Raw genomic sequence first — 144,179 nt, forward strand, 5'->3', positions numbered from 1 at the left:
ACTGAACTATACAGCTGTTTTTTTTTTACAGAAGCGACCTGGCCACAAATGATAGCTCAAATAAGTGGCTTGGCATCATCGTGTGTCAATGCATAGCAGCCAAATACTCTAAACGCGTGATGTTGATTCTAAATGTGGAGGGAAAACCCGGAGGACCCGGATAAAAATCTATAGCGACCAGGCATCGTCAGGGTCGAAATCGAACCCACGACCTCCTACATATCAGGCGACGCCCCCCTCGATTTTCAAGTCAACGATGCAGGGATTCGCCCGTGAAATAAAATTACGAAAGACTATCCAGCTTCACGGTGGTCGCTGTGCTGTTGGGATTTTAAACTACAAAAAAGTGAGGATGTTTGTCATTCCGGTGAATTCTCCGGAGATGTCAGCGCCTCGCCCAAGAGGGAAAATCTTTGAGCTCGGGCAATCGGCTGCATTGGCGACGCAGTGGTAGCTAGCGAATGTGGCCTCACAACCGTCTGGGTATCGATTAACTCCTCGGGGGCATCTCTTGCTTGAAGTTACCCCCTCCCCCCCCCCACCCCTGTTCTGCGTGGCGTTTCTCCGAAGAAAGCCGATTGCCTCCCATGAGCTATGAAAAATATATAACATACAATGATTGGTCAAGCGTCCACAGTGTTGAGTAAATAACCTCTTAATGACTACACATACTTTTCGAGTTAAAGCTTTCGTGACTGCAGGGATTCATCTTCTTGGTTCTTTCGGTAAAGTCACGTAGAAGGAAAATAATAAAATAATAAAAATAAAACATTATAAACTAATTCTCACGACGTCTGAAGACGGCTGCTTGCGTTGTGGCCGAAACGTCGTGAGAATTATTTTATTATGTTTTATTTGTATTATTTTATTATTTTCCTTCTACGTGACTTTACCGAAAGAACCAAGAAGATGACTACACATACTCTTTGGTTCTTTCGGTAAAGTCACGTAGGTATAAAAGAAAATAAATCAGGACGTTTCGATTGCAGCACAAGCGATCATCATCAGGTGGGAAAACCACAGCAAGAATGATTATTTTTGCTGAAGTGGGAGACTGTAGGGGTTACACGTAGCAGTAGCAACATCGCCCCCTACTGTTAAAAAAATACAACTTTGCACGATCCTCCTGAAAAAGAACAAGTAAACCCGTAAAAACAAAGTTTTTCACTCTAAATCCTTTATATGCGTGGCGGCTAGAGTCCTCTCGTCCTCTGGCTTGAGATGGCTGCCACCTATGGGTCAGATGATTGTCTGCCAGTATTAAGCAATTGGTAATAAAATATTTAATTTGTTTTCCCTAAACAGTGTAAAATTTTGGAAATTATTTTTCACGAAAATTAATTGTCACACATAACGAGTCTGTGTGGAAAATGTCAGCTCGATTGGATCACGGGAAGTGGGTTAAAAAACGAGCGAAAGATTTGCACGGTCCTAAGCAAGCAAGCGAACTTAATATAAAGGATTTTAAAATATATTCGCCTGTGGAGGACGCAGGGATCGATCCCGCGACCTTTGGCATGGGAAGCGAGGGCGCTACCAACTGCGCTACTCCGCCACGGCCTGTGGAGGGGTTACGCTCTGGGCTCTTACACTCTGACGTTCAGCCAAAGCCATGAATGCGTTCTATTTGAATATATGTAAAATAATTTTTTTTGCCTAAAAAGTGTAAAATTTTGGGAATTTTTTTTCACGAACAATAATTGTCTGGCACAACGAGTCTGTGTGGAAAATGTCAGCTCGATTGGATCACGGGAAGTGGGTTAAAAAACGACCGAAAGATTTGCACGGTCCTAAGCAAGCAAGCACGCAAGCAAGCAAGCAAGCACGCGAACTTAATATAAAGGATTTAATAAAAATGAGAATGAAGCTACCAGGAGGTAAACAGGCATATTGGTGATAACTCGTGACACACAAAAGTGCTTGCCACAAATGAACCACCAATACCCTGCTGATCTCTTCCAGAAGCTACAAACCATCACCACGTCAACTCCGTTCACCCTTGCAGCAGCGGCGGCGGCAGCAGCAGCAGCGGCAGCGGCGGCAGCAGCGGCGACTTTTGGCTCAGCCGTCGAACAAATACGGCCGTCACCGCATCGCGCGGCGCTTCCAGACGCGCTTCTGCGGCCGTCTGAAACGCTCTTCCTCCTTCCGATATTATAGGACGTCACCGGAGCAATGCACTAATACGTCTAGATTGAAAACTCATAAAAATTATTTTGTGGGTGTGTAGTTTCTTGTTCTTCCCCGATGAGCACGGATGGCTACGTACGTTGCCACATAAGGGTCAACATGCGGTACATCCATACAATGATAGCAGCTAAAGTTTGACTTAAAACTTTCGTGACTGCAGGAATTCATATTCGATGGTTCTTTCGGTAAAGTCACATAGACGGAAGAAGAAATAATAACAATAATAAAAATGAAAATAAAGTGAATAAAAAAATAATAAGAAAATATCACAACGTTTCGATCGCAACACAAGCAATCATCATTAATGTATTGTTATGATTTGTGTCTATCCACGTGACTTTACAGAAAGAACCACAGAACACATTTCTGCGGAGGGAGCTGGTAGGAACGTTGGGTTGCTCGGTCAATGGCCAGGGTCAACGGCGGCGTGGTGTATTCCGCAAATATGACCGACTGTGAGGGCGGGCACAAGCCGGGGTGAGTAGGTTAAACGTTGAGTTTTATAAGGGCACCACGGGGTGACCAGCCCCACCCCTCCCACCCCCCACCTAGCCCCACCCTCCCCACCCAGCCCCTCCCCACCCTCCCCAACCAGCCCCTCCCCACCCTCCCCTCCCCACCCAGCCTCTCCCTGCATGACGGACGGACGGACACAATAATCCCCTGTGGGCTGGTGTAACCAGGAGGTTCCTACCAGTAAAAGTGATAGCACGTCGTGAGAATTGTTTTATTATGTTTTATTTGTATTATTTTATTACTTCCCTTCTACGTGACTTTACCGAAAGAACCAAGAAGAAGGTGGTATCAGCTGTTCCCCTTCTCCAGTTGAGCCCTCTCACTCCCTCCACCACGAGGGGGCGATGTTTCACACCGCGGGTGGACGGTGGGAGGAATGCGGTTACGTAACGATTCCGGTCACCCTGAAAGTTCACCCCAGCGATTCGATAAATTCTCACAATTCTTGGTGGGCGGGAGAGAGAGGGGGGGGGGGGAGTCACAATTGGATACGAAGACAAAATCGATTGTCGTCTCATTTGTACCGTCCGCTGTAGTTTTGCATTGTCTCTCTCGCCAACATCGATCTCGTACGTACGGGGCGAAGTTGACGAGCAAAGGGGCCGTCCATAAATGACGTCACGCACCTGGGAGAGGGGGGGTTAGACATTTGTGACGATGTGTGAGGGGGGGTGAGAAATGTGACGTCACATCAAAATGCGCAACTTTAAATAATTATAAACACGTTCTCCTTAATTAAATAGACTTGTTAAAATGTCTTATCCTACAACAGAGTGCAGCGCCACATTAAATACGCACTACAATGACAATAGTTTAAAGCGATTTCAAGCATGTTTTATTTTTTGGTGGGGGGAGGGGGCAGAGCTTTGTGACGTCATATTTGAGGGGGGGGGGGGGTTCTGGCTTTTTGTGACGCCTTGTGACGAGGAGGGGTGGGGGTCAAAAATCGTCCAAAATCGCGTGACGTCATTTATGGACGGCCCCAAAGTGTGCAGGCGGCACAATTGCACCGCCCCCCCCCCCCGCCCCAACGGTCCGGAAGGGCCCAACTCCGTAAACACGCCAACGTCGGCTGAACGTCGGGTCAACGTTGGCCACGCGGTCGGAACTGCTCGAGCAACGTTGACACCACGTTTGGGCAACAACGTTTCAGACTTGCTGCGTAGTAGCGCCGAGCTAAGAAGGGCGAGAAAACTCGGGATAGGGGGCCCCCCATTTCATTAATTGGACCAAGGGGGGCCTATTCGGGTCGCGCTAGGCTGTTGGCGGGGGCCCTTCTCCTATCCATAGTCCCTCGGGCGAGCCAGCCAGCCAGCCAGCGGTGTCAATTCCGCATTCCTATGGCAGGGAACAGAGTCTATGTTTAGGACGACCATAGCTGACTTCTCACGACGCCGTCCTATCGAGTCCGGGCGAAAAAAAAAGATTATCAATGACAAAGACCCTCTGTATGGCCTCAACAGACTGTTGGAGGAGCAAGCGTTGTTGGCGAGCACCTATGAAGGCCGGCACGGCACGCGAGAAAGTGGGCTGGCCAACACCACACCCGGCCGCCTTTGTCTCCCCGGTGGCGATGTTTACACGCAGCACAAGGTTTTCGTTTGAGGCTGAGTCGACCTAGGGGAGGCCCAGGACCGGTTCAGATAATCGTCACCGGTGTTGACCTTGACGCGGGAATCGAACTCGGGTCACCGGGTTTGCAGCGCAGCGCCCCAACCCCTACGCGACCGCTCCCCACACGTGATCGCATCTGTTATCACGCGCGCATATGCAAATCACGCACTTAATGAGTAGGAGCTGAGTTAATTGCTGAGTAAAAAAAAGAAATATCACACTTTCTGCACCGGGGACCTCGGTGTAATCTTAGTTGATAGCCCAGGACGCCAAACATCCCTTCAGTGTTGGCCTCCACGCTCTCGTCACAGCCCGTCAAGAGCATTCCCTCGAAATTAATTACCCGTCATTACTAATTAGAAGAATAAAAAAAACTACCATTGTATGACTGGCGGCCCGTTAGTCATCAATGAGGCGCAAACGTCGGAGCAACGGGGTCACGGTGTCTGGCGCAACGATTGCCAAATGTTTATTACATGATGACTATGAACCCGGCAACCCGTGTTCTATTCCCAGCCACGGCTAACACCAGTGACGAGTGGTATCTGAACCCAGTACCCCCCCCCCCACAAACGCCCACCAGCCCCCCCCCCCCGCACTCCACCCACCTCCAACTTTACCAACTCGCAATGGCCAGCATAACCTACGGTGGTCGTAGCCGGCCATCATCATCCAGCAGTGGATGGATAAAGAGTCCTGCCACTGTGATTATTGAATGCGTAACCTTTGGCGCGGCAACTTTGTAGAGGCCTTCATCCAGCGGTGGATCGATCGTCGCTGATAATGATAATTAGTCATCGTTGTTGTTGTTGTCATCCCAATGATCAGGACGTGAAACCATGGGGGCACCACGTTGACGGGATGTTAACTACCTCGCCTGGCATACAGGAGGTCATGGATTCAATCTCGATCCTGACGCCTGTTCTGTGCAGGTATTTGGAGTTTGCATGTTCTCGCCATGGTGCCGTGGATTTTTTTCTCCGGGTCCTCCGGCTTTTCTCTCCACATTTAGCAATACGCGTTTAGAGTATTTGACTGATAGTCATTTCCACGTGACAAGCCACTTCGTTGAGCTATCATTTGTGGCCGGGTCGCTTCTGAAAAAGAGCTATCTGTGCCGATATGTGTCCTCTCTCTGTGTGTCCTTGTGATGTCTGTCTGCTTGTATGTCTGTCTATAGTTTTCTAGTTAGATTTTTGTTGCTATTTCTCTTATGCCTGATGATGATTGCTTGTGTTGCAATCGAAACGTCGCTATTATTTTAATTTATTATTTTATCTTTAGACGTCACTTAACCGAAAGAACCAAATAATAATTCCTGCAGTCACGAAAGCTCCGAAAATTAAGATTAGCTACAGCATAGCTCAGTGGGCCTTACCTGGTAAAATTAATCAAGATTAGTTTCGTTTCTTTTTTAAGCCTTTGCGATGATGATGATTATAATGAAAACATTAGCTCGTGATAATAATTAGCCCGTGCCATATGCAATCTGTTATACAACACTAATATCAACAGACAACAAGGGAAGTTCAATACAAGTGTGTAAAAAATTAACCCGTAAAAACAAAGTTTTTCACTATAAATCCTTTATATGCGTGGCATCGGTTTTATTTTATTATTCATTTCTGTTTTTCTTGAGTAAGAGTTTCATTTTTATCACATTGGTATTTTAAATTAAATGTCACGCACAACGAGTCTGTGTGAAAAATGTCAGCTCGATTGGATCACGGGAAGTGGGTTAAAAAACGACCGAAAGATTTGCACGGTCGTAAGCAAGCAAGCACGCAAGCAAGCGAACTTAATATAAAGGATTTAAATAACAAACGACCGAAAGATTTGCACGGTCGTAAGCGCGCAAGTAAGCAAGCAAGCAAGTGAACTTAATATAAAGGATTTTAAAAAGTCCATGCTGCTCTGGTGACATGATTAGCACACTGTGATGTGTGCAGGGACCTATGTCAGACAGCAGAGGGCACTCCACGAGTAGCGGTCGTGGAGTGTCACGTGAATAGCTTCTGTTCAACCGCATCGGATCATCAACAGGCCGATGCTCACATCTTATTGACGAATAGAACATTACAAATGCAGGCCACACTCGTGCGATTGTGGTCATGCAACTAAACCTATTGACCAAATAGTAAACCAGCAGACCTCGCCATTGGCATCTCCTGAGCATATTGCCATGCGCAAGAACATAATTGGCAGGTGTAGGAAGTCAATGATCGAAGTGTATTCATGTTTACGTTTTGACCGAGCAACAGACAACACATAAAACGCAGCTGGGATAGATTTTATGTTTTATGGTTCCATCGGTGATTCGGAATGTGGATGACAACTGATAAAAAAAAATATTGAGAATGCAATTCAGGCCAGTAAAATATGCACCATAAAAAAATGGTATTAAGTATAATCAGCCAACACTTTAACATGTGCCAACATCTGTTTTACATCGACATTTATATCAGTGGCATATCTTTTAAACGAGTATAGTCATGCTGTGTTAAAACACTTTTGTTCTGATTTTTTTGAAATATACAAACAGTATATGTATTGCCAAAAGAAAAGTGAATATTCCAAATATTATGGCTCAGTATTTATATTGTAAATTCTTGCTTTCTTACCGTAAATAAGTTGATTCAGATGGGCAATATTTTTGAAGTCGTAAACAATAAGCTTGGCTGTTTCCCCACGTGTTTTTAAAAAATATTTTCCATAGTTAATGACAAAATGATACCAGAAGTTGGCATTTGTATACCGGCTTCAGCGAAATAGTGCAACTGCAATTCTTGTGCCAACTATCAACCTAATCTGTTTCTAATCATTTCCATGCATTCCCTCTACATCATTAAGCAGTAGATTTCAATACAATGTCATCCTAGCTAAGACATATACACACCACTGGTATCCTATATATACTGGGGAGGGCAGAGTTAATTGCTTCAAACGTGACTTCAAAGACTGCATTCTCCCCTTCACCTGAGAAAAGGTTTGATTCATGGGATGTAAAGTTTTTGTTTTGTCGTGATAGAGATCCGTATAAAATTCCTACATTAGATGTAAGATTCTATCTCGCGAACATGTGTTACGGTTTAAACTTTTTCTTACCCTCGGGGCGACCACTTGTGAGTCGCTTTCCCCCAAACCTTCTTTCTGCTGATTTTTTTGTTCCCACGGTTGCATTGTAGAGTGCAGTTCTACCTTTACATAGAGATACTATGAACCAGTACATCGAGATTGAAAACTCCTTTAGAACTACTTTTTGTGTTAGTTCGTTGTCCTTGCCCCACGCCTCCGATTCGCACGCTTGGCTATGTACGTTGCAAAATAAGTTCAACATGCATACAGGAAATTAATTGGGAATACCGTACTTATATATCAATGTGGTGGCGCACACACCTGCAATTTTGCACTGTGGAGGTGATCGTTGGTGGATCGCATGTTACGAAACTCAATAGTTAATCTGTGGACGTCTAGGTATTGGAGCCTCGCTTTGCCAAGGGAATGCGGTGCAGCAAAGTGTTAACCAATATAATCTGTCCCATCTGTATGGGATAGAGTGTTGTCCCCTCGAACGCGTGAGTTTTCCGCGGTTTCCTCTCACGCGTATACACACTCAGTGATTGGCTTAGAACATCTTAATATATAGAGGACTGCAGAGCTTGGGCGATCGTTTGCACCTGCTTAATGCCTGGCTGCATCCCAGCTCATCTGTAGCTCTACAGTGATTGTGAGATGCAATTTTCTAAAAAGCGATGCTGTAAATATGTTTTTTTTCTAAATTAACAAAACATGATGAATAGGGGACTGCAATAGCATTTGCCATGAATACTGCCGCGCGTATAATTTCCTCTTGTGCACTGGTCCACTCCAATCAAATGCCACACGCGCGTGTCACGACGCATTTTGGGCGATAATTTAATTAAATGAGGAAATTGTTGACCCGTGGCCGCATCTGCAGGACTAAATGTATGCCGCTGCCTGCTACCTCCTGCACGTATCTGATTCTTGTCGGCTCTTTTATACCTTGAATCAACGGGGACGTTCAACCGCTGGCAGCCCCCCGCCTCCATCCTCTTTAGAGCCCGCCCTTTTCCTCTTTGTATGTTGAACTTCTTTCGCACCGTACGTGGCCAACCGTACGAATGCGAGTGTCCCACCCACCGCAACCTCCTCTTCCCAATGACATCTACAGCACCTGCATTCACCATTGGAACCTTACCCCCGAGCTCTCATACTCTGATGGTGCATTGTCTTTGAGTTGTGCACCTTTTGGCGTCATCTTGTCCAACACCCATGTGAGACTAGGCTCTAAGGAAAGCTGTCTCGTGTGTGGAACAATCAGTTTCAAGGACAGTGCATACGTTATCAGAGTTGTGTTTTTTGTTTGCATTCCGACTGCAGGTATTGTGGTCAATGCAAACATGACTCCTTGTTAAAAAAAAAAAGGTGTCAGTTTTGTTGCCAGATAAAATAGTAAAAAAAGAATTATCATAATTAGCACCTGTGTTGTTACGAATAGTATGTGGCTCTAGATTTGAAGCTTTCGTGACTGCAAGGATTCATCTTCTTAGGTTTTTTCGGTAAAGTCACGTAGGTAAAAAATTAAAATTAAAATAAATAAAAGTAAAATAAAAAAATCACGACGTTTCGGAGGCAACACAAGCTTCCGTCTTCAGGTGGAACCGTCACAGCCCGACAGCTGTATCAAGTAATATACAGCTGTCGGGCTGTGACGGTTCCACCTGCTGTCGGGCTGTGACTGTTCCACCTGAAGACGGAAGCTCGTGTTGCCTCCGAAACGTCGTGATTTTTATTTTACTTGTATTAATTTAAATGTTTTACCTACGTGACTTTACCGAAAAAAACCTAAGAAGATAGTATGTGGCTGTTGCCACATACTATTCGTAACCACGGAGTCGCGTACCCTCTCCTTCCAGTAAAGTCCTGACGTTATCCACATGCACCGGTGTTTAAAGGCCCGAAATGTGTTGTTGTTGTTGCTGTTGCTGCTTTGGTAAAGCTTTGGTAAATTCGTGCTATCGCACCAATAAAGGCATTCGTAGAAGGTGTTGGTAAATTCGTGTGAAGATCATGAAAACTTTCAACTTTGCAAGCGGCTATTTGATCAGCTATCTGGCTCATGCTCACAATCCCGGTCCACGCCATTCGGTTTCACCGGTCTAAGTCAAACGTGTGTTCGCATTCAAATGAGCAGAAGGCAGCGATCCTTATTTACAGGACAGGTTAGATCGGGCAACCAAACTCAATCGATGAATTGTTAAGCAGCTCGCTTTTTCAACGTGAAGTCTTGAAATGACTGGGAGATTTTAAGGACATTTGACGAGGAACAATGTTCCACTTTACCGCTCATTATTTGAGTTAGCCCTGGTTGGGATTGCAACTCATGTCCCTGTAACTCTGAATTCTGCCCCACTACCGACATTGTTAGCAGATGCGTTTACGGCACGTATGTAGTAAGAGTGGTAATATATAGATGCAATATAGACAATAAATAAAGTTTACAATTTATTGCCGTGTTTACTCACGTCAAAAAAATATTTATCTCGTAAAAGAGGTCACATATCTTTGGAGAGGACAAAAAAAAGATTTGCCAGTGGAGTTCTTCACCGCTATAAACAAACTCCTGCCCGAGTGTGTGTTGCTTTTATAGACGCAGTAAAACTTGTGCACAGTGTGCTCTCTTGTGGCGAATGCAATGCCAAATCGCCTCGTGCTCTGCTACCGAAATCTGGATATATGTGGTGGGGGGGGTGGGGGAAGAACTTCACAGCTCATCGGATTCCTCCAGTATAAAATAAATATTCCGATTCTAAATCACTGAAGCTGACTCGCTGCTTCGTTGGTGACTGAGTGTAAGGGCACAGAAATCTGTTGCTGGATTTACACACTCCCTGGGACAAGCGTGACTGATGGCAATATTCGAGATGACAAGTTAAAGGGATTGGACCAAGTATGGAATTTCTAAAAATACGTCTTGCCAATGTCTACGTACAATGTTTCAGTCCATCAGCCGATTGGCTTTCCAGATAATGTTATCCAGCAGAATGTATCAGCAGTCAGGCTTGTTAAATAAATGTTGGTGGGTAATACAGTCTGGAAATCAAATAAGTTGATGTGCCATTTAAAAAAGAAAAAAGATGTGTGGGAACACAGAACACAATTCTGCTTAGAAAGGAGTTGATCCATAATGTACCACAACAACACTTAAACACATTCCTGCGGAGGGAGCTGATAGGAACGTTGGGTTACTCGGTCAATGGCCAGGGTCAACGGCGGCGTGGTGTATTCCGCAAATATGCCGACTGTGAGGGCGGGCACAAGCCGGCGTGAGTAGGTTAAACGTTGAGTTTTATAAGGGCACCACGGGGTGACCAGCCCCTCCCCACCCAGTCCCACCCCTCCCACCCCCCACCTAGCCACACCCTCCCCACCCAGCCCCTCCCCACCCAGCCCCTCCCCACCCTCCCCTCTCCACCCAGCCCCACCCCTCCCATTTTTGGATTCACGACGGACGGACAGACACAATAATCCCCTGTGGGCTGGTGTAACCAGGAGGTTCCTACCAGTATTAGTTTAGATACAGTGCGATACACGTATTCGTGTATATTTCTCCCTTGCATACTCAAAAAGGGAATCGACGAGATATCCCAAGCAGGGCCCTCTTAAAAGTGGGGATCTTGCGATTCAATGAGGCATTCACGGATGAATAAATAAAAATGTATTATTTGAAAATAATGTAGAGGACCTAAATCAAAAACCAACTCCATTCTTGTGAGGGAAAGCCTCAGCCCACCGTTGTTTTTTTTTTACATACACATACGTGGAGAAAAGAAAGATTAACCATCTAAGATTTTCAGGCCACCAAACAGGGCCCAGCTGTAGCTGGTTCGCCGCTTTTTTTCAGAGGTCCACGGTTCGAATCCAGCGGCCGCCCTGGTCATTGCTGCGCGCCTAACAACCATGAAATGCGTCGTCTGCTTCTCATGGCAGACGTCGCCAAATTCCGAAACTTAAACACCGCACACCACTCACCACTCAAGTGGACACTCAATAAAGCAATCTCACAACACAATCATCGCCCCCCCCCCCTACTGGCAGACTTGCAAATGGCGCTATGCCGGGTTTTGAGTTCAAGAAAATGACCTGAAAATAACCTCACTTGATTAAAGAAAATACACGTGAAAATTGAAACCTCTTGACAATCAATGAAGGAATATGAATGACAGATGATTAAATAACGTTTGAGGGAAGGCTGTCAAATTACGCTGACGAAAAATGTGAGCAAAGCAAAACATCGTTTAGTGTACAACAAATTAATTCATCTCTCACCTGAAGACGATTGCTTGTGTTGCGATCGAAACGTCGTGATATTTTTTATTATTTTTCTATCTACGTGGCTTTACCGAAAGACCCATGTAATATAATTGAAATGAATTTAATTATTCACTGAAAGGACGTAAGACTATAAAATAAAGCAACTATTTGTTTTATTTTACCAGGTAAGGCCCCACTGAGCTATAGCTCTTTTTCAGAAGCGACCTGACCCACAAATCATAGCTCAACGAAGTGGCTTATCGCGTGGAAATGTGTAATGGTAAAACCGGTGGACCCGGAGAAAATTCCACACGACCACAACATTCAAACTCCAAACACACAGGCGTCAGGGTCGGGATTGAACCCACGACCTCCTGCATACCAGGCGAGGGAGTTAACATGTCGCCACAACAAGAAAGTAACTAATTATACTGGTAGGAACGAAGTGAACCAGCCTACAATAGATTATATCGTCCGTCCGATGTCCGATTAGGTGTAGCAACATCGCCCCCTACTGCACACACTTGGCAGGACCCTACAAAAACCTTTACACTCAGTGACGCTTTCCTGGCTAAACAAGTGTAACATTCCCTTATAATTCCCTGAGATAGTTTTTAATTAAAACATTTAAATTAAAAATTAACTCACAACGGCCTAAAGCCTACAGCTAGGCCTAAAGCCTAGAACTAGGCCTCAAACTCTCCCTTCGTATCGTACACCCCGCCATTTCATTTTATTATAGCCATTCATTTGTTCGTTCCTACCAGCCCACCCCGCAGGGACCTGTTAATTCGGTAAACGTTACTTGTTTATGTACAGTAATTGTGGACAGGCTTGGAAGCCTTCAGCTCAGGCAGCGGCTACAACGTTTTGCCACAGTGGGCTGCGTCTCCTTTATTTGATCGATGTGATTTAGGGCCACGCGCAGCGCAACAGATGGAAAACAATCGCTGGTTGGAGCGCAATCCTCAGTGGGGCTGTTGGGCTTCCTCATGATAGACCCTGAAAGGTCAAAGCTGCCGAAACAATTATACTTCTGTGGAAGAAGTAAGCTGAATTTATTGAAATTTTACCAAAGCCACTTTTCAGGTTTGGCTATCATCAAAAATATATTTTATTCATCAGAGAACATCGATGGTAAGGAATGTATTATTGTACACTGGCAGTACAATTGTTTATGTATGGATTAAATGTTATTTTTTTCTTTAAGGCAATAATCCATTTTTAATTGTGTAATATCCGATTGTTTAAGTGATCACTCGACGACTAGGATAACACGAAAACAGCTTGGGGGAAAAAATGTCTCAGCTCCATTTCCACATTTGCCGCTGGATGGGAGGTGGTGAGAGAGACTTGGTGCCATTTATCGACTCATTGTCGTCGGTGCTTTCAAATTGTGCTTTGCTTATCCACGAAAGGCTCACTGAACCTTGAGATCCTTTTTCAATGTTTTGGAAAAACACGCTTTTAAAACGTGCGTTTTTCGTACAAATATTCGTGTTGTAATATATATCAGTCGATAGTTGTTTTCCATGGCGTTGTTGAATACTGTAATCCAAAACTACTCACTGATTACCGCCCGGAAATCCATTTAAACAGAAATTGAATGCCATGAGTTGCTTGATTAATTGAGAGGGCCAGATGCAGAACGTTTTCTCATAGACTGGCTCTCTGGCGAAGCACAATGAGATCACTCGGTACACGTGTGTCTAATCTGATAAGTCCAATAGCCTGCAGCTACTATAGCGATCAATCTTGTTTTTATATTTCCCAACAATGATTAAAGGTATCTGGACAATAAGTGCTACAGTTTCGCAATCTCATGTGAATCTTGCATTTTTTGGTGAGAAATAGTAGAACACGTGACTTCTTTATTGCGGCCGACATGCCCACTCAGCATGGGTCCTGCTGTCACGCAACCACACGGCGCCTCTATTAACTATTTGAACATTAAAAAAAATATGTTTGCAAGGTAAGACCCACTTAGCTATATAGCCCTTTTTTCCAGATGCGACCTGGTCACAAATGATAGCTCAACAAAGTGGCTTATCGCGTGCAAATTCATAGTACAGAAGCTAAACACTCTAAACGCGTCATGTTCATTCTCAACGTGGAGGGGGGAAACCGGAGGACTCGGAGAAAAATCCACGCGACCACGAGGAGAGAGACAAGAAAACACCAAATATACAGCAGGCATCAAGGTCGAGATTGAGCCCACACGACACGAACTCTCTGTGTGTCTCTCTCCTGAAGCCCTCTCGTCCCCGCGAAAGGCAGACCTCGACATTTGCGCACGAAGCTCACCGAACATCCACGTCGCCAAAAACGCAACGTGGCATTTTGCCTGAGACACCTCACCGGAGGGGCCCAAAAATCGAACTGTATCCCCGCTTTAAAACTGCGTAAATTTCACCCCCCTTGACGTGCGAGGCGAGGCGGGGCGGGGAGGAAAACTCCAAAACCCCAACCTGGAGCCCTGCTGCGACGTGTTTACGGATTTTTCCAGACACTTCGCCGCTCGCCATGAGCTCATCCCCAAGGCCCCCACAGTGCCCAAAGCCGTTTAAATGTTTTATGTTCAAGCCACACAGAGCCCCCCCGCATGCGCGATGACGCCGCCTCGACATGCCGTCCAAGATCCGACTTGATCGTTGTCTCGTGTGGACTTTGAACACAATTTTTTTTAATATTTTAAAGAATAATAATGACGCCGTGTCTGTAATCGCGACTCGCCCGCTGCTCGTACAACGACGCGGGTGTTGTGTTTGAAGACCCTCGCAGTCGCTGTCGTAGCCGTCGTCAGCTGCTGTTGCGACTCGGGCACATTGAGACGGCGTGGTGGTGTAGAGTGGTGGTGGTGTGGTGGTGTAGAGTGGTGGTGTAGAGTCGTGGTGTAGAGTCGTGGTGGTGGTGTGGAGTGGTGGTGGGAGTGGTGGTGGTGGTGTGGAGTGGTGGTGGTGTAGAGTGGTGGTGGTGGTGGTGTGGAGTGGTGGTGGTGTAGAGTGGTGGTGGTGTGGAGTGGTGGTGGTGGTGTAGAGTGGTGGTGGTGGTGTAGAGTGGTGGTGGTGGTGTGGAGTGGTGGCGGTGGTGTAGAGTGGTGGTGGTGGTGATGTGGAGTGGTGGTGGTGGTGGTGTAGAGTGGTGGTGGTGTAGAGTGGTGGTGGTGGTGGTGATGTGGAGTGGTGGTGTGGAGTGGTGGTGGTTGTGATGTAGAGTGGTGGTGTGGAGTGGTTGTGTAGAGTGGTTGTGTAGAGTGGTTGTGTAGAGTGGTTGTGTAGAGTGGTTGTGTAGAGTGTTGGTGGTGTGGAGTGTTGGTGGTGTGGAGTGTTGGTGGTGTGGAGTGGTGGTGGTGTTGTGGAGTGGTGGTGGTGGTGTAGAGTGGTGGAGTAGTGGTGGTGGTGTGGTGGTGGTTGTGGTGTAGGGTGGTGGTATAGAGTAGTTGTGTAGAGTGGTGCTGTATAACGATGCACAAATGCCGACTTGTTAAAGCTGACATGGTCATAATTAGCTCAACGTGACAAAGTTGAGCTAAGGTATGTTGACCGGTATACAATTCGTCATATGGGGCTGAAACATTTTTGCAACCAAGACGTGTTCAAGAAAGCTTACACACTGTTGCAAATGTACACGCTACGTGACAAACAGTAAAACATGGTGAATGTAGTGCTTCACTCCAAGCTGAACTCATTTACCATGAGAACTAAATTAATAAGAATAAGGTTTGGAGATGTATATACAACAGCCGAGATAGTAAAATCTTGACTTAAAGATTTCGTGACTGCAGGAAGTCAAATGCCTGGGTCTTTCGGTAAAGCCACGTAGATAGATCAAAGAATATTTTTTCAAATGAAAATTAAAAAAAACAATAACAATATCACGACGTTTCGATCGCAACACAAGCAATCGTCATCAGGTGAGAAATATCGTGGGAGAGCTGCTGATAATATGTGGTGGGAGCGCTGCTAAGGCGGGGAGTAAGAAAGGTTTGGGATGGGCGTAGCCCAAGGGTCAGTGGGAGGGGCTAGAGATGCAATTTGCATGTCAATGTAAGATCGGATAAATATTGACAAACGAAACTGTGGGGGTGGCCATTGTATTGTGAGATATAGTAAGTCGCAGAGGTGTGGACTCGAGTCATGTGACTTGGACTCGAGTCAGACTCGAGTCATGAATTTGATGACTTGCGACTCGACTTGGACTTGCATAACAATGACTTTGTCCCACCTATGAGATGTGGACTCGAGTCATGTGACTTGGACTCGAGTCAGACTCGAGTCATGAATTTGATGACTTGCGACTCGACTTGGACTTGCATAACAATGACTTTGTCCCACCTATGAGATGTGGACTCGAGTCATGTGACTTGGACTCGAGTCAGACTCGAGTCATGAATTTGATGACTTGCGACTCGACTTGGACTTGCATAACAATGACTTTGTCCCACCTATGAGATGTGGACTCGATTCATGTGACTTGGACTCGAGTCAGACTCGAGTCATGAATTTGATGACTTGCGACTCGACTTGGACTTGCATAACAATGACTTTGTCCCACCTATGAGATGTGGACTCGAGTCATGTGACTTGGACTCGAGTCAGACTCGAGTCATGAATTTGATGACTTGCGACTCGACTTGGACTTGCATAACAATGACTTTGTCCCACCTATGAGATGTGGACTCGAGTCATGTGACTTGGACTCGAGTCAGACTCGAGTCATGAATTTGATGACTTGCGACTCGACTTGGACTTGCATAACAATGACTTTGTCCCACCTATGAGATGTGGACTCGAGTCATGTGACTTGGACTCGAGTCAGACTCGAGTCATGAATTTGATGACTTGCGACTCGACTTGGACTTGCATAACAATGACTTTGTCCCACCTATGAGATGTGGACTCGAGTCATGTGACTTGGACTCGAGTCAGACTCGAGTCATGAATTTGATGACTTGCGACTCGACTTGGACTTGCATAACAATGACTTTGTCCCACCTATGAGATGTGCACTCGAGTCATGTGACTTGGACTCGAGTCAGACTCGAGTCATGAATTTGATGACTTGCGACTCGACTTGGACTTGCATAACAATGACTTTGTCCCACCTATGAGATGTGGACTCGAGTCATGTGACTTGGACTCGAGTCAGACTCGAGTCATGAATTTGATGACTTGCGACTCGACTTGGACTTGCATAACAATGACTTTGTCCCACCTATGAGATGTGGACTCGAGTCATGTGACTTGGACTCGAGTCAGACTCGAGTCATGAATTTGATGACTTGCGACTCGACTTGGACTTGCATAACAATGACTTTGTCCCACCTATGAGATGTGGACTCGAGTCATGTGACTTGGACTCGAGTCAGACTCGAGTCATGAATTTAATGACTTGCGACTCGACTTGGACTTGCATAACAATGACTTTGTCCCACCTATGAGATGTGCACTCGAGTCATGTGACTTGGACTCGAGTCAGACTCGAGTCATGAATTTGATGACTTGCGACTCGACTTGGACTTGCATAACAATGACTTTGTCCCACCTATGAGATGTGGACTCGAGTCATGTGACTTGGACTCGAGTCAGACTCGAGTCATGAATTTGATGACTTGCGACTCGACTTGGACTTGCATAACAATGACTTTGTCCCACCTATGAGATGTGGACTCGAGTTATGTGACTTGGACTCGAGTCAGACTCGAGTCATGAATTTGATGACTTGCGACTCGACTTGGACTTGCATAACAATGACTTTGTCCCACCTCTGGTAAGTCGACATGAATGATTCGGTGGCGCCGTGCTGCAGTGGTGCACAAGTAGAAGCATTAACACAATCAACACAGAGAGGCCACTGTGCCATGAAATAGGGTCATTGCCCGAAACGTCGACTTTAATATACTTTTCTTTTTTAAGGCCACAATGCTATTGGCAAATGTGTTTGCCTATAAATAATTGTATTTTCTTTACGTATAATGAGGCTGTTGTGATTCAGTCCTGCTTATTGTATGAGACATGTGGTATTATTTCATGATGTAATCAAAACTGAAAAATACTAACCAATATGTGGGTGTATTCGTGTATATGAAGAGGCTTTCAAACACAAACACACAACAATTTAGGAGAGAGAAAAAAAGGACTTTCTTCCACCACTGAACATGATTTGTGTTGGCAACGATTCTATTTACCCTGACTGATTTGCATCTGCCAAGATTGTTTTGATTCAGGGCCAGAAAGGCCTTCTCTGCTGGCCTAGAGATTATCAGAATCAGAAAATTTTATTTTTTTATAATTTAACATATATTTTCATTAATACTCCCATCTGTGAAGGATGTGATCCCTGACATGCAATACCCCGGCGTCTACAAACTAAGTTGTGTCTGCGGCAATAGTTACATTGGGGAAACTAAGCGACGTGTCTCGGACCGTGTTCGTGAACACAAGGCAGATCTGAAACACGGCATGACCAATACCTCGGCCGTGGCTGATCATTGTTTCAACGCTGTGGGCTCACACGATATTGATTGTTTTCCAAGACGAAGGTACTCTGCAAACCCACTGGCTATCATCAAAGATTTGTTCATGAAGCCATCCAGATAAATAAACATAGACACAACTTTAACCGAGAAGATGGGTACAAATTGAGCAATCATTGGAAGGACGTGATTAACCAGGTAAAGTCTTAACTTGCTATGATATTTCCATCCTTTCTACCGATGTTAACTGACTCTCTGAGTTTCATTACTAGGTTCGATGTCTTTGTATTGGCAGGCTGGGTGTCCATTGCCCCAGCCTCTGTGGTTGAACCTTCTCTCGCTCCATCCACCTACCTTGATACACCCATCTCAGGCCTATTTAAGACCTTGTCTCAGCAGCGTTCTCTCTCTCTCACCTGAAGACGATTGCTTGTGTTGCGATCGAAACGTCGTGATCTATTACGTCTTATTTACGTGACTTGACCAAAAGATCCAAGAGTATGAATTCCTGCAGTCACGAAAGCTTTAAATAAAGATGTAATGCTATACGTATTTTACAAAGTTCGTTCCCATCAGTCTATTGACGTCATTTCTTTGCTACTCTCTCCCTCAGTTGCGCTGCTTCCAGTGCAGCTAATAAATTCGAGCTTTTATCCAATCAAATTTTCCACCTGTGCTGCTGTTTCCGCCTCTCCGGGTGAAAAATCTACCCTGAGGCCTTCAGAATGTCGAGTGAAGCCCCTGTGCTGTTGAAGCAAATGGGGACGTTGTTGTTGATCGTCATATTCTTTAACCAATCAGATGTCGAGTTTGCCTCGTTGGGCGTATTCTTTGACACGCCCGGAGCCTTCTAGCTGGCCTAGCCGCCTACGTCAGCATTTTCCGTGTGGCGTGATCGGAGTGCCAGTTAGCTAACTGAAGTAAAACTAGCTAGCACGTAACGTAGCATCATCTAAGATTTATTTAAACTTTCTTTCGTGTCGTTTATATTTTTAGATGTAGTGCTTTAGATTTTTTTTTTTGTGAGGAAGCCTGTTGAATCCTGATTATGTTATTTGTGTTTTATGGCATGTTTGCTTTCTTGGTGGTCGTACGAGTAAATGTGACTAATTGTTGGGCAAGACGGTCAACCTGCTTGGCAGTCAGTAGGAGGGTCGATGGCCCATGGTCAAGACCGGTGACAAAGGGCGGTCGGAGGAGAGGATGCGTTCGAGGGGAACGCTCGCTGCGGAGATGGAGCAATGAGATCAGCCGATGCTCAGAGGAGCGATGGATCGTGGCGCCGCAGGGCTGTGAGGTGTGGCAATGGCTTGGAGAGGCCTTCAGTGCATAGATTGTGGCTGATGATGAAGCACCGTATATGTTTGGTTTTTTAAATAGAAGTAAGCATGCACACATTTGTATAAAATTACTGAGCATAAGTGCGCAGCTGAAATTCTTAGAAGAAGAAAAAACAACCCTTGTATTTATATAACACATCGCTGCGCCATTAACCACAAATATCCAAAAATTACTTCCTGAACGAGCCCAAAGAGAATTGGAAATAAACTGAGTTCGGTTCAAAATATTTTACCGCCGCATTAAAATAATGCGAAGTTGAAATTCCTTCATCAGATCACGATGAGACGGATGCCAAATCCTCGACGCGTGACAGTGCAGTAGACTTAACAATAATAATTTTCCTACTCTGAAAACATCACTGCTGATTGGCAAGACTATTTTAAAAAATGGTCCTGTCTCTAAATACTTGACCAACTTGCTATATATATGTTTATGCGTGTTACAGGAAATATAATTGTCTGAAGAAACTTATTTCATACGAGGAGACCACATGCAAACATCCAGAAAATTTTCAGATAAATTCCTAAAACAATAGGTCTAGGTTAGACATTTCGGAAGTGATGTCACTCATGTAACGACCAGTATCGGATGGAGCCACTATTGCGATCATGAAGACATTTTACGTGAAATCCGAAACTCATTCCAAGGGCTCAATAATGTGCTGCGTTTTCTGTACTGCCATCTATAGGCCACATTGCAGCCCAGCGAGTGGGTGAAGCAAGCACGGGGCGATACAAATTGGATGATTTAAAGAACTTCTGGATGCAATAGCATCTCACAACGCTACGCAAAGCAGTGGCACATGGGAGCTATGCACTTTTAAATTGAAGTTGAAAACTAAGTTCCTTGAAAATTGCCCTTTGTGTTTAGGGGCCGACCATAAATTACGTCACGCGATTTTTGGACGATTTTTGACCCCCCCCCCCCCTTCGTCACACGGCCGTCACAAAAAAGTCAGACCCCCCCTCAAATATGACGTCACAAAGCTCTGCCCCCCCCCCCCCCAAAATCAAACATGCTTCAAATTGCTTTAAACTATTGTCATTGCGCAACTTTATTTAAAGTTGCGCATTTTTACGTGACGTCACATTTCTCAAACCCCCCCCCCCCCCTCGTCGCACATCGTCACAAATGTCTGACCCCCCCCCCACCCTAGGTGCGTGACGTCATTTATGGACGGCCCCTTAGTTTGCTGTTCGGTTAGCACGGTTGGCTACTTAGGGTGCGAAAGAATTTCAACATACACACGTACATCCTGGGGAAATGAGGGATATTGTTTATTTATTGTATAAAGTAAAAAAAGGGCAGAGGAAAGTTGAAATGTATTTGAGTCTGTAATTGAACAGAGGAAGGGAATTGACAGTAGGCATTACTCGGGGAAGGAAGTTCCAGGTTACGCGGGTGGCTGCACACATTAATCTCTGTGCGGTCCACCAATCCTGGTAAGGGAACAGGATCAAATGCAGTTGCACGCCATCGCAGTTGTACAATACAAGGACCCTGTATTCGTTCTCTGCAATGTCTTCATATTCTTAGGTTTTTTCGGTAAAGTCACGTAGGTAAAACATCTAAATTAATAAAAATAAAATAAAAATCACGACGTTTCGGAGGCAACACAAGTCTCCGTCATCAGGTGGGACCGTCACAGCCGGATTAGCTGCAGCTAACCGAAAAAACCTAAGAATATGAATCCTTGCAGTCACGAAAGCTTCAAATCTAGAATTAAACTCTGCAATGTCGTTGTTTTGCCGACTCGACATCTGTGAAAAAGAGCTTTATAGCTCATCGGATTCCTCCAGTATACATTTCTGAGTCCGATTATTTCGTTGCTGCTGATGTGCTCACGCACCACGAATCTCTCGTGTGAAAGTAGCAGAGGTGGGACAAAGTCATTGTTATGCAAGTCCAAGTCGAGTCGCAAGTCATCAAATTCATGACTCGAGTCTGACTCGAGTCCAAGTCACATGACTCGAGTCCACATCTCATAGGTGGGACAAAGTCATTGTTATGCAAGTCCAAGTCGAGTCGCAAGTCATCAAATTCATGACTCGAGTCTGACTCGAGTCCAAGTCACATGACTCGAGTCCACACCTCTGGAAAGTAGCCGGGGCAACTGGCTAAACGGGATCATCCGTGCAACAAATCGAATGGACTTGAACGTAAATGTCACTCTGCTGTTACTGGTAGGAACGAAGTGAACCAGCCTACAATAGATTATATCGTCCGTCCGTCCGTGTAGCAACATCGTCCCCTACTGCAAACACTTGGCAGGACCCTACAAAAACCTTTAGACTCAGTGACGCTTTCCTGGCTAAACAAGTGTAACATTCCCTTATAATTCCCTGAGATAGCTTTTAATTAAAACATTTAAATTAAAAATTAACTCACAGCGGCCTAAAGCCTACAGCTAGGCCTAAAGCCTAGAATTAGGCCTCAAACTCTCCCTTCGTATCGTACCCCCGCGTGTGTGAAAGGGAGTTAATGTTTAACAATGTTACATTCCCTGATGTTTTTTTTTAAATAGAAACATTTACATTTAAAGCTTTTACATTAATAATTAAAACATTTAAATTAAAAATTAACTCACAGCGGCCTAAAGCCTACAGCTAGGCCTAAAGCCTAGAACTAGGCCTCAAACTCTCCCTTCGTATCGTCCGATTAGGTGTAGCAACATCGCCCCCACTGCAAACACTTGGCAGGACCCTACAAAAACCTTTTGACTCAGTGGGGCTTTCCTGGCTAAACAAGTGTAATAATACATTATGTTTTTATTCTTTGGTTATTCGTTCCTACCAGCCCACCCCGCAGGGACCTGTTATGAAAAGTTTGTTTGAGCGGGACACGTTGCTGGAAGGAATGATGGCTAGCAATGGGCGAGAACACTTACAAGACATCTCGCCACCGTGGGCGTCACGGTGGCGAGATGTTAACTACCCCGCCTGGTATACAGGTGGTCGTGGGCTCGACCGCTTTGACCTCTGGGTGGGTGGGTTCTCGATGGAGCTTAGCACACGCCGAGTGGGAAGTGGGCTTTGATGATGGCTGCACTCAGTTTTTTACACGCTTTCATTTAACTCACTCTGTTGTCGTTGTTGTATCCTCAAATCTTGTAACTCAATTTTAACCCACTTCCCAATCGTCTGCAAACTTGGTATACTTATGTCAGTCTGATGACAATACTATATTCTATCATTAAAAAAAACATGTGTTTTTAAACATTCTTTTTTATATGTTATGTTTCGGCTTGGGTCTAATTGTCCACGGTCAACTCACGTTGGCTATAATTGGCCACGGTCCATTACGTTATGGCAAGCTTCGGGCCCACTTCCTGGAATTATGGAGTTCTTCCATTACTAGTACATTTCATAAAAGCGTGTTTAAAAAAAACTATTTTTAAATATTACTTATTTCTTACGTCCTTGTTTGGACACAGAGTTTGTTCTGTATATTTGGAGTTTGTGTGTCTGTCTCCCCGTGGTCGCGTGGATTTTTCTCCGGGTCCTCCGATGTCTCACTCCACGTTCAGAAACACGCGCTTGCAGTTTTTGGCTCCTATAAATTTCCACACGATACACCCACTATTTTATAGAGCTTATTATTTGTCGCTTCTGAAAAGAGAGCTGTATAGGTCAGTGGGCCTTACCTGTTGAGTTCCCAGTGAAGTAGAAGTCGGTGGGGGGGGGGGGGGTGAGGGGGCTTGCTGAGTTCCCAGTGAAGTAGAAGTCGGTGGGGGGGGGGTGAGGGGGCTTGCTGAGTTCCCAGTGAAGTAGAAGTCGGTGAGGGGGGGGGGTTGAGGGGGCTTGCTGAGTTCCCAGTGAAGTGGAACTCAGTGGGGGGGGGGGGTGAGGGGGCTTGCTGAGTTCCCAGTGAAGTAGAAGTCGGTGGGGGTGGGGGGGGGGTGAGGGGGCTTGCTGAGTTCCCAGTGAAGTAGAAGTCGGTGAGGGGGGGGGTTGAGGGGGCTTGCTGAGTTCCCAGTGAAGTGGAACTCAGTGGGGGGGGGGGGGGGTGAGGGGGCTTGCTGAGTTCCCAGTGAAGTAGAAGTCGGTGGGGGGGGGGGGGTGAGGGGGCTTGCTGAGTTCCCAGTGAAGTAGAACTCGGTGGGGGGGGTGAGGGGGCTTGCTGAGTTCCCAGTGAAGTAGAAGTCGGTGGGGGGGGGGGGGGTAAGGGGGCTTGCTGAGTTCCCAGTGAAGTGGAACTCAGTGGGGGGGGGGGGTGAGGGGGCTTGCTGAGTTCCCAGTGAAGTAGAAGTCGGTGGGGGTGGGGGGGGGTGAGGGGGCTTGCTGAGTTCCCAGTGAAGTAGAAGTCGGTGAGGGGGGGGTTGAGGGGGCTTGCTGAGTTCCCAGTGAAGTGGAACTCAGTGGGGGGGGGGGGGGTGAGGGGGCTTGCTGAGTTCCCAGTGAAGTAGAAGTCGGTGGGGGGGGGGGGTGAGGGGGCTTGCTGAGTTCCCAGTGAAGTAGAACTCGGTGGGGGGGGTGAGGGGGCTTGCTGAGTTCCCAGTGAAGTAGAAGTCGGTGGGGGGGGGGGTGAGGGGGCTTGCTGAGTTCCCAGTGAAGTAGAAGTCGGTGGGGGGGGGGGGGGTGAGGGGGCTTGCTGAGTTCCCAGTGAAGTAGAAGTCGGTGGGGGGGGGGGGTGAGGGGGCTTGCTGAGTTCCCAGTGAAGTAGAAGTCGGTGGGGGGGGGGGTGAGGGGGCTTGCTGAGTTCCCAGTGAAGTAGAAGTCGGTGGGGGGGGGGGTGAGGGGCTTGCTGAGTTCCCAGTGAAGTAGAAGTCTGTGAGGGGGGGGGGGGTGAGGGGGCTTGCTGAGTTCCCAGTGAAGTAGAACTCGGTGGGGGGGGGGGGGTGAGGGGGCTTGCTGAGTTCCCAGTGAAGTAGAAGTCGGTGGGGGGGGGGGGTGAGGGGGCTTGCTGAGTTCCCAGTGAAGTGGAACTCAGTGGGGGGGGGGGGGGTGAGGGGGCTTGCTGAGTTCCCAGTGAAGTAGAAGTCGGTGGGGGGGGGGGTGAGGGGGCTTGCTGAGTTCCCAGTGAAGTAGAAGTCGGTGGGGGGGGGGGGGTGAGGGGGCTTGCTGAGTTCCCAGTGAAGTAGAAGTCGGTGGGGGGGGGGGCTTGCTGAGTTCCCAGTGAAGTAGAAGTCTGTGAGGGGGGGGGGGTGAGGGGGCTTGCTGAGTTCCCAGTGAAGTAGAACTCGGTGGGGGGGGGGGGGTGAGGGGGCTTGCTGAGTTCCCAGTGAAGTAGAAGTTGGTGGGGGGGGGTGAGGGGGCTTGCTGAGTTCCCAGTGAAGTGGAACTCAGTGGGGGGGGGGGGGTGAGGGGGCTTGCTGAGTTCCCAGTGAAGTAGAAGTCGGTGGGGGGGGGGGTGAGGGGGCTTGCTGAGTTCCCAGTGAAGTAGAAGTCGGGGTGGGGGGGGTGAGGGGGCTTGCTGAGTTCCCAGTGAAGTAGAACTCGGTGGGGGGGGGGGTGAGGGGGCTTGCTGAGTTCCCAGTAAAGTGGAACTCGGTGAGGGGGGGGGGGTGAGGGGGCTTGCTGAGTTCCCAGTGAAGTGGAACTCGGTGAGGGGGGGGGGTGAGGGGGCTTGCTGAGTTCCCAGTAAAGTGGAACTCGGTGAGGGGGGCGGGGGTGAGGGGGCTTGCTGAGTTCCCAGTGAAGTGGAACTCGGTGAGGGGGGGGGGGTGAGGGGGCTTGCTGAGTTCCCAGTGAAGTAGAAGTCGGTGGGGGGGGGGGGGTGAGGGGGCTTGCTGAGTTCCCAGTGAAGTAGAAGTCGGTGGGGGGGGGGGGGTGAGGGGGCTTGCTGAGTTCCCAGTGAAGTGGAACTCGATTAATGTAATCGGCCCCCCTGGAAGCGTTGACGTCAATTGGAGCGTGACGGCCGTGGCTGAGTCCTCCAACTCGACGGCATCTTTGAATTCTACCCCCCCCCCCTCTGTTACTGAGCCGTAATGAACACAGCAACAGCAGCGGTGGTGGTGGTGGGTGGTGGGTGGTGGTCTGGGCAGTGGTGAAGCTTAAAGGGGCTGAGGATTAGTGACAACAATTGAGGCTCCAAACATCGGCTCCAATTCAGATCCTATGAACAATAAAGGCAATTAACATAAGGTAATTCATATTTCTCACTTGTCTTATTCTCTGATTTCTCACGTCTCTCCATAATAAAGGTTTTTTTTTGTGTTAGTTTAGATCGCGTAAAATATAGATGTGTCATTGTTTCCTGTCTATATCAGATTTCACTGCACAACCGTCTCATCTGCGTCTCTCTTCTCATTACACCTCTGTTGTCCACATCTCTCTCTCTCCTCACGGCATCTCTATCTCTTGACTATATCTCTTCTCTCATTTCAGGAGGGGTTTATACATATGAACGGGCCGGCACCACCTTTTGTACGTGTGCGTGAACGTACGTTGCACTTCTTTCGCACCGCACGTAGCCAACCGTCACTAACCAACAGCGATTCACGAGTGATTCCAAAGTAACGCCAGCGTGTAAATTCAAATAAAGACTCAGTGAAAAAACTCATTTCGGAAGGGATCGTTGAAAAGGTGCATTGAAAACTTTGTACGAACAACAAAAAACAATCGATGACTAATCTTCAGTGAAAGGAGTTTTTATTATTATTAATATATGTGTTGAAATATATATAATTGGCAAAAAATATCTAAATCTTGTGGCAGCTGACAGCTGCTTTAAATCAAGGAGAGTATTCACTAGGGAGGGTTTTGCTGCACGGGCTTTGCGCTTTCGTCAGGGATGAGAAATGAAAATGCAAAGACTTCACCGTGATCGCATTTCTTTCCAAAATGAGTGAAAGTTAACACTTGTGGATGTTCGTTGCATTCCATCCACGCATGTCACTTTGAAAGTGTCACATAAAGGAAAAATATGTTTTTAATCGACTGCATTGATAGATGTAAACCCACATTATTGGACCGTTCACCATTTACGTAATCGTCTCCTGGTGTGTGGCCATTGTGCAAAGCCCTCCCCTTTCCTGCTACGAGTGACGATACTCATGAAACGGCCCCAGCATTGCCAAAGAGGAGCCTTCTGAGAAAAACAAGAGACATGAGACGAAGTTGAAACATTTTCCTGACCAAATAAAGGACCGTAATTACAAATGAATACCGTATTCGTATAGTTGCGTGCGCGCGGAGGAATGATGCTTAGAGCAACGAGCAGATTATTTTCTACCTACGTGACTTTACCAAAAGAACCAAAGAGTATGGATTCCTGCGGTCACGAAAGCTTCAAATCAAGATTAAACGAGCAGATTATCGGCTGGTTACGCCATCAAGCTGGCACGTGACCGTGGCTCTGGTGATCGCATCCGCCAGTCACCTTGGCCAATTGAACTAAAGCACCCGGATCTCTCCTGTGACTTGCCATGGACTTAAAGTGTAGCTAGCCTGGCAAAACAGCCACGGTAATTTTTTACCTTTTTTTATATAGATATTATTTTTTAACCTACCTGGCCACAAATGACACTTCGACGAAGTGGCTCATCGTGTGGACATTTAGAGCAGCTAAAGACTCTAAACGCGTGATGTTGATTATAAATGTGGAGGGGAAAAACCGGAGGACCCGGAGAAAAATCCACGCGATCACATGCACACTCCAAATATACAGCAGGCGTCAGGGTCTGGATCGAGCCCACGACCTCCTGTATACCAGGCGAGGTAATTAACATCTCGCCGCTTTGGAGCACTGCTTCTTGTTGGTGAACGACTGCTGAGTGTGTGTGTGATATTGTGATTGCTGCACGACAAAAGCCGCGTGATTCAGCGACACTTGGCATCTGGAACTGTTCCGAGCCTCTTCTGTGCCGATGGAGTTTAATGATTATCAGGGCGTTTCGACGTCAGCGAAGATAGTGGCCGCGCAGCTATCGAGCGTGCAGGCGGTGCAACTGCCCCGGGGAACATGGGAGGGGGGTGTGGAGTTTGGGGCCCCGTTTCATTCTGCGCACCACGTGGCATGAACCTGGACCTGGCTATGTATGCTATGCTTACTTTAATAGGTGCTCGCGAACAGCATTTGCCCGACCGGTATGCCCGGCTGAATGGTGATATCTGTGTGCGAGTGGGAGTTTCTGTGTAAGATTGGAGCGGTGGCGCAGCGGTTAGCACGCTGCGGCAACGCCCCCAGACACAACCGAGTTCAATTCCCGCTCACGGCCAACACGAGCGACGTTTATCTGAACCCAGTCCTGGCCCTTCCCGAGGTTGACTCAGTTTCAAATGAGTGTTTGGTTTGGTGTGTAATTATCAGCGCAGGGAAGACAAAGACGGCTCGGCGTGGTGCTGGTCAACCACCCCATCGTGTGCTTTGGCGGCCTTAATAGGTGCTCGCGAACAGCACTTGTCCCAAAAAGTCTGTTGAGGCTGTACGGGGGATCTTTGTCTCTGTTTGGAGATGTGGTCTGGCTTCCTGATTAAATGTCTGGCTGTCACTTCAGGGGATCGCAAAGTGCCCCCTGACAAAAACCACGCAGCATTGAAGCAGCAAAAATGGGGGAATACTCTGCACACATTTTTCCAGCTGTGGTAGGGGCTGATGGATGTCAGATTTGAATGGGTTTCAAGTCAACTGCTCGTAGCAATAGGCACCGTACAGCGGTGTCTTTGCAGCTGCTCGCTTTTTCTCTGGGCAAATGGAAGGTTATAAATGTATTCGTATTCTTGTTTTTTTCAGGCCTGATGCAAACTGCTTGTGTTGCGATCGAAACGTCGTGGGTTTTTTTGCTTTTATTATTTTCATTTTTTTTATTGATTAATACATTTATTTTTACTTTATTTATTTTTTCTATCTACGTGACTTTACCGAAAGAACCAAGAAAATGAATTCCTGCAGTCACGAAAGTTTTAAGTTTATAAATGCGCACACAAATTAAAGCCGAACTGTGAAATTCGAACTGAACATTCGCTGTGGAGTTGACGCCGGTTGACGCATCTCCCCACACTTCAGTTACGTCTCCCAAACGGCTTCAGTGACACGGCCAGTACAACGCAGTTGGGGCAATGGGTTGCTGCTCTATCCATAGGGATAATGTTGATTGTTTGTTACCGGTGTTATCAATTACTGTATAAAGGGTTACCTCCCTGATTACTGTACTTCATGAAGAAGAAAAAAAGAATCGAATCGTAACCCCATTGCAGACTCCTCCTCGCGTAGAATTACGAGACTCGGCACATATTTCTCCTGGACTAAGCATCACTGTTACTCTCTATCACCTTTGTGAAATAATTAAATAGTGTACTCATCCCACAATTCAACAAGGCTCTGTGCAGACTTAGCTGTCAGAAAAAAATAAAATTACAAAAACGGGAGAGAGTCGAAAAATGGTTCCTTCCTCGGGGGAGAGGACATGTGTCGAACTCGACTGTGCAATTAATTAAATGTAAAACAGTCCGTTCTCTCACGCCAACGTTTGCTCTGCTAAATATACTGAGCACATGGATTGTCTCGTCAAAAACGATTTGGCCTGGCTGTTCGCACAGTGCTTTTTCTCAACAGTCTCGCCATGGCAGGCCCCACCAATCAAGACCACCGATCCCTCCACCCTCCTCCCAGATTTACAAGACCACAATACAGGTGTCGTGACATTGAATGAGTCACTGTAGCGCGTTGCGCTGGGAGATTGGTAGACAATGGAATTAGGGGTAGCAGCCCGCTCTACCAGTTGGACACGTGGGCCAAGCCCGGAGCCTTCTGGGGGATCCAGAAGGGGGCGTGGCCGAGGGCGGAGCCTGGCCACGCTGGGGAGAATAAAAGGCGAGCTCCGACTCACAGTCGGGGCTGCTTCTATCGGGAAAGGAACTTGCAGTGCCGCTGTCGTCGTGGTCTTCGCCTCTTCAAGCTGTGGGTCTGGCAGCATGTTGGCTGTCCTGACCTGGTATGGAGTTATCCCCTATGGCTGTGAGAGCCGGAATAAACAAGAGGGATAACGCCTCCTGCTAGTGTCTCTGAATTGGTAGACTACACGGGGAAGGTTTACGCATTCCACGCCTCGAGTCAATGCGGTGTCGGCAATTCATTTGTTTCACGTGTTCACTTGTTTTTTTTTTGTGTCACTGCGACGCGGCACCACTGACGTTCCCCGTTCACATTTGAAATTTCTCCTGCACGGTATCCATTCCGCAGCCTATGCTGCCCTGCTCCCCCCCGCCCCGCCCCGTCCCGCCACCCCAAGGGGTTCACGCCTCCAAACAGTTTGAGAACCCGCTTTGCTCTATCCTCGCAGCAGAATGCACGGAAGTGTGCCGAAGATGAAAGCGTCACAACGATGAGCGCGCCACCGCGCTTACGCACATGCATGCTCAGGCAGCGTGCATTTGTAGCGTTAACCCTTTGACCCCACCCCCCTGGGAGGCCTGGGTTCTCGATGGAGTTTGGCGCACGCCCAGCAGCAGGCGGGTTTTGATGACGGCTGCACTCGGTAGTGTTTTTTTTCTCTTCCTTTCTCTCTTACGTCCTCGTTTTGACACAGAGTTCGCCGTGTTTGTTCTGGCGCCGCGAGGATGTTGGCATCACCTCATAGATGACGTTCTTGGGCGGGAACGCGATTTGCATGAGGTTAGCGATTATTCAAGGATGTATGGTGACCTCCCTACGAGTTTGTGGTCGTGCCAGACCACACTTTCCAGTTTGTGCGCCAGATACTTGGACATTAGTCCACACGTTATTTATCACTCGGCTCCATCACCTACTTTCACCCGTTTAGCGGTCGTTAGGGTGGAAATGGCACCAGGGGTCTTCTTGTTTCCTCCTTGGAAAAGTACCAAAAATACAAAAGGGGCACCACTGGGGCGAGATGTTAACTACCTCGCCGGGTCTACAGGAAGTCGTGGGCACAATCCAGACCCTGACGCCTACTGTATATTTGGAGTTTGCATATTCTCCCCATGGTCGAGTGGATTTTTCTCCGGGTCCTCCGGTTTTTCCCTCAACATTTCGAATCAACGTCATGCGTTTAGAGTATTTGGCTGATATACATTTCCACACGATCGGCCACTTCGGTGAGCTATCATTTGTGGCAAGGTCACTTCTGAAAAAGAGCTACTTAGCTCCGTGGGCTTTACCTGGTAAAGTTAAAACTGTAACAAAAAATAGTTTAATAGTGATATACAATTGCAGACTTGTCATTTATATATTAACCCCTGAGCCATATCAGTTGGGGTACAGCCACGCGTGACTTTATTATTGTACTTTCGCCAATATATCACAAGATGAAGACATTTCCGTTCTGAATTGGCACAGAGTTGTGCATCAATCAACCCCGGCTTAGGGAATGGGTCGTGGAAGGCAACAACACCAAATAGATCGCTTCTAAAAGCCCCTTCCTAAAAACCTCTTAACCACAACGGAGTGCTCGTAATTTCCCCACATGTCCCGTTGTAGTAGCGTTTAAAATATAACATCCCTGATTATTGTTGGTTTTTTTTTTGGTATTCTCAGAGCAGGAATTTTGTCCCAATAAAATACAAATATAATTTAACGAGATGGGGATTTTGTGTGTCTGTGTTTGAAGTTACTAGTGGGTAGCGGTCGTGTAGCGGTTGGCACGCTGCGCTACGAACCCGGCGACCCGAGTTCGATTCCCGCTCACGGTCAAGAACGGTGACGATTAACTTGAACTGGTCCTCAGCCTGCCCTAGGTCCACCCAGCCTCAAATTAGTACCTGGTGTGGTGAGTAAAAACATCGCCACTGGGGAGACAAAGGCGGTCGGGCGTGGTGTTGGCCACCCACCCGCTCGTGTACAGTGCCGGCCTGCGTAGGTGCTCGCTAACAACACTTGCCCCAAAAGTCTGTTAAGGCTATACTCGGGGATCTTTGTGACTGAAAAGAGACCATGAACTCATGCCTACACTTGAGAACCCAGTTTAATCGCAGTGGAGCTGATATCTGGATTTGAACCCCGGATTTTAGTGATGCTGGCTCAGTGCGCTGATCCCATTAATCACCCGGATTGCTCAACAAGATAGTTTAAACAATGGTTGTACTCAGGACGTTCTCGTCTCCACCACGAGAATGCAACATTTTCCACTGCCAACTCGGGACCACCAAGAGAGCTGAGCACTTTCAAAGACTTGTTTAAGTGTGATGGATAATTACTGTTTTATCATCACCATCAAATATTTCCTTCGACGTCAGGTTTAACGCGGTTGCAGGAGTTTGCAATTCACGTAAAGAATTGCCTTAAACTACCTTCGTCAAGTTTCTCATCCGGCGGGAGTCTTGGAACCTGTGTTATACGACCAACATGTGCCTTTTTCACGCGTTGCGCCTGCAACAGGAACATACTGAGCAGAAATGTAACGCGATCTGAGTTTTCCTGCCATTTGGAGACGTGGCCAGGCACAGCCGGTAGCCATCTGCGAAGTTCGGTGCCTCCAGCCGCCAACCATGAAGCCGCGCGCAATGGAAAAAGTCAGCAAAGCGATCGGAAATAATTGCGCGTGAAAAAACGCGAGGTGAGTACTCCATCTGAACAAACTGCAGTAATTACGGTTTTTTTTGTTGTTGCTGTGGTTTTCCTATCTCGAGATGCGCCTCAGTGTGTTTATTTTTGTCGCTTTATTATATTGCTTGAAGAAGAAGAAGAAAATTAATAATGATTACGATTTGAATGAGTGAATATGATACTGTGATCAGTTGTGGCCTGTGGATATATTGAGCTCTTTATTACAAAGAAGGTCTATTGCCCTTGTTTGCTTGAAATGTCACCGATCCATCTATATAAAAGTCAAAAATTATTTGTGTGTGGTTTTGTGGCGAGGTTTGTGGGTTTGTTTGTGTGTGTTCACGCGCTTGCGAAGGATTTGGCTCTCCAACGGTGGGGTTTAAGAGAAATAACAAATTGCCAAGTACCACGCCGTAAGCCCCGCCGTGAGCAAGCGCTATTCCTTTTTCACATCCGTCAACTTTAAATTAGTTTAATTAGCGATTTTGTGCGCTTCCTTTTTATTTATTTACTTATTGATGACGCGTACACGACCATACCAACTCACGCGCCTTTGGTGGCGGGGACGGCCCATGCCAAGTCGCACGCCTTCGGTGGGAGTGAGGGGGACATTTTCTTTCGCGTTAAAAATGCTATAAAAAAAATACACTAAACGTTCAGGTAAATTCTTCACTGTGTGGTGTCCCCTCCACCCCGATGCGTGCAGTTACTACTATACAGTCGTATAGGCCGTAGATATTACTGCAGAGCAGCTGGGGAGATCGTGGCTGGGGGGGGGGGGGTCAGGGGTAGCAGCCCAGCCCCAGCCTGCCAAGGTGCTACCTCGGACGGCTGGACAATCTAGGCGAGGCTGGAGGCTCTGCACGGGACTAGGCCTCACCACGCCACTGTCAGGTGAGTACTTTGTGCTATAGAGTCGATATATACTGCTATAGAGTCAGCATGTACTACTGTAGTGATAGCAGGTACCACCACAGTCGGTTTGCACTGCTGTAATCATAGCAGCAACCACTACAGTCAGTATGCACTGCTGTTATATTTTTAAGAGTAGTTTAAAAAAAAAAAATTGGCCCAGGCAACGCCGAGTATATAAGCTAGTTATATATAAAATTCATTTCTTATTTTAGGACAATGTTATTGATGAGTGAGTTTTTTAACGCAATAACACACATGTTATATTCTTGGTTCTGTCAGTAAAGTCACGTAGATAGAAAATAAAATGAAAATAAAAAAGGAAATTTCGTTTTATATTTTTATTTTATTTTTATTTTTTATCTACGTGACTTTACCGAAAGAACCAAGAATATGAATTCCTGCAGTCACGAAAGTTTTAAGTCTAAATATTTTATTTATCTTCAGACATTCGCTAATGAATACGGTGCACAGCAAGCTTACAAAGTCGAGGGTGAATGTGATTAAACTTGACCTTGGAAGCGCTCACAATGTTTTTTCGTAGAATAACCATTGCTCTAGTTCCACTCCAAACTGGTTCCTTTTTAACTACGGCTCTCTTGTAGAAAATGATGTGTTGCTGAAGCGTCGCCGGGCGGATACACGACACCCAAGGGGGTGTAACTTTTTAATGTTAAAGTAACACCGCAAACGATTGTAATGGATCTACATCATGGGACCTCCTTTGCCAGTACCAAAATATGAGAATAAGTTTTTCCTCTTTTTTCTGGCAATAAAACCGGTGTTAAGTTGTTAAAGCACCAAACTGAAACCTTTTACAAGGAATCATGTCTGCATTAACCACAATCCTTGTGGTCAAAATGCAAACAAAATACATACTCTGCTAATATATGCATTGTCTTTGAAACTGATTGGTCCACACCAGACAGCTTTCTTTTGCTCAGACTGGACATCTGAAAAATATTTTATAGCTCGTCGGATTCCTCCAGTATGAAAAAAATATTATGATTCTGATAAACACAAAGCAGCTTTTTGTGCTTTCAATTCTTATTTATATATTTTTTTATTGTTGTCAAGCACATGCCCCTAAGGCCCAACATGCCAAAACGTTGGTAACAAACAGCACGACTCCAAGTTTGAATATTTGTTCTCATTCACTTTATTATTATGTTTTCTATCTACGTGACTTTTACAGAAAGAACCAAAGAATATTGGAATCGAGGAGGAGGAGTTCGTGCGTTTATTGAATTGAGCAAAGTTACGGGAAGTCGCGAGAGACAGACTCCAGCAGCAGAGCAGTGCGTGGGAAGAGCGCCGGGGCCCCCCGCTTGTGTGATCATTACATGTGCCGAGTAGTTCCGACGGACATACTCGGAGACGGAGGTAAGTTAAGGGCTTCCGCCAGGGTTTATTAAAGCTGTTACAATATTACACAGCAGGGTACACAACTCCCAGGGGCTAGGGCTCCTACTCTGAGTCTGGGTCCCTGCCGGCTAGCTCCGGTCTCTCTCGTGTCGGATCGTGGACTCTGCCGACTCCACCGAGCGGAGAGAGAAGCACCTCTACGGCTACCACCGGCTTCTCCCCAGACTCACCACTCGATCGCTCTCTCTACCCACTGGTTCCCTATTCACCCTGCTTACTCTACCCGTTCCCACAGTGACCCCGCTTACGTCACGGGGTATCCCTTAAGTACCCTAGGAGACGTGACGTCATGTGCACTGTCCAGCGCGCGTGACCCCACGTCCCATGACGTCATCGCACTGGACAGCGCACACGACGCCACTACTCTCCTCTACTCCTCTACACATGTATGTGTCTCTCTCCATGTGTCTCTGTGATATCTGTCTGCTTATATGTCTGTCTATATGTCTCTGGTTCTGTGTTTTATCTCCCTCTCAAATTTAGCATTCTCAGGAAGAACGTAATCAACCAGGTAGGGTGTTGACTGTTATGTTATCCGACTCTCTGTGTTGTATTACATTACATGTCTAAGTATACTAGATTTGTGTTTCTATTTCATTTATACCTGATGATGATTGCTTGTGTTGCAATCGAAACGTCGTATGCTAGTATTTAATTTATTATTTTCTCTTTATACGTGACTTTATCGAAAGAACCAAAGAGTAATTCCTGCAGTCACGAAAGCTCCAAATTAAGTGTGATCATTGCATCTCAAGATTGGTAAGCCACTGGGGTCACAGGGAATTTCACGAGGTCATGGTAGTCCTCTGCTTCACGAGAAGAGCCTCGATGAGGTTAAAGACTTGCAGCAGAATCCCACCACCACCACCACCCCCACCTGCAATGGGACAATTGTCCTGCTCACAACGCGCGCGTGTGTTGTTGTTGTTATTGTTGTTATTGTTGTTATTGTTCTTTGTTGTTGCACGTGCTATACGTCTGGGACGTTCGGAGGAAAGCGGCTCGCGCCCGCCACAGGGCTTCACGACGCAGAGACATTTCACGCAGATTCCAGGAGTCGTTCGCCTACTTTCTGTGCCGCCGCTGCCGACGCCACCCACAAACAAAGCATACGGACCAACTTTGAAAAAAAAATGTTACAAAAATATATATGAAAAAAATCCACGTCCTGTTGATACGGTTACAGCATTTATTTATTTTTTCTTCTGGAGAAGCGATTTCTATTTTACGAGCGCGGAACAACGGACAACCGAAGGCGTTCGTTCTTTGCACGTTTCCAGATGGAGCGGCCACCACCCCCCCCCCTCGTTCAAGACGCCAATAAATAATGAAATGCTAATTAACCTTGCAGATGGAAACAATACAAACATTATGCGCTCAAGATGACAAGATGGATTCGTGCTCAGAACACGACCCTTCGTCGGATGTCCGCTGCTGTATACCGCAGGGGGTGCGCCGCGCGTCTGCCATCCGAGTGTGTTTTAATTGCATCTTGAATTGTTGACCCCCCCCCCTCTCTGTCGTGTGCGGTGCCTCGATTCGCCGCGCCTCTCTGTAAGTTCCCCTTCCGTCGACCGCGAGAGATGATGGGGCCGAATGAGATCTTTCCATTTCCCTCTGTCCGAGCACCTTCTGATTAGCACGGTTGGGCTATGTACGGTGTGAAGGAAGTTCAACATGTATGTTGAATATCCTAGTTTCTTGAGTTGTGACCCAGGTAAACTTCTTTCGCACAGGGCGTAGGCAATCGTGCTAATTTTATGTATATATGTTGAACTTCTTTCGCAAGTGCATAGCTCCCAGTGGCTTCCGAATATCGGAAGGAAGAGCGTTCCAGACGGCCGCAGAAGCACATCCGACAGCGCGCGATGCAGAGATCTTTGTTCGATAGCCAGCCAAAAAACGCTGCGAGGTTGACCGGTGTTCGTGTGATGGTTTATGTTCCTTGGCGAGATCAGCAAGGTATTGTGGTTCATTCGTGGCAAGTACTTTGTGTGCAATGAGTGTGACCGGAAGCCCATGCAGCTCAACGAGCACTGCACGGACACGGTGAGATCTTGCAGTACTCGTCAAGACCACGTGCCAACTCATTTTGTACGCGCTGCAACTTAAACTTGAAACGAAGAATACATGTTGCACTGCACTCACAGTTCCCTGCCCAATCGACTTGGGGTGGAATGCTCCATACAGTCATTGATTGATGTTGGTTATTCAGCTTGCAATACCGTGTACGCATTGAATCGCGTGCACAAGAACTGATGCTTTTAGATCTGTATACGCGTGTTGTATTTTAAAGCTACATTTGATGACTGAATTCATTCATGACCCCGATTGACATTTTTCACGGAGGGATTGCATTTATCTACTCAATATTCCCGATCAAAGTAAAGCACAGCGCTCGTTATATATCTCCTGAATACGATTAGTAGGGTCATTCGAATAGTCAAACTAATACGGTATTACGTCACCACACCAATGTTTCTCCATTTTCAAATAAGCAATGCTACACCGCTCATCTCTGCCCTGAGCCACTGATGTAAATTTACACTTTCCTGTGGATCATCACGTCGTGGTACTCATTTCCGCTTGGCCAGAGTCGATGGCTCGAGTCGATATATCTGACTGGGAGTTGGGGCCCACGGCCTTCCGATTGCGAGTTGCGTAAACCGATCGCATCTCCACAGTGCGCGACCGGCCTCTCGCTGATGAATGATTATATAACCACCACTTCCTTTACCCAACAGCAGCCGCCGCCGCTGCTGCTGCTCCTCGGGCGATAACAACAGAACCACGTGTGCACTCACACCACGTGCGGGTTGCACGAGGTGAGAGGCCATTAGCCAGTCGTGCGTAATGCCTCGGTGGCCGAGCTATCGAGCGTGCATGCAGTGCACCTGCACCTCGTTAATTTCTTCATCTATTTATAAAAAAAAAGTTATTGTCGCTGCAAACAATGGCACTGCGTCATACTCGTTGGTTCTTTCGGTAAAGTCACGGAGGTGAAAATAATAATAAAGTGAAAACAACTAAATTTAACAACTAAATTAAATCTAGAATCATGGCACTGCCGTTCTCGGCTCGCACACGAAGATTTTTCTCCTGCACGGTAGCCATGCCGCAGAACTGCGCGCTGCGCTCGTGGGTGACGTTTGCCGTTCGCGGCGAGAAGGGGATCCTGCCTGAGCGCGACTCACAACTTGGGCGCGCCCTTTCTATGTGCTCCCCCCCCCCCCCATGTTCCACGTGGGGGAGTTTTCCTCCCCGGGCTCTTCAATTCCCTCTCGTCACCAAAATCGGGCGATGTCATTCGGTGACGAAGCCTCGGGCGCTCCGTCGTTCACACGAAACGAGAGCGGTGCGCTGGAAACGTTTTTGGAGCTATTCAATTGACGCAGTAATGTGCGTTCTTCTCCTTTATAATAGATCACAAAAAACAGTCTAAAGATATTCTAGATTTGAAGCTTTCGTGACTGCAAGGATTCATACTCTTAGTTCTTTCGGTAAAGTCACGTAGGTAAAATTAATCAAAATAAAACAATAAAAATCACGACGTTTCGGAGGCAACACAAGCTTCCGTCTTCGAAACGTCGTGATTTTTATTGTTTTATTTTTATTAATTTTACCTACGTGACTTTACCGAAATAACTAAGAGTATAGTCTAAAGATATCTCACTGTTGTTTTCGTTCGTTGGAATTCCACGCTATTTTTTCCACTCGGGAGAGGAAAGGGGCACGTTTAATGCAATGACTCTGCAATAACACGTTTTTCATGGAATACCGGCGACTTATTCCCGGCAGAGCGAGGCGGAGGAAATGAAATAATCACAACGTCAACAAAGCTGATCGGACATCATAACCAGGAATAGAATTCCCCGCGGGATATATGTGTTCGACGATGCACGGAAATCGTTGCTATTTACGCGATGTTGCGTGGGATTGTGGGTAAATAGGTAAATAATAAACACTCCCGGTGGTGAGATGTTGACTGCCTCGCGTGGTATGCAGAGGAGACCGTGGGTTTTTATCCGAGCCCTAACGCCTGTATTGTTGGTACTCTTAGGTTTTTTCGGTAAAGTCACGTAGGTACAAAATAAAATTAATAAGAGTAATAGAAATAAAATTAAATTAAAATTAATAAAAGTAATAGAAATTAAATAATCATTTTATTTCTATTACTTTTATTAATTATTTAATTTATATTATTTGACTTAATATTAATTTTATTTTTTATCAACGTGACTTTACCGAAAAAACCTAAGAGTATGAATCCTTGCAGTCACGAAAGCTTCAAATCTAGAATGTATTGTTGGTGTTTGTGTAGTGGTGATACGCGCTGGCGGTAAGGGATCGTGTGGCAGCGCGTGGTGATTGGTCAACTAGAATGGGTGCTCACATCGCGGTCCGCATAGGCTCCGCCCCCTTGGGAGCGGAGGGCTATATAAGGCGGTGCGCGCGGGCGCTCGGGGAGTTGGTAACCAGTGAAGACGGAAGACGGAGGAGGAAGAGATAGGGCCCTGAGACCCCTAGCCCCGCTGTCCTTGTAAGGGCCGGGACCCTGTGTGGCTCAGAGGCGGCACCTTGGGACCCGCGGCCGGACGTCCCTGTGAGGGCCGGGCTGCGGGACCCAGTGGTCGTGATCCATACCCCAGCTGGGGTGGGTCTGTGAGTTCCCCTGGAAGCTACGGGGCTGGAGAGCCCGTGTGTGTGTAGCCGGGTGGAACGTGTAGCGTGAGCTGTAGTTGACCACACGTGTTATTGTGGCTACGGAAAGTGTTAATAAAGTGTGCTACCCGTCAAGTGGTCTCCCGCCGTAATTTACAATATTACATTTGCATGTTTTCTCTCCCCGTGGTCACATGGATTTTTTTCCGGCTCCTCCGATTGTGTTCCGGCTGCTTTAAGGGGCCGTCCATAAATGACGTCACGCGGTTTTGGACGATTTTTGACCCCCCCCCCCTCGTCACACGGCGTCACAAAAAGTCAAACCCCCCCTCAAATATGACGTCACAAAGCTCTGCCCCCGCCCCCCCCATATAAAACATGCTTCAAATCGCTTGAAACTATTGTCATTGTAGTGCGTATTTAATGTGGCGCTGCATTCTGATGTAGGAGAAAACACTTATAAAAAATCTACTTAATTAAGTAGAACGTGTTGTCTATATTTATTTAAATTTGCGCATTTTGATGTGAAGTCACATTTCTCCCCCCCTCCTCATCACACATCGTCACAAATGTCTGACTCCCCCCCCCCCCTAGGTGCGTGACGTCATTGATGAACGGCCACTAAATTCCCACGTGACAAGCCACTTCGTTGAACTGTCATTTGCGGCCAGGTCGCTTCCGAAAAAAGAGCTCTGCAGCTCAGTGGGCCTTAGCTGGTAAAATAGAAATAAAACAAACCCGGGAGGTCGGATAGACACTCGTGCTTTCCAGCAGAATTTGTTTAAGCAGGCGAACTCTAGATCAGTTCCATCCTGCCGTCTCACCAGCAGTCGGGCTTTCAGAATAAATGCAGCCTTTTTCCCTTACGATGCAAATAACACAACTCCACAGCAAATCCACCGCTGGATGAAGGCCTCTCCACGCTGTATCAGTCACGGTGGTCGTTTGACCTCACTTCACCATGGCAGTCAGCGCGAATTGCATGAAGGGAGAGTCCAGGACCGGTTGAGATATCATTCAAGAGCCGAATGGCTCACAGGGCTATACCTAATAAATGAACTTTGAACTTTAAACTTCACCGATGAGCTAAGAAATCACAACTGTAATCGAAGCTCAGTGCATAAACCACTGTGACACTTGCTCCACCCTTTCGCAACCTTACAATGGAGTGAAATGAGATAATGCTTTCCTTTGACAGGAAGTTTCCACTGAGTCTGATTAATCTGTTTTTTGCTTATCCGATATCTGGTTTGGACAATTGCTCTTTGTGTTTTGTTCCCATTTTGTCGATCCAAGGCTATAACGCAGAGGAAATCACTGCAAAATGCAAAACGTAATAGCAACAGGAATTTATTTGACATTATACAAATGGGTAAATGTTTAAATCTAGCAGTTCAGCAATGCCTTTTAATATTAGTCTTACAACAACATCAATGTTAATTTATATAGCGTTTACATTTAACTGCATTTTAACAATTGTGGACGAATTAGAAACACATACGCACTTCACTCAACTGCTACAAAAGCATTTACAAACCCCTGCGTTAATTTCCACAACGTTACAACTGCACACATAATCTGCCACTGCTGTGACATCGTTCAGCAACAAAAGAAAATATCGCTACGAAGTGGCCCCTAAACCAAGAATCATCAACCCACGTGAATGCGTTACGTGAACATGAAATTTTAAAAAAGTACAAATTTCTCTCGAAATTAACACATATCATGATGATGCACTGCTGCATCGCGTCACCACTATATCACCCAACGAGCCGGTGAATAACCGGTTAAACCTAGCCAAGTTGCGTGGCTAAAGACCACTCAAACCAGCGATCCCTCCCTGCAGAGGTACCCTGGGACAAAATAAACTTCTTGAAGTGTCTGTAGTCCATCCAGGAAAGCCAGGAGACGTGTTTACAATCGCGCCAATTCGAAATGGCACTCCGAAGGATACTGCGCGTGGCGAAATCAGAGAAGGGAAATTGTGCGTGGCTTGTAAAATGTCACAATGTGTCTTTTGTCAGAGGGCCCACACGCACACGCGCACGCAAAGGGAATGAAAGTGGATACGAAATTAAGATTTGTGTTCTGCCGACAGTGTGCCCCAGCGCGCCCGCATCACGACGTGTGTGTCGGTGGGAGAAGCGCTGTTGAGGATTTGCTTTGTGGCGGTTTGCTACGATCGCCGTCCGTTTCAGGGTTTGATCCCTGCCCCTGATGAGCAACACGTGTCGCGTAAACAATAAAAAAAAAACTGAACTTGGTCCCTGACTCTCTTAGATCAACTCGGCATGAAATGCATGCTCCTGTGCAGTGTGTCAACGTCAGCAAAGAAGAGGCGGCGTGAGCTCGTGTGGTGTCAGCCAGCAGTCACCTCTGGACGACAAACCTGGCTCTAGCCGGTGCCCATTCACTGCGCTTGCTCCCTACGTCCTGTACCTCTGTAGGTAGTATATGTATCTTTCAACGGTACCACGTAACCATCGTAAATATATTCCCTAACGGCGGAAAGCATTACGAACCTGCCTTGGCTCTTGGTGGAAAACGACCAACCCACTCGCTTCAGACATCATCGGCAGCAAGCTTCGGGGAGACAGATTCCTAACGCTGGGTTGGCAGTGGCGTAGCGTGGATGCCATGGGCTTCGTGGCAAGGAATAAAAACGGGGGAGCCCTCCTGTCCAATCCCTCCTTCCCCCTCCCCGACTCACCGCAATACGGCCACGCCGGCTCCTCCGGGCTCGCGGTGCAGTTGCGCCGGCCGCACTCTCGACGGCTTACTCAGCTGCCGGTCACCGCCCAAGCACGTGGTGTCTATGCTACCCAGGTCACGGTGGTCCGGCCGCAGCCCCCCCCCCCCGCCCCGCACCTCCCCCCCCCCCCCGGCCAGAACTGTGGACCGTCGCACGGGGGGGGGGGCCCTCTAGTACTGGCAGATGAATGGCAGCATAACACGACAGTCGAGGTCGTTCCAGCGGTGCTTGTATTTCGAGGTGGTGATGTGCACGCAGTCCTCGTTGGGAGTCTCGCCCGCGGGCTCGCCGGCGTAGAAGTTGCGCCAGGCGCCCCGCAGCGGAGAACCGTCGACCCACGCGAAGGCGCCCTCCGCCGCCTTGTCGCTGAGCCCGATCCAGTAGGACGTGTCCTGCGTTTGCTTGATGTACCTGCAGCAGCGAAAGCCATCGGCGTAATTTTGTAATAATCTAAACTCGAAAGTTTTTTTTTATTTTACCAGGTAAGGCCCACTGCGCTAGACAGGAGCGACGTGGCTGTCACTAACGGCAGCTCGACGAAGTGGCTTATCGCGTGGAAATTTACGGCAGCCAAACACTGTGAACGCGCGTTGATTTTAAAAGTGGAGGGTAAACCAGAGGACCCGGAGAAAAATCCACGGGAGAGACGCGCAAACTCCAAATATACAGGCGTCAGGGTCGGGATCGAACCCACGACCCCCTGTATACCAGGCGAGGTAGTTAACATATCGCTACCCTGATGCACATCATCATCATCATCGTCAACGCGATCGGCCGTGGTGCGGATCGCAGTCATTGTCATCATCAGCAGCGTCGTCGTTGTCATCGTAATCATCAACAGTCATCGTTATCGCGGGTGGCGATAGAATCAGCGTTCACATTGCACTCCTTGAAAGTGCACCCTTTGAAGCCTTGAAAATTGGCGTCCATTTACTTTCAATTCGGAGCCTTAACGACACACGAAACGTGTGAGTGGTGAGTATCTGGTGAGGAGTGTCTGGTGAGTGTTTCAGGTTTAGCAAGTGAGCGTCATCCCGAGGTGCGTAGCGAGTCGAGAAAATCTCAACGTGAATTCCGGCTTGACTGCCAGCGCCCAGCGTGAAGCTAATTATTTAGCGTCACTGCGTTGACAGTGGGCAAACAAAAACTCCACACTGTTGTAACTTTCTGACCCCGTGCTCCTACTGGACATGTAAAAAAAAAGACCTTAAAAATTCGTCGGATTTTTACAGTCGAAATTAACCCGTTCCCGTTCCAATGACGTGTGTGCATGTTATCAGTTTTTTTTCTTCCGATGTCGTTCCGATTACATCATCGGAACGTAGGCGGTGGAAAAACTAAAATCAAATGACTTTATCGGTGGCGAGGCTCCCACAAGGTCATGCGGGACACCGTGTGGCACAGTTTGGAGCCAGCTGTAGTGGAGTTACAGTCGTGCCGCTACAGTTCTCCGTGGTGAGTAACAATGTCTTTAAAATGGAAATAATAAAATAATAAAAATAAAACATATTTTGAAAACAAAACATGATTCAAATCGCTTTAAACTATTGTCATTGTAGTGCGTTTTTAACGCGATGTTGTCGGAGTATTGTTATAACAATTAGTGTTGTTACAACAATTTTATATTTATTTCAAGTTGCGCATTTTGACGTGACGTCACATTTCTCAAACCCCCCCCCCCTGCCCTCGTCACACATCGTCACAAAAACCTGCCCCCCTCCACCCCCCTCCCTAGGTGCGTGACGTCATTTACGGACGGCCCCTGTGCTCGCCCCCCTCCTCACCCGCTCAGGAATCGTTGCGTCGCGGGGTCCTTGACCATGGCAAGGGCGCCGCGCCGGTTGGCGCAGAACTGCGCCGCGTCCGCGAAGCTCCTCCGCTGCTTGAGAAGCTCGAAGCAGTACATGCCGAACTTGCGCCCCCACTGGCAGCGCAGGGGCAGCGCTGGCGGCCGCCACCGGTCACGAAAAAAAAAAGAAAACCAGACAAAATTTACGCCAGAGAACACCGCAGATGTTTCGAGTAAATCCTCAGCACGTTACCTCCCGGCGCGCACGAACTGCGCATTCCAGAAATAAAAACAATAATATCATTGTTGTTTGTTTTTATTATCGTACCGCTTGTTTACCCAAGGAAGCCTCACTGAATCTCATGACTCTTTTTCTCAGGAGGGTCCTGCCAAGTTTTTGCTAGGGGGGGGTGTGTGTGATTAATGCTACGCGCGATCCCAATGGCCTGGACTTGTGCGTAACACCCCGGACCTTCACGGTCAACACAACCCGCAGCATTATCCGGGGCAGCCGCTGATTTCGAACCGTGAATTTCTGCAACAAAGCTGTCAACCACATCGTGGTCTTTGTCATCTCCAAATAGGAGCAATGGTCAAGCCCAGATAATATACATTTACAGCCCTTTGTCAACCCAAAATGAATACTCACTCTTTACCCCATCACAAAGGGGGCCTGCCCACCTACGAACTACCCATTCACACCGCTGAGCGGACAGAAACGTAACTTCTTTCGCACCGTACGCAGCCAACCGTGCTTATCGGAGATGCGTCGGGCGGGGACGGCGGTACCACAAACCGAACACAAAAATCGATTCTAAACAAAATGAGTCTTCAATCGAGATTTTAAAAAGCGCACGGCCCCAGCGGCTTCCTTCTCGCCGTCGTTTTAAAAAAAAAAACTGCCGCGTCGCGCAGATCGAACCGGCGTCGAATCCCCCTGGGCCGCCAGGCCCGGCGGGCCCGCTGATGCGCCGCGCAAGGTAACGGCCCCGTCGCACCTTCGAGTCTGTGCGCAATCGCGGACAGCTGCTGGGCCCCCTCGTCCGGAGTCGAGACGTTCCCTTTGTTTTCTGCGCCCGTCATTGTCTTGAGCCTCAGCTCCAGAGCTTGCATGTGCTTCCTGCAGAACGTGACAGCGATTACTTTTGCCACAGACTTCTTGAGCGTGGGGAGGGAAAAGAAGGGGTGGGGGGGGGACCACAGCAGATGCAAAGCACAGATGTGACACGGCTATAAAATAGCCATTCCATTACGCAGCACATAGCGGAGAGTCTGTGCTCGGCCAAGGTGAGCCGTTTGTTTTGTGCACGCGAGGAGAGACAGCCCAAAACGTCAACAACGCTTGAGTACATTTTGGGCGGCGCTCGCCTCTCTCACGGTCCCCTTGGCAAAGGGCCCACGTTTGGCCGACGGCCGATCATTGTTAACTTGTTTATGCATGCACGTTGAAATTCTTTCGCACCGTACGTAGCCAACCTTGCTGATCGGAGGTGCGGGGAAGTGGGGGAAGGACGACAAACTGAACACAAAAAGCAGTTTAATTTTTTTGGTTGTGATATTCATTTTGTCAGCGCCTAAGGGATAGTGCTCTCAATCTATCGGCCTTTGTCATGCACTGCTGGATGAGAGGCTCCGCATGCCGTGGGGGTGCGTGGGGGTTGTTGGCCAGCGTGGTTTGGTGACGGTGGGGAGCACGTCACTCGAAATCTGCTTAGGACACCAAGGTCTCCAACTGTTACAGCCTAACGTCACGATACACTACACTATACACGACACTACTATACACTGCCCTACGATACACTACACCATACACTCCACTACTATACACACCGCTATACACTACACTATGCACTACTATACACTACACTATACACTTTTACACACTACACTATACACGACACTACTATACACACCACTATACACTACACTATGCACTATTATACACTACACTATACACTTTTACACACTACACTATACACGACACTACTATGCACTACACCATACACTACACTACAATACACACCACTATACACTACACTATGCACTACTATACACTACACTATACACTTTTATACACTACACTATACACGACACTACTATGCACTACACTTTACACTACACTACTATACACTACACTACTATACACTACATTATACACTACACTTCTATATACTACACTATACACTACACTACTATACACGACACTATACACGACACTACTATACACGACACTATACACTACACTACTACACACTACACTATACACTACACTACTATACACTACACTATACACTACACTTCTATACACTACACTATACACGACACTACAATTAACTTCACTATACACTACACTACTATACACTACACTATACACTACACTACTATACACTACACTATACACTACACTACTATACACTATACACTACTATACACTATACTACTATACACTACACTACTATACATTACACTATACACTACACTACTATACACTATACACTACTATACACTACACTACTATACACTACACTACTATACACTACACTATACACTACACTACTATATACTACACTATGCTGTGACAGCCTCACGTCAGTATCTCTGCTATCGCCCCCCCCCCCACCTCGGTGTGAAATTATCTATCCCTTTGCAAATCCACAACATCAAATGCACTCGTGACTTTCAAGAAACATCGAAGGCCCTCTCTCGATCTGTGTTGGGTCTTCGGACTCTTGAGCAGCCCTGAGCTTGGCTCCGTCCCTCTGAGTTGTTGACTTGTCCGCAAAAATCCGGCGCCATACAAATATCATCATGATCATTGTCATTTTCCAGCAAGGCCTCAGAGGCACTCATTTGAGGCTGAGTCGACCTAGGGGAGGCCCAGGACCGGTTCGGATAATCGCCACCGGTGTCGTTGGCAGCGCGAGCGGCAATCGAACTCGGGTCGCCGGGTTCGTAGCGCACGGTCACAAGCAGTCCTTTGATAAGTGCTTTTTTTACCCTTTTATCTGGAAACAAAACTGACACCTTTTTGTTTGCATTATGACTGCAGGTATTGTGGTCTATGCAAACATGACTCCTTGTAAAAAAAAAAGGTGTCAGTTTTGTTGCCAGATAAAAGGGTGAAAGAAAAACAATCATCATATTTTCTACTGGCAAATGAGGTTCCAATGGTGTAAAAGCAGTCCCTTCTTTCCCGTCGGCAGAGCACCGACGGATCGTTCACTCCTCGTGACGAGCACACACACACAGAGAGAGCAGACGACGCATAGCTCCCCGACGATGCAACACAGCCGGAGCCGGCGAGCCAGTCCATCGACGGAGTCGACGGGGCCACGTCACCTGGTCGGTCCGCAATAAAGGTTTTATCAATGTAAATGCGTCGTTAAACCCGCCACCACCCGACACGGACAATTGGCCAATTGGCTGTTGGCCAATTGGCTGTGTCGGGTGGTGGCGGGTTTAACGACTCGTTTATATATTTAAGCGATTTAACCCAAAACAAATCCGTACTACAGCCAATGATTACGGTTTGTCACGTAAACAAAACGTGCCAACAATCAGTGACGACTTCAGCGCACCGCCTGTGTGCTGCAGAGTTAAACCGGCAAACATTTACTAATTTGAGTACCCGTGACGTTTACGCTGGCGATTACCGCCACCTTCGCCGGGCGATCAGCCAGCATTGTGAAGAAGTCCCTTTTGAAAAATGTTATTGTGGTTTTTTTGCTTTTATTATTAGCAATTAATTATTTATTCTTGTTATTTTATTTTTATTATTTTTAATTTATTTTATTATTTGCTTTATTTATTTTTTACCCACGTGACTTTACCGAAAGAACCAAGCTCCTCCTCGTTTCGGCCTCAAATTCGAGGTGACGGCGACGCCGCCACCGCGAGCCTGACCTCGTGTCGGCGATGGTCGCCAGCTGCTTGTCGGAGGCCTCGCGCAGCCGCAGCAGCGCCGCCGTGTTCCTGCGCTGCTCCTGTCCCATTCGCAGGTTCTCCTGGGCCAGAGAAGCCACGAGCACCCGCAGATTCCCCAGCTCCGTCCGCCCGGCCTCCGGACCTAGTTGATTCGCATGGGGTCCGACAGCCGCGTGAGTCGAGGGTTGGCGGGGGTGGTGGAGGTGGGGGGGGTTGCTTTCCAGAGAGGTGACTAGGCAGGGACTAGGTGTGTGTGTGTGTGTTGAAGTCCTTTCGCACCGCACGTAGCCGGCGGTGCTCATCGGAGGTGCGGAGAGTTTGACGGGAGCCCCGAGGAAGGGTTGCAAGCCGTGCCAGAAAATTGGCACCTCCGACTGAGTGGCAGGAATTGACCTTTTCTGGGATCTGGTGGTACTGCATTGAACTTTCATTACGGTAGAGCGCAGCGCAGTCTGTCAAGGTTCATAAACCATCATCACGCAAAACTCCGGTCACCCTTGCAGCAAGGCCTTTTGGCTAACCATCGCGCGCTCTCAGATGCGCTTCTGCAGCCGTCTGGAAAGTTCTCTCTTTACGATATTAGGAAGCCACTGGAGCTATGCACTTTAAATCTAAATTGAAAATAATTTCTTTAAAACTGCTTTTTGTATTTAGTTTGTTGTCCTTCCCTCGCACCTCCGATTGGCACGGTTGGCTACGTACGGTACGAAAGAAGTTCAACACACATACAGACATACGAATCACCATGACGAAGAAAAATGTCCGGTTTGGTCTGTGGATTAGGTGGCAACCCTGGGGCTGTTATAGTTTTGAGGCCCTTTTCTGGGTATTGAGTTATCTCCCTGACTTTTTACCACCACCAATGCCCGATGCCACAAACTCCATTGTTATTCACCTTGGTTATTTCAGCATCTAGTTTTTATACGATTTATAGTGCCAAATCAAAGTTAAAACCATCCAAAGTATTACATTTGATCTGCACACAACTGTATGAATACACGTAGGGATGCCATGACTTTAAATGGCCAAATCACCCAAAGGATTTTTCAGAGTGTAATAGTATTCCACTTCAAGCGTTACATATGAAAACCCGTGTGTTGATCTAACCCTGTTCCCAGGCAGGGCTTAATTTGAGCTGGCTCGGCCCGGTCTGACATCCAAACACTATCCAGACTCAGCCTTGCTTCGCTTCCAAGATCTGATGAGACCGGCTGCGTTCCAAGAGAATTAGCCGCAGGCTATATTCATCGCGAAGTAGGTGAATTATTATATTAGAAGCGGCATATTTAAATTCCATGGAAGCTCGAACTACAGGAGTGTAAAACAAACACGCTACGTTTTTTTTTTGTTAGATCGCGTAAATATGGATGCTTCGCTAAACACGCCACCACACGACACAGACAATGATTAAGGTCTTGTCACTTAAATATAACCTGCCAATTTGTTACGAGTTCAGCACACCGGTGTGTTGGAGAGTAAACCCACACCATTAACTATGTGGGAGTACTCTCCAATACACCGGTGTGCTGTACTAATAACGAATTGGCATGTTTTGTTTACGTGACAAACCTTACTAATTGGCTGTGTCGGGTGGTGGCGAGTTTAACGACACATTCATATTTACGCGAACTAACCCAAAAAACCCACCTCTGTTATGGATAATATTGGTCGAGACAGCCTACCACGTGTGTAACTGAGAATTCCCGTTATCTCGCTCTCCTCGTGGGCATGAAGGCCGATTAAACACTTTCATCCAGATGCCAGCCCCCTCCCACCCACCCCACCGCCAAAAGGAATAACGCCAAACCCTGCCTCCTGCGAGAAGTCCCAGACGCACAACGTGAACGCAACCGTGTGCAAGTAACAGCAACAAAAACCCCCGTCAAATCTGTCGATGATCTACATTGTCACATGAACTCGTCAAATTTCGATTTAAAGCTTTCGTGACTGCAGGGATTCATCTTCTTGGTTCTTTCGGTACAGTCACGTAGAATTGAAATAATAAAATAATAAAAATAAAACATAATAAAATAATTCTCACCATTATTTTATAATGTTTTATTTTTATTATTTTATTATTTCAATTCTACGTGACTTTACCGAAAGAACCAAGAAAATGAACTCGTCGTTAACGTTATCTGCGCGGGCAGAGCCATCGCTGCCGATTGAATGTTCACGCAGACCCAGCTCCCTCCCTCGCTCCCTCGCCCACCTGCTCCCGCAAGCTCCATCGCCCTCCTCCAGCGCCGTATAGACCCGACACGCAGCTTCTTCGCCTCCCCGCCGCTGAGATCCGCACCTCCACGCAAGGTGCTGCTGCCGATATCGCTGCTGCTGCTGGTGCCGATGGTGGTCCTGGTGCCGATGGTGGTGGCGTTCGAGGTGACCGCGTGGCTCACCCTGGAGAGGTGGCTCACAAGAGACTCGTCGTGGCTCAGGCGTTGCTGCTGATCGAGGGACGTCGTCGCCGCACCGTCAGCCGCTCTCCAGCCCGGCTGGGAAGCGCAGCTGCAGAGGCTCGCGATGAAGAAGACCACGGGGCTGTACCGGGACACCATCGCTCTCTGTCTGAACTGTGTGCGCAAAAAAACTCTCCGAGCTGAGGCTCCCTTAGAGCGACCGTATTGTCGGCGTGTTTATTTACTCTCGCGGTGTGCGCTCGTGTGTTCGTGTCCTGGCTTTCGAACTGCACGACACTTGCCTCCAGCAAACCCGAGAAAGCCGACGCGGGGACTATGCCTCTGTCTGGACGAGCGAGCGAGCGAGTGGCGGTCCGCTTCCAACCCACCTCCACTTGTGACGCCGAGATTATTGCTTTTGCTTTTTTGTTTCGGTGGGGGGGGGGGTGTCTTGAGCGACCCTTAATGTTGCTCCTTAAATACGCCCGCTTGCCTCTGTGTGTCTTGAGTGTGCGGGAGGTGGTAGGGTGGGTGGGTGGGTGGTTCGGGAGGGGGGGGGATCACAGGCGCGGGTCGCAGGGAGGAAAATCCTGGCACGGCGGTGCGAATTAAATCGGCGTTCAGCCCTCGGCAGGCAACACTTTACACGAGCCCGGCACACGCGCGCGTACGATAAGCACACGCGACAGCTCCCTCGCCTCCGTGGCGTGGTATATAGAGATTCGATTGGATGTTCCATGCGCATGTTGGCAGCACTGTGGTGCAGGAGAGCCAGATCAAGGGTCGACAAACCCGCGGCTACAACAGAGAATCGGATAACATAACAGTCAACACCCTACCTGGTTGATTACGTTCTTCCTGAGAATGCTAAATTTGAGAGAGAGATCAAACACAGAGCCAGAGACATATAGACAGACATATAAGCAGATGAACCTGGCGACGCGGGTTCGATTCTCGCTCACGGCCAACACCAGTGGCGATTATCTGAACCGGTCCTGGGCCTCCCTTAGGTCGACTCAGCCCGAAATGAGTACCTGGTGCGGTGTGTAAACATCGTCACTGGAGAGACAAAGGCGGTCTGGCGTGGTGCTGGCCACCCACCCACTCGTGTACCGTTTCGGCCTTCATAGGTGCTCGCTAACAGCACTTGCCCCTACAGTTTGTTAAGGCTATATGGGGGATCTTTGTCCTTGTGTCGTCACGTTGCGTTGCGGCTCTTAAAATATTGAGTTTTGTACCCAATTCTACAATGAAACAAAAACGGCCCTTCTTGTTATTTTGGTGGCCGACCTTTGAGCGAGACGCTCATGTCGAGGGCTGCTGGACACGACGAAGAGGGCTTCAGGAGAGAAAAGAGGAGGTCGTGTAAAATAAGAATTGGTTTTACCCTGTTATGGCAATAAAACAGGAGGTTTTATTTTTTGATTTTAAGCTTTTTTTTTCTTCAAATTTTCTTGCTGAGGATTTCACACCCGATGATGATTGCTTGTGTTGCAGTCGAAACGTCGTGAGAATTTTTATTGTTTTATATTTGTATTATTTTATTATTTCCCTTCTACGTGACTTTACCGAAAGAACCAAGAATATGAAAACAGGAGGTGTTAAGATGTTCAAAAACCATTTTCAAGGGATCAAGTAGTGCATTAACCACACGTACTTGTGGTGAACATGCAAACAAACGTGATCTGATAATATATGATGCTTTGTCTTTGAAACTGATTGGCAGAGGTGGGACAAAGTCATTGTTATGCAAGTCCAAGTCGAGTCGCAAGTCATCAAATTCATGACTCGAGTCTGACTCGAGTCCAAGTCACATGACTCGAGTCCACATCTCATAGGTGGGACAAAGTCATTGTTATGCAAGTCCAAGTCGAGTCGCAAGTCATCAAATTCATGACTCGAGTCTGACTCGAGTCCAAGTCACATGACTCGAGTCCACATCTCATAGGTGGGACAAAGTCATTGTTATGCAAGTCCAAGTCGAGTCGCAAGTCATCAAATTCATGACTCGAGTCTGACTCGAGTCCAAGTCACATGACTCGAGTCCACATCTCATAGGTGGGACAAAGTCATTGTTATGCAAGTCCAAGTCGAGTCGCAAGTCATCAAATTCATGACTCGAGTCTGACTCGAGTCCAAGTCACATGAATCGAGTCCACATCTCATAGGTGGGACAAAGTCATTGTTATGCAAGTCCAAGTCGAGTCGCAAGTCATCAAATTCATGACTCGAGTCTGACTCGAGTCCAAGTCACATGACTCGAGTCCACATCTCATAGGTGGGACAAAGTCATTGTTATGCAAGTCCAAGTCGAGTCGCAAGTCATCAAATTCATGACTCGAGTCTGACTCGAGTCCAAGTCACATGACTCGAGTCCACATCTCATAGGTGGGACAAAGTCATTGTTATGCAAGTCCAAGTCGAGTCGCAAGTCATCAAATTCATGACTCGAGTCTGACTCGAGTCCAAGTCACATGACTCGAGTCCACATCTCATAGGTGGGACAAAGTCATTGTTATGCAAGTCCAAGTCGAGTCGCAAGTCATCAAATTCATGACTCGAGTCTGACTCGAGTCCAAGTCACATGACTCGAGTCCACATCTCATAGGTGGGACAAAGTCATTGTTATGCAAGTCCAAGTCGAGTCGCAAGTCATCAAATTCATGACTCGAGTCTGACTCGAGTCCAAATCACATGACTCGAGTCCACATCTCATAGGTGGGACAAAGTCATTGTTATGCAAGTCCAAGTCGAGTCGCAAGTCATCAAATTCATGACTCGAGTCTGACTCGAGTCCAAGTCACATGACTCGAGTCCACATCTCATAGGTGGGACAAAGTCATTGTTATGCAAGTCCAAGTCGAGTCGCAAGTCATCAAATTCATGACTCGAGTCTGACTCGAGTCCAAGTCACATGACTCGAGTCCACATCTCATAGGTGGGACAAAGTCATTGTTATGCAAGTCCAAGTCGAGTCGCAAGTCATCAAATTCATGACTCGAGTCTGACTCGAGTCCAAGTCACATGACTCGAGTCCACATCTCATAGGTGGGACAAAGTCATTGTTATGCAAGTCCAAGTCGAGTCGCAAGTCATCAAATTCATGACTCGAGTCTGACTCGAGTCCAAGTCACATGACTCGAGTCCACATCTCATAGGTGGGACAAAGTCATTGTTATGCAAGTCCAAGTCGAGTCGCAAGTCATCAAATTCATGACTCGAGTCTGACTCGAGTCCAAGTCACATGACTCGAGTCCACATCTCATAGGTGGGACAAAGTCATTGTTATGCAAGTCCAAGTCGAGTCGCAAGTCATCAAATTCATGACTCGAGTCTGACTCGAGTCCAAGTCACATGACTCGAGTCCACATCTCATAGGTGGGACAAAGTCATTGTTATGCAAGTCCAAGTCGAGTCGCAAGTCATCAAATTCATGACTCGAGTCTGACTCGAGTCCAAGTCACATGACTCGAGTCCACATCTCATAGGTGGGACAAAGTCATTGTTATGCAAGTCCAAGTCGAGTCGCAAGTCATCAAATTCATGACTCGAGTCTGACTCGAGTCCAAGTCACATGACTCGAGTCCACATCTCATAGGTGGGACAAAGTCATTGTTATGCAAGTCCAAGTCGAGTCGCAAGTCATCAAATTCATGACTCGAGTCTGACTCGAGTCCAAGTCACATGACTCGAGTCCACATCTCATAGGTGGGACAAAGTCATTGTTATGCAAGTCCAAGTCGAGTCGCAAGTCATCAAATTCATGACTCGAGTCTGACTCGAGTCCAAGTCACATGACTCGAGTCCACATCTCATAGGTGGGACAAAGTCATTGTTATGCAAGTCCAAGTCGAGTCGCAAGTCATCAAATTCATGACTCGAGTCTGACTCGAGTCCAAGTCACATGACTCGAGTCCACATCTCATAGGTGGGACAAAGTCATTGTTATGCAAGTCCAAGTCGAGTCGCAAGTCATCAAATTCATGACTCGAGTCTGACTCGAGTCCAAGTCACATGACTCGAGTCCACACCTCTGCTGATTGGCATATACCAGAGACATCAGCCTTCTTTATGACCTTTAGTTCCACCATTGTCAGACCAGAGGCGAACAGACGTACAAAGATACTGCACGTATCAGAGCATTTATAGCTCGGGGTGACCAGCTACATCACGAGAGAGTTCGTGTGTCGTCCCTCCTCCTTCGTTGGGGGTCAGTTTTGTTTTACCATGTTTAGCTTTCTACCAGGTTTAGCTTTCTTTTTTCACACTTTTGTTATGTAGGCCAGGCGTAGTCACAAACCGAACCTCTCCATAATAAAGGCTCAGTCTTTTGTTATGCAATCTATTCATATTCTCAAGCCGCACCTTTAATCATTGGAAAGATGTGATTAACCATGCAAAAAAAGATTTAACTACACTTATTTGGACCATCTTATTTGACAGAAAACTATTGCAGGTTACTGATGGACAGCCAGTTTTGTTTTACCAGGTTTAGCTTTCTACCAGGTTTAGCTTTCTTTTTTCACACGTTTGTTATGTAGGCCAGGCATAGTCACAAACCGAACCTCTCCATAATAAAGGCTCAGTCTTTTGTTATGCAGTCTATTCATAGTCTCAAGCCGCACCTTACCATGATAATAAAAAGTGGGCCATTCCTGCCCCCCCCCCCTCAACCATTATATATACGGAGTGGTATCTCCTGTAATCTCTCATTTACTTGATACAGCTGTCGGGCTGTGACGGTTCCACCTGAAGACGGAAGCTTGTGTTGCCTCCGAAACGTCGTGATTTTTATTTTATTTTACTTTTATTAATTTTAATTTTTTACCTACGTGACTTTACCGAAAAAACCTAAGAATATGAATCCTTGCAGTTACGAAAGCTTCAAATCTAGATATACATTTATAGTTGCACGCGTTTGCGTGTGTAGCGTCGGAAATACAGAGCACATACCGTCCTATCTATACTTACCTGTAGTTGCGGGCACGGGTCTGTGGGGGGTGCCACCCTGAGCTAGAGAAAGAGACGGACCGTTCAGAGGCCCAGTTCCCCCCCCCTCCCGACCCCAGATGAGGGGCTGGGGGGTTATTCCAGAGCCCCCTGGAAGGTTCGGTCCGGAGGCCATACCTCCCCAGGTAGTGGGAGTAAAGGGGCTTTCTGTTATGAGATTCAAATAAACCGTGTTGCCTCTAAAGCTACGTCTCCGGTCTCCGTGGGAACCCACTCCACTTGCAAACGACGAATTCTATAACACGCAGCAGCAGCAGCAGCGACGAACGTTCCACGCGTCATTTCACTTTATACCACCGTCTAAAGCGATGCGTTATATATATTTTCCCGGTGGAATAGGTGCTCGCAAATAATAAAACATGCGCGTGCCACTCTTCGTGGACAACATTCAAAATGACCTCGTTTGTGAATTGGCAACCCACCCCGCCTCCGGCTCCCCCCAGCACTCTGCCTGGCGTTGAGCACCATCTGCCGTCCGTGTGTGCGTGGTGTAGCGATCCACTCGGCTGCGAGGAGGAACGAGGGACTCACGCTGCCACCGCGGTTAGGGCGGCTGCACTGGCTGGGGAATGGTAAGCGCGCCCACAAGGGGGGGTCGGGCAACCTTGCTTCTCCGCAGCAGCGTTTCGTGACTTTTTTTTTTTACGAAGGACCATCACCGTCTGCTATTCACGTCGCATTGCGGGTTCTTGAAATATTGATGTCTTTTTTTTTCTGAATTCGAGAAAAAAGACTGGGTGTTTAAGGTTAGCGATTTGTCGTATTATCTGGCTGTATAGCAAATGGAAAAATACAATTACTTTACAACGCAAGTTAAATTTGCGTTTTATTTTTTTATATTTAGGGCCCCTTTATAACATATGCTACAGGCCCGTACTTAGCTTAATCCGCCACTGCTCAAGAACGATGTTGATTACCCTTTGAATAACCCATCCGGTAAATATGTACCAATTGTCATTTATGTGCAGACATTAACCCCCATCTCTTCCCTCTGGGCCCCAAAGTGAGAGGGCCAGGAGGTATGCAGTCAACAATGCTTGACTCAGGGAGGAGGACACCCCTGCCATGCATAGTCCCATGGGATGTTGGCTATCAACAACAAGGCAACTCCTATGACTAATTGGGAATGGGACGCAAGCGTAGGATTGATCACCCTGTCGCTGGCCGCCTTTGGGGAGGGTGTATAGTATGAAAGGCCGAAACACCCTAGGAACCAAAGGTTCACTACTGACGATGCGCTCCCCAAATTTCACCAGGCTCACTGTTCATGAACTCTTGGAAGTGCTTGCACAAAGGATAGTAACATCTCATCCTGTGTTCTTTGGAACCTCTGCCTTCTAACCTGATTGGCTCGCAAGTGACGACGTCAAATGTACCCCTCTAAGACCGAAGGAGGATTTCTCCACAACTCTGTCCGTCCGCCTACTGACGCGAGTTATAATTACTGGCGAAACGTCGGACTCGGATTATACATTTTGTTTGGTTTACTCTCCACCACACCGGTGTGCTGAACTAGTAACAAAAACCGGCACGCTTTGTTGACGTGACAAACCTTACCAATTGGCTGTGTCGGGTGGTGGCGGGTTTAACGAAACATTTATATTTACGCGATCTGACTCGAAAACCTCAATTATGGATCAAGGGCGATGGCAAGCCGAACGATCCGTCCCGTACTGCTCGGCAAAGAGGGGACGGGATGCGTACGGATGACGCATTTACAGTCAAGAAGATGTCGGGATGCAGAGCAATGCTAAATTTGCGATTACTAAAACCAACTCCAGTGGAAAAACACGTTCCTTCGGAGTGGGCAGGTAGGAACTTGGTTGGACAGCGCATTCGTGCACGACAGACAAATATGCACGACAGACAAATAATCCCTGGTGGGCAGTGTGGAACCTGTTGTTCCTACCTGAATACAAGATAACTTGACTTGAGGTAGCCAGGCAGCCAGCCAGGTAGCCAGCCCCCTTAACTATCGGCCCCTCCCCCTTGCTTAGGCCCCTCCCCTTACCCCCCTCCCTTAGGCCCCTCCCCTGACCCCCCCTCCCTCAGGCCCCTCCCCTGACCCCCCCCCTCCCTTGGGCCCCTCCCCTGACCCTCCTCCCTTAGGCCCCTCCCCTTACCCCCCTCCCTTAGGCCCCTCTCCTGACCCCCCCCCCTCCCTTGGGCCCCTCCCCTGACCCTCCTCTCATAGGCACCTCCCCTTTCCGTACCCGGCAGTAGGTCTCCACCAATCAAAGAGCTGTTTATATTATATATTTATGCACGACAGACAAAAAATCCCCGGTGGGCAGTGTGGAACATTGTTCCTACCTGTAGAACGTTCGACATTCGAGCCTTGCATAAGAGCCACCGGCTTTGTGTTGTTTGTGCAGCAGCTACTGCTGCTGCTGCAGGGGGGACCTTTGGAACGCCTACCCCATGCAAATATAACGACGTGCAATTCTGCTCATTTTTTTTATTCAATAGTTTATTGACTCAACAACATAATCAATATGTACGGTGGGGGGCGGAGAGGGAGGGGAACGAAAGGGGAAGAGGGAGCGGTGACTATGTGGGTGTCCATATATTATCATGCTCGTTGACACAGGAAAGCGGAAAACCTAGCCGAGTCTTAACGCCAGAGGTGGGACAAAGTCATTGTTATGCAAGTCCAAGTCGAGTCGCAAGTCATCAAATTCATGACTCGAGTCTGACTCGAGTCCAAGTCACATGACTCGAGTCCACATCTCATAGGTGGAACAAAGTCATTGTTATGCAAGTCCAAGTCGAGTCGCAAGTCATCAAATTCATGACTCGAGTCTGACTCGAGTCCAAGTCACATGACTCGAGTCCACACCTCTGCTTAACGCTGTTTCAGAGTCGTGCCAAGTTGCGCAACAGGGGGCGGTGTTGCGACGTTTAAACACGAACGAATACTTTTGCTGATAGGTTTTCACAATTTGGAATGTTTGACCAAATATTGTACAACTTACATTGCATGGGGTTTCTATGTTATGGAAGGAAGTCGCAGAACCCGGAGGAACCCCCAAGAAGAATAGTGGCCGAGCATAGCGAACTCCGCACAGAGAGGCACCCAAGTCATGGATTTAATCCAGAAACGTTTTTGCGATGAGGCACAACGGTGACCATTGCACCACCCCTTGGAGGGGGCGTTGGGGACGCAGGTGGAGGTGGTGGAGGGTTTGTTGGGGACGCACGTGGAGGGGGGTGTTGGAGACGCACGTGGAGGGGGTGTTGGATACGCACGTGGAGGGGGTGTTATGGGAGTGTAGGTAGATCACGTGTTGGGAGTCGAAATGGAGGTGTGAGTTACTCGCGAGAATCTTTGCTTTGCTAATTCATTCCGATACATTCTGCAGATGTTACTTCTTCTTCTTCTTACCCTTTCCCTTTTTGCCTTTTTTACCCTTGCCCTTCGCCTTGCCCTTCGCCTTGCCCTTACCACCCGCCTCCTCCTCGTCCCCCCTGGCGAGCTTCGCTCTCTTCTTGCCGAGCGGCGTCTTCGCGTACCACGACTGTGGATGACAGGGGCACAACGCGGCAACGTGACGGCGTGTGTATCAGTCAGACGCCACCTCTACTTTCGCTCCAGCGCATGTTGGGCCTTTCGCTCGGAACTGCAGGCAAAAGCGTCCAACTGGCAACTCAGAAGGTCGTGCGCGTCGGTGCGTTCACGTGGGTGCCTCGTGCGACGTGTCAACATCGGCAGTCGGGAAAGAAGAAGTAGAAGACACACGGGGAGACAAAGGTGGCCGAGCATAGTGTTTGGCCACCCACTCCGTCGTGTGCCATAGCCGGGCTTCACACGTGAGCGCAAACAGCGCTTGCCCCAAAAGTCTGTTAAGGATAGACCGGGAATCACTTCTTTCAAGTGCATTCCTGCTAATCTGCCACTGCTGAAGCAAGTAGATGATCTACAAATATTTTTAAATTTTCATCTGTATATGGGTCCTGTGCTGTTGTAATGTGTGCAATGTCATGGTGATTGTTGTGGTTACTAGTGTTACTTCGAATTTGTTGTTTGCACAGGAAAACTATTTTACCAAAGGCGTTTCTATTCCTCGTTTTGCAATATTCTATCGAATCTTATTCCTCACTCTAGATGCACTATTTTGCAATATGTTTCTCTAATTTTAATGTTCAGTTTAGTTAAATAAATAAAAAATAAGTAATATATTGTAAAAAAAAAATAGTTGACTTTTTTATTGCTGTATTTAGTCTATTCATCGTTTTAATGCGACCTGTTGCAAACGTGGTGTTTTTAATCTTAGTTTTTCTGTTTCGTTGATGAAACCCGATTCAAGATGCTGCTTCTTAGCTCACAGGGCAATTCTAAATAAACGGTTCAACCTCCTCCTCCGTCTCCTAATGCAGGTCGGTAGGGGGGGGAGGGGGTGGGTGGGGGGCAGTGTTGAGTGCAAAGGGGTGGCGGTCAAACGGAGATGTCATCACCTTGAAGGCTTCTTCCTCCTCCAGGAAGACGGGGTCAATGCGCGACAGCGACCCGATGAATTCGCCCGCCGTCAGGGGCCGCTTGGCCAACTGCTGCACGCGCCGTTCGCTCAGCACAGCCTGCGCCGCCTGCACCATCTGCCCCTGCGTGTAGCCGTCGGTCACCTTGGCCAGAGAACTGAGGTCGAGCGACGGTGTCACCGCACCCCAGCTCGTCACGAGCAGATGGCGCCAGAGCACTGCGATGCAAACACGCGAGCGGGGCACGAGGCTTATGTGGGGCTGTTGTTATTTTTTTTTTCAACTGCATGATGACAAATGCAGTTTTCCATCTGCTGAGTATGTTGCGTGTGTGCTGGGAGCGCTGCGAAGCCCGGGTTCGATTCCCGCTCACGGCCAACACCGGTCCTGGGCCTCCTCCAGGTCGACTCAGCCTAAGATGAGTACCTGGTGTAGTGTGTAAACATTGGCACTGGGGAGACAAAGGTGGTCGGGTGTGGTGATGGCCACCCACCCTCTCTTGTACCGTACCGGCCTTTATTGGTGCTCCGTTTACAGCACTTGCCCCAACAGTCTAAGGCGGCTATACGGGGGATCTTTGTCTTTGTGCTCCAAAAATAAAGCCCCTTCCGTTGTGGTGCAGTGCTGATTAGTGTTGGTGGCTCTGAGCCAGTGGTGAAAATTCCGCAGTTCTATGCCTGGGTCCAGTACTTCAAACAATAAATACACTACTAAGCATTACTATATACCGTGAATGTGTTCCGAGTTCGTGTCTTTAAAAAAATAAAACATACAAAGCGACTTCTGTGCATGCATATTTGTTTCAAGCCACGTGATAAAACATTTTCGTTGGCTACACGTTCAAAAAGGGGGCTTCCTACTAAGTTTGGGAATTGTTTTAGGGTTAAACTAATATTATCACCGGGATTATTATTTTATGTTTACGATCATCCAGCTTGCGTTTGATACCGAAGCGAGAGGCGTAATCTGGGCGTGGGATGAGCACGATCTTCTGGTAAAGCTTGCAGAAGGACTTCTGGTCGGCCAGGAAGGGCTGACGGGACGTGCCCACCAGCATCACACGGTCCTCGGCTGTCAAGAGCTTCAGCATCTTGGGCAGATCTTTCTTGAGTCGCTTGGGTTCCAGCTGTCGGACAAAGATGAGAAGCTGTTGCGGTAAAACAACAACAACAAAACAGGCACGAAAAACTGCGCAAATGTCGTGAATCTTGAAGCCCCCTTAGGAATCGAAACAGGATAGGGTGGCGACACTCACTTTCTTGTCACCTTTGGGAACTTTCTTGTAGAAAGTCTTCTCGGCATCTTCAATCAACACCACAGACGGTTGAAGCAAGCGTGCTACCTGCAAGAAGAAGAAGAATTGAGTGCGGCGGGGTTGGAAAGGGCACTTGCAAGGTAACCAACCTGAACCGAGGGCATTTGCTCATGCGTGATTGTATATGTTTTAAAATGCACAACCGGTGATAAACAGATCAAATGTATTGTTTAAATGTTCTACTCTCAGGCTAAATTCTAGGAATTCCAGGAATTTAGCCTGAGAGACTTGCATTGAGGGCCACTCAACCACTCATCACCGCTCATCGTTCAGCCAGCAAACTCTAACAGTATCCAATGTGAAACCTATTTACATTCTCAGTTTCTAACAGCACGTTTTGTAATGTATGCATGTTGGACTTCTTTCGCACGGTACGTAAACAACCGTGCTAACTCAGAATACACCAAAGCAACTTGTAACTTGCTGACCCACCCATCCTGGGCATCTGTGGAAAAAAAGAGCTTCATAGCTCATCGGATTCCTCCAGTCGAAATAAATATTCTGATCATGAACTCATCACTATAGGTACGCACCTTTAAGACCATGTGCATCAGCATTTGGAGGCCGCTCTTGCTGGGGTACTTGTCCACAATGGTCTTGGCAGAAAGGTCAAACAAGTTGGCTCCAGTTTCGGTACAAATCGCATTTACCAGCGTGCGTTTGCCAACCCCGTTTGGACCCGTCAAGAGCATTGACTTCACAAGTGGCGCCTTTTCATGGACGGCCTGGGAGCCTGCACACAACAAACCACCAAGCACAAGTTTCAGTACATCAGAATCAGAATATTTATACGGGAGGGGACCGAACGGTCAAAGACAACAGATCTCCCTTATCGCCTTAACAGACTTTTAGGGCAAGTGCTGTAAGCGGAGCGCCAATAAAGGCCGGCACGGTACAAGAGAGAGTGGCCGGCCATCACCACACCCGACTGTCTTTGTCTCCCCAGTGGCGATGTTCACACACCGCACCAGGTACTCATCTGAGGCTGAGTCGACCTAGGCGAGGCCCAGGACCGGTTCAGATAATCGCCACCGGCGTTGGCCGTGATTAAGAATCTAACATGGGTTGCCGGATTCATAACGCAGCTCATTTGAGGATGAGTTGATGCCCAGGACAGGTCCAGATAATCGTCACCGATGTTGGTCGTGAGTGGAAATGGAACTCGGGTCGCCGGGTTCGTAACGCAGTGCGCTAACCGCTACACCGCCGCTCCCCAAGTGCAGCAGTGGAGCTTCCCGAATGGAAATGTATAGACAGATGAAGATCCCTCACTCAGGCTTATACTGCAGACTGCATTGACACATGGCCGTTAGCACTTGCTAAGACCGGCATGGTGTTTAGCAAATGTCACGGCTGTCTTTGTCTCCTCAGTGGCAATGTATTTTAGAATCTACATCGATCGTTGATCCTGAAGCGATTTGTAACAATGACCAGAAAATGTAAACTACAATGCAGCAGCAGTCAACTTAAATCTTTCTTAATTGTTTTGGCCTTCTCCACCCTGGGAGATGGGAATCAGAATGAAGTCAAAGTTTTTTCATTTGTCCAAGTGTAGGCGTTTTTTTTTTATCCCAGCCCAGTTTGTGATGTGGAAATAAAAGAGTCCAAGGAAAACATCCTCTACGTTTCATATTTGGGCAGATTTTGAACAAATCCAGCCAAAACTTTAACTCACTTAGTGAAGAATACGTCACATTCGGAAAGTATACGTGCTAAATCTACCAAACTGTAAAAAAACTAAATAATTTAAACTTTAGTATTTGAGCCAATAACTACAACATTTATATATTAACATAAATCATGTTTTTTCCCTACCCATAAACACCTCAGGACCGTTTTCACAGATTTCACGCTAAAATATTAAAATAAAACATTTTACATGACAAAAGTATGACATGTGATGAAAAGTGAATACGTATAACATTTCATTCTTTCATAAAAAAAAAATAATCACCATTTTCCACAAAAGCGGCCAAAAAACTCTTTAACTTTTTATGAATAAACATTTTTTATTGACCCTGGAGGGCTGGTGGACTGAAAGATTTAAAGTAATTTATCAATGGATTTAACTCCTTGGCCATAGTGAAAAAAAAAGACACATTTTCAGTCAGAAAAAAAAGTGCAATTATAGTTGCTGCTCTGCATCTACATCAGCAATACGAAAGAAGACTAGTTTAGGAAACCTAGCGGCAGGATGGCGTAGAGTGCTACAAGCTGTCGGACGTCAGACAAGGAGGGCATGGGTTCGATGTCCGCCTGCCGCAGAGTGGTTCCCAGGTAGCTGTATTCTCCTGCAGAGAGAGAGAGATCAACAGTCGTGTTAAGCCGAGCTTACCCCGGTGAACTTAGACACGCGGCTATGAGAAACAATTTTAACGCGTAGGCTTTCGGGACGAATGTTAAGTTTCTTAATTGATTTCTGGTTAAGATCGCGTGAGTGCAATTGCCGATGTGTGTCGTATACCCTCATCCACCTGGCACAGCCGAATGAATAAAGTTGTAATTGCCACGAACAAATGTGCCAAGTTTGATTGCGTCAGCACACCGGTGTGTTGAAGAGCAATCGACGACACTGAAACAATTTGGTACGATGTTTCATTGGTGATTACAACCAGCATATATCAGAATTCAATCCCCGTAGAATTGAACACTGCAAGAGTTCAATCTTGCAGTGTTCAATTCTTGCGTTGTGGCCGAAACGTCGTGAGAATTGTTTTATTATGTTTTATTTTTATTATTTTATTACTTCCCTTCTACGTGACTTTACCGAAAGAACCAAGAAGATGAGTTCAATCCTGTTTGATTCTTTCGGTAAAGTCACGTAAATTTACCGAATGAACCAAAGAGTATGGATTCCTGCAGTCACGAAAGCTTCAAATCAAGATTGAGTTCAATCCTGCTCGTCGTCTGATGATGCTGGTTGTAATTACCAGCGACACGTCGTACCCAATTGTTAAATGTTGTGGATTGCTCTTAAGCATACTGGTGTACTGAAGCCATCAAAATGTGCGTGTTTGTTCACATGACATGTATTGTTGTGTATGATACACATGGGCATTGTACTCATGAGATTTGACCCAAACATCAATTATGAATGTTTAAATATTGCAGATGTTGTTGGTCTCTCAGACAAATCTAATTGTTGCGAGTGAAAATTGAGTTAGATTAGAGTGCGGTTGGGGACTAAGACAACACACTCAACCACATGATAATTTGAGAAGAGAATTACCAAAGCAAATCATGCGACGGAAAGTAAATGTTAAAGACCCTTCATCATCCATAACACAGGTCTTTTGGGTTAGATCACGTCAGTTTGGACATCGTAAGCCAAACAGGATCAAATATCAATCTTGAATTTACTCATACATGAACCAGAAGTGAATATCTCCACATAAATAACGTGGCAGGTATGTTAGAAACATATAGAAAATACCATTGGGCTAGTGCCTGGATTTTCTGGCTTCTTCTTCTTGCGTTCATTGTTAACAGTTCTTACCCAAAAAGTCAGACAGCTGCACTTTGGGTGGGCGGATCAGAATTCCCTGCAAGACCAGCTCCTCAAACAACGACTCTATGGTCCTGCGACACACACACACACAGACGAGACGTTAACACGTGGGTGTTTTGGTTAAAAAGTTAAACAATGGAGACATGTTGTGAACATAAGGGCACGCACAGTCTGCGTGTGTTAGAACAAACATGTGACCTGCAGGAAAAGTGGGCAAATTGATGAGAGTGGCATCCTCTTAATTGCTCGGGCCCACCCAATGCCATGACATTAGCAGAGGCGTTACACTAACCCGGATCACAACACATTCTTTATGCCCAATGAAGGCCCCGTTGAAAGCACTCTGAGACGCTCCGATGTATGGAGTGTTGTATGAGAAAAACTAATCATTACTATCGTTATTTATTATTACAGACTTTCCAGCTTGTCAAGTTTCCACATGCATACTGCAGTGGCGCGCGGTGGCTGGGGAGGCACTGGCTAGTGTCAGAGCCAGATTCACACACTGAGGGGGGCGTGGCCTCACGGAGGGGGGCGTGTTAGACACGTCCCCCTCAGTGAGGCATATGTGATAGCTGCCTCCCCTGGTACTTTTTCATTGCAGTTTCATGACGAGACCAGCGAGCCTAAATATCTTTATACACATACGTGAAATAAGTTACCTGGAGTATGGAAGGCGAGGACATGAAACGAAGGGGTCTACAAACATTACGTTGGTGACATACTGAGATGGTAACAGGCACGCGCTTATTGCCCGCGCTCCATCCAGTTACTGAGGGGTTGCGCAATCAGAGGGGAGGCTGAGCTCGTCGCTGCCTCACCCCTCGTCTCTCCCTGTATTTGCAGCGGAGCTCCGCAAATTTGGCGATTTTGACTATAAAAATGTTGGAATCGTACAGAAATAACAATTATAACACAGATCAGTGGAAAAATCTTCATATTTATTTTATTTGATTATTCTTTTTTTTTACTTTTCGTAACAGCTATTTGAGTATGACAGGTGAGGCTCTGCTTCCCCTGCCTCCCCTGACCGCACGACTCTGGTATACTGCACCTGTCAGGTGTCAGGTCCTTTTCTTTCTTCTTCTTCTTACCGCCCTTTTTATTCTTTTTCTAAAAAAAGAAAAAATATTTATCTAGACGATGATTCCCAAGTCGATATTTACGTGTTTTGTTTCTCTTTTCCAAGAGGCATTCGGTGTCTGAATTTTGAACCTAGCACTTTTGCGATTGACATTCATTAATCCGTGTACACTTAAAAGAAGGGCCATTTGCCCTAAATGTCATAGTGTTTATTTGACAAATGTGTGAATTTAAGAATAGGGTTTTTCCCCTTTTTTCTGGCAACAAAACTGAAACCTTTTTACAAGGATTCATGTCTGCATTGACCACAATACTTGCAGTCAAAATGCAAACAAAAAACACACTATGATAATATATGCATTGTCCTTGAAACTGATTGGTCCACACCAGGGACGGCTTTCTTTTGAGCCTCGACCCAATTGGTGCTAGACCAAACGACGTCAAAAGGCGTACAGCTCAAAGACAATGCACTATCAGAGCAATGATAAAAATGTGTGAATTGTTTTTATAATATAGGTTTTTGGGTCAGATCGCGTTATTTATAAATGTGTCGTAACCCTCCACCACTCGACACGGCCAAACAGTAAAAAATGTGTCACGTTTGTCAAAGGACAACATAATTCACTTCTTTAGCCCACCGGTGTGCTGAAGAGAGAATCAACAGCATTTTAAAATTTGAGTAGTACGACGTTTCGCTGATAATTACAATCAGCTTCATCGGACAAGAATGGTGAAGCTCTCCTGTTGCTTCCGGTCTTAAATAGAGCAGCATCAGGGTGACGTCATCAATTAATTCAATTCAATCTGGTGCAGTGATTCGAGGCAAAGAGGGGGAGGGTTTTGTAATTATATAGATTTGACACTTTGGTTGTCTGGCCACATGGTAAAGATGCACTTAATGATTTTCTAAATCATCTCAATGCACAAAACCCGGCTATCCAGTTCACCATGGAAATGGAGGTAAATAACAGACTCCCGTTCCTAGGTATTTTGCCGGGACATGGCCTTAATGGCAAAATAACACACAGCGTTTGGCCGTGTCGGGTGGTGGAGGGTTACGACACATTTATAAATAACGCGATCTGACCCAAAAACCTATATTATGAATAATATTGGTCGCGAAAGCCTGCTACGTGTTACATTGAATTGTTTTTAGTTGCGATAATTGATCCGCTTTGTTTGTAAGGTTACCTTCGTTCCACCTTTCTTCTTCTTTCCTTTTTTGCCACGGTCTTTTTCCACAACGAGTTTCAGGTTCCTGAGTTCTTCTCGCATCAACTCATCCACCTTGGGGACAACAAAAGTAAAAAATCATCATCGCTTGCTGAGAAAGATGGCTCCAGAAGGGCTTGTCTTACTTCGTACGGCGATAGATGTTTTAAAAACTTGGGGGGGGGAGGGAGGATATAAATAGGATGCAAAATATTGTTACTGTTGTCATTCTGACTTAAAAAAAGGGTCTTGCCATATTATACACATGTTATTTGCAAGAAACCTTACCGTGTAATTAGGATACTGAATTTAACCTTTGATTTTAAGGTAATAATTGGATTCTCAGGTTATATGTCTGATTCCAAATATAGTATATATTTATGAAGGTTAGGAATTTAAAATGCAAATTAGTGGTTAACTCAGCAGGTCATCCCTCCGGGGACAATAAATGTCACTTTGAGCGAAGTTTAACATCAGCTGTCTGATGGAGAGATTAATCACCAAAACCACCACCACTACCACAGAAATGTGGTATATTAACCATTGATTGAGTACCGTCAAGAGTGAAATATCAACAAGAATCTAAGTACCTGTTTTCTGATCTCGTTTTCAACCTTCTTCCTCATTTCCTCCTTTACCAGCTCTGCATTGAATTTTTGGCTGAAATTGTTGGATTCGTCGCGGTTCTGCCAGACATCTGTGAACAAAGCACAACTGATCGGACACCCTCCCACAACGCGCGCATTCAAACAACATGTTTGAGTAAAGTCCTGTTGTGATTTAAAGCTCAGTTCCCAGGGAATGCCTCCAGCCTGAAAGGCTGACACAGAGGGCTAGGAAATGTCTTCGCAAACAGTCACGTTGTAGACATATTGCAGGAAGTGCTTCCCTCCCATTTTTTGTCCTGCTAAAAAAAAACACACCCTCGGTGCTTTGCAATTGAAAGCATATGCACGCACGTACTTACCCGTGTAGGTTTTGTGACCTTCAGAAATAGTCGGAAGGAAATTGGAGGGGGCCATTTTCCACCCTTCTTCCTCCTCCTTTATGAAGAAAAGAAGGATTTACGGGCCGTTATGTCTAGCTCAAGCTGTTGTTGTTGTTGTTCAACAAATGGCATGTCAAAGAACAATACGAGGACTGCATGCAGCTGTCGTTGCCACGTGCACACAGAATTGCATACTTCGTAAAACGGCTTTTGTCCAAGGCGATGTATCATTTCTTAAGTAAATGTAATAATGGCAGTTTTTTTTTTTACAAATTTGACGCTGTATGTGATTATAAAATGAAATCTTACTCCTAAATACAATGCTCATTTTACGATGCTCACACCCACGTCCCTGTAATCTTAATCTGATAGTGATAGTCACCGATATTGCAATGCCATCAGTGCTGATAAAATAAGGTACACGAGAAGACATTTACAATCCGACCTACACATTGCAAAAGAGTTAATGATTGTAAAGAAAAAATGGAATCGGTCGTATTACATTTGTACTAAAAACATGCAACTTTCCCCAAACAAAGTGTACATTATTCACTTAATTAACATCTATTGAGAAAATGTAAAAGCGTTAATATATTACTGAAGTATCTTACCTCGTCTCCTGCTTTAGATTTCTTTCCTTTCCCTTTATTCTTCCCTTTTTCCTTTTTCTCATTTTTCCCCTTTTTCCCTTTCTTCCCAGACTTCTTCTTATCCTTTGGATTCTGTTGCTCTGCTTCTTTGGCAGCAAGTTCTGCTGCTACCTGTGAAGCGGATGAAACATGAATAATATGACCGATGTTTTTCTCTTTGCAAGCGTGACAAAGAAGTCTCAATCGGCGCATATATCCCTGTACGGTTGGCTACGTACGGTGCGAAAGAAGTTCAACATTACGTACGCAATTAAATGTTTGTAACATTATGGGAATATAAAGTAAGAAAAACAATTACGATATACACTGTACCTCTTCTGGTGTCTTTTCAGCAAAAATTAATGCAGATCCTCCATCCTCTTCATCGGGATACTCGGGAAACTTTCCAGTTGCATCCCTGCAAACAACGAGTGTAAATGGATTTGAATCCCAAAAACATTGAAGTATTTATGCTGAAAAATCTTTAAAATGCTGCCGACTTACAAGGCTGCTGACTTTAAAGTCTTCTGTAAACGTTCATCCCATATTAATATTTGTATCCGAAATTCACAACCCAGATCTCAATCTACAACCTCCAAAACATGTTTGCAGACATATACTTTGAACACGTGAAAAAAATCATAACAAATCGCATTAATTTAAAACCACTGGGAGTAGTTAAAAACTATTTGAAGAATAATTATAAATTATAGCTATCAAAAGCAGTGCAATGAAATGCAACACTTCCCCTTGCATGTGAGACGTAGAATCATTGACGGCTTGTTGAATTGAAGGCCCTCGGCGTGCCACGCATTGCGTGAACGTACCTACACTCGATGAACCACTGCCGAATCTGCTCCTGCATGGCTTCCTTCATATCGGGCCCCTCCACCTCCAGGAGCTTCTGCTTGATGGACACAATGCCCTGCTGGTATTCCGTCTCGTGTTCATCCTGAGTCAGCCGCCGCAGTGACTCCACTTTCTCGGCATTCACTTGGGCCAGGCTTTTCTTCGGCAGATTTGAAGGGAATGTCTGACGGTCAAAGCACACCGGCGTACTCGTATCATGCCCCACGTCTTTTGCGTACATAATTGCACGGAATGTTGTGGAGCGCACAGGGAGTTTTGAGGGTTAGTTAACTAAAAGAAATTCATGTTCTTGGTTCTTTCGGTAAAGTCACGTAGTAGGGAAGTAATACAATAATAAAAATAAAACATAATAAAACAATTCTCACGACGTGGCCGAAACGTCGTGAGAATTGTTTTATTATGTTTTATTTTTATTATTTTATTACTTCCCTACTACGTGACTTTACCGAAAGAACCAAGAAGATGAATCCCTGCAGTCACGAAAGCTTTAAATCGAAATTTAAAATAAATTCGTTGTGTTAGTTGCCTCATCCTAGATCTCGCATTTTCTATTTGAGTATCGAACGATAATAAATAGATGATTGTCTTAAATTGATATTCATATCAAACGGGGAGCTCACCATTCCAAGAAAAATCAGTTCTTCCTCCCTTTCTCGCTTTGTTCGTCTCCTCTGCATGAAACCTTTCCACATCTGTACAGCAACACAAATCATAAGCATTCATATTTTAATAAAACAATCACCTTTACATGACAACATGTTGATGTAAAGCCATCGTGTCTAAAACTAAAATGAATTTCCAGAAGCTTTACGACTAATGGAAATAAGTAATTTGTGTCGTGGGTGCTCTAAAAAAAAAAACTATGATAATAATAGGTATTCGATAAAAAACCGCAGCAAAAAAAATCCTTACCTTCTGGATGATGACAGCTGCTACAGTGATATCCATGGTAACAGCTCCACGCTCCTTGGCCTTGCGTTCCCGCTCCTCCTCCATCCTGATTTCCTGCATAAACTTGGCACGCAGCCTCCCCTGGCGGGCTCTCTCCGTCACCTGGACAATCCTCACCGCCTCCTCCAGGGACATCGGCTTCTCATCCTTAACTTGCTTCTGTTCACAAAATAAACAATACGGCAAGTCTGGCTCTCTCGTTCGAAGAGTTGACTCACAGATTAAGAAAACTTCTGAGTTGAAATCTATCGGTGGTCGATTCAACTGATCATCGCTGTGTGGTTGATATAATTCAAACCGCTTCGTAGGATGCCAACATTTCTTGCACTGTGGAAAGATTAGTAACTGCGTAGGAATTCTTACAAATATTGCAGTTTATCATTTGACTTGGACGATGATTTGTGTTCATACTCTCACTGTGCAGCAAGGATCTTGACATTGTGCCCAACACGATCAAGATCGTGTTTTATATTTTGCTTGCTGTTATAAATTAGATATAAAAATCCATTTTACAGTACTCTATTTCAATACACAGGTTGTTCCTCAGAGGTCAGGTTGCTACGAAGTGTGCTATATTATCCACCTCTGTGTGGCCCTTAAAATTAATAAAAGTTTTTTTCTCGTGACCACGTGATAATGTGAGATGTCTTCGCTAAATTTGCCAAATGGCTGTTTCTGTAAAGCTCTACATTCCTCACTAAAATGGAAAAAGTATACAGTGCCTTAAAAATATACAATGTACCCAAATGACACAATCAACATGAACACAAACAATGGAATAAACATTTATTGCTATATTTGATATGCGTGAATTAGGGTTTATACTTCAGCTAAAAAAAACTAAGGATATTTATCTGAAGTTGGGACTGGAGGTACCTTTTCTACATCTTCCATTCCCATCTTTTCCAGCACCGTTTCAAGAAGCTTTTCCCGCTCCTTGATGATTTTTAAACGATCATTGATAAAATACTTGGGAACAGGAATCTCCAGGTCTTGCTGCAAAACAAAAATACAAATATTAATGTATTCGATTAAAACTTTCTAAAAGTGTATCTGCAACTAGCTAAGTAAACCTACAAAAGATGTGGCGTTTAATCAGTATGGTAAATTAAGAATGGGGCGTCATTTGGAGTAAGTTGAGTCCACACCGGCCAATGTGGCTACAATCCTTCTGACGGCTACCATTACATTCTTGCATATGGCATAATGTTCAGGAGCTGAGCGCCAATGTCGTGGTTTGTTCAGGTCTGCTAGCCACGAGAGTGCTTCAGGTGAGAGTGTGTGCAGTGTTGCCATTCCTCCATCTGGAGAAGACACCCGCAGATGGATTCATAGCACACTATCTATTCCTTCTAGACTTGAAGCTTTCGTGAGTGCAAGGATTCATATTCTTAGGTTTTTTCGGTAAAGTCACGAAGGTAAAATTTTTTAATTAATTAAAGTAAAATAAAATAAAAATCACGACGGAAGCTTGTGTTGCCTCCGAAACGTCGTGATTTTTATTTTATTTTACTTTTATGAATTTTAATTTTTTACCTACGTAACTTTACCTAAAAAACCCAAGAATACTATCTATTCCGATGGAGCTGTGAACTTTCAAATTTGGATTGAAAACTAATTTCTTCAGAACCGCGTATTGTGTTTTGTGTTGTTCGCCTTCACCCCTCACCTCCGATTAGCACGGTCGGCTACGTACGGCGCGAAAGAAGCTCAACATACATACCCACATACTCATGCACGCCCTTTTACTTTACCGCATCCGCTTGCTCCATAGAATATGTTTCTTTGCACGTGGCCTCATGTCAGCAGTGTGCAAAGAGCACCGAGTCCGATGTCTCCTTCGTGCAACGGGGGCGGCAGGCTTTTGGGTGAACGTGTGCTTCGGATGGGTTTTTTGTTTGTTATTGTTGTTGGTGTACTCACAGGCGTGAGCTTGAAGTCCTGTAGCACGTCGTCCACGTAGTGAAACTCGGAGCACTCGAGGACCACCATCTCCTGCTTGAGCTCCAGCAGTCGGCCCATGACGCCGTCCAGTAGGTGACGCAGGATGCGCCGCTTCTGAGGCTGCACCACCTGGTCGTGAGCGGCCTCCAGGCCCCGGGTGATGCCCAGGTAGCGCAGGTAGAGCGTGGCCAGCACCTGGAAGGCGGCCAGGCGGTCCTTCTCAGGCCGTGGAGGCTCTGGTGGCAGCTCCTGGCCAAAGAGGTGAGCTATCCCGGCATTGGCCTCTGCCCACAGCGCGTTGTATGTGCTGCATGCAAGAACATAGTTGATTTACATTGTTCATTTCAGCAATAAGTCTTCACGAGTCGCCTTCACGCTCACCTGTGTGGCACTGACTCACCTGTGAGCCTCTGTAGAACACTCTCACATCTGTGAGATTCCCGCTCTCATCTGTGAGCCCCTCTCACCTGTGAGATTCCCTCTCACCTGTGAGTCTCTCTCACCTGAGTCTCTCTCGCCTGTGTGAGTCTCCCTCACCTGTGAGTTGGTCTCTCACCTGTGAGTCTTTCTCACCTGTGAGTTGGTCTCTAATCTGTGAGTTGGTCTCTCACCTGTGAGTCTTTCTCACCTGTGAGTTGGTCTCTAATCTGTGATTTGGTCTCTCACCTGTGAGTCTCTCTCACCTGTGAGTCTTTCTAGCCTGTGAGTCTTTCTCACCTGTGAATTGGTCTCTCACCTGTGAGCCCCTCTCGTCTGATTCCCACTCACCTGTGAGTCTCTCGCCTGTGTGAGTTTCTCTAACCTGTGAATTGGTCTCTCACCTGTGAGTCTTTCTAACCTGTGAGTTGGTCTCTAACCTGTGAGTTGGTCTCTAACCTGTGAGTTGGTCTCTAACCTGTGAGTTGGTCTCTAACCTGTGAGTTGGTCTCTAACATGTGAATTGGTCTCTAACCTGTGAGTTGGTCTCTAACATGTGAATTGGTCTCTCACCTGTGAGTTGGTCTCTAACCTGTGAATTGGTCTCTCACCTGTGAGTTGGTCTCTAACCTGTGAATTGGTCTCTCACCTGTGAGTTGGTCTCTAACCTGTGAATTGGTCTCTCACCTGCGAGTTGGTCTCTAACCTGTGAATTGGTCTCTAACCTGTGAGTTGGTCTCTAACCTGTGAATTGGTCTCTCACCTGTGAGTTGGTCTCTAACCTGTGAATTGGTCTCTCACCTGTGAGTTGGTCTCTAACCTGTGAATTGGTCTCTCACCTGTGAGTTGGTCTCTAACCTGTGAGTTGGTCTCTAACCTGTGAGTTGGTCTCTAACCTGTGAATTGGTCTCTCACCTGTGAGTTGGTCTCTAACCTGTGAATTGGTCTCTAACCTGTGAGTTGGTCTCTAACCTGTGAGTCTCTCACCTGCGAGTCCCTCTCACCTGTGAGTTGGTCTCTAACCTGTGAATTGGTCTCTAATATGTGAATTGGTCTCTCACCTGTGAGTTGGTCTCTAACCTGTGAATTGGTCTCTCACCTGTGAGTTGGTCTCTAACCTGTGAATTGGTCTCTAACCTGTGAGTTGGTCTCTAACATGTGAATTGGTCTCTCACCTGTGAGTTGGTCTCTAACCTGTGAGTTGGTCTCTAACCTGTGAGTTGGTCTCTAACCTGTGAGTCTCTCACCTGCGAGTCCCTCTCACCTGTGAGTTGGTCTCTAACCTGTGAATTGGTCTCTCACCTGTGAGCCATCGCTGGCTGCAGAGGCCCTCTGGCCCAGCGGAGTGGACGGCGCTCTGGGTTTGTTGTGGCCGCTGTCATGGCAACGCCTCATGCAACGCCTCCATGGCAACGCGAGGGACCGCGGTGAACTCGCAGCAGCAGCCACAGCCTCGGCGATAACAGTAAGAGCGCATTTTAAAATACAACCTCAACCTTTAATACATCGTTTATAGAAATATATTGCGCACAAAAACAATATTATTACCCTCTGATATCTATATAAAGACCTTAATCTGTACGTCTTTTAAACAAAACTCTAGGGTTCTTCCTTACATGGTAGACTTTTTGACATTTTAACAACTTTTATTGCCGCCAGCAGCAGCAACAACAGCACTGGAGGCGATTTCGATATGAAACACACAAAGTCACCAGCAAACAAATAGAAACAAACGCTACAGATCCACGCGCTGTGGCGCTAAAAGCAACGCGCACAACACGAAAGAAAAGCCACGTGGTGGTGGTGGTCATCGCGCACGCCACGGAGACGAGGAAGCGCGTCAGAAGGTGAACACCACGAGGGTGCCGTCCACGCTGGTGCAGAGAGGGGCTTGTCCGGCTCCCCAGCGTTCGAAGAAGACGTGCACATCACCGACACGTGTGTGGTACGCGTGCTCCAGCCGGAGCCGTGCCTTAAGCAGGCCTCTGAACACTGGAAGCTCCACAGAGCAGCCGTCATGGTAGAAAGCTGACATTTGATACATAAGGCAGCATTTGGGACACAGACAACAGGAATTAATCTGAAAATGCAAGATTTTTTTAAATTTTAAAGCCCCCAATTCTCGATTTTTAAGAGCCCCATAAACATGTTTGTGCGTAGTGTCATTTAGACTGCGTTCAAAATATAGGATTGCGTTTTTTGTTTGTTTGATAGAACATCAAATTAAAGTAAAGCGAGAATCATGGTTATATCTTATTGTTTTTGAGATATTTCCGATTCAAGCGGTTTTGAACGACAAAATACGCATTTTATTATGTTAAAATCTTAATAATTCGAAAAAGGTAAAAGGCGTTTCTCCTCATAGACTATTAAGTTAATTCATTGGTATTCTTTCTAATAAAACAAAAAGAACGGAATCTTTAAATTGAGCGGTTTCCAATGGGTACGTATTTAAATATAATAAGTTGAATGAAGTCGTCAACAATTTTTTGGAGTAGTTGTTCGTGTCTGATCGTAGATAAAAAAAAAGAATTGTCAAAGAATCACATCAAGTTAATTATTATATTCATTGAAAACTTTTGCCTGGCATAGACAGGCTTGATGAACTGGTATAAAATAACCACGGTATTTAATTGCACCTTTATTGCTTTTCCAGTTGCATATTGTATAATGTATTGTCCTCCCTCCCAGCTATAACTGTACGAACTCATCATTGGGAGCCATGGTCAATCCACTGCTGGATGAACACGCATTGCTCTCGTTTAAACAAGCATGCTGATATGCACGGATCTTGAGCCTTAATCGATACTAATTCGCATGATACTAAGTGTTCAAAGTTATGTCTTTGTAAAAAAAATTAGTGTTTTCCTCCGGTGCAGTGCATTACATACTACGGAACACATTCCTATGCAGGGAGCTGGTAGGAACGTTGGGTTGCTCGGTCAATGGCCAGGGTCAACGGCGGCGTGGTGTTTCCGCAAATATGCCCGACTGTGAGGGCGGGCACAAGCCGGCGTGAGTAGGTTAAACGTTGAGTTTTATAAGGGCACCACGGGGTGACCAGCCCCTCCCCACCTAGCCCCACCCCTCCTATCCCCCATCCCCTCCCCACCCTCCCCACCCAGCCCCTCCACACCCTCCCCTGCCGACCCAGCCCCACCCTCCCCACCCAGCCCCTCCCCACCCTCCCCACCAAGCCCCTCCCTCCCCACCCAGCCCCTCCCTGCACGACGGATGGACGGACACAATAATCCCCTGTGGGCTGGTGTTACCAGAGGTTCCTACCAGTATAACTGTCCATTGTAGTTTAATACAAATGGCCACATTTCATATGTCCCTTGATGATGCCGCTTTAATGCCAATGGTTACACAAGCACAATTAACAAACTGAACACAGTCTTCAACAAAACTGTGGCCTTAAAAGGAAATATATATTCGGCAACGTTTCGGGCAATAGCCCTTCTTCGTACGAATATAACTGTGCTAGTGATATATATATATTTACACGTTCTTATGTTGTTCCAATTTAGAACGCAGTTAATAAGGAAACGTGAATACGGAACTTCAGTTGACGTTGCCATGAGCTAATTAAAACTCACTCTGGCACATTGTGTTGGTTAATTAAACAAATACGCATGACCTCCCTTATCTCCACGTCAAAATTGTCTTGGTCGGTTAACCTACGGCCGTTCCACAGCAACGTTATTCAGTTCTAGATTTGAAGCTTTCGTGACTGCAAGGATTCATATTCTTAGGTTTTTTCGGTAAAGTCACGTAGGTAAAAAATTTAAATTAATAAAAGTAAAATAAAAATTAAATAAAAATCACGACGTTTCGGAAGCAACACAAACTTCCGTCTTCAGGTGGAACCGTCACAGCACGATAGCTGTATACACCTGAAGACCTGAAGACGGAAACTTGTGCTGCCTCCGAAACGTCGTGATGTTTATCTTATTTTTATTTTACTTTTATTAATTTTAATTTTTTACCTACGTGACTTTACCGAAAAAAACTAAGAATATGAACGTTATTCAGCATCAACGAGTGTTTAAGCAAGAAACCACCCGTGGATCGGTTTCGAAATGATGAGTCTCATCATCAACCAAGTGGTGTTTAGCTACAGAATTGTTCATTATTAACGGAACTGCCCTGCAAATATTCAAGAGCAGAGTGGGTGTTTTCCGTATGGAAGAAATGTATGTTATTACTCTTCTGTGTCATGCATTTTTTTTTAATATATATTTTTACATCCGCAAAATAACGGCTCCCATAACAACGCAGAAGGCCAAACACTGACATCTGGAAAGAATTATCTCTGCGAAGACATACTTAAATCTATATGTTTCCGAAACGTAAAATTATTAAAATCATGATATATACGAGCAGACGAGCTCAACGCTGCAATTATGGTATTTTACAATCATGACCAGGTTTCAATGACTGCCACCATCACGCAATGAACGAACCCCCCTCCCCTCCCCCTTCTCATTCATCACGTTTGTGATACTTGAATGACCAACCCACCCGATGTGCACCCGATCTCACTGGATCTCGGGTAAGCTCATACTTGTCAACCCCTTATCAGTGCCCTACCTTATTACAGACCAATTCAGACTACCATACACTATACACTACACTATACACTACACCACTACATACCTGTCAACCCCTTATAAGTGCCCTACCTTATTACAGACCAATTCAGACTACCATACACTATACACTACACTATACACTACACCACTACATACCTGTCAACCCCTTATCAGTGCCCTACCTTATTTACAGACCAATTCAGACTACCATACACTATACACGACACTATACACTACACTATACACTGCACTACTATACACTACACTACTACATACCTGTCAACCCCTTATCAGTGCCCTACCTTATTACAGACCAATTCAGACTACCATACACTATACACTGCACACTACACTACTATACACTACACTATACACTACACTACTATACACTACACTATACACGACACTATACACTACACTATACACTGCACTACTATACACTACACTACTACATACCTGTCAACCCCTTATCAGTGCCCTACCTTATTACAGACCAATTCAGACCTTATTGGTCAACCCGTGCCCATTATAATTCTCAGCGTTCATCCTCCAAAGTCCAATCACAAGGGAGAAACACAAACAAATAGACGGAAATAATTTTGCCCGTACTGAAACGGCTGTACGCCGTGTGGACCTGAAAACTCAATTTCCCTGTAGATGAATAGGGGTGGGTTGACATCTATGGTAGCTGGTAAGGTACTAGAGTTCAGTTTTTATTGTTAAAGTTTTTTATGGGGTAATCGGGGATGAACTTGCTGTAATGAAAGCATTACAAGGTTGTGAGTTAACTTGACTTCCACTCCACTTTTTTTGGTTGACTTTGAATCAATATGCGCTTGAACAAGTTAGTTTCCAATCCATCTTAACGAAAACCCCAATGTGTTAAAAAGTCGAACCGAAGATCTGAACTAACTGCAAATTTCCACGAACATAAGCCAGAAGCATGACCGAAACGAAATAACTTATCTCGAAACAAAAGGATTTTAACCGGATCAGTAGTTGTTGAGTCTTTCGATACGAGGCCCTTATTGTTGGGGCAGGTATTGTCATATAATGAGATGGGCATGGGAAACCACCACGACGTTTACAAACGTCACAGACTAATTTTGACCTCGTGGAGCTCCCTACCCGGTTTTAGACGTCACTCACGATAACCGTGGCCGGGGAATCGAACCGAGAGGGCCAGGTTCGTATCGCATTGCGCGCTCTGCCGCTCCACCACAGCGGCTGAACACTCTTCACGAGGTGACGTGTGGAAGCCTCCCTGATGGCAGCAGGTCACGGGACAAAGATGTTGTGTGTCGACTGCCCGAGATGTCACGCGCAAAAGACAAAGATCCCCCGTCTAGTCTCGTCCAGGTTCCCGAGGCAAGTGCTGTTAGCGAGCACCTATGAAGGTCGGCACGGCGCACCACACCCGGCCGCCTTCGCCTCCCCAGCGGCGATGTTTATACGCGGCACCAGGTGCTCATTTGAGGCCGAGTCGACCTAGGGGTGGGCCCAGGACCGGTTCAGATAATCGTCACTGGTGTTGGCCACGATCAACAATCGAACACGGGTCGCCGGGTTCGTAGCGCAGCTCGCTAACCACGACACGACCGCTCCCCGGGACCGGTTCAGATAATCGTCACTGGCGTTGGCCGCGAGTTGGAATCGAACTCGGGTGGCCGGGTTGTTCGGGAGCTGTAAGCGCGCTAACCGCGGCGCCACCGCTCCCCGGCGCTCCACGTATCGCACGTCAAAGACAGCACGCGAGGTCCCCCCTCACTCCCTCCCTCTGTTGACTCATCCAAGCGCCCCCTTGCACCCCCCCCTACCCGCCTCCGCCAATAATGACGTCTTTGGATGGAGGTTTCCTCCTCCTGCCTTTCGCGTGAGTAACCCAGAGCAGAGAGAGACCCACGCACACAGAGAGAGGCACCTTGTATATATACCCCGAGCCGAGTCGAGGGAGGGTCGCCGTGGATCGATCGAGTACTCGTGTATTTATTGACAGGGGGCTCTCTCACCTGGTGAAGTTGGGTTCACCTGGACACCCTTGGAGCCAGCACCAGTAAAGGTATGTTCTGTGCAACAGAGCCCGAGCCACAAAATACGAAATCACAGCGATTCCACTCTGCTACTCCTGACGCCGTGATTTGGGCTTGACCACCCGAATGTGAAAATCGCAGTCGTTGCTCTTCATCTTCATCAGCCGCACGAAAGAAGAAGATACAAAAAGCGTGTTTTTTGTTGTTGTATATATATACGCGCACACACACACAGTTATGGTTATGCAGACGTAGTTGTCCATGCGTAGATCCCGTGATGGTTGATGGTCGGCACACTGGAACTGCATTTCAATTCATAGGACACCGGAACGATTGCAGTTGAAGCAATGGTACCCATTTATACCCAATGGTATAACTACCCAGTGGCGTTAATGGGTACACCGGAGTCGATGGGCAGGCAAGGTCATGGCGTGCGGTGTGATGGGGTAAAGCGTGGGTGACTCCCGCCTCTTGAAACGCGTGTGGCCCAGCGACAGCATGGGAAAACGTCGACCATACTTCACCGCGCTGGTCAATGAGGGTCGGGTTCCGATGGTCACACAACGGTCAACATCCCGACACGACGTGGTGAGACTTACAGCCAACAGTGTCACCTGCAAGGGGCTGTAAGTTACACTTATACTGTGTGATAATTAGTGTGTTGTTATGTGAAGCCCTTTGACACATTGTTTTATATCAGCGCTGCAGTGGCCGTGTTTGTGTCTATGGATACCGGTTAGATGGGCCATAGCACATGAAGAAGGGTCATTGCCCGAAACGTCGCCGATTATATATTTCTATTTATTTTAAGACTGGTATTAACGATTGCGTCTTTCCGCACTTACTACAGATCGACTTTTTTAAATATATATACCGCATTGGATATAGCGTGATTGATAATTCGACGAAGTCACGGTATACTGTATATCGTATCAAAGGCGAAAGTCGAAACCGGGTCTATATCTGGGGGTAGGCGAATGCTCTTTTGAAGGGGGACCTTTGTTCATCAGAACACAGATTGGCAGTCTGTGGTGGGGGAGAGGACACACTGTTTTTGATGTGTTCGTGTGATTATTCACTTCGAGTTCGATTTAATTGGGGTGTTTGGAGCAAAAGCAGTGAACTAAAGATGTGTTATGTCATTGGTTTTTACGTTTTCTGTAGGCGAAGAATGTTAATGACTCGCTTAACAGAAACAGTATTTGTACTACTCCAAAAGCAATTTGGCCAGGAAATTACGGTATTATCATTAGGTTGACAACGTTTGCTATGTCGTAATTATATGTTAACAACAACTAAAAAGGCTAAACGTATTTGTCAATAACACTGTTGGCCTTTAAAGGAAACACTTCAATCGGTGGCGTGTTGGGCAATAGATCTTCTTGGCAGCAAGCAGAGAGGCCAGAAAAGACGGTGGATAAGAGTTGGAGTCTGCACTTTACACCTTGGGACCTGATAAAAATTAAACAATATTTACTTTCCCTGAAGAATTGGCATATGAAGTCACCTATTACTAGCTATTGAGTAACAGACAAGCCCTTCAATTTGTACTCAAAGTAAAATGACAGCATGCTTTTGGCAACGTGATTATTATTACTATTTTCACATGTTGGTGGTGGTGAGTGGTGGCACGTAGTTCCAGTACGCCTCGAGTCGATTCCAGGCCACGGCTACCAACATTAGTGGCGACGTGTGGTATGTGAACCGGCACCGAGATCATGGCCCTTTAAATTTCGATTTAAAGCTTTCGTGACTGCAGAGATTCATCTTCTTGGTTTTTTCGGTTAAGTCACGTAGAAGGGAAATAAAAAAATAAAAAAATTACACATAATATAATACAATTATTTCCCTTCTACATGACTTTACCGAAAGAACCAAGAAGATCAGACTCTGTCTCCTCGACAGACCTGTTCTCCACCTGAGGACGGCTACTTGCGTTGTGGCCGAAACGTCGTGAGAATTATTTTATTATGTTTTATTTTTATTATTTTATATTTCCATTCTACGTGACTTTACCGAAAGAACCAAGAAGAAGATCATGGCCCTTTGTTTTACAGCGTCATTTAACAACGTGCGGTGAAATCATAGTCACTGCTGGCTTACCCCCCCCCCACCGGCATAAACGTACCCCTTGTAAGACAACCAAAGCCTACCGAATGATGTCACATCTCCGGCGTGCACTCACTCGTGTGTAGCTGGTTTCTTTTTGCGCGGGGTATCATAGGATTTGCATGCGGTTCAGTGATGCTCTTATTTGTTGTTGTTGCTGAGTGGGAAAAGGAAACCGCTTGGGGGGGGGGGAATAACCTAGGATTGAAGCTTTCATGACTGCAGAAATTATACTCATTGGGGTTTTTTTTACCGAAAAAACGCTTGAGGCGGGGGGGGGGTAAGAAGCCAAAACGTCCAGATCTTTTCCTCTCTGGAATGGATTTTGTTTTTTTTAAGAGGTATTTATCGTTAGGTCGTTTAAAGGAGAACCACTGCAGCTTGCCACACGAGAGCAAGTAGACCCTTTTAGAGATGTGGCCTGAAGAAGGGCCATTGCCTGAAACGTCAAAAATGATATATACATTAGAGATTATATATATTAGTTGTAATTACTGGCGAAACGTCGTACTCACATTGTAAATGTTGTGGCTTTGCTCTCCAACACACCGGTGTGCTGTACTAGTGACGAATTGGCACGTTCTGTTTACGTGACAACCCTTACGAATTTGCTGTCGGATAGTGGCGGGTTTAACGGCACTTTTATATATTTACGCGATCTAACCCAACAAAAACCTGTATTATATACATTCGAGATATTTACAATAATGCAGTGTAGTTGACAACTGTGTTGAATTTTAGGTGTTTGAAAGTACACAGTTATTTTATTTTTAAATTCTCAGGGCCATTTACATGAGTGAAGCGCAGTGGTTTGTGCATCGCACTCAGAACCCAGATTCCTGACTTCCAAGAATCCCAGCCACAGCTATCGGTCCTGCTCGCCCGCCGGCGTGGAAAGCATTGGTGTACGGGAGTGCACACTGAGTGTGCTGCAGAGTTTTACATCAATTGCACCCATTGCGATCTTGTGTTGGGGAAATCCTTTCTTTCAAATGCATTCCTCAAACCCCATTGTGGCCACGCCCTGTACAATGTTCCACGCTATTCACGACGATAATGTATAGCCCTTGCCGCGTAATGTATACAATCTAATGTCCACTGCGCAGTGTCGTTGTCACAAGCCATGGTTGGTTGGTTCACTGCCTGAGTGTGTGTACGCGTAACAATACTAACAACACCACTCACAGCAGTGAAGAGAGGCGCTTTTCCAAAGCATCACCTTAATTCACCGAAGCACGTGACGGATACGTCCGTTGTCTGTTTAAATATTCGCAAAGAAGTCACCGTACATCTGTTTATTGTTTCTGCACATCAATATAATAATTTTACTATGATCGGTGAAAAAAATACAATCAACCCGAGCCGAATTACGCTCGCAGGGGATGTATGATCTCACGCTAATTTATGCCCGTGCAGTAGCCTGGTCACTCGACACGTGGATAAATAAAACAACCCAGACACTTGAAGGTGGACAATACATTTCAATCGAATAAAGCAGTTTACTAGATGCAATGGTCGTTAGGCAACAACAACAACAAAATCACGCATTAGTAAACAACACTGCCTGTAAAGGAACATGTAAACTGGACACTGGACAGTAAAAAAAAACGGGTGACGTTTTGGAGCTAATGGCCAATATTCGTGGGTACGAAGAAGGGTCATTCCGCGAAACGTCGTTTATTTCATACAATTGTTTTCCTTTTAAGGCAGTGCTATTGACGACTTGTGTTGCGTTTGCTGTTAGGTGCGCTTGAGCACCACTGCCCACGCAATTCTCTCTCCACTGGCAGAAGTGGAATTAAATGAGTTTGGTTGTCTCGTTTTGCCATCAGCAATTTCAGTTCCGTGGGCGAAACAAAAACTTTAAGTCGTGATGGATTGGGGTTTTTCCTTGTGCTTATGACTGAAGACTTTTTGACACTTCCCGTGTGAACAATTCCCCCTCGATTTTTAAGATCCCATTTGTCACGGTGATTTAAAGAGACGTCATCGAAGCTGGAACAAAAACATTACATGCAAATAAGGGAGTCCCCACTGTTAAGGGTGTAATTACAAGCTACGCGTGTTCAAAAAAGTGGGGATTTGACTCATGATGTAAAGATCTCACAGCTGCCAGCAAGCAGGTCTCTGACGAACACTGTCATGTGATATGTGACCTTGACTCTGCATAATAAACAGCCCATCGACACGCATTACCTTTTGTTGCACTATAGTCCTGGCGATAAACTGCTTTAATGTATTTCTGTGATTGCATATAGCTATGCACTGAAGATGACTCGGCTAACGTTAATGCGCGGAGTGTGACTGTCGAATGGGGAGTGGTGGTGCAGTGGTTAGCGCGCTGCACTGCCACAAACCCCTGCGATTCAAGTTCGCGTCCCGCTCACGGCCAACACCAGTGACGATTATCTGAGCTGGTCCTGGGCCTCCCCTAGGTCGACTCAGCCTCAAATGAGTACCTAGTGCGGTGTGTACACATCGCCATTGGGAAGACAAAGGTGATCGGGCGTAGTGCTGGCCACCCACCCCATCGTCTGCCGTGTCGCCATTCATAGGTGCTCGCTGACAGCACTTGTCCCAACAGTCTATACGGGGAATCTTTGTCTTTGTTGTCAAATTGGGAGTAGTGGTGCAGTGGTTAGCGCGCTCCGCTGCCACAAACCCACCCCCCGCGACCCGGGTTTTGATTCCTGCCCAACAACCAACATGCGTGACGAATATCGGAACCGGTCATGCGCCTCCCCTAAGTCGACTCAGCCTTAAATGAGTACCTAGTGTGTAAACATCACCACTGGGGAAACAAAGGCGGCCGGGCGCGGTGCTGGCCACCCACTTCCCACGATGGCGTGTTGGGCCTTCATAGGTGCTCACTAACAGCACTTTCCCCAACAGTCTGTGAAGGCTATACGGGGATCTTTGTCTTTGTGTAGTCAGATGCACTATATGTAGTCTATCCTACATCTGGTATTTATACTGGTAGGAACCTCCTGGGTATACCAGCGCACAGGGGATTATTGTGTCCGTCCGTCGTGCATCCAAAAATGGGAGGGGTGGGGCTGGGTGGAGAGGGGAGGGTGGGGAGGGGCTGGGTGGGGAGGGGCTGGGTGGGGAGGGGAGATTGTACCCCAAAAAACAACCTCTATTATGGATCATGTTGGCCGCGAAAGCCTGCCACGTGTTAATGTGCCGTGCGTGTATTCTCTTTGCAGGCTGCGAACACACAGAGACAACTCCAACATGGACCTCACTCTTGACTTTGACTCGGAAGCCTTCTTGAACTTCACCGACTACTGGGATCTGGAGCCGATGTGCAACGAGTCTACGGACGCAAACTGCAGCTCTTCCTACAAGCACTTCGAATGCCCACAGGTCCTCAACAAGGGCGCCATTCTCATCGGCATATCCATCGTTTACCTCTTCATCTTCGTCGTCGGAGTCGCAGGCAACGTGGCCGTGTTCTGCTTCAACGTGTTCTTTCACAAACACAGGTTCGAGACTCATCTGTACGTCGTCAACCTCGCCATTTCCAACATCTGCATCGTACTCGTCATGCCCGTGATGGTGGCCTCGTTTTTGCACGACGACCAGTGGCTCTATGGCAACTTCCTGTGCAAGCTCACCAACGTCACCTTCAGCGTCAACCTGTTCGCCGGCGTGTTCTTCGTGACCGCCATGAGCGTCGACAGGTACATCACCTTCGTGCACTTCCACGAAGCGTCCAGTCGGCGGAAAGAACGCGCGCGCCTCCTGATATGCGCCATCGCCTGGCTGCTGGCCGTGGTGGCGTCGCTGCCCGAGATCATCTACATCCGAGCCGTGACGACTCCCAGCGGCGAGACCCACTGCCGCGCGGACCTGCCCCCGGACCACTTTTTCAAGTGGATGGCCGGCATCACCCTGCTGTACAACACGCTGGGCTTCCTCGTGCCCTTCCCAATGATCGTCGTCAGCTCGGTGCTCCTCTACCGGGCCATCGCGTGGCACGGCCTCTCGGAGAGGAACAACGGCCGCACGATCGTGCTGGCGTACGCGACGGTCTTCGCGGTCTGCTGGACGCCCTACCACGTGCTCTTGCTTGCGGACGCGCTGGCGCTGCTGCGCATGCTGCGGTTGGGCTGCGCGCTGGACGAAGCGCTGTACGTGGGGCTGCACGTGACGCAGTGCCTCGCCGTGGGCCAGTGCTGCGTCAACCCCGTGCTCTACTGCTTCGTGGACAAGCGGCGCCGGCAGGAGTTCATCCGCTCCGTCGTGGTCAAGTTCAAGGCGAGCACCGCCTCGCACGACCTGCTCGCGGAGGACTGCACCTACGTCACTCAGGACACGGAATGCGCGGTCATACTGCCGAACCGATCCGAGGCGGACCGCTGACTTTGAAGCCAGTTTGTCTGGAAAAATTCAAGACCCCCCCCCGCACGGTGCACGCGATTACCCAGTCATAGATACGGCTTGTACCCAAATGTAAAACTTTGCTGCTTAAATTGTCAACTGTATTCTATGATGTGTAAAGAATGACCAAGTAAGAGTTTGCTCGCCGTGAGAAAAATCTGTAGATGCTAAAATACTTTTTATATATGTATAAAATGTCGCATTTATACAGAGTGCTTGTATGTAATACTGGATAATATTGGTAAGTAAAATATATTTTACATGTATTTTCTAGGTATGAGACAAACAGTACAAAACATTCAATGGTATAAATTTCTCAAGCTGAAATGTAAACGTTTTTTATTGTATAGAATTATCAATTCCATAATGAAGACTTATTTACAAAAGAAAGACTGGAACGCCAATGTTTAATAACTACAATTTAAAATACTCGAGAGAGACGATGAATGTTGTAACGGATCTACTGTTACAAATCATTCAACATTTCAACTATTGGATCGTAAAGATACTGCACGGTTTTCGAATAAAAAAATAAACCCCTTTGGAATCGCACGAATGGAGTACTGTATTCAAGATATAAACAATATACAACAATATTGAGATTGCTTACTCATAACGAGCTGTAAGTTGTAACAACATGTGCTGTAGAGCCATTCATATTCTTACCCATTAATGCTATTTCAGATTATCAGTTCAATACCTTAACTGGATAAAGTGATATAGTTGTTTGGGGGGGGAGAGGGGGAAATGTCTCTGCCTCTGCTCCCACATGTGCCGCTGGACGGGAGGTGATGGGTGGGGGCTTGGTGATGTCATCATCACAATGGGCGTGGCTTGTAGGGGGTTTCCCACCTTCAGGAGGCACGATGCCGTCGGGGCGAGCACAATTTTTAAAGGGACCCAAGAAATCGACCGCAACAAAAAAAATGCGGATTACTCAATTCACTCGATTGATCGACTTCATTGTCGCAGCTCCATTTTTGTTTTACCATCTTCCATCAAATGCAGAAGGATGTCCGTTTCTGTCTCAATACAGAAATTGCAAACACAACGTGTGTGGGATGCGGGGGGTGGTTACTCTTCAGACACAAGCAAAGTTGTCATTCGGGCTGCACTACCAAGGGGGGTGCAGCAGGGTACGGCTGGATGACGCTAACGTCTCACCAAGGCCACGGGGGGGTGGGGGACGGGCGGAGGGGCTTGCTTCATCACACATCTGACGAAAGCGACTCACGCAACATGCTGCTTCCTCGACTCCCCCCCCGCCAAACCACCACGTCATTACGCAGTGGGGCTGCATGACCAAGGTACGCGCACATTTGGTGGAAACAAAGGTATCCATTTAAATGCCAGCGTAGGATTTCTGTGCGTGACCGTCGTTGAATGTTTTTGGAATTTTGCCATCGTCGTCGTCGTTATCGTCGTCGGGGAAATGTTGCCAGAACTTCTTCGAATCCGCAAAGCTCAACAACGCGTTCGTCAATAACACTGCGGCCTTAGGAGGGGAAGGAAAAAATAAATCAAAGTTTTGGGCAATGGCCCTCCTGCCTGCATATGGAGAAGAATCACATGGGGCAATTGCCCAAAACGTCGCCTAATATCTACGTTTTAATTTTAAGGGCAGTACCGCCAAATAATGTTTGATTTGGTCCGAACTTAGGTAATCCAGATATTAATTTCGCATCGTTCCTTTACAGGCCAGTGTTGAAGCGCTACCGCTAGCGCACACAAAACCATGGATGAAAACGAGCCGTGGGACACGACCTCGAATTACTCATACTTGGACCCACCGCTGCCGGACGTGTCCGACAGAGTGTGCGACTTCCTCGACTGCCTGCCGTGCAAGACGGTGGACAACGACGCCTTCAACGCTGGAATCTCCGTCCTCTACGCCGCGGCGTTCGTCCTCGGCCTCGTGCCAAACCTCGCCGTCCTGTGGCTGCTGGCCACCGACCACCCGCCGGGCGCCCGCGTGTCGACAGCGCTGCTGCCCCTGAGCCACACCGCCGCGTGCCTCTGCGGCATCTCCACGCTGCCGGCGCTCGTCGTGGTCACGCGACACGGCGTCGGCCACTGGCCGTCGGGCGCCGGGGCCCTGTGCAAGCTGCTGTTCTTCACGTTCGAGCTCTACCAGTATGGCACTGCCCTCTCCGTGGCCTCCATGGGAGTGGAACAGTTCTCCACTTTCGGGAGCGGGACGGTCGCGAGGGCGTCGATGTGCGCCGCGTCGTGGCTCCTTGCCGTCGGCGCTTCGCTGCCCAGCCTCGTCGTCGTGACGGCGGCGGGCGGCCAGAGGTGCGAGCCGGACCTCGACTTCGAGAGCGCGCGCACGTGGGAGGCGGCCGTCGGGGTCCTCGGCGTCTCCTTGGGTTGCGCGACGGCCGTCGTGGTTTTCGCGTCGTTTTACATCGCCGCCCGCAGGGACCCGGCGTTCGACTGCAGCGGGCGGCGAGAGCTTGCGCGCGTTTACTTTTGCTTGTTCTTGGTCTGCTGGCTGCCGTACCACACGCTGCTCTTGGCGGAGGCGCTGAAGTCGGCGGATTTCTTGACGTTTAACTGCGTCGCGGCCGAGGGGGTCTTCTACGGGAAACAAGCAGCGCAGTGCCTGGCGTTCCTGTACAGCGGCGCGACAGCGTGGGCATTCGTCGTTTTGAAATACGCGAGGCCCGCGCGACAAGCAGATGGCACGGCGCAAACCGCCCTTGCCCTATCTTAGGCGTGGATGTACGTACGTTGAACTTAAATCACAATGTATACGTAGCCAGCCCGTGTTGATCGGATGAGGTGCAGAGTCAACGATATGATCGGCGCGACTTCCTCCCGCGTTTGTAACCTCCGCTTGCGGTGCAGTGGTTAAAAGCCGCTGAGCGACAATTTCCGGCGACCCGAGTTTGATTCCCGACCACGGCTAACATCGGCGGCGGGCGATATCCGAAGCGGTCCTGGACCACCCTCCACCCGGGTCGCTTCGCCAACCGGCGTGGTGAAGTATGGTCGTACGACACGGGGCAGAGAGGAATCCATCAAGTTGTGGACTGGCAAACGGCCGGTACAGTTCTTATGTCATGACCGTGGTTAGGATGCAAAGCAAAAAAAGATGCGGCGAATGGTTCCACGAAAACTGAAAACAAATATTACGAAAAGGCTGACATCATATTCAGAGGCTCCCCAAGGCCTTTTCTAATTCAGCCGCATGCAGCCTGGGAGTGTCGGGGTGCAACTCTTTACATCTTCATGTACGTTACAAAAGCATTTAAATAGATACATTGTCACGACTGCACGTGTCCCATGTGTGCCGACCGCAAGACAAACGAGCGAATGCGTTCGGAGGGGGAGTATGTACGGTAATAACGAACGAGGCTTGGTATAACGCGACCGTAAATCAACAGTGTTCCTTGGGTTGGGAAATCAACAGAGTTTTATTGGGATTAAGCAAGCAGCCTTCTTCCGCGAATTAAAGATCTGCGGGAAGATAATGCCTCGGGCTCAAGTGGCGTGAAGCCACGTGAGGGGTCATGGCGATAATCTTCAGCCCGCCAGCAAGAACTGCGGCTCTAAGCATCTCGTTACTTTCACTGATCCTGAGTTCATTTTCTACGGCTCATTCATATTTATTTATTTTTAAATTCAGCGTGTGTGTGCAACAAAATATATATATGCTCAACCATTAATACTGGTAGGAACCTCCTGGTTACACCAGCCCACAGGGGATTATTGTGTCCGTCCGTCGTGGAGGGAGGGGCTGGGTGGGGAGGGAGGGGCTGGGTGGGGAGGGGAGGTTGGGGAGGGGCTGGGTGGGGAGGGTGTGGCTGGGTGGGGAGGGGAGGGTGGGGAGGGGCTGGGTGGGGAGGGGCTGGGTGGGGAGGGTGGGGCTGGGTGGGGAGGGTGGGGCTGGGTGGGGGGTGGGGCTGGGTGGGGAGGGGCTGCTCACCCCGTGGTGACCTTATAAAACTCAACGTTTAACCTACTCACGCCGGCTTGTGCCCGCCCTCACAGTCGACCATATTTGCGGAATACACCACGCCGCCGTTGACCCTGGCCATTGACCGAGCAACCCAACGTTCCTACCAGCTCCCTCCGCAGGAATGTTTTGCAGCTACTTGGCTCATCGGTGCATTTTGATGTACAGGCACTTTGTGTTATAGAGTTGTTTGGGTATTCTTTAGCTATGACATTAACCTCTGATACTTTTTTTTTATTAGAGGGACAATGCACCCGCGAATTGTCAGAGTTCCACCGTCTGTTGCTGAGATGCCATTCCATCCGAAATATAAGTCTCTAAACATCGTGATACTGTATGTAGCATAAGGCTAAACAGGTTTCCTTCGCTTTGTGCGGGAGGAGATGCGTTACATAAAGGGGGAGCACACAAAGTGAAACCGCGCAAATTAACCCATCGACTATCTAAAAATCGATGTCTTTGTGTTTTTGAATAGGCATCATTTTTTACATTGTAGTATCAATTAAAATAATATATTCATACTACATATTAACAAGGCCCCTGTGAGTGTAAGAATGCGTTCCATTTCCATCAGGTTATGAAATGTGCGAGTTTGTTTTTCTCTGATTAAAATTAATGTTCGAAATAATATTCGTAATTATATGTACATTTGCTTCAATGATTACACGTGCTCTGTCGTATACCTTTGTACTGCACTCAAAAAAAATAAACACTGTGAAATAATTACATATTTATAAACCCTCTCATCACATTCCACGTGACACTTTTGTAAATCCCTTATTCTTAACTGTAAATCACAAACCTTTACAGCACATCGCCAAAAAGGTACTTGCATGTGCCGGATAAACGTCACACGAAGCCCGATCAGAAGAACAAATTCCCCTTGAGTCTCCCTACGATAGCAAACATCAGTCACAATCACCACGACCGAAATTGCGCAGCGCAGTCCTCTGCCCGATATGCCTGGGCAGCTCACGCGGTGGTCACATGATCACAGCCTCGCCTTCAGCTGCTCCCCGAGTTCTTGCTTGCCAATGGCCGAGAGGTGAACCTCATCCGGCCCGTCTGCCAACCGCAGGGTGCGCGCCAACGCGAGCCTGCAAACGCAGACGCACGCGCCGCCGGGCGACGACCAAGTCGGCGGATCTTCGCGAAAAGGGATGCCCGCGAGGGAAAGATAGGGCACACGACCGGCAGTTGCCCTCCCTGCCCCCCACCCGCGACCCCCCTTTGGAGTACACGCAGAGAGCAGAGAGAACAATAAAAAGATAAAAAGGTGCACAGGTTGGGAGTGGTTGCATTTACTTCTTGCTCGACTGAATTTGAAAGGAGATGAGGAGGTTGAGATGGGTCGGGGATGTAAGCAGAAAGGAGAAAGGCAGGTTACCTATACAGGCACTAGAGTGGCATTCTGGAGTTGGAAAGCGAGCGGATGACCTAAAGTCAAACGGTGATGAGATGCAAAGAGGAGACTTTGCAGATATGGTATCAACTGTGCAAGAGTTGCATTGTCTGGCAAAAAGAAATCATTGTCGAGGTGTGGTTAACAGCTCGGGCAATGGCTGCGTTCAATTATCGGCCTTGATCTCAGGACTGGAAGAAAAAAAAAAACCCGAACTATCTGTAAAGGACCGCTCTGTAAACCCTGAAGACGGCAAAGTGCTTACATGTGAGCGAGAGGGAAGTCTTCCGAGACCCCTGCACCCCCGTGCACCTGAATGGCGCGGTCCAACACTTTGCAGGCCATGCGGGGGGCGGCCACTTTGATCATGGAAATCTGCGGCGGCGACGACGACAGGAAAAAGACCACACAGAGTCCACGGAGGCGTCATCGTATCATCGTCGCATGCTGCAAACAAAGTCCGTTAGCAAAGACAAAGATCCCTCGTGTAGCCCGAACAGACTGTTGGGGCAAGCGCTGCTAACGAGTTGCACCTATGAAGGCCGGCAAGGCACACGGAGGGGTGGGTGGTAGGCACCGCGCCCGGCCGCAACGTTTACACACCGCACCAGGTCATCATTCTAGTCTAAGCCGACCTAGTGGAGGCCCAGGACCGGTTCAAATAATCATCACTGGTGTTGGCCGTGAGCGGGAATCGAACTCGGATCGCCGGGTTCGCAGTGTGGCGTGCTAACATTCTACGCTACTGCTGCCCCATAGTCCCTTACACATACACTATACAGTATAACATACACATGCAGAATTGAAGCCTAAACTTGAAATAGTTTAGTCACGCATACCGATCGTCATTGTAGAGCGAGCGCTTGTAACACATGCCAAATGCGGGGAGGCCCAGGACTGGTTCAGATAATCGTCACAGGTGTTGGCCGAGAGAAGCGTACTGCACGTCCACCGTGCCACACTCTGCAACTGTGCGATTGCGATCGACCATCGTGCCAAGCGAGTCGAGACTCGCCATAATTCATCATCACCGCTGCCCAACGACGGGAAAAATACAACAGCCGTGCGACGGTGTATTGGTTAAATGGCCCCTAGCGGAGGGAGGGGCAGGGAGACTGACTGACTTGGAGTTGAAAAAGAATGCCCCTACCCCGTGTGGTGCTGAGAAAACTGGAAGCCCTCTAAGAGAAAGTTGACAAAAATAACCATTTTTGAATTGCGCGTGAGCAGTTCCCCGGCGGACAACGTTGATTATCCAAACTCTTAGGAAATCAAAACGTTGCACGCGTCTATTACATTTTAAACAGTAAAATGTGCGCGTTGAAATGCATAAAGGGAAGATTGGGCGTGGACAGAAAGACTGCAAGTCAGCTGAATTTATGAAGAAGACAATTCACATTTTCTCCCTGCACCAATGAACAATAGCGCAGCACTCATCCCCGCTGATGACCATTAGCCAGTGGTGGAAATTCCACGTTTCCATGGAAGGGGCCAGTCTATCAGCGCGATGCACCGCTGTTGACCGCTGTCGACTTCCCATGGAGCGGTTACTCATCGGCCGCGGATGGACGACAGACCGAGTCCTACTGGACATCTGTGAAAAATAGCTCCGTAGAGCTCATGGGGGATTCCTCCAGGACAAATAAACATTCTGATTCTGACCCCCGACCCGGATTTGAGCCCGCTGGCTACAACGCCACCTCGGGCCGGATGACAAGACGGGAAAGCAGAGTCGCCACACCTCCTTGCGGGCACGGGCGGCGCCGACGGCGTCGATGGCGTGCGCAGCTTTCAGCGTCAGCAGCCGCGACTGCTCGATCTCCAGCCGGCACTCGGCCACCTGGTGAAGGACGACCTCCTGGGGGGGGCAGGAATGGGGGGGGGTGGGGGGGTATGCAGGGGGGGGGGTGGGGGGGGTATGTAGGGGGGGGGGGTATGCAGGCCCACACGAGGTCACGGTGCGAGAACACTCCAGGGTCAGAAAGGGACTCTGGTGCTCGCAAACGACCTCTGCGCGACGTCGAAAACAAGTTTCAAAACAGCACACGGAGATGTGTAAAGAGCACAAAGACAAAGACCACGGTATAGCTTTGACAGGCTGTTGGGGCAAGTGCTGTTGGGGCAGCACCGATGAAGGCCGGCACGGCACACGAGGGGAGGTGGGTGACCAGCACCACACCCGACCGCGATTTGTCCCAGATCGCACCAGGTACTCATTTGAGGCTGAGTCGACCTAGAGGAGCTGCCACTGCTATCCAGTGGCCTGAAATCAAATATATAGCTATAGATGACCAATGCGAGAAATTATCATGTATTTTGATTATAGTGTGCTGCTACTACTATTGTTACTCCTGCTATTATGGATTGACTCATGCAGCAAGCGAAGGATGCTAGGATTAGTAATATATGTTGTGTATGTTGATATTGTAAACTTTCAATCACATTTTTTACGATCACTATTACATTGTTTTTATAGCATTATTTCAGTAATTTCTAGAGAGGTTTAGTTTAGCCCGATTTTTTCATGTAGTATAGAGTTATACCTACATTTTTTATCTATATTGTATTATGATTGTTATTGTGATCTAACAGCAAAATTAGATTTTTTTTTTTTGGCACATTTTTGTACGCAGCATAAACAAACGGTGCTTTTTCTGGAAGATGTTATTGTTTTTGTAGGGGATGTTTAAAATTGCGTACAAGAAATTTTAAATGCATCTTGTAATTTAATTGTTTGTTGCGGTTGCACCCGAATCAAGAGCCGCATGGCTCACAGGGTTATTCCAAATAAATGAAACTGAAACTGAGGCCAAGGACCGGTTCAGTTGGCCGGGTTCGTAGCACAACACGCTAACCGCTGCACCACTGTTCCCCACCTGTGCACACAGCCTCTGTGCACGTGCAAATAATGTGGGCATTTGCTGAAGAAGTGCATTTTTTTTTTTGCAATTGCACAAAAGGTTGCGTGCTTTTTAAAAAATGTTGAGTGTTTTTTTTACTTGTGGATTTTCCGGCCTGCACTGTTATTCTGTTACAATGGGGGTTTTCGCGTCATTTACAGATGTGATTACTGTTGGCATTAGCCGAGCTAATGGGGCCCATAGCGTGCATGTGGGGGCTCCGCACACGTAGTTTTCAGAGGAAAGCCTTTGCAGCAATAGACTCTGATGACTGACTCTACTGTACTGATGACATCTAATGATGATGTAACCGGTCCACAGTTGTCTATTACTGTGTCACCACTGTCGGCCACGTTCGTTCAAATTACTTTTGATGTTGACCTAAGTAAGACAAGGGGGGACCACAATGCAGTTTCAAGAACTGACGATATTTTTTTTCCCAAAATGCACATACAGTGCAAAGAGGAGTGGGACAAAATCCCTCCTGAGATGTGTACAAACCTGGTGGCCGACTACAAGAAACGTCTGACCTCTGTGATTGCCAACAAGGGTTTTGCCACCAAGTACTAAGTCATGTTTTGCAGAGGGGTCAAATACTTATTTCCCTCATTAAAATGCAAATCAATTTATAACATTTTTGACATGCGTTTTTCTGGATTTTGTTGTTGTTATTCTGTCTCTCGCTGTTCAAATAAACCTACCATTAAAATTATAGACTGATCATTTCTTTGTCAGTGGGCAAACGTACAAAATCAGCAGGGAATCAAATACTTTTTTCCCTCACTGTAGGCTGTGATGTTTTTTGCACGTTACCGTGTGTTGTTGTTTGAAATGTATGGTTTCTCCGGCCTGCGCTATTATTCTGTTATGACGATTGGGTTATTCTCCTCATGTACAGATTTGACTTACAAAAATTTAAATAAAGTCAACGTGCCTCACTGGTCATTTACTGCTTCATATTTACGACTTAAGCATGAGATTCGAGCCTAAAAATAAAGAATAAAGTGATCACGCGTCTCCATAATCAATTGAACTCATGAGGAATGAGCGGCCGAGTCGACTTGACCTTAGATTTGACCTTTGACACGAGTCCCAGTGCGAGTGGCACGCTCTAACTCGGCTTGGGTTCGCCGCAGGTGCGCAGGCAAACAGCAACATTACTTGGCAGGCACGGCAACTGGAAATTTGAAAGAGTGTTATGAGATTATTTACTCTATCTGATATCCGTTACGGCTTTGCGCGGACGATGAATCAATAAGAAATAAAAACGCGTTAGCCGCCGGGCCAGGGAATGCAGCGGAGACGCACATGTGCGGAATTGCGTTTGAGAACCCCAGTGGAATGTTGTGGCAGGCTCGAAAATACTTTATTTATTCCCAGGAAATTTTACCGTTCGTACGGAACTCTTGAGAACACCTCTCGTGCCAAAAGAATGCCGTGCGGAATTACTCATTTGGGGATTACACATAGCAGCATCGATCACCCCCCACCCCCCGAGCCTCCTGACAAGCGCAGTACATAATAACAATAAATAAGCATCCTTAAAGCACTTGTGAGAAATGGGAGGCGCTGTCATTTTCCCAATTAACCCTTTCCCCTTCCGGTGAATTTTATCGGTACCGAGGCTCCCAGCTATCGTAGAGTGCGGTTGTGTCACTACAGTTTTCTGCGGTGAGTACAATGTCTTTAAAAACAGCTGTGCTACGCCTCTCTCAATGATGTTAACCCCTGAGCCCCTTGCGTGTTCTGACACTGAGGTGAATGGGACCCATTCTGCAACTTGCAGATGTTTCGGAACGGTACGAATACAAAAAACCTGTCAAAACCTCTCCGCGCACGAACCGCGAGGAGGTGCGGGGCAGCGCTTACGTGCTCGTAGAGCTTGCGGCCGAACGCCTGCCTGGTGGCCGCTCGCTGGCACAGCAGCTCAAGCGCCCTCTCGGCCAGTCCCACCGTTCGCATGCAGTGGTGGATGCGGCCGGGCCCCAGCCTGCCCTGGGCGATCTCAAACCCCCGGCCGTCGCCTGAGACAAACGGAGAACGTACGTGCGGAATGCTCTCCTATTAACGCCGCGTGTTTTCATCACGCGGATTGGACGCAACGCGATTAATGTATTCGGGGACGTATTTTTGCTATAACGCGGATGCGAATTGGATCAAACGCGATTGAGTGAACAGAACTACGTAGCGCGAGTAGGAATAAGCGGCTGTACGGCTGCCTCGGCCTAGCATCACACAAGAAGCTGGATGCTTCTAGATGCTACCCACGTGCCTCAGTCTTTGTTTTCCCTGCGTACGCATCTCACGTGGTATCGCGGACTGCGCTTAACCCTATATTAATAATTATTTATTAGAACGCAATTTTTCCAAAACGCGGTATTCTTCAGGGACGCAACTACCGCAGCGTTGTAGGAGAACGGACCGTACACGCACGTTGGAACTAATTTCCCACCGTACGTAGCACAACCGCGCGCTTATAACCGGACGTGCGGGGAGAATGCCACTCGGCAATCGGTCGGCGTGGGTTTGTTGCGAGCGAGGACTCGTCAAGCTCCCTTGTTTGTCCATGGCGACCGGGCCAGAGCGTCGGGAAGGCACGACTGTTTGCAAGGGTTCATCTTCTTGATTCTTTCGGTAAAGTCACGTAGAATGGAAATAATAATAAAAGAATAATAAAAAATATTTTAACATAATAAAAGAATTCTCACGACGTTTCGGCCACAACGCAAGCAGCCGTCCTCAGGTGGAGAACAGGTCTGTCGAGAAGACAGAGTCTCCACCTTAGGACGGCTGCTTACGTTGTGGCCGAAACGTCGTGAGAATTATTTTATTATGTTTTAATTTTTTTATTATTATTATTATTTTTTCCCCATTCTACGTGACTTTACCGAAAGAACCAAGAAGATAAATCCCTGCAGTCACGAAAGCTTTAAATCGAAATGTTTGCAAGGGCCTGGACACAAGAGTCCGCGGGCCCAGACCAGATATTTCACTTGTCGGTACCGCCGGAGGTGTGTGTACGCTGAACTTCTTTCGCACTGCACGTAGCCAACGGTGCTAATTGGGAGTGGCCATCGCTTCAGCTGTGTGTGGCCAACGACGGCGACTCACGTGATAACGATTTAACGTAAGTGGGGCTGTCAAATTATACACATTAGTAACCGCCATTTTATGTGCAGTGAAATTATTACGTATATTTTATGCAAAAAACGTGCAAATTATGTAATGTCAGATTTAGGCAAATTTGGAGGAAAGGAAACTGTACGAATGAGGCAGTCACCCTGGGCAGTCACCCTGGGGAGTCACTCACCCAGCAGTATGTTGGAGGCAGGAACTCGCACGTTCTCAAAGTGGATTTCAAAGTGCCCTCCATGAATGGCATCTGCACAGCACAGACACCACCGCCACCACACCGTTACCACACCACCACCACACCACCACCACCACCACCGCCACACCACCGTCGCTCGGAACGCTCGGGCAATGCCGTTCGTGATCGTTAAGTGAGCATTCGACAAGGCCGGACAAAACAGCTCACCGTCATAGCCGAACACCATCAGGGGCCTGATGATCTTGACTCCCGGTGTGTCCATGGCAACCAGGATCATGCTGTGCTGCTTGTGTCTGGAGATGACAGCCAACCACAAGTGGCATTAGGCTCACTCGACAATGACGACAGGTACTCATGATCAAACTATTCCAAGTTTAGGCTTCAATTCTGCATGTGTGTGTATTGTATAGAGTATGCGTAATGGACTATGGGGCAGCATCAGTGTAGCGGTTAGCGCACCGCACTGCGAACCTGGTGACCCGAGTTCGATTCCCGTTCACGGCCAACACCATTGACGATTATTTGAAACGGTCCTAGGCCTCCACCAAGTCTCCTTAGCCTAGAATACCTGGTGTGGTGTGTAGAAACATCGCCGCTGGGGAGACAAAGGCGGTCGGGCCTGGTGCTGGCCACCCACCCCTTTAGTGTGCCATGCCGGCCGTCATAAGTGCTCGCTAACAGCACTTGCCCCCACAGTCTAAGGCTACATGGGGGAATCTTTATCTTTGTGTAGGAACTATGGGGCAACGGTAGTGTAGCGGATAGCGCACTGCACTACGAACCCAGCGACCCGAGTTTGATTCCCACTCACGACCAATAACGGTGGACAATATTTGAACGTGACACCTAACCCCCCCCCCACACCCACCACCGACCTGGCCAGGGAATCATCTCCAGTCCTTCCCATCACCACCGCCAACGTGCAGTTTGGGTTACCAGCTCCTGAGCAACAGAGACAAGGGGAGCGTGGGTACAAACGGAGAGGAGATCGTGCGGCGAGCTCAAAATATCCTGTACCTCGCTGGAGATGTACGTGCTATGAAGAAAGGCCATCGCCCAAAAACGTTGCCGATTTCAGATATGTTTTGTAAGGCAGTGTCATTGATGGACGTCTCGTGTTGCGTCTTTAGTTGTTGTTGTTATGATAATTGTTTTTTTACCCTTCTATCTGGCAACAAAACTGACACCTTTTTACAAGGAGTCATGTTTGCATAGACCGCAATACCTGCAGTCATAATACAAACAAAAGACATAACTCTGATAATGTGCACTGTCCTTGAAGTTGATTGGTGTGGACCAATCAACTTCAAGGACAGTGCACATTATCAGAGTTACTGGCAAATGAGGTTCCCATATTGTTGTTGTTAATTGTGCTTGTGCACAACTGCCAATGCAGCAGCAGCATCTGCCTCTTTGACGAGTGCTAGCTTCAAGGGTTTTGGAGGCGGCGGTGGCTACTCTGCACCTCACTGCCTGCGATCCAGCGCTGCGGAGGCAGCAGCGAGGGTAGGTGCATCACACCCAGATCATTGTTGTGAAACTCCCTTCACGTGGGTGACGAGGAGGAGCCCACACCCTTGCTCTCTGGGAGAAGGCAGTACAGCCATTGGACTAATCGCCATCTGTTTCAATCTGTATGGGGATAGCGTGTTGCCCCCTCGCGCAAAGCATGAGTTTTTTAGCGCATGCTCGGGTTTCCTCCACAACGTATAACAAGAAACACAACTCATCATGAGTTGGGCTGAAAACATCCCCAAATGTAGCAGCAGGAGCCACTTTAATAGGAGTCCTACGACTCAGTGTGGCTCTCCTGGGTAAATAAGTAGTTTATTATAAACATCGAACCCCTAAGACTATTGAAGGTGACAGACTGGCTCCCACAGCTTTGAGCAATAATACCCTGAACCCCTGGGAAATCCCAAGGGCATCTTGGCTTGGATCTGTGAACACTATCACTCGCCGACACAGATGCGGTATTCGAGATGACAATCAAAACCATCCACATTAACTTGTATCTTGCCTTGGGCCCTCTAATTGTACTTCCTTTCATAGCCTCGCAGTTTACAGCTGCATAGCGCAGTAATGATAACAAAACACGCGACAACGGTTACGTAAATTACAAACACAGGGGAACGCAAAACGAGTTCAGATAACCATCGCAAGCAAGGAGTAACATCGCAGAAAAAGCCCTGATCAGCTGACAGTCAGGGTTGCTGCTGTCTGTCCGCACCAAGCTGTAACAGCCAGTATCACCACCTCGTGTTGTGGGCTAGAGGTGGTAGCAGCCAGTACCACCACCTCGTGTTGTGGGCTAAAGGTGGTACCAGCCAGTACCACCACCTCGTGTTGTGGGCTAGAGGTAGTAGCAGCCAGTACCACCACCTCGTGTTGTGGGCTAGAGGTGGTACCAGCCAGTACCACCACCTCGTGTTGTGGGCTAGAGGTGGTAGCAGCCAGTACCACCACCTCGTGTTGTGGGCTAGAGGTGGTACCAGCCAGTACCACCACCTCGTGTTGTGGGCTAGAGGTGGTAGCAGCCAGTACCACCACCTCGTGTTGTGGGCTAGTGGTGGTAGCAGCCAGTACCACCACCTCGTGTTGTGGGCTAGAGGTGGTAGCAGCCAGTACCACCACCTCGTGTTGTGGGCTAGAGGTGGTACCAGCCAGTACCACCACCTCGTGTTGTGGGCTAGAGGTGGTAGCAGCCAGTACCACCTCGTGTTGTGGGCTAGAGGTGGTAGCAGCCAGTACCACCACCTCGTGTTGTGGGCTAGAGGTGGTACCAGCCAGTACCACCACCTCGTGTTGTGGGCTAGAGGTGGTAGCAGCCAGTACCACCACCCCGTGTTGTGGGCTAGAGGTGGTACCAGCCAGTACCACCACCTCGTGTTGTGGGCTAGGGGTGGTACCAGCCAGTACCACCACCTCGTGTTGTGGGCTAGAATTGGTACCAGCCAGTACCACCACCCCGTGTTGTGGTCTAGAGGTGGTACCAGGCAGTACCACCCCATGCTAGGCCATGACTGCCGATGCCAGACTGCTGGGTGGTGCTAGAACCGGGGCCACTTCAAGGGCAATCGGGGTCCCAAGTGAAAAGCAGTCCTGGGTCATTGGAAAGAGGCCTAAGTTAGGGACGGACCTTGGCGGGATCCGCGAGGATAGAGGGTTGCGAGTGGCACCGCCCCGAGCGATTCAATTAATTATCAACATTCGGTTCGTACGATTCAAATCCAGGTGTCGATTCATTGTTTCCTCGTTCATACGGTCTCATGTTGTATCCTCCGCCTCATATCGTGTCCTGTTTGTTCCCTCTGGTTTGTTTCGTTAGCCCAAAGATAAAGTACGTCGAGTATTTAGTTCACATCCGAGGCTAAAGGTGCAGCCCTGAAAATATTTGCACGCGAAACTGCTGGCGGAAGAGCCTCCATTGGAGGAAGCTCAAGAAAGCCCCTGTCAATGGTGTTTGGCCTTCTCTTACGTGCAAATTTCAACATACTGTGCACGTAAAAATCGATTGCGGATTCGCCTAAATCGGTGAATCGCTACAGTTCTGATGCAAGTCTGCGGGTGTTTGCCGCCCTTGCAGCCGTGAGCCCTCGGCACAAACACCAGCCGCCCCGTCGCCCATCCGGCCGGGCCTGGCATCGCTCACCGCTGCTCCACCACTTGCGCCCATTCACCACGTAGTGGTTGCCGTCCCTCCGGATGCTGCACATGATGTTGGTGGCGTCGCTGGATGCCACGTCGGGTTCTGTATGGGGGGGGGGGGGAATGTATGAATGTAAATATGTCTAGATGTCGAACTTCTTTCGCACACCGTACGTAGCCAACCATGCAAATTGGACGTGCGGTCTATATTACCATGGACTGTATACAATGATGCGAACAATATTATGTCCGCTATATAACTCAGCTCAAGCCTCCCGTAAATAATGTGACTGCTGTGTGGCCACCCCCACGCTGAATCCCTCCGCTCCTCCTCGCTGACCCCGGTCAAAACACAAAACACGCTGCACCGTGCAGCTCACCTCTCCTTGCTCCTTCCTTGTCTCCATCTCTTTCCTCCCCTCTCAACGTCACCCTCTCATCGTCGCCCTCTCAACGGCGCCCTCTCAACGTCGCCCTCTCAACGTCACCCTCTCATCGTCGCCCTCTCAACGGCGCCCTCTCAACGTCACCCTCTCAACGTCACCCTCTCATCGCCGCCCCTCCCAACGTCACCCTCTCAACGTCGCCCTCTCAACGTCACCCTCTCAACGTCGCCCTCTCAACGTCGCCCTCTCATCGTCGCCCTCTCAACGTCACCCTTTCAAAGTCACCCTCTCAACGTCACCCTCTCATCGCCGCCCCTCCCAACGTCACCCTCTCAACGTCGCCCTCTCAATGTCACCCTCTCATCATCGCCCTCTCAACGTCACCCTCTCAACGTCACCCTCTCAACGTCGCCCTCTCAACGTCGCCCTCTCAACGTCGCCCTCTCAACGTCGCCCTCTCATCGTCGCCCTCTCAACGTCACCCTCTCAACGTCACCCTCTCAACGTCGCCCTCTCATCATCGCCCTCTCAACGTCACCCTCTCAACGTCACCCTCTCAACGTCGCCCTCTCAACGTCGCCCTCTCAACGTCGCCCTCTCAACGTCGCCCTCTCATCATCGCCCTCTCAACGTCACCCTCTCAACGTCACCCTCTCAACGTCGCCCTCTCATCGTCGCCCTCTCAACGTCACCCTCTCAACGTCACCCTCTCAACGTCGCCCTCTCAACGTCGCCCTCTCAACGTCGCCCTCTCAACGTCGCCCTCTCATCGTCGCCCTCTCAACGTCGCCCTCTCAACGTCGCCCTCTCAACGTCACCCTCTCAACGTCACCCTCTCAACGTCGCCCTCTCAATGTCGCCCTCTCAATGTCGCCCTCTCAACGTCGCCCTCTCAACGTCGCTCTCTCAACGTCGCCCTCTCAACGTCGCCCTCTCAATGTCGCCCTCTCAACGTCGCCCTCTCAACGTCGCCCTCTCAACGTCGCCCTCTCAATGTCGCCCTCTCAACGTCACCCTCTCAACCTCGCCCTTTCAACGTCACCCTCTCAACCTCGCCCTTTCAACGTCGCCCTCTCAACGTCGCCCTCTCAGCGTCACCCTCTCAACGTCACCCTCTCAACGTCACCCTCTCAACGTCACCCTCTCAACGTCACCCTCTCAACGTCACCCTCTCAACGTCACCCTCTCAACGTCATCCTCTCATCGTCATCCTCTCAACGTCACCCTCTCAACGTCACCCTCTCAACGTCACCCTCTCAACGTCACCCCTCTCAACGTCGCCCCTCTCAACGTCACCCTCTCAACGTAACTCCTCTCAACGTGACCCTCTCAACGTCACCCTCTCAAAGTCGCTCCTCTCAACGTCGCCCTCTCAACATCACCCTCTCAACGTCACCCTCTCATCGTCGCCCTCTCAACATCGCCCTCTCATCCCCGACAGCTGGGCCTGGTCATTTCCTTCTCCCCTTCCTCCTCCTCCCCTTCCTCCCTGATGCTCATCTCAAGCCGTTCCCTCTTTGTCTGCCTTGGGGACTTTCCGTCCTGGCATCTCTTCCCTTTGCCGACGCAACAGATTTTTACTTCCGTGGCGTGGCCCCCAAAAAAACAACAAAAAAATCACAGCACTTGGTCGCTGGAAGGCTACGCGCGTTAAATCCCCCGCTTATATAAATCATAACCCCGGCGCGAACACAGAGCCAAAGTTTAAACACCCGGCGCCCGCAAGGGCCCGACAACACGGCGCGTTACGCAAGCGCGCGCGACTCGTGACGCTCTACCGGCGCCCCGTTACGAAAGTAACTCGGAGCAGGTGGAGGTGGTGGCGGTGGTGGGGGGGGGAGGCTCTCGTCTGCCAGGTTGGCGGCAAAAGCGTTCGCGTCTGGCCAGACATTCGACGCCTTCATCTGTCCACCGGATTATCTATTGCGGCTTGGAGTGCAGCCCTCGCGGCGTGCCGATGACCTGTCATGCAAAAGCAGGAGTGGATCTCCCCGCGCAGCAGGGGCTCCAGCCAATCCCTCTTCTGTTGCTCCGTCCCATACAGATGAAGAACCTCCATGTTGCCCGTGTCTGCAATGATAATAATTACGATGTAAATATACGTGCCATGCAGAAGGGCCACTGCCCGAAACGTCGCCTGCTATACACCTTCCCTATTAAGGGCGCAGTATTGTTGAGATAAGCATCGAGTCTTATTGTCAATTATAACAACGATGATGACGATGAAGACACGTTGCTGTTAAAGGTGGAAATGAAGTCCACACGTATCCACGACATGCGATGCTTGTGCATAGCCCCGGTGGCTTCCTAATATTGGAAGGAAGAGCGTTCCAGATGGCCGCAGATGCACATCTGAAAGCGCGCGACGAGGTGACCATCTTTGTTCGATGGCCAGCCAAAAGCTGCTGCTGCTGCTGCTGCGTGGATGACCAGAGTTTGCAATAACCACCGCCGCCCCTCTATAATGGTCTGTATGTATGTGTAACTTCGTTTTGCACCGTACGTAAGCCAACCGTGCGAATCAGAGGACAACACGCTAAACGCGCGCTGTCTCTCGCTGCGTCTCCCAAGTGGAGGTGCTGGTATACTGGCCCCGGTGCTCGTCGCAGATAAAATCAACTCAGGGGAGGCTCAAAGAAAACAAAAGAGGGTCTCTCGCTACGACGGAGCGCCGACGGACACGGCCAGGAAGGAGGACGCCAGCGAGCGCAGCGCGGGATACAAACAAACGGCGCCATCGCGTAAACACAGCACAAGCGCGACCACAGTCACGCACGCGTGGAAGGGGCACCTTGTGTAGAGCGGACAAAGTGTCCGACGTTACCTTCGTGCTCACAAGTTTGGGAGACGAGACCCTTAGCAGTTGTTTGGCGGTGATGCTGCTACTGCTGCCGCATTAGCAGTGGTCCACAAGCATGCATAACGACAAAACCGCGCAACACATCCGTCAATGCAACTGTGTGGCCCTTAAAAGGAAATGTATATGGTAGGCAATATCTATGGGACCCTTTTGCCATTATCATTATCTTGATACTGGCCAAAGAGTCCCCACAGATATAACTGCTTTACACAAACTGTTAATGCTTTGATGGATTGCCCTTGTACTGGTCGCCTTTTAGCGGAATTTGGTCTTTCACTGGTGAGACAGAGCTGTCTCTGGCGTAGGCCAATCCGTTTCAATGACATCATCAAAGCATGTTTGTTTAGATTATGTTCTTGTTCCACACGTATGTGTGGTTAATGCAGACTCGTTGCCTTGTCATAGGTGACTATTTTAAGTCTGAGCATCTTAACACCGGTATTTATGGCAGACAGGCTAAATCATTAAATAAGCAATGTTTCAGGCAATGGGCCTCCTTCGTAACACATACATTATATATAGATTTTAAGGCAGTGTTGTTGACGAATGTGTTGGGATCGTGTTTACCACTGTTAGTTCTAAACTAGCTTCAAATAAAACATCGGAGTGCTCACGTCACTCCGGTTACACACCGCGCGTCAGGACGTTTTTTTGCCAGAGGATGTTTCTGATTTTCCCAACAAACGCGTCACAAACGCACGCACAAGTTCAATTCGAGTACAACGTTCGATGACGGATACTTGAGACTGCTGCTAAAACGTGACCACTTCATCTCCATAAGGTCAAACATATCCAGCCAAATGTTTCTTCCATAATAGAGGTTTTTGGGTTAGTGACGAATTGTCATCACTTGTGACGAATTGGCCACGTTCTGTTTACGTGACAACCCTTACTAGTTGGCTGTGTCGGGCGGTGGCGGGTTTTAACGACACATTTATATATTTACGCGATCTAACCCCAAAAACCACTATTATGAATGATATCGGTCGCGAAAGCCTACGTGTTAAACCAAATGTTGCTTCGTAATAATAATTTCTAAATGTAATAATAATAATCTTTATCATCTTCTTCTTCTTTCGTATGGCCGATGTAGATGCAGAGCAGGGAGTTTCACAACGTCCGTGCGCGTGGTGATCAACCAACCCTTGCTGCTACCTCTGGTGCTGGTTGACAGGCAGCCACGTGCATAGTCAGCCACAACCGCCCGACTAAACTTCTGGTTCGTGACGTAAACCAAAATAACCCACTACTCGATATCCAAAACTGCTAAAACCCATGAGACCCGTGAAGACCATTAAACCCGACCTATTGAGAGTTTGCACAGCGGGAGAGTGAGAGATGGCGGACGGGTTCGGGAAGGAAGGCTTTCATCCGGCAGTGGATTGAGCGTGGCCGATAATGATGAGGATGATGATGCATGAAAAATGGCGACCCGTCTGCCTAAACAACAGAGGCTCGCGTGAGCCGCATTTCACTAGCACAGAGGGTCGGCAAACCAAAATGACAAGAAGAGGCATTTTTTGTTCGAATTTGGTACGAAAAACTATTTCATAACGTGGCGAAGCAGTCCGTTAAGACCCCGCGTGCGGCTACGGAGCCGACAAAAAATGTTTACGTATAAATTTGCTTGATTTATTCACAATTTCCCGTGGAATTTTTCTATTAAAATATCGACGTCAGCCCGGCATCATTTTGAAGGTAACCAAAAGTAATTTCCTGCCACGAATGAGTCACACTTTGTACAAATCTCACGTTGACCACAAGAACAACGAAGGATGCCGTGATACGGTATGTGACGACGAAGCAGTCCGTATCCGTTGTTGTTGCGGCGTATACCTCGCTGATCTTGTCAAGAAACATAAACCATCATCGCGCAAACTCCAGTCATCCTTGCATCAGCAGCTGTTTTTTGGCTGGCCATCGGACAAAGACGGTCCAACGCATCGCGCGGCGCTTTCAGATACTACTTCTGCTACTGTCTGGAACGCTCTTTGGATATCAGGAAGCCACTGGAGCTGTGCACTTTTAAAACACATTCTTGCTGCGGAGGGAGCTGGTAGGAACGTTGGGTTGCTCGGTCAATGGCCAGGGTGAACGGCCAGGGCGTGGTGTATTTCGCAAATATGCCCGACTGTGAGGGCGGGCACAAGCCGGCATGAGTAGGTTAAACGTTGAGTTTTATAAGGGCACCACGGGGTGACCAGCCCCTCCACACCCAGTCCCACCCAGCCCCACCCTCCCCACCCAGCCCCACCCTCCCCACCCAGCCCCACCCTCCCCACCCAGCCCCTCCCCACCCAGCCCCACCCTCCCCACCCAGCCCCTCCCCATCCTCCCCTCCCTACCCAGCCCCTCCCTCCCCACCCAGCCCCTCCCTTCACGACGGACGGACGGACACAATAATCCCCTGTGGGCTGGTGTAACCAGGAGGTTCCTACCAGTATAATCGAGATTGAAAACTCATTTCTTTAGAACTACTTTTTTGTGTTTAGGTTGTTGCTCTTCCCCCCGCATCTCCGAATAGGCACAATTGGCTACGTACGGAGAGAAAGAATTTCCACATACATACATAAATATTTTGCCACCAACTAAGCCGTGGGTGTGTGACCTTTCGCCCTATACAATTAACCAACAAACATTCCCGCGCACCTCAAAAGGAAATTGCATGCCAATGGTCAAAAGGAAAAAAACTTTTTTAACTCGACACCGAAGGAAGCAGTTGTACGTTTTAAGAAAGTGCCACCATATGAACCCTTTTCCACCTTCCAAGGGAAACCATCAATGTGGAAAGGCTACCAATGCGAGCATATGGAACACTATGCTCATCCTCATACTGCTGCATATTCCCGTGTAAACATTTCCAAGTATTCGAGAGAAAAACACAGAGATTTACAGCATTGAAACTGAGGCAATTCAGACATATATCAACGTTTGCTTTATACGGAAAACGTTGGCTCTAAGTCTGTTGAAATCATTTGTATTTCCTCCCCCCCCTCCTCCTCCCCCCCTTCTCACCTCCACATGCTCGGGATCTCCCTCCTCAAGTTGGTCTTACCGCCCCCCATCACCTCCCCTTCCCCTATTAATCCCCCGCCCCCCAACCAACCAACCCATTTAAGAGCCCACTTCCCGCCCACCACCGGCCAGACGCCCCCACGTGATTTGGGCAGTGGTCCAGCTTGTCCCCATCCTTTATCCCCCACCACCCCTTCCCTTAAATGGCTTTGTCGTTTTGGGATTGTTTTTCCCGAGAACTAAATCACCCGGCTGCGCACGCTACGCAGCAACGTGCTGTGTGACGGGCCTGCGTTCTTGTTCCAAAAACAAATATAGTAATTCCGTAAGACAGGTTTTTGTTGGGTTAGATCGCGTAAATATATAAATGTGTCGTTAAACCCGCCACCACCCGGCACAGCCAATTAGTCAATAAAATAAATACATTTATTTTATTTTATACCTACGTGACTTTACCGAAAGAACCAAAGAGTATGGATCCCTGCAGTCACGAAAACTTCAAATCTAGATCCAATTAGTCAAGTTTGTCACGTAAACAGAACGTGCAAATTCGCTACTAGTACAGCACACCGGTGTGTTGGAGAGCAAAGCCACAGCATTTACAATCTGAGTACGACGTTTCGCCAGTAATTACAACAGCCAGATTTGTGGAGAAGTCCTCCTGTTTCGTTCCTTACATAATAAGTCGTACTTCTATCAAGGCTTCCCCTTTTGATGCAAAGGGTTTATCAGGGGCAATGCAATCTCTGCCGCAGAAACCTGAATCCTTCGGAGGCTGAAGGAGGAATCCGATGAGCTATGAAGCTCTTTTTCACAGATGTCCAGCAGGGGCGGTTCAGAAAGTTACAACAACAAACTAAACCAAAACAGATAGGAGTGCAAAGTATAGGAATGGTAAGCAGGTCATAAAAAATAAGTGAATAAACAGACCAAAAAATAAATAAAGTTTAAGTACAAACTGCAGAAGTACATCGATTTTTCAACAACAAATGCAAGCTTGGGCGAGGCAACAAAACAACAAAAACAATCCCAGACCAAAGAAAGACAACACACAGTAGTCCTCAAAAACAACTGCACATTCAAGTGGAACTGTCGATACAACACGGCTAAAAGGAACCAAGTTGGGAGGCCGCAGTGCGAGTCATTAGCCAAGCGTGCAAACGGCCTGAAACACATGTTTACCACGTGTGTGTGTGTTTATGTGTATGTGTGTGTTGGGGGTATGTGTGCAATTTTAGTGTTTCTGGGGCCAATAGGGTTACCCTAACGAGATTCTCCGTCTTTGAACTAAGCATGAAACGAGAGACTAATTTTTTAAGCGTGAAGATTAAAGCCTCGGGGGGGTTGGGCAGGAAGTGTCCCCCCTTGCAGGCAGGATGGCGAACGCCGTTTCTTTGTACGTTAAACTTCTTTCGCACCGCACGTAGCCAACCGCGCTAATCGGAGTTGCGGGGGAAGGACAACAAACTAAACACAAAAGCAGTTGTGTAGAAAGAAACGAGTTTTCAATGTAGATTTAAAAGAGCGCAGCTCCAGCGGCTTCCTACCATCGGAAGAGCGTTCCAGACGGCCGCAGAAGCGCATCGGAAAGCGCCGCGCGATGCGGTGACCCTCTTTGCTCGGACGGCCAGCCGAAAGCCGCTTACCCGGCGCCTGGCAGTTGAAGATTTCGGGAGCGAAGACGCAGCGCCCCGTCTCCTCCGCCACGAAGGCATAGTCCAGTTGGCCAAGGCCGCTCACCGCCGGCAGGAACAGGTTCCACAGGCCCGCCGCCTTAGCCCTGTCCTGAAGCGGGCCGCCGTACAATACACCAGGGCGGCAGTTTAAACAACAAAAACATCTTAAACGTATCTTCTTGGTTCTTTCGGTAAAGTCACGTAGAATGGAAACGATAAAAATAATAAAATAAAATGTAATAAAATAATTCTCACGACGTTTCGGCCACAACGCAAGCAGCCGTCATCAGGTGAAGACCAGGTCTATTTTTATTGTTTCCAATCTACGTGACTTTACCGGAAAAAACAAGACGATGAATCCCTGCAGTCACGAAAGCTTTAAATCGAAATCTTAAACGTAATTTAACGTGAAGATAATTGATTCAATATGGCAGGGAATGGGGTGATGATGGAATGTCTCGGTGAGAACAAACTGTACAAGAGTCAAACTGTGTTGTTTAAGAATAACTAAGGGGGGGGAAAAAAACTAAATAGATGCAAATTTCGATTTAAAGCTTTCGTGACTGCAGGGATTCATCTTCTTGGTTCTTTCGGTAAAGTCACGTAGAATGGAAATAATAAAATAATAAAAATAAAACATAATAAAATAATTATCACGACGTTTCGGCCACAACGCAAGCATCCGTCCTCAGGTGAAGACCAGGTCTGTCGAGAACTGTCGATACAACAGACCTGGTCTCCACCTGAGGACGGCTGCTTGCGTTGTGGCCGAAACGTCGTGATAATTATTTTATTATGTTTTATTTTTATCATTTTATTATTTCCATTCTACGTAACTTTACCGAATAAACCAAGAAGATAAATAGATGCAGTTTATTCCATCACCTATTTTGTTTATTAAGTCAGAATGCGTTTTTGCCATCTGATGTATACCTGCTGCTGTGTTCGTGTATGTGTACAAGCAGCTCTGCGTGTGATGCAGCTCTGGAACTATTTTGGTCAAAGACAAAAACAAATGAAAATGTCTCTTCTTCTTCTAGCCGACCTCAGCAATACACGGTGTTCATGAAATCACCTTTCCCATTTTAAATGTAAATTGAAAAAAAACACCCAAAACTAATAAGACAATCAAAAGAGCGGTTAGCGCAATCTTTGTAGCCCAACGCCAAGAATTTTTATTGACACTGCCAGCCGACTTGCACGTGTGAACCGTCAGTAGTTCTTGGCACGTCCGACGTTCAATTTAACGGTCGCCGGTTTGCAGGTTCGCTCCGCGCACAGAAGTACGAACCGTAAGTAAACGGTGTCAAGGAAAAAAAACTATCTTGAGTCAGGCTACAAGATGATGCCAATTGCTCTTTTTGAATGTCTTATCACTTAGTTTTAAATGAACAGTCAACCACGCAGCAGCGGCGTTTGGCTGGCCATCGAACAAAGACGGTCAAGTCAATGCATCGTGCGCTTTCAGATGCGCTTCTGCGGCCGTCTGGAATGCTCTTCCTTCCGATATTAGGAAGCCACTGGAGCTATGCATTTTTAAATCATATACATTGAAAACTCGTTTCTTTAGAACTGCTTTTTGTTTCTAATTGTTGTCCTTCCCCCGCACCTCCGATTAGCGCGGCCGGCCACGTACCGTGCGAGAGAAGTTCAACATACATGCAAACACCCAACCACGGAACCTTCGCCCGTCCGTATTCATAGAGAGGTTCCTCTCTCTCCCTCTCCAGGGTGGCACCTTGAGCTGCTGGATGATGGGAGGGCGTTTCCACCGCAGTGGGGACGAGGCGTGCTGCTGGTAGTACTGCAGCACCTCCTGCGGGACGCAGAGGGGCAGCGCACGTCACCGTCCGTGCCCAGCTCTCCTCTGGGTACCGTAGTCCAAACAATATCACCGTGTCCGCGTCCTCAAACAGGCTTTCCCAGGCTAAGAAAATGTATAAGTAATGCCACTTATTTACTTACTTGAGTTTTACGCCTTGTGAAGAATGGCAATTACCCGAAACTTTTCCTTTCAGAAATTTCTTCTTTTAGCACCACAGTGTTTTTGATTATTGTGCCGAGTTTAGTTTTTTAGTAAAGTCTTATGGAGTCTCAAGTCTTTTTTTTAGCAGGGTCCAACATTGGGATGTTTGGCCAATCCTGGTTAATGAGAGTGTGGCTTGTTGGTCACACCTCAGGGGCCACACAAGTAGCTTCAATGGTCCATTTGATTCAATTACCTCTCCTGGCCACCTCGCATCCCGTGCCTCCAAAGCACCCGGTATTCTTAACCATTTCCCATTCCGATTAAGTACTAAAATAACGGGGGAGGGCGTGTGGCACAGTTTTGGCGCCAGCTATCGTAGAGTGCGGTCGTATCGCTACGGTTATCTGCGGTGAGTACGATGTCTTAAAAAAATGTTTTTTGCGCGATGCGTCTCTAAATAAAAATGTACGCCAATCGCTTGCGCGTTCCCAGATTCAGCGGTGAACGGGGCAACCCACCATGCGACTTGCAGACGTCTCGGAACAGGAAAGGGTTAAGTTAAGCTGGCTCCAGACCTGGGATCACAATTTAGAAATTGTAACGGACTGCATATTGTTGTTGTATTTTCAGCAAACAGAACGGCCAAAGATCTACCGTATTTATAATTGAGCCCATGTCTGTCCTGAGTATTATGAAAGTCTAAGTCTAAGAAGGGACTACGAGACTGTTGTTGATATTCCACAATCTAGTACCTATATTATCGACCCTGTAAGCATGATGGCCTCGGCTGTCCCCCACCATCTGGAGATCTGATGTCACCACGTCCCCAGTACGAGATGTACACTCGGCCAGGGTACGACTGCACCGTCCGGATTACAAAAAAAATCAACAGGACAAATTAATTCCTGTCCCATTGTCTGCATACCCCCGAATGTGTTTCCATGCTCTCCTGTCAGGCGTGGCCAGTAGATTGATGGGGAAAGTTTCATCTGCAACCATAAATTTTGTACCAGCTGTTACGGGCACACCCCAAGCGGGTGAGCGCTTGGATAACAGAGAACAACATGGTGACGCATTTGCTCACTCGGAGGAAGTGTGGTTGAGATCATTCCGAGAACTAATGGCGCTTATGTCCAAGAGAAAAAAACATGAAAAACGGGGGCGACAGGGTGGGTGGTGCACTGGGAACACATGCGCATCGCAGCAAGGGCCTGGGTTCGATTCCCCACTTGGGTGACTTTCTGCTCTAGTTTCCTCCAGTTTCTGCGGTTTACTCCATAGCTAAAAAAAAACATCCCATCTAAGTGGTATCACAGCAACAAGCGCCTGAGTTCGAATCCCGATCCGGGTGGCTTTCTGTGTTCCGCTCGAGTTTCCTCCGGTGTGCTTCGGTTAACTCCAAAGCTAAAATAAAACGGTAAAATGTAACCGATATTAGCCCAAAACATCCCAGTGCTGAGGGATTATCTGCAAATCACTCACTTGCGATTATACAAAGCAGCAACACCACCCTCCCCCCCCCCACTCCTCTTGCCAAAACTTGAGAGGACCCTCCTGAAAAAGCCTTCTGAGAGTCAGCGGAGCTTTCCCGGGTAAAGAAGCATAAACGATTTGAGAAAATGAAAATGACAGCTTCTCAAAAGCCTGAGGCTCACCGGCTCTGCAGGGTAGATATACTCGCGGAGGAAGGCCCGGACCTTGTCGAGCATCAGCTGGCCCACTGGGGAAGGCCTGAAGAGCTCAGGGGAACTGAACTTCCCTTCGACCTTGGCAGGCACCCTGCTGTAGAGAGAAACAGGCTGTGTGCTTTACGGCATCAAGTGCAGATGTATGAATGTACGTTGAACCCCTCTCGCGCCGAACGTAGCCAACCGTGCTAATCGGAAGTGCGGGGGAAGGAGGATAAACTTAAACGCAGCTGCGGTAAAAGCGCAACTTTTTTTGCAGTGTCGGCGATCAAAAAATCACGGAGCGTGTCAATTTGATTCGTCTTTGCACAACGATGAAATTAACGCCATGACAAGTTAGCGGGAATTTTTATTTTATTTTCACGACGACTTAAATGTACTTTAGAGTCGAAAGGTTGGCGAGGAGACTCACGCTGTGGCTAAAGCGAGCGCCGTCTCGGCCAGAGGCTGCACGGCGCCGCAAAACTGGGAGGCGTTCTCCGCGCTGGCGTTGCCCAGCAGGTGGCGGGCGTACACTCCCTGTGCACCACACCGCACCGTGCCACACCACGCCGCATCACACGGATTAACCCGATCAAGCAGGCATTATGGAGTTCTTCATTGGCACTCGTAAAAGTCAGTGGTGAAACCCACGCACAAAAGCGACGGGTCTCCTGGCAGGTTGAGTCAACACCTGAACGCGATTTTTAACTCGACAAAAAAAACCCCTGACAAATATCAGTCAACTGGTATGTCCACACATGCACTGAACTGTATCAAAGCGAACAGAGCGTCACCGTGATTTTATTTGATCGAGTTTCAAAAGGACGGTGGCGTTGATTCGATTTCTGTTATATGAAGGGGATTACGGAGAGCCGTAAATAAACTCGTTAAAAGAATTCCGCTCTTAAACATTGGTCCGAAAATACCGCTAGGCAGGTGGACTAAAATACAATATTAACAATGTCAAGGGTGAGAGCAACGCCACCCTTAACCAGAGTCAACAATGCGTTGTTTTTCGGGGCGACGCGCCGTTCGTTTGATGCGCTTGGCCAGCTGTGTCCGCGTACTTGGGCAATGGAAGCGATCTTGAACAGAGCCAAGGCCATGAAGAAATTCCAGTGGGGCAGGGGGGCGCTGGGCGTTTCCCGGCAGCGGCAGTACACGGACAGGAGCTCGGCCTCCGTGGGAACTCCTGACACGCGGGGCGGGCGTGGAGGGGCATGACAAAGAAAACAGCTCACGCCACTGGACTTCGATCCGTGTCGCGCAACTTTTGAAACGGTTAACAATTTGCGCGTAACATTTTTTTTTTCTAGAATACACCATGATCTCCATTCTGCGATCGCATGATGGCGTAACCTGCTGGGATATTTATCGTAGAATATTGTTCGTTTTTCAATGCAGGGTACGGTGATGAGTGGATGCATTGGGTGAAAGGCGGTGTTGCATCCTTCTCAGCTGAAAGTCCACAACAACGTCGGCAGGATGATAAAATCAACAAAACGCCACGGCGAAATGACATACAAACCTTTGCTCTTCTCCCTGCCAAGCTGAACTCAAATACCCCGAGACTCCAGGCACGGCACTGCGATAAGAGCTGAAACTCGCAGTCAACTCCTCCCCTTCTCCTCCTTCTTCTTGTTCTCCCCACCATGTTTCCCCACTCACACAGGGCCAGCCGTTTCTGCCCCTCTATCGCCGCATTTATTTTGGCCAAACAAAATTTCCGATCGTGAATTGTACTTGAGGACCCGAAGCCGGAACATCGCAAAGGAGAAAAAAAACAACAACAAAGACTGCGATGGCTGGAGTGGCCACGCCCTACGAATAGAACAGAACCGCAACCCTAAAATTGCCCTGAGATGGACGCCTCCTGTGTTGTGATCGAAACGTAGTGATTTTTTTTTTCTATGTGACTTTACCGAAAGACCCAAAGAGTATGAATTCCTGCAGTCACGAAAGCTTTAAGTCAAGATTCATTCGCTTAGAATTGCTTTTTGTGTTTAGTTTGTTGTCCTGCCCCCGCACCTCCAATTAGCACGGTTGCCTACATACGGGCAAAGAAGTTCAACAAACATATATCAAAGAATCGACGAACTGCGACTGGGGTGATGTCCAAACCAACAAATGTAATCACCGGCGAACGCGCCGTCCTTGCAACGTCCTGGCGGTGCGGTGACGCTGCGATCCGCACAGCGTCTCTGCCGCTGTCTCCTTGGACCGGTTGAACAAACATAGCATTCAACCATAACGTGTTTCAACACTGTTCCTTTTCCCTCCTGCCATACGAAACATAAAAAAAATCTGCACGTCCTTCGTACCCTGGTTCACCACCTCGCACCGTCGCCCTCGCCTCTCGGTCCCCACCCTGCTGTTTCTTCCCAGTTCTGTCACCTTTGTTCTTTGGATGTAAATTTTTCCTCCCCTCCATATGGCTACGTTAAACATGAAGACACAACTCACCGGGCACGGTCGGGATGGGGACGCTGCCCAGTACCGAGGTCATGGCACCAGTTGGGAGCTGGTGGTACGGCAGGAAATTGTAGGCCAGGTCAGCCAGCGGGTGCCCGATCGTCGCCAGCTCCCAGTCCAATACCGCGATCACACGAGCCTGGGGATGCAAGCGTGTTGACGCGCACGAGACAAGCCACCGGTCACCAACTGCCACCGACTTTCGTCAGCGATGGTCTTCGCTTTCCACGCGGGCGTTCATTGCCTGGCCCGAAGGCGCCGTGGCAAGGGAGCCAAAGACACAGTCGGAAAGGTCCGTGTTAAAATCACGGCTGCGGGTCGATTCACGCATTCATCCCTCTAGGGTCAATACATTTAGCACGACTCGGTGAACGGCTGGCCTGTTGAGACTGGCCCTGACCACAGCGATGTATGCCGCTGATGGAGATGAGCACACCGCTCTCCACCTAAGTTTTATTTATATATGGCCATGGGAGTTAAACTTCAGTCTTTAATTGGGCATACGGTGTCAAATAAAGTGGAGTTCTGAATTCATTGTAAGCGTAACTCTACAGTACATTATGGGATGGCCACACTTTTTAAACTCTTTTTAACTCGATGGTCTAAACGACAATACATCCACGCATTCAGTGCTCTTGAGCTCGTGGTGTGGGCAAGGCCGAGGGAGCTTCCCCCCACCCCCCCCCCCCCCCAGCGCTGCGCATGATACGTGTGTTGTTGGGTCTATGCGTACCTCTGTGGGGTGATAAATCAGATTGTCGATCCTGAAGTCTCCGTGCACAAGCTTCGCTTCGCTGTCGTCGCCCGGAAGGTTTTTCTGCAGCCAATCGGACAGCTTGTTCATGCTGTCGATGTCCGTGTGTGCCGCGGCGTTGTATTGCTTGGTCCAGGTGAGCACCTACGGACACGCGTTCCAAGGTTGCTTCACTTTATGACGTTAAAAAACTAAACAAAAAAAACAAACATACGCCGCCGAAATTGTGCACTCCCAGAAATGTGGTGCGGCTGATATGGGTTGTGTGAGAAATAATTTGATATTTTTACGTAGCGAGATGAATATTAAAAGGAGAGACGGATTTTCTTCTCATCATATTATTTTTAACTGAGTTTATTTTTCAATTCGTTTTGGCTTATTGCGGCTGTGAAAATTAAAAATGTGGTTTAATTGTTACGTGACGAACACCCTTTTATATATGGCCATTGGAGTCAAACTCCAGTTTTTAAATGGGTATATACTGGGCAATCTATCTACGTCACTTTACCGAAGACCCAAATAATTTAATGGACAACCGGTGACGATGATGACGATGATGTCGCATGGAGGCACAGGAACATTTTGCCGTATGATCTTAGGTTTTGATATCCAGGCAAGAGGAAGGTACACAGTGAATCTTCAGAGACGATGCTGGGGAGTGAGCACCTTGGCACTGCCAAGTAAGTGATCGTAGCTCACATGCTCACGAAGACCACGATCCGCCGCAGACACTGTTGGGGCAAGTGCCGTTAGCGAGCACCGTCTGGTGTTTGGTGGCTGTGAGCGAAAATAAAACTTGGGCCCCCGGGTTCAGTAGCGCAGCGCGCCAACTGCTACGCTACACCCCACGAGCACACAACAACAACAACCGCCATTCGCCACTAAGTGGCGGTGACGTCACCACGACGCTTGTGCCAGGCCATGTGCACCTTGAGGCCACGAGCACACACGTACGTACACGCACGTACACACGCACCTGTCGTTTGCAGTATCCTCCTTTCTTGCCAAAGCCACCGAGGCCGAGGCCCTCCCAGTCCAGCGAGTGGAGCCTGGCCAGGGTCTCGATCATGGCCACGTACAGCGCCGCACGCTCGGCCGGGCTGTGCCCTGGCAAAGCCGGGTCTCGGAATATGCGGCCCTAGGGCGCATACACGGGCGGTGAGGCTGTGGCCCATCGGTGACGCGTTCTCGCTGCCTTTGACTTTATGACTTTGAAAACCACCCGCCCACCTCCTACGCATTTCACAAGTAGTGACTAATCCCATATCTGCATTTCCCATAAATATGCTAAATTCCTCTTGATATGCGAATTCCTTTGTCAAGGCGCTCTTCCCCCTCCAACCCAGCTTAAATATACGCTTCCAAGCCTGGTGGTGTTCATTCAGACGCTGTCTTTTCGACAGACCTGTGCTTCACCTGAGAACGGCTGCTTGCGTTGTGGCCGAAACGTCGTGAGAATTATTTAATGTTTTATTTTTATTATTTTATTATTTCCCTTCTACGTGACTTTACCGAAAGAACCAAGAAGATGAATCCCTGCAAGTGACGAAAGCTTTAAATCGAAATCTCTCTGCCTTGTTGCAGGGGTTCGCGGTTCGTATGTACGTATGTTGAATTCATTTCGCACCGTACCTAGGCAACCATGCTAATCTGAGGTTCGGGGGAAGAACAATTCATCGCAAAAAGCAGCTCTAAAGAAATGAGTTAGTAATCTAGATTTCAAAGTGCATAGCTCCCAGTAGCTTCCTGATATCGGAAGGAAGAGCGTTCCAGACGACCGCGGAAGTGCATCTAAATGCGCGCGATGCGGTGGCCGTCTTTGTTCGATGGCCAGCTAAAAGCTGCTGCTGCGAGGATGACCAGAGATCGCGTCATGGTGGTTTACGCTCCGTTGACAAGATCAGCAGCAAGGTAATTGTGGTTCATTTGTGGCGAGCAATTTGTGTGTTAATGAGTGCGACCTAATAACGTGTCATGAGTGCGACCGTATTACTGTGCCGCCCCCCCAGTAAATAATTATTAGTGTGGTTGTGTGGTTTAACCGTAAAAATACTACCCGCCGCGTGCTTCATCACAAGCGGATGCTAAGGAGCCAGTGACGGCCGTTCAGACGAGTGGACCGTTGCGTGCTGGGGGGGGTGTCACGGTCCAAATTTGTACAAGTGACAAGAAAGTTACTCAATTTGATCATGGAATACGTGGGTAATGGTCGCCCCCTACTGCGTAAAGTTAGTATGGCCCTTCTGATACAAAACATTTATAAAAACATGGGCCACAAGGCTAATAATCACCGTGAACTTGTAACTAATGAACAAGCAATACACGCAAACGTCGTTACTGCGTGGTGCGTCACCGGCTAGCGTGCCACACCGTGAACCCAGTGACCCGCGTATTGATTTCCGGCGACGGTTAACATCAGTGGCGAGCGATGTCGGAATGAGTCCTGCCCTGCACCCCACCCCCCCACGCCACCCCCCTTTCAAACACCCGCGCTGACGAGCGCGGTGAAGTATGGTTAAAAAAAAACCCCATGCCTGTCATGGCGTGGGCGTTCTTCCGTTTGTGGATTCAGGAGAATGGCTGCAATAAATTGCCATTTATTTATTGCAGGGCAGTTCCTAAGGAGGCCACTGGGTCAAACTAATTATGGACTAAGCAATATTTGAGATTAGATGTAGGTGGTTGACAGTGCAGAAGGTGCGTGGAACGATGCACCGGTTCATCGACATCGATGCTCGAGCTCACGACACATGAGATGAATCGCATATAAAGTGCCGTATATGCAAGAATGTTTTCTTTTCGATTCACGTGCGTTGTATGTAAAGGGTTAACTTCTATCACCGGTGCAGCCCCCGAGAGACGACGCCAGCGCTCGCTTAAAAATGAATACAAGAACCAATTCTTGACTTGAATGAACGCCCGGAAGTGATAATTCAATCGAATGGCCACGGGTGGAGGTGGAAAGGGTGGTACATGGTTGCAACCCCGGGCGCAGCAGTCTGACCGGCACGTGCCCTTGCTCCAACGAGCAATCAGGAGACATACCTGGACGTGCTCCATCACGTAAAATGGAGTTCCGATGATGGACTTGTCTTGGCAGTACAGAAGTGGCCGGGGCACAGGAAACCCCACGGAGCTCAGGGCTTGCTGCACCCGAAACTCCCTGTCCACCTGCATGATGACACGCAACTCATGGGCACCGCGGTGTACAAGGACAGACTCGAAGCCTTGCCCCATTGCTCTGCCTACAAATGAATGTGCCCACGTCTTTGGTCAGTACAGAAAGTCACCTTGCGCCAGTTTCTTCCTCTCCCTACCTTGTCCCTTCATTCACCGAAAAAAGAAAAAAACACCTGCCCCCATGATCCTCTTCCCCATAACCTACTTTCCATTTCCTTCTTGTACATCACCCTGAGATGCAACTGCACGATTCCGCCTTATACAGTCTAAATGCACAGTTGTTGACCACGTGCAGTTGTTTTTGAATTGCATTGTTTTTTGTTTTTGTTGTTGTTGTTGTTGCTGTAACCGGGTTTCTCTTGTGCAAGCGGGTCCCCGTGGAAAATCCCGAGTGGCCGAGACGCCCCTTGACGCATGGGGCGAACGAGGGCCACGTTGGCAGCATGCTGGAGGGGCTAATGGCAAGAACGTTGCCACACAAACTACCACTGCACGTGGCCGAACCCTCAAAAGCAAATGTGGGCCAGCAGGTTTCAAGTGCGTTTGTTTGGAGATGAGGGCCACCGAATGCCTGACTGATGGGTGAAAATAAAGACCCCCCCCCCCCGTGTAGCCTTAACAGACTTTTGGGCCAAGTGCTGTTAGCGAGCATCTATCAATGTCGGCACGGCGCACGAGGGGGCGGTTGGCCAGCATCACGCCTGGCCACCTATCTCGCCAGTGACGATGTTTACACGTCGCACCAGGTACTCATTTGATGCTGAGTCGACCTAGGCGAGGCCCAGGACCGATTCACATATTCGCCACTGATGTTCACCTTGAGCAGCAATGGAATTCGGGTTTTTTAGTGCAGCGCACTGACCACCTACACTGACCGCTACCCGCGCACACAGACACACACACACACACGCCGACTTTGCTCTCTGCAAATCGAGAGGGCACGCGACCACCCCCTTGCTCACACACCTGGTGAGCTCCAGGCAGGAGGGCACCGGGAGGACTCTTGCGCAGTACCAGCTCCTGTCCCGCGGCCGTGCGGAGGTAATACGTGGGGTTGGACTGACCCGCGCTGACGAGACAGGGTCACGTGGGTGGGTGGGTGGGGGGAGACAATCAGGTTAGAGCCGTTAGCGGAGCTTCTTCGTCTGCGCACAAACGCTCCCTACACATCACAGAATATTGGTTGTTTTTTGGCAATCGCAGTACAATTGGATCTCAGCACCGCCCCCTTCCCAATGCCTCTTGAGTCTATCTTGCTGAACCAGGCCAGGTGGCATCGTTGGTGAAGAATGCAACTACACAATGAGGTGAGCTGTCAGTTCAAATCGGGAGTTTTACTGACAATAATAGTTTCAACTTGGAACGCGCCACGCAATCTTCTCTTTCTCTCTCTCTAGAGAGAGAGACTCACAAGGCGCGAGGAACTGCAAGCAGGCAAGCAGCCAGGGGGCGAGGCGGCGCCAACAATTGCCCAAGCTCTGCGGTCCTCTCTATATGAAGGAAACCCGAGCATCTGCGAGGAGGAAACACTCTACACCATAGAGACGGAAGGGGTAGAGTCCACATTTTTTGCTCAACGGTGGAGTACTGTGTCCTGCCGTCGCAACAAATGTGCAATCCACCAACCCTCGCATCCACAGCGCTGGATTACCGACGCGGGCCATCATGACGCGAGTGGTCCGCCAAATGGGAAAGTCCATAAATGACGTCACGCGATTTTGGACAATTTTGACCCCCCCCCCGCCTCGTCACACGGCGTCACAAAAAGTCAGAGCCCCCCCCCCAAAATTAAACATGCTTCCAATCACTTTAAACTATTGTCAGACGCTGTCTTTCCGACAGACCTGTTCTTCACCTGAGGACGGCTGCTTGCGTTGTGGCCGAAACGTCGTGAGAATTGTATTTTATTATGTTTTATTTTTTATTATTGTATTATTTCCCTTCTACGTGACTTTACCGAAAGAACCAAGAAGATGAATCCCTGCAGTCACGAAAGCTTTAAATCGAAATTTATTCTCGTAGTGCGTATTTAATGTGGCGCTGCACTCTGATGTTGTAGGAGAAAACATTTATTAAAAAGTCTATTTAATTAAGTAGAACGTGTTGTCTAATTTATTTAAAGTTGCGCATTTTGATGTGACGTCACATTTCTCACCCCCCCCCCCTCGTCACACATCGTCACAAATGTCTGACCCCCCCCCCCTCCTAGGTGCGTGACGTCATTTATGGACGGCCCCAAATGCGTATCGCGGTTTTTTTGATAGGTCAACAGTGCGGAGAGTGCACTTTTACCCGGAATTCTCAGACGTTGGTTTAACACTTGGCCGTGTTGCAGTTCGTGTGTGTGAGTGACAAATACAAAGATCCCCCGCATAGCCTTTAACAGCCTGTCGAGGCAAGTGCTGTTAGCGGTAAGCGCGCTGCGCTACGAATCCAGCGACCCGAGTTCGATTCACACCGGGTGACGATTACCTGAACAGATCCTGGGCCTCCCCTAGGTCGGCTCAGCCTCAAATGAGTACCTTTGCCCGGCGTGTTAACATCACCACTGGGGGAGACAAAGGCGGCCGGGCGTGGTGTTGGCCACCCACCCCCCCCTCGCTTGTCGCGACCAGCCTTCACAGGTGCTGCTCGCTTACAGCACTTGCCCCAACAGTCTACTGCAGGCTACACGGTGGACCTTTGTCTTTGTGTGCGAGTGGCACCTGTACTGACGCACGGAGAGAGGCCCCCAGGGCCCAGGGCGAGCCGGGAGATTGCGTTGCAGGAATTCCTGGAGGGCTCTCACGTCCAGAGCGATGCGCACCTCTGTACTGTCTGCCATCTCTGCGTGGACAGAGCTTTTGCCCTCTGCGTCTCTGAAATGTATCCCCCTTGCTCGCTCGCTCTCTCTCGCTCTCTCGATCTCGTCCGCAGTCCACAGTCCACGGGTACTGTATCGGAGTCTCCTCCCTCTGCATGGATCTGGGGTCATTCCGCCCCACGGTGACCCCACGCGGTCGAGCCGCGTCTCTTCCGCAAGCCGTGCCGGGAGAGGTGGTGGGTGGGTGGGTGGTTGTGGTGTGGATTCCACTCCCCTCCTCCGTCGAATTTGCAACAGAGGGGACGGGACACGGCGAGTTTGCGCCACTAGAGTGCGCTACTAAGACAAAGATCCACCGGGTAGCCTTCAGCAGACTGTTGGGGCAAGTGCTGTGAGCGAGCAGCGGCTGTGAAAGCCGGCACGGCACACCACGCCCGGCCGTCTTTGTCTCGCCCAGTAGCGAAGTTTACACACCGCACCGGGTCCTCGTTTGAGGCTGAGTCGACCTAGGGGAGGCCCAAGACCAGTGACAGATAATCGTCACTGGGTCTTGACCGTGAGCGGGAATCGAACCCGGGTAGCCAGTTTCAGTAGTGCAGCGCGCTAAGGGGCCGTCCATAAATGACGTCACGCAACGAGGGGGGGAGGGGGATCAGACATTTGTGACGATGTGTGACGAGGGGAGGGGTTGAGAAATGAGACGTCACATCAAAATGCGCAACTTAAAATAAATATTAATGAAATAAAATTGTTATAACAACACAAATTTTGATAAATTTTCATTATTAACTATTTGATTATTTAAATTTACTAAGGTCAAGTTTAATTTATTCCATGGGAGAATGGAGAAGCATACATTTTGTAAATTTGTTGAATGATTGTTATTTTTAAAAAATATTCTAATGATTCTACCAGGGCTTTTCATTCTGTGGAATTACTGTAATATGTGATTGTTATAATTGTACTCTCCATTTTGCTTAGTTCTACTACAAAGTTTAAAGTCTTTTTTAGTAGTTATAATTACTTTAAATATTATATAATTATAAGAGAATTTCAATATCATATTCTGAACATCTGCAGTTTTAGTTAGACGGTCAATATTTTAAAGTGAATTGCATACTAAATTTCAGCTTTCCAACGCCTCCTTTTAAATACGTGTTTTCTCCTGCAACATCAGAGTGCAGCGCCACACTAAATACGCACTACAATGACAATAGTTTAAAGTGATTTGAAGCATGTTTTATTTTCAAAATGGGAATTTTTTTTTTTTGGGGGGGGGGGGGGCAGAGCTTTGTGACGTCATATTTGAGGGGGGTCTGACTTTTTTTCACGGTCAAAATTGCGTCTAGTCATTTATGGACGGCCACTAACCGCTACACTGCCGTTTAACACGTAGGCTTTCGCGACCAATATCATCCATAATACAGGTTTTTTTTTGGGGGGGGGGGGTTAAATCGCATAAATACGTGGTGTAGTAACATCGGCGATGTCACTGTACGGTGCCGGCCCGGGAGGGTTGTGGCGTGCGATGTTTCTACGTCGCGGACCGCACGGGGTGGGTTCCTGTTTGATGCCGGCTTCACTATCGCGTGCGTGATGTCACCACACACGTATTGTGAGCATAATTATCATCTCGTGCCTCCTAACCAATGTACGGTACAGTGCTTGTAACATTTCACATGTAAGTGGATAATTTATTTCAATGAAACTAATTTCGCAGATGCATTGACAATGAAGACCAGACATTGATGAAAATGCTCATTTATTCCGGTGTAAGTCAGAGTTATAATGACAGTCGATACACAGCTGATCGTTTCCCCTCGGTGTCATTTTGATTTCGATGAAAAGTGATTTTGTTTCTTTAACCAGCTGTCAATAATGGAACAAAACTTTTAAATAAGAATTATGAATGGTGATTTTTTTTTACTTGATGAGTCCAACACCATTGGAATGTGGAATAAGTTTAAAAAAAGACTCTGTCTTCCCGACAGACCTGTTCTTCACCTGAGGACGGATGCTTGCGTTGTGGCCGAAACGTCGTGAGAATTACTTTATTATGTTTTATTTTTATTATTGTATTATTTCCATTCTACGTGACTTTACCGAAAGAACCAAGAAGACGTAGCCATACTCTTTGGTTTTTTCGGTAAAGTCACGTAGGTTAAAACATTTAATAAATTAAACCACGACGTTTCGGCCACAACGCAAGCAGCCGTCCTCAGGTGAAGAAACAGAGCTGTCGGAAAGACAGCACCCTAATGAACTTTTTTTTTACCTACGTGACTTTACCGAAAAAAAGTGTATGAATCATTGCGGTCACGAAAACTTCAAATCTAGAATTAATGCGTAGCCAACCGTCATAATTGGAGGTGTGGGGAATAGTGACTGGGCTGACACCATAACATCACCCAGGAGGTTGGGGGTTCGATCCAGACTCCGAAGCCTGTATATTTGGAGTTTGCGTGTCTCTCTCTTCCCGTGGTCGCGTGGATTTTTCTTCGTCCACATTTAGAAACGTGCGTCTAGGCTACGATACATTTCCGCGTGATAAGCCACTTCGTTGAGCTTTCATTTGTGGCCGGGTCGCTTCTGAAAAACGCTGTCTAGCTCAGTGGGCCTTACCTGGTAAAATGAAAACAGTTTACAGTTTCATTCCACTTGAAAACCCAATTTAATCACACGCAGTTGAAATCTGGATTTGAACCCAGATCCCAATGGTGACAGCCCAGTGAGAATCCCTCTCTCTCCCCAGCCACTTCATCTTAATTACACTTTTCATTGGGTGTGTGTGCATGTGTCGAGTAAATGTGTTAAAGGTATACTTTACCATTTGGAATGTATGATTAAGAATATTTTTTAAACTAGTTTGTAAGTGCTTCAAAAGTTATGATTGCAGAACATAAATCTATTGGGGAACAACTTATTCTCGGGAGAGAGGCCTGCGACCATACAATGATCAATCACCCAATTCCGTTGTGCCAGAGATTACAATCTCGGCATTAAGGCACCGATGAAGCTCGCTATTGTCTAAATATAGCTAACTCGCCTTTTTCCCACCCAAGAACGGGTGTATTGAAGTAAATCTGAAACTTGCAAGCGAAAAGCAGACCGCGACGTGATATTCATTGCATCCATTCGTGTGCAATTTGTAAGGCTGCGGTGACACGTCCTTTTTATTTCGAGGTCTCAACAGCGTCACGGATATCGCGTGACGTGAGGGTTCTGCCTTTGTAGTGAGGGTTGTCAGTTGACGCCGAGGAGGGGGGAGGAGGCGCCTCGCCCCCCCCCCCTTCCATGTGGAGTGACGTCATCCACTCATGATTATTAATGAGGGGGGGGGGGGGTCCGTGTGGAGGACGTCACCTGTTCATGATTATTAATGAGGGGGGCTGGTCGACGTGGAGTGACGTCACGCGCGGGACACACAGATATTCTTGGCTCATTATAGTAGTAAATAATGTCACAGCCTATAACATCCTCTTCATGGAAGATGACATTCTCTAATTATATTCTGCATGTCTGGTTGAGGTGGGATGTTAATTTACATGCCACGTTTGATACTTACGTGAGTAAAATGTACTCTCAACAGGTATAATGCAATTGTATTGAAGTCACGAGTCATTTTGATAAATGCCCGACGATCTTTAATGATAACCTACGGGGAGATGCATAAACTAGAGCCTTGCACTATTTTACTGCAATGTTGTAATGAACTACCGTACAAAAACTTGGTCTTAAAATAAAATCTTCGAAAATGATGCAAGAACAAAAAAACCTGAGGTTTATTAATGAAAATATTTTTTAAAACCTTGCACTCAAAATAAACGAAAACCACACACTGTGGCACACCTTATGAACGTACCTGAACAGGCCCCAAGGATCACGTGACCTCTCCTTAACCGCACGTGCGTGATCGTTTTTTTTCTCATGCAAACTCAACCTTTGCAGAGTAAAAAATTAACCCGTAAAACAAAGTTTTTCACTCTAAATCCTTTATATGCGTGGCGGCTAGAGTCCTCTCGTCCTCTGGCTTGAGATGGCTGCCACCTATGGGTCAGATGATTGCCTGCCACCATTAAGCAATTGGTAATTAAATATAATATTTTTGTCCTAAAAAGTGTCAAATTTTTGAAAACAATTTTCACGAACATTAATTGTCACGCACAACAAGTCTGTATGCAAAATGTCAGCTCGATTGGATCACGGGAAGTGGGTTAAAAAACGACCAAAAGATTTGCACGGTCCTAAGCAAGCAAGCGAACTTAATATAAAGGATTTAATTATTGTTCTGTGCAAGTAAAACCCTCATCAACTGGCTCGTGTAAACAGCCTCTATTCCGCTATCAATCCACGCAGGCTTCTGTTTGTAGACAAAAGGTTGTTATTGTTTTTATCCCGTAAGTGATAAAAAAAACTGAAGCTTACAACAAATTAATTCGAATATTAACACAGCATGTACTTTTTTGGAAAAAAAAATAACTTTCATCTGAAAATGTTCAAAACATTATTTCACAGATGCGTGGCCTTTTCTTCTGGCCAGCCCATCATCCTTCGCCATGGTGTAGAAGATGCCCCTCTTCTTCAGGAGAGCAGCCGTCGAGCACCATGACTCTGAAAGCGACACACAGAGATTCCCCCTGGCCATGCCCACATCAGCACCTGTGCCAGTAACTAATGGACACCAGTTATTCCCGGCCAGATGCCAATCTCGAGGGTTGTAGTGCCTTGTGTGAATTGCCAGCAAAAGTGGCTATTGGCCACGTGTTCTTGCCAAAAAAAGCGGCTGTAAATGGTGCTACCTGCAAAGGTGGGAATATAATCCAATTTAAGCAAATTGCCAATCCACTTCTGGATGAAGACGTCCCCGAGGCTCCGATATGGAACAATATTTAAGCATCAGTAAAAGTATTCTTGAAGTTATGTCTATGTTTGTATAACATAGACATAATTTCAACCGAGAGGATGGATTCAAATTGAGCAATCATTGGAAGGATGTAATTAACCAAGTTAAACTTTAGCTACCGTGCAGTTTACTGCTAGACAGCCAGTTTAGATTTATTTTCATAATCATATCCATATTTCCAGTCTGTTACCCCCAGCTTCACACACTACCATCAGCATTACCACACGTTGTTTTTCATCTTGCGCATTTCTAATTTACCCACCCCGGCAGTATAACAAAAGGCTGCTTAATTTTAGCTTTCTTATCTACTTCCGCCCCCTGCATCACAAAGCTTCAGTTTGAACTCCATGCGTTGCCTCCCAGCGTCCGTTGCTTCACAACGTTGCCTCCCAATCCACAGCCCGCCCACACACTCACCATGGCCCCTCCCCTCCCTCCATCCCCCGCGACTATATCATTCCTCGTCGCAGCCATCTCTTAGACACACTTAAGCGGTTGTGCTTTCGCTACGTTGTCCCCGCCTGAAGAAGGACGCTTGTGTTGCGCCCGAAACGTCGTGATTTAATTTAGTTGTTTTCATTTATTTAATTTTTTACCTACGTGACTTTACCGAAAAAAAAAATAACAGACTGTTGGGCCAAGTGCTGTTAGCGAGCACCTATGAAGGCCGGTACGGCACACGAGAGGGTGGGTAGTCATGACCACGGCCGGTCGCCTTTGTCTCCGCAGTGACTATGTTTTTACACACCGCACCAGGTACTCATTTGGGGCTGAGTCGACCTAGGGGAGGAGGTTTAGAGAATCATCACCGATGTTGGCCGTGAGCGGGCATCGAACCCGGGTCTCGTCGGGTCTGTAGCGCGCAGCGCGCTAGCCGCTGTCCCACCACTCCACCCACCCATTGACGCTCATGCATGCCCGTTCACATCGAAACGCAGTCGCTCACGCGCGCATCTCCGCACCAATTTGTTACGCGACGCCCCGGAGAGCGGCCAATTAATTGTGAAGACGAGCTGGGGGAGGGGGAGGGGGTGCTGGGCACGTGTTGTTTCGGGAGGTGGTGGTGAGAGTGGTGGTGGGGTGTGTCGTGAGTGAGCACACGGGAGCAGACGGAGACGTTGCTAGAGAGACGTTGGAGGCTTCAGCGCTGGACGAAGCGACCCCATCCCATCGCTGCCCTCACCCCGAGAGAAGCTCCGTGGTGGAGGGGAGGAGGCGGAGGCGGCACGAGAGTTAACGCTCTAACCTGAAGACGGTCGTTTGTTGTTGCGATCGAAACGTCGTGATCCATTATTGTTTTTCGACCTACGTGACTTTTACCGAAAGAACCAAAGAGTGATGTGTGGGTGGGCAGCGCGTAAACCCATCTAACCCCCACCGGGCTTCCCCCGCTCGTGACCTCGACCTCTGTCCACGTGTGATCGATCCTCTCTGCCGTCAACTCGTATCGGAAGGGGGGCACAGTTCGATGACCATGTGCACCCGGAGTCGGCGTCTTTGGCGTCTCGCTGTGCCGCTCCCCATCTTTTTCCTGCTGCAGCTGCTGCCCGTAAGTGCCCGAGGGGGCGCGGTGACCCCTTTGCCACACACCTCGAGCCACCCCCTTGCTATACAGCAGATGTCTCCCCGTGTTGTCGCGATGTTTGATGTATCCATATCTCTCGTAATTGGTGAATAATGACAACGATTGCTGAATAATGCGAATGACAATTATTGTTGTTTTATGATGGTGGCGGTGATTCGTATTGTTTGAGGATAATGGTTAATGATGATTGACTGATGATACTCATATGTGGTTTATGATGATGATGATGACGGTGACGACCGCGTTTGCTGTAATCTGCACAGACGAGGACCCTCGTGAGCTCGAGTCACAAGTCCTCTCAGTCCCGCGGGGTCCCTGGCTGGGTCTCCCAGCCCTGCGTCGGGACGCACGGAGGGGACGCCAGCGCCTCCTGCGTGGGACACGTGCCCTTGTTACTGATATCAGCATCATCAGTTGTAGTAGCAGCAGCAGCAGCAACAGCAGATGAGTCACCATCATCAGCAACCCTATCGGTAGCAGGAGATACAATAACATCTGCGGGGGCAGCAATAGTAACACAATCGTCATCTACAGAGCTCGTAGCAGCAGCAGCGCCAACAGAATCATCACCATCATCATCAGCAGCATCAATTTCATCAACAGCATCATCGTCGTCAAGTGTCACCTCGATGCATCTACGGCGGCTCCGATCGGTGTACGTGCACGGATACAATCAGGGTGCAGGTACCAGTACCAGTCCTGGTCCAGGTGGCAGACCCCGAAAGCTGTTCAGCTGGGGGGACTTCAGCGCCAGCATCCGCACGTCCCGGCTCCAGCTGCTCATCACGGCGAAGATGGTGGACCACGGCAACGGCTCAGTGAGCGTGCACTTTCGGCACAACGCCACGGGCAGAGGCAGCGTGTCGGTGAGTCTCGGGCCGCCCGCAGTGCCGCTGTGCCTCACCCCTCACAGACCCCTCACAAGCCAGCAGCAGCAGGAGCGGCAGAATCATCAGCAGCAGCAGCAGCAACAGCAGTGTAATGACAACCAGCAGTGGGATCATAACCAGCAGAACCAACAGCAGCAGCAGCAGGCTGAGTCAAAGGCGCCCAGGGACACGGAGCCTTTCCGCTGCCGTGTCGAGTACGAAAAAGTGGATCGAGCGCTCAAGAGCGTGCCCTGCACCCAGCCACGCAGGTCGGGCACTGCCAGTTTGAGTCCTGGCCCTGGCAAAGGTCCCGGTCAAAGTGCTGGTTCGGTGCCCGGCGCGGGCAGCTCTTGCTACCGCGAGCAGGTTCAGAGTCACGTGTCGTGGATCTGTTCGAAGCCGATCAGCGCATTTTGTATCTACGTCGCATTTCAGGGCACCAACTACCGCCTGGCACACAAAGTCTGCCCGGACCTCCACATGGTGCGTACGCCCAGCGGATGAGCAGTGTGGGACGGTTGGTGGATACAGAAGGTGGACGGACGGGCAGCAAAGGTGACGAACAGACCATGCTGGATATTTATAATTGTCAGAATATAGCCCAATTCATTGAAAATTTCGTATTTCAACCGTATTCAGCGTAACGTATATGTGTTAACTTATTACCCATGTCGCAAAAAATAACTGGACTATGAATATACGAGAAAGAGAGTTGAATAGTTTCAGTGTTATTCGAGATTTTGAGATACATTTTGTTTAATTATATGCATTATATTTATAAGTTTGTTGTGAATATTAGATTGGTACTTTCTTTCTGTTTCAGCAGAAACCTCATTTTCTGATATAGTGACAATTCCGCCCATTCACCCGACTTGATGCCTTTAGATCTTTTTTTAATCTCTTTCTTCTTTAAAGTAAGGTCTACAACTAGCAAACCAAGAGACCTTACATTATTGATGATGCTGTGTCATCATCCATCCCTACAGCGGTCTTGGAAAATGTGTTCTCAGAGTGTGAACGCCGAATTAGATTGATGGCAGTGAATGATGAACCACATGTAGAAGTTTATTCAAAATTTGAGAGTATCTAATCAATACCAGTATTTCGAATTACATTTAATATGTACTCGTATTAAATTCATGTCAGTATTTAGAATTACAATAAAGCTATTCAATGTTCTTTTTGGTATATACATTTTAGAACACCCTGTATATTCTTCATTTATCTGTCTCTCCATTTCAATCATAATTTTATCAGCAGTGATCCAAAACAAGTAACATTTTCAGATAACATCTGACAGTTCACCAACATTAATTCAAGCAAGCGTGACTCTGCTTGCCACTGTTTGTCAACACCGGTTCAGGATTGAATTTGCTTTTACAGAATCAATGCTGCCGAAAGTATATGCACGCCCAAAAGGTCGTGGAGCCGACGGGTTGTGTAGGAAAAACGTTTTATTGTTCATGTGGAGAGACACATATATGCAGAATAAATTTGGTTTAATGGAGCTACAGTAATACCCCGATTTACGCCCTCCGCAATTTCGCTATAATGTACTCAACTCATTGATACCCAGTGCCATTAAGCATATTGTGGTACCTCGCCAAAACGTATTCGAGATTTACGAACTTTACTGCAAAGACTCATTGTTGTCCTTCCCCAGCACCTCCAATTAGCACAGTAGTGTCAGTGAGTCGGCGACGAGGTTTGTAGAGGCACCTTCTTTATTGAACACACACGATCTCGCCTGCACACTCGACAGTCGCTAGCCTATACACAACACTAGCCATCTAACCAGTGGCGGCTCCTGCAAAATCTCTCAGGGGGGGCAAATGTCTGGATGATTGATAAGGATAAGGTCCACCCATGCAATGGATAAATTAACAGCTTAAGCATGTGTAGTATTCTTGAATGAGACGGAGACTTCTTTTAGAGGCCACACGCTTTATTTCCAATAACCACTCTATTCTACTCACTAACTCACTGGGGGAACAACCCAACCACACAACCTAGGGAGGTATGGCCTCCACTCTATGCCCTACCACTCTATCTCCCTAGTCTGTAGCTACTTCGCCAAGGACGCTTTAACGGGGCCCTCGGCCTCTCAGTCCCGGCGGGGCGGCATCCTCGAGGCTTGGGGTCCCGGAGCTCCGGCGGCACCTCCTTCAGCTCCAGATGAGACGGACTGGCTCCCGCTCTCCGGGAGCCGTCTTATATATCCTCTCCCTGAGGGGTGGGGGTGTCTCGGGCCCTGGCTCTCGCCAGCCTCCTCCCCTCAGAGCGGTTCCAACCGCCTCTCGTCCCTGCCGGTACGAACCGGTCCAACCCGGTACGTACCCCTCCCCTAGGTTGTGTGACCTGTGTCATTCTTGACCACCACACATGTAAAGGCAACTTCACTTCTTTAATATTAATGAAAAATAAAGTGACTCTTACAATACATCTTGTTTGTTTCTATACTCACTATTAATACAATCCACTCAAGTTTCTTTTATTAAAGATTCCACTAGGTGGCGACAAATTATATTGTTGGATGAAACGTGCTTACGTATGATGACGTAAGCACGTTAGTGCGAGCCCTCCCGGAAGCCATAGAGAATGCATTACAGCGCCCCCCGTTCGAAAAAAAACATATTTGAATGTAAGTCTATGGGAACACTCGGGGCGATTCTCAGCCGGAGTGAAATCGCCCAAAAAGAGGCGGTACTCCACAGAACGTGACATGACGCTGATTGGACTATATCCAGAGGCACAGTGACGGCTAGCGTGACTCTGTGGTTGAATGACATTGGTGGTGCGTCGCCCAATCGCCCTAATGAAGAAACCGCCCCTGCATCTAACATCGATGGCGCTGACCGAGACAGCCAACAGGCTATCTAGCAGCGCAATATCGAACGACGATGGCGATGAGACGACAGCAACGAGACGATCCTATCCCCAAAACCAGCAGCCTCGAACTCCTCCTCTTGGCCCCTTTTATGCTACCAGCGCGGCCTGGCTCCGACCTGGCCACGCCTCCCTTCTCGAACTCACTAGCAGGTTCCAGGAGCTTCCAGATAGGGTCCTCCATGACCCTTGCCCCAGTTCATCCGCCCTGCCGACACACCCGTGTATATGCTCACCGGCGTGTGCACTGTTTGTCCACCGCAGTTTCCGTTGCTGGATACTAGCCAGCGCTATTACACTACACATACATACTCAGAGATCCAACATTGTTTACGCTACAAGGTGACATTCACGTGCCATACGTTGCCCTAACATTAGCGTCCCTGACTACAGGATTCTCTTTCTGGCGATTATTTTTATACAAGTGTAAACATCTTTTTTATATGATGAACAACTAATGTTATCTATAAACGCCATTTTTGTCTGTCTGCCTGTGTCTCTGTCTGTGTGTCTCTGTCTGTCTGTCTGCGCACGCCTTACAAAGCTTTTAACTGACAGGCTGTTGGGTTTACGTTTCAACAAAGTACACAGATACAACACACTAAGCCCCCGGACGAAAATTTGCTATTTATTTTGCCCTCAGTCAAATGTAAACTAATAAAATCACTCTTTATAATAATTTATTATTACACAAAGCATTCATCTGCGCATGGGCAGAAATGCTGATTCGCGGTTGCCCCGAGCAATGCACACCACCTCACTGAGCGGCGACTGGAGAGAGAAGCACAACACTGAAATAAATCCTGAACAGTGTGATGTTCTCTTCTCCCCCACCCAATGTGTGCAGTTACTACTGTATAGTCGGTAGATACCACTGCTGTACGGTCGGTTGATACTACTGTGGATTCGGTAGATACTACTATAGAGTCAGTAGATACTACTGTAGGGTCGGTAGATACTACTCTACAGTCGGTAGATACTACAATAGAGTCGGTAGATACTACTGTACAGTCGGTAGATACTACTACTATAGATGAATAGATACTATTAATTCGGAAGATACTAATATTGTTCTGCCTCACGGCAGGTGTGGGGGTGTGCGTACACAGGAATTTCCTGTATTGATGTTGTTTGGTCACGTGACCAGGAAGTTATGATTTGACATTCTCCAAGCCACGTGGCAGGGTGTCATCCATTACACAGAGTACAAAATGGAGGCACAAATAGCGTCTCAGTGAAGACAGGTGCATCTGTTCATTGTGGGACTTTAAGAATCATTGTTTGTAAGCAGGGGCGGTTTCTTCATTAGGGCGATTGGGCGACGCACCACCAATGTCATTCAACCACAGAGTCACGCTAGCCGTCACTGTGCCGCTGGATATAGTCCAATCAGCGTCATGCTACGTTCTGTGGAGTACCGCCTCTTTTTGGGCGATTTCCCTCCAGCTGAGAATCGCCCCGAGTGGTCCCATAGACTTACATTCAAAGATGTTTTTTTTCGAACGGGGGCGCTGCAATGCATTCTCTATGGCTTCCGGGAGGGCTCGCACTAACGTGCTTACGTCATCATACGTAAGCACGTTTCATCCAACAATATAATTTATCGCCACCTAGTGGAATCTTTAATAAAATAAACTTGAGTAGTTTGTATTAATAGTGAGTATAGAAACAAACACGATGTATTGTAAGAGTCACTTTATTTTTCATTAATATTAAAGAAGTGAAGTTGCCTTTACATGCTTAAGCTGTTAATTTATCCATTGCATGGGTGGACCTTATCCTTATCAATCATCCAGACATTTGCCCCCCCTGAGAGATTTTGCAGGAGCCGCCACTGTTTGTAAGTTCGTTTATGTTTTTATAATACTGGTGATGCTGTTATAATGTTAGAATGGCCGTTATAATGCTGTAAATGCCTTTATAATTCTGTTAAATTGTTATGATACATATGAGGCCTAGTTGCCAACGAAGCCTGCCACTTGCATTATTGTGAATGTTACTTGTAATTGAATAAGTCGAGTCAGACTTGTACCCATGTAACTCTATTGCAATCTTGAGAGCAAGGATGACGAAATATCTCACCCACAGTTCAGTGTTATGTCCAGTGCTGTACATTTAGGCTGCAGTATGGTGATTACACGATGTGCCCTTATTTAACAAAGTAGATTATTCTCTTGTATAGCTATTCAGTACTAATGCAGGTGCCTAGTCCATCCAGGATCTATTGTTGAGTTTCATGTCATCTAAGACAATGTTATGATGCTGTAGTGTTCATTCATTGTATTGATATTTCCAAGTATTAACAGATGCTGTATTTGTACTGTGTTTTTCCATCAGTTTTACCTCGATCAATCATTAAATACGTTTGGAGTCAGATGTTCACCCTGGCTCTGAAGGTTTATTGAATGCGAGGTTATCTACTTGGATAGTGGTGCAACGCAGCGCACAGCGAGGCCGAGATCGTAAAAAGACATTCTTCTTGGAGCTCCCAACCAGCCAGCTCCTCGCACTTGGAGCTCTCAAGCAGCCAGCTCTGCAGCGAGTCTACATTAACTTGTGTTGCAAGCATCGCAGCATGGAAAGCCACAGTTCAGCAGGGAGAGATGCTGAAGCAAGTTATTTGAGCAATCCAGGACTTCCCATCGTGCCTCAAGAGGACCAAGGGAGTTCAAGGCCCCAAAGAGAGGTGGAGCTGACACAACGGGCCTTGGAAAGCTGTGACGCTGAGAAGCGAGATTTTGATGCCAGGATACAAAGGGCATGGGACCGGGTTGAAGCAGATATATCTGAAGCTCAAAACGCCTCGGACACAGTGGCCTCAATTCAGCGCGCCATACATCGAGTGAAGGTGAGCAGTTCAAGCTACAAGCTGCTGGCGAATAAATACATTTCCCTCCTGATGAAGGTGAAAACAGACGAGGGCATCGAGGGAGTGCACATTCAAGAGCACTTCCTTGAACTGCTCGTTGATAATGTGAAGGCAGTGATACAAGACGCAATGGACCGTGCGTAAGTCTTAACAGAGACACGATCTCAGCACTCTGTCTCCTCCAAGTCCACCACAGGATCTAAAGGCGCAGCACTCACAGATATCATCTACCAGGATGGCAGCAGCTCAGGAACGTGCAGCAGCAGAAGCAGCACCCGGTGCGGTGGGCAAAGATTCATACTGGGGAGACGAAAGTCGGCCGGGCATGTACTGGCCACCCACCCCCACGTTTGCCGTGTCGGCGTTAGTAGGTGCTCGCTAAAAGCACTTGTCCCAACGGTCTGTTAAAGGTTATATGGGGGGGCGGGGGGGTCTTTGCGTACGTTGTGAGTGAGTGGGCAACAATTGACGATTTACATTGGGTATTTTCATATTCAATCTTCACAAATTTGCCACTTTGTACAATCTGACCTGCTCGTTAGCCAACACCTGGCACCGTCGCTGATTTTGTGTGAGCACAATCCCCATAACACAGACAACGATATTACATGCAACTGTCATATGTGACTAATTAATCACCCAGAAATGTCTGTCCGTCCCGGGTGTGACGTCACTCCCCATGAGGTCCCCCCCCCCCCCATTACCTTACTCCACAAGAGACCCAACCCACCTCATTAATATTCATGAGTGGGTGGATATTTATTTGCGCAAAGTCGCTTCAAATATGACGTTTCTTACAGAAAGTGACGGGAAAAATCTATATGCAGCACAGTGCTACATCCGTGCGTGACGACACTGCTAAAGAGCCCCCCCCCCCCCCTTAATTAATATTCATGCCCGTCTGAAAATGTACACTGATGCACTCGGTCGTGCACTCCACATGCCGCACCCCTCCCCTCATTAATAACCATGAGCGGGTGACGTCACTCCACGTGGGGCAACCCCCCCCCCCCTCATTAATAATCATGAGCTGAACAATTTTTCTATTTAATATTTCAGATTTACTGCAATATACACCCGTCCTTGGATGGACAAAAAGCGTGTGTATCCATTAAAAGCTCAGTTGACGAAATCATAAAAAATCGCCATCAGCAGCATCAATATCAGTAGTATCAGTTTAAACAACACGCAGAAAAGTGTACAAAATGCACTCAGTCTTGTATTGTGGTCATATACCTTAGGTTGCCATCAAATACATTTTAGCAAATGTGACCAACTGAAAGGCAGCAGTGACACAGACAACTCTGCCCTGGATTTGTTCTTAAGACGATGGTACTTTGCAACCGTCAGCAGTGTGGGTGTGCGGAGCAAGGAGCAATGATTGCCTGGCGGCCCTTTGATTGGTGTAGACCCACTGCAGGTGTAGTTGTTTTCGCCTACATTAACATTAGCTGCCCTGCCCATGCTGCTGACACACTTGGGCTACGCCCATCTCTAAACCTTTAAAAACAGTTTCCCTTTAGAGGCTAACCCCCCTTTTCCTGATGACGACCGCTTGTGTTGCGATCGAAACGTGGTTTTTGTTTTCATTTTTTTTGTATTACTGAAAGAACCAAGAATAGGTCGACATGAGACTGCCAGTATGCTCACTCAGGTTAAGAACCAGGCTACGATCTACAGTATAGACTGCCAGTACTCACCCAGATTAATAACCATTGCTACAGGCTACATTATAGACTGCCAGTACACTCACTCCGATTAAGAACCAGGCTACAGTCTACATTAGTGTTTTTTTTTACTTTATTTTTTTTTCAATCTACGCGACTTTACCGAAAGAATCAAAGAACATCGGGTTATATTTACTTTAACAAATCACATAGGGTTGCAGAATTAATTTTAACAAATGTTCAAACTGACTGCCATTAACATTAATCCATGCATGAATTCGCCTTTGAAATGAATTCAGGACTTTTTCAAAGATTACAGGTGTGTAATCTTTAAACATTCATAAATTCAGTTTTGTCTCAATTCATTCCAGAGTCTTGGTCGAGTTTTGTAAACGTCGGATTTAAGTAACCCCACAGAAAAAATTACAATATTACCTTAACGAATAATTAATGCGTGCATGAACGTTAATCAAAGTCAGTTTGAACATGTGTTAAAATCAATGCTAAAAAACCCTTGTGATGTGATACAATTAAATAACCCTGTGTCCTGACTTTTGGGCCACTCTGTGTAAAAACTATATAATCGAATTCCTAAATGTAATGACATTGAGCGATCATTGGGTCGGGGTGAAAAACCAAATGTAAAGTTACGGGGGGGGGGGGGTTATTGTTTAAAAGCTATTAATCAGAATATTTATACTGGACGAATCCGATGAGCTATGAAGCTCTTTTTGCACAGATGTGGGGGGAGGGGGGTAAGAACGCTACAACAAACAATATAAGAACACAATGGCAGTACAAATAGTAGTACTGCTATTTGTACAAATATTTGTACAAATAGTCCTGTATTCATTTCAAAGGAGAATGCGTGCATGGAGTGCTGCTATTTGTACAAATAGCAGTACAAAGAACTGCTATTAGTGGACTGGGTTGACACCACCAACTAACTCCACTTGAGAACCTGGTTCAACTGTGGGGGGGTATTGCGGCTGAAACCCGGATTCGGATCCAGAGTCTCGGGGCGATGTTGGCTTCAACGTCTCCGACCTCCGGGCCCCCGATCTGCCTCTCCTCACCAACTGCGTGAAGTCCTCGCCTGGCCTTGAGACTCATTCGTATTTATGCAGTTTCACCCCCCCCCCCGCCCCCCCATTATGATTCCTCACTGTGTTGTAATGAATTCCCACGGGAGCGGTGTTTTTAATTAAAAGCGATGTCTGCCGTTAAGTGGATGTTTAAAAAAAAAAATCTGACGTCGCCGGCAGATGAGGCTTCCCCCCTCCCCCACCGTGCATGGCTGAAGGCATCCAACGAAAGAGGTTTTTAGGGTTAGATCGTGTAGACGTGGCCTTAAACCTGCCCCCACCCGACACAGCCGATTAGTAAGGGAGGGTTACTCCAACGCACCGGGGTGCTGAACTAGTAACGAATTGGCACATTTTGCTTATGTGACAAACCTTACCAATTGGCCTTGTCGGGTGGGGGCGGGTTTGACGACATTAAATTACCGAGCGGCTTTGTTACCGGTGTTGTCCCCGGTCCCCATGGCCGAGTCTCCTTGGCGTTTAGAGACTGCCCAACAGGAGGCGGCACGGTCTGTTCCAAAGGTTCGCTACTCTACGAGGTCTCAACAATGAGATACAGTACTCCAAAATATAACATTGTACGACGATCATTACGCTATCAGTTCCCATGCATGTTGTAATAGCGTCCTGTTTTTTTTTTACATTAATGCAATTCAAATGCGAATACAAAATATTTCAAATCTGTTCAACACAAATGACATTCTCTCAGGGCAGCCATCAACTTAATAAGCCTCGCCGAGTCTTCTAACCAAGGGTTTCGTAACTTCTGTGCCATGCTGCGGGAAACCCCCAGGTGTGCCCTGTGGTATTTTCAGGGTAATAGGAAAGGCGAGAACTTCAAGGCCACCATCGTCGCTCTGTCGTGTCCCAACCGAGTCGTTAGCCCCCCCAGCCACGGTCCTTGAAACTCCACGTCGGTCACGCATGCCCAGTTGGGCAGACACGGAGACACGCAGAGACATGCTGTAATGGTGCGTTCTTTTGGGACATGCTTTGGCAGGTTTCGGTTTATATCCACAACTCTAGCTAGCATCACTGTTGTTTAAATTATGGTGGGGGCCCCTATTTCACGCGACGCCCCAAATTACCGTGTGCGGAATTTAACCAAGACCACTGCCGGTATATTACAAATGTATCGGGTTTACTCCTACACAAATCTTACATTTCGATTTAAAGCGGTCTCATTCAGACGCTGTCTTTCCGACAGACCTGTTCTTCACCTGAGGACGGCTGCTTGCGTTGTGGCCGAAACGTCGTGAGAATTGTATTTTCTTAAGTTTTATTTTTATCATTTTATTATTTCTCTTCTACGTGACTTACCGAAAGAACCAAGACGAGAAATCTTACATTGCCAAAGGGCAACAGGCACACTACTTCCCCGGGAGGAGTGCACGCATCACAAGCCACGATACCAACCCAAATGACCCTCGCAACAATACAACCAACACCGTCATACAACAACCCGACGACCACGGCTTCACAGACGAGCAGGATCAGCATGCCACTTTCAGCAGGATCAGTAGTGGAATACAATCCCACCCGCCTCAGTCTCCATCTCCAGCACAGCAGCCGCCTCGAACGAGCCGAGGCGCAAAATTAAATCCCACGCCCTCTTCCCTTGGTTCCCCACGACGGGGCCTTTTATTCAATCACATCCGAGGGCTCTTCCCCCATTCGATTATCACGGCGTGCCCACGAGTCAAAACCCCCGTGCCCACGAGGCAATCCAATCCCACACACCTGCAACCACTTTCACACAAAGCCTCACCCCCCCTGCCCCCGCAAGTCCCCTGCTTCTCCCCAAATCAAAGAAACACCCCGTCCCCAAAACCATCAATCCGACTGCCACGCATGTGTAGTAGCATGGTTGGGTACTGTGTACATTTCCCATTCATCCTTACCTGTAGTAGAAGGCATGTGTCAATAGCGGGTGGTATACTGAATGGGTAAGATGAGTCGGCCCGTTGGGCAAATAGGGCTCCCTAGACCCCAAGAGAGGGGTTGGGGGGATATTCCAGAGCCCCCTAGAGAGTTCCAGAAACAAGGCTAGGAGACACTGGAACGGGTATAAAAGCCGCGCTAACCTCTACGCTACCGCACCCCACAACACACAGAGACAGACACACAGGCATGGAGACACGCACACAGACACGCACACAGACAACAACCGCCATTCGCCACCAAGTGGCGGTGACATCACCAAGAGGCTTGTGCCAGGCTATGTGCACCTTGAGGCCACGTGAAGTGTCGAACACCCGCTGGCAGGAGGTCACGGGGCAGACCCAGATGTCACAGGTCGACTGACTGAGATGACTGGCTGACGCACAGACACACACTGAGACACGCACAGACGCGAATATACTCGCGCAGTGGGAGATATTATTGTTAAGGATTCTGACAGCGACACTTGATGTCCATTATTCTCGATGAGATGAGTTTAAGCGAGGGATTATTAACGCATTCCCACCTACCAAGCCGGTCGTTCGGTGTGCCGGGGCGATTGAGCAATATCGAGAGTGAGTGCCATGGAATTAAAACAATTGAGAAGCCCTGGGCTAAACCAATGCGACTGTACAATCTATAACGCTTATGATGCACATGCAATAATAAAAAAAATTTAAGACGTCATATAACAACAATGCCATCAATGTATTCTGAAAAGCTGAAGCCAGGTGGTATATTGATTTAACACAATGCAGCCTCTGTCCATTGTGCAACAACAACAAAAACCCATCAGAGATTCCTGAAGAAGTGCATTGTGTCTTGACTTAAAGCTTTCGTGACTGCTGGAATTCATATTCTTGTGTCTTTCGGTAAAGTCACGTAGATAGGTTCAAAGAAAATAACTTGTTATTTTTGTTATTTGTGGTTTTCGTCCGACAGCAGCAGTGATGGACACGTGGTTTCATTCTCATTAGGACTCATCAGTACAGGATAGTCACTCGTGCTCACTGTTGCGAAGTCGGCCTCAATGGGAACCAAGCTTATGGATTCCCCGCTTCCACCCCTTAGGGGCCCATTTGTGTCTACTATGATGGGGTTTCCTCGTCATCTTAAGATGTCATTATTGAGCCAGAGAAAAGAACGGTCTTTAAATGGACCTTGTCCAATTTGTGGGGTGCATAGTCCCAAACGGGGCTTTAAAATGACTGAATCTGTCGCTGGAGACAAAAAAGTCGATTAATCAACAAATATATGTCAGAAGCGACAAATGGCCCACAAGCCACACACAGTTACACACCTGAGACCAGCCGTGAGGCTCCCCCTCCTCCAACCCAACAAAAACATGTTTCGTGTTATCTGAGCAATCGTGCAATCAAACCGATAATCGATAAGAGCAATTGCTCAAAATTCGATTTAAAGCTTTCGTGACTGCAGGGATTCATCTTCTTGGTTCTTTCGGTAAAGTCACGTAGAATGGAAATAATAAAAATAAAACATGAAGTAATTCTCACGACGTTTCGGCCACAACGCAAGTAGCCGTCCTCAGGTGGAGACATACCTGTTCTCCACCTGATGACGGCTACTTGCGTTGTGTTCTCCACCTGAGGACGGCTACTTGCGTTGTGGCCGAAACGTCGTGAGACAGACTCTGTCTTCTCGACAGACCTGCTCTCCACCTGAGGACGGCTACTTGCGTTGTGGCCGAAACGTCGTGATAATTATTTTATTATGTTTTATTTTTATTATTTTATTATTTCCATTCTACGTGACTTTACCGAAAGAACCAAGAAGATGAATCCCTGCAGTGAGAATTATTTTATTATGTTTTATTTTTATTATTTTATTATTTCCATTCTACGTGACTTTACCGAAAGAACCAAGAAGATGAATCCCTGCAGTGAGAATTATTTTATTATGTTTTATTTTTATAATTTTATTATTTCCATTCTACGTGACTTTACCGAAAGAACCAAGAAGATGAATCCCTGCAGTGAGAATTATTTTATTATGTTTTATTTTTATTATTTTATTATTTCCATTCTACGTGACTTTACCGAAAGAACCAAGAAGAGCAATCGCGCACTTAAGTAATAATAACAGCCCAGATGGCATTGAGACCGCAAGAGTGGTCCTTAAGGGATCAGAGGGACAATGCGGGCAGCACTGGCCTTCGGGCACGGCAGCCGCTCTCAAAACATTCCAGCGTTATCGGGGTGAGTATGTGAGGCAGCCACGCTGCTGGTGCTTAACAAAGAAAAGAACAGGATTTAAAAACACGAAACAAAAACACATTAATGCGGAGGATGCTGGGAATTGCAGAGCAGGATCCGGTAAGCAACTTGAATGCTGGGAACAGGTCGTGACGAGAGGGGGTTTTGGACGCAATAAGGGGCCGTCCATAAATGACGTCACGCACCTGGGGGGGGGGTCAGACATTTGTGACGATGTGTGACGAGGAGGGGGGGGGAATTTGAGAAATGTGACGTCACGTAAAAATGCGCAACTTTAAATAAATATAGAATTGTTATAACAACACTCCTACAACATCAGAGTGCAGCGCCACATTAAATACGCACTACAATGACAATAGTTTAAAGCGATTTGAAGCATGTTTTATTTTAAAAATGGAAATATGGTTTTGGGGGGGGGGAGGGGGCAGAGCTTTGTGACGTCATATTTGAGGGGGGGTCTGACTTTTTGTGACGCCGTGTGACGAGGGGGGGGGGTCAAAAATCGTCCAAAATAGCGTGACGTCATTTATGGACGGCCCCTAAGTGGAATCCGTGGTGAGGACGGAGGACAGTTTACGGAGTATGGCAGTGGAGACCTCGAACTCTGAAGCCAGATGCTAAACGAGACGGACTTGAAGAGCAACAATTAAGAGCGTGTCCGCTTTTGTGACAATGGGAAGACCTTTGCTGTGGTCACGACTTCACAACCGTTGTGGAATCTCTCAGAAAAGGGGAGCCGCTGGCGAGGTGCGGAAGCGTTCAGGGCATTGGTGTGACCACGATGACCTCTGGACCTTGACCTTACAGAATCACCAAACATGGAGGGTTTCTCGATTCATCATGAATAATGCTCCCGGGACCGCATTGTCGCTTAAATCGCGTCTAAAGGCGACGCCAGGAGCATCCCCAGGAGTCACGTGACATCTCGAGCATGCGAAAGGGGCACCCCCGAGTGACAGATGCCCCCTTCTGGGACAACACAAGCGACTCGCGGTACATGGGCAGCAAAAAAAAACAGGCATTCGTTTTTCAGTATGAGCGGTGATGAATCTCCAAGGGATACGTCGAATGCCAATTTATTAACATCGAGGTGGCGAAACGCACCGCGAAATTAGCCGGGCATGCTGGAGAGAAGGAAATGTCATGTAGAAGCTGATTGTAGGATTAAGAGCTGTGGGGGGGGGGGGGATTGTGGGGGTGGGTGCCGGGGGAGGGGCTAGCGCGGTGCGCTACGAACCTGACCACCCGGGTTCGATTCCTACTCACGGCCAGCAACACCAGTGACGATTATCTGAACCTGTCCTGGGCCTCGCCTATGTCGACTCAGCCTCAAATGAGTACCTCGTGCGGTGGTGTGTGAACATCACCACGAGGAAAATAAAGGCGACCGGGCGTGGTGCTGGCCACCCCCCCCCCCCCTCGTGTGCCGTTCTGGCCTCCACAGGTGCTCGCAAACAGCACTTGCCCCTACAGTCTGTTAAGGCTATGCGGAGGGTCTTTGTCTTTGTTTTGCAGGGGGGGGGGGGGGGTGTTGCCGCTGGTTATTGAACGATCTCGCGGCCACCGAAGCGGCTCCGACTCCGCTGCGCGCTTAATTCTTCGCAGACGCGAAGGGCATTAACGGCGCCCATAACGGAGAAATATACGCGACGAGATGAGCGGGCACCCCGCGAGGGGCCGGCGTTGGGAGGAGGAGGAGGGGCAAGGCTGTACTCTATATATATATAAAAATTAACCCGTAAAAACAAAGTTTTTCACTATAAATCCTTTATATGCGTGGCGGCTAGAGTCCTCTCGTCCTCTGGCTTGAGATGGCTGCCACCTATGGGTCAGATGATTGCCTGCCACCATTAAGCAATTGGTAATTAAATAAATAAGTCGAAATTCCTAAACAGTGTAAAGTTATGGAAAAAGAATTTCACGAAAATAAATTGTCACGCACAACGAGTCTGTGTGCAAAATATCAGCTCGATTGGATCACGGGAAGTGGGTGAAAAAACGACCGAAAGATTTGCACGGTCGTAAGCGCGCAAGCAAGTGAACTTAATATAAAGGATTTAAAAAGGGACATTTGTGGTTATGTGTGTCTGTTCAAAATGTTTAGCGTACTTCCCGACATGCAACAAACTTGAAAATTGGCATGTGGGTACTTTCCAGACTGTACACAATGCAAAAATTATAAAAAAATAGACTTTTGTAATTGTTTTTGGGGGGGGGGGGGAGCGCAATAATGGATATATTTTGCACGGCAAGTGAGCGGTGACGTCACATCTGTCATGTCACCCGCATGCGGCAGCGTCACGCAGTGTGCCTGCTGACGTCACGCATCCCCCTCCGACCCTCCGCGTAGGCCGTGTGTTAATCCAAGACAAGAATCTAAGTCTCGGGCGAAGCTGGGTAGTAAAGCTTGTTATAATATACATTGGGGGGGGAGGGGGGCACATCCCCCCCCAATAATCAACTATGCTTAAAATGTCCCCCCCAATATATTGCTATTTTCAAAATAATAATTGCGATGATATGTAAATAAATAAAAACTATTTGCTAAACCTTGGCCACAATATCTGGACTTGTCTTCATATAACAATGGATGGATTTCTGTTTATATTATTGTCGTTATGGTTGTACTTTATAAATCCCTAATCTTTGCCATTACATACAATGAAACAAGAAAAGGTAAAACATAAAAAAACAGCAATGTAATACATAATCAACGTTTTTGGGTTTAGATCGCGTTATTTATAAATGTGTCGTAACCCTCCACCACCCGACACGGCCAATCAGTAAAAATGTGTCACGTTGACAAAAG

The 144,179-nt window shown here is 47.6% G+C and overlaps 5 protein-coding genes across 8 annotated transcripts; 2 read left to right on the forward strand and 3 right to left on the reverse strand.

The window, feature by feature from the left end:
* Window positions 1–40,263: 40,263 nt before the first annotated feature.
* LOC144952203 (uncharacterized) lies at window positions 40,264–54,823 on the reverse strand. Its single transcript, XM_078882646.1, has 6 exons — window positions 54,753–54,823; window positions 49,595–49,955; window positions 47,362–47,524; window positions 44,457–44,578; window positions 43,454–43,613; window positions 40,264–42,080 (listed from the first exon to the last, which is right to left on the reverse strand). The coding sequence occupies exons 2-6, from the start codon at window positions 49,938–49,940 to the stop codon at window positions 41,840–41,842; spliced, it is 1,032 nt and encodes a 343-aa protein (XP_078738772.1). The 5' UTR covers window positions 49,941–49,955; window positions 54,753–54,823; the 3' UTR covers window positions 40,264–41,839.
* A 3,111-nt stretch (window positions 54,824–57,934) lies between these two features.
* Window positions 57,935–73,656, reverse strand: LOC144952302 (dynein regulatory complex protein 11-like). 2 transcript variants are annotated; one of them, XM_078882713.1, is made up of 19 exons: window positions 73,487–73,655; window positions 71,747–72,074; window positions 70,700–70,819; window positions 69,785–69,982; window positions 69,493–69,564; window positions 68,830–69,035; window positions 68,336–68,420; window positions 67,985–68,134; window positions 67,353–67,428; window positions 66,976–67,082; window positions 66,365–66,460; window positions 65,145–65,203; window positions 64,079–64,161; window positions 62,766–62,873; window positions 61,116–61,315; window positions 60,523–60,609; window positions 60,216–60,393; window positions 59,247–59,485; window positions 57,935–58,309 (listed from the first exon to the last, which is right to left on the reverse strand). In XM_078882713.1, the coding sequence occupies exons 1-19, from the start codon at window positions 73,564–73,566 to the stop codon at window positions 58,157–58,159; spliced, it is 2,625 nt and encodes an 874-aa protein (XP_078738839.1). In that variant the 5' UTR covers window positions 73,567–73,655; the 3' UTR covers window positions 57,935–58,156. The 2 variants fall into 2 exon arrangements, with proteins under 2 accessions (XP_078738839.1, XP_078738915.1); XM_078882789.1 differs by having other exon boundaries at window positions 58,222–58,309; window positions 60,534–60,609; window positions 73,487–73,656.
* A 5,029-nt stretch (window positions 73,657–78,685) lies between these two features.
* LOC144943543 (atypical chemokine receptor 3-like) lies at window positions 78,686–85,286 on the forward strand. The gene is made up of 2 exons (XM_078871155.1): window positions 78,686–78,838; window positions 84,128–85,286. The coding sequence occupies exon 2, from the start codon at window positions 84,156–84,158 to the stop codon at window positions 85,284–85,286; it is 1,131 nt and encodes a 376-aa protein (XP_078727281.1). The 5' UTR covers window positions 78,686–78,838; window positions 84,128–84,155.
* Window positions 85,287–87,039: 1,753 nt separating this feature from the next.
* LOC144952650 (atypical chemokine receptor 3-like) lies at window positions 87,040–88,466 on the forward strand. Its single transcript, XM_078883156.1, has one exon. It carries the CDS (start codon window positions 87,040–87,042, stop codon window positions 88,018–88,020), a length of 981 nt encoding a protein of 326 aa, XP_078739282.1. The 3' UTR covers window positions 88,021–88,466.
* Window positions 88,467–89,191: 725 nt separating this feature from the next.
* ACAD11 (acyl-CoA dehydrogenase family member 11) lies at window positions 89,192–121,558 on the reverse strand. 3 transcript variants are annotated; one of them, XM_078882983.1, is made up of 20 exons: window positions 121,234–121,558; window positions 119,495–119,597; window positions 118,394–118,519; window positions 116,325–116,486; window positions 115,328–115,492; window positions 114,586–114,733; window positions 113,190–113,314; window positions 112,553–112,659; window positions 112,108–112,231; window positions 110,222–110,299; window positions 108,454–108,592; window positions 102,895–103,002; window positions 100,551–100,649; window positions 97,774–97,840; window positions 97,106–97,191; window positions 96,878–96,949; window positions 95,437–95,591; window positions 92,409–92,525; window positions 90,933–91,042; window positions 89,192–90,362 (listed from the first exon to the last, which is right to left on the reverse strand). In XM_078882983.1, exons 1-20 carry the CDS (start codon window positions 121,500–121,502, stop codon window positions 90,257–90,259), a joined length of 2,466 nt encoding a protein of 821 aa, XP_078739109.1. In that variant the 5' UTR covers window positions 121,503–121,558; the 3' UTR covers window positions 89,192–90,256. The 3 variants fall into 3 exon arrangements, with proteins under 3 accessions (XP_078739109.1, XP_078739033.1, XP_078739189.1); XM_078882907.1 differs by having other exon boundaries at window positions 112,108–112,234; XM_078883063.1 differs by lacking the exon at window positions 116,325–116,486 and having other exon boundaries at window positions 112,108–112,234.
* Between the last annotated feature and the right edge of the window lie 22,621 nt (window positions 121,559–144,179).

This window comes from Lampetra fluviatilis, chromosome 1 (assembly GCF_964198595.1).
Source record: "Lampetra fluviatilis chromosome 1, kcLamFluv1.1, whole genome shotgun sequence".
NCBI lineage: Eukaryota > Metazoa > Chordata > Hyperoartia > Petromyzontiformes > Petromyzontidae > Lampetra > Lampetra fluviatilis.

Excerpts from the sequence above, each read along its gene's own strand:
- LOC144952203 (XM_078882646.1), bottom strand. The coding sequence starts at position 49,940 with ATGGTGTCCCGGTACAGCCCCGTGGTCTTCTTCATCGCGAGCCTCTGC. Across the intron at positions 47,525-49,594 it reads GATGGAGCTTGCGGGAGCAG|GTCCGGAGGCCGGGCGGACG; the intron begins GTGGGCGAGGGA and ends CGAATCAACTAG. Across the intron at positions 42,081-43,453 it reads ACGCAACGATTCCTGAGCGG|GTACATCAAGCAAACGCAGG; the intron begins GTGAGGAGGGGG and ends TCGCTGCTGCAG.
- LOC144952302 (XM_078882713.1), bottom strand. The coding sequence starts at position 73,566 with ATGACAGCGGCCACAACAAACCCAGAGCGCCGTCCACTCCGCTGGGCC. Across the intron at positions 72,075-73,486 it reads CAGCCAGCGATGGCTCACAG|CACATACAACGCGCTGTGGG; the intron begins GTGAGAGACCAA and ends TCTTGCATGCAG. Across the intron at positions 66,461-66,975 it reads AAAACGAGATCAGAAAACAG|GTGGATGAGTTGATGCGAGA; the intron begins GTACTTAGATTC and ends GTTGTCCCCAAG.
- LOC144943543 (XM_078871155.1), top strand. The coding sequence starts at position 84,156 with ATGGACCTCACTCTTGACTTTGACTCGGAAGCCTTCTTGAACTTCACC.
- LOC144952650 (XM_078883156.1), top strand. The coding sequence starts at position 87,040 with ATGGATGAAAACGAGCCGTGGGACACGACCTCGAATTACTCATACTTG.
- ACAD11 (XM_078882907.1), bottom strand. The coding sequence starts at position 121,502 with ATGACCCCAGATCCATGCAGAGGGAGGAGACTCCGATACAGTACCCGT. Across the intron at positions 115,493-116,324 it reads GAGGATACTGCAAACGACAG|GTGCTCACCTGGACCAAGCA; the intron begins GTGCGTGTGTAC and ends GCGTGTCCGTAG. Across the intron at positions 108,593-110,221 it reads CCATCATCCAGCAGCTCAAG|GACAGGGCTAAGGCGGCGGG; the intron begins GTGCCACCCTGG and ends GGCCCGCTTCAG.